The sequence below is a fragment of the Nelumbo nucifera genome, chromosome 4, assembly GCF_055504915.1.
Source record: "Nelumbo nucifera cultivar China Antique chromosome 4, China Antique-T2T, whole genome shotgun sequence".
NCBI lineage: Eukaryota > Viridiplantae > Streptophyta > Magnoliopsida > Proteales > Nelumbonaceae > Nelumbo > Nelumbo nucifera.
In genome coordinates, this window is record NC_142652.1 from 26360186 (window position 1) to 26504364 (window position 144179).

General features: G+C 40.0%; 7 protein-coding genes and 2 non-coding genes across 10 annotated transcripts; 2 read left to right on the forward strand and 7 right to left on the reverse strand.

The window, feature by feature from the left end:
• Positions 1-2507: 2507 nt before the first annotated feature.
• On the reverse strand, positions 2508-3617 carry LOC104602984 (Copper transport protein family). The gene is made up of 3 exons (XM_088902603.1): positions 3333-3617; positions 3087-3165; positions 2508-2964 (listed from the first exon to the last, which is right to left on the reverse strand). The coding sequence occupies exons 1-3, from the start codon at positions 3567-3569 to the stop codon at positions 2786-2788; spliced, it is 495 nt and encodes a 164-aa protein (XP_088758729.1). The 5' UTR covers positions 3570-3617; the 3' UTR covers positions 2508-2785.
• A 1371-nt stretch (positions 3618-4988) lies between these two features.
• On the reverse strand, positions 4989-7674 carry LOC104602983 (uncharacterized). The gene is made up of 4 exons (XR_736137.3): positions 7532-7674; positions 7054-7425; positions 6837-6918; positions 4989-5466 (listed from the first exon to the last, which is right to left on the reverse strand). It is a non-coding gene; the product is annotated as an uncharacterized LOC104602983 (transcript).
• A 7712-nt stretch (positions 7675-15386) lies between these two features.
• On the forward strand, positions 15387-19138 carry LOC104602982 (non-specific lipid transfer protein GPI-anchored 10). Of its 2 annotated transcripts, none has more exons than XM_088886390.1 (3): positions 15387-16169; positions 16320-16397; positions 16484-17008. In XM_088886390.1, the coding sequence occupies exons 1-3, from the start codon at positions 15839-15841 to the stop codon at positions 16600-16602; spliced, it is 528 nt and encodes a 175-aa protein (XP_088742516.1). In that variant the 5' UTR covers positions 15387-15838; the 3' UTR covers positions 16603-17008. The 2 variants fall into 2 exon arrangements, with proteins under 2 accessions (XP_088742516.1, XP_010265164.1); XM_010266862.3 differs by lacking the exon at positions 16484-17008 and adding an exon at positions 17050-19138 and having other exon boundaries at positions 15398-16169.
• LOC104602981 (AT-rich interactive domain protein) lies at positions 18894-23997 on the reverse strand. Its single transcript, XM_010266861.3, has 2 exons — positions 23527-23997; positions 18894-19449 (listed from the first exon to the last, which is right to left on the reverse strand). The coding sequence occupies exons 1-2, from the start codon at positions 23950-23952 to the stop codon at positions 19276-19278; spliced, it is 600 nt and encodes a 199-aa protein (XP_010265163.1). The 5' UTR covers positions 23953-23997; the 3' UTR covers positions 18894-19275.
• A 6696-nt stretch (positions 23998-30693) lies between these two features.
• On the reverse strand, positions 30694-57859 carry LOC104602980 (Glycolipid transfer protein (GLTP) family protein). The gene is made up of 4 exons (XM_010266860.3): positions 57083-57859; positions 51800-51972; positions 32491-32636; positions 30694-31799 (listed from the first exon to the last, which is right to left on the reverse strand). Exons 1-4 carry the CDS (start codon positions 57311-57313, stop codon positions 31693-31695), a joined length of 657 nt encoding a protein of 218 aa, XP_010265162.1. The 5' UTR covers positions 57314-57859; the 3' UTR covers positions 30694-31692.
• TRNAC-GCA (transfer RNA cysteine (anticodon GCA)) lies at positions 57668-57739 on the forward strand. Its single transcript has one exon. It is a non-coding gene; the product is annotated as a tRNA-Cys (tRNA).
• Positions 57860-58005: 146 nt separating the features above from the next.
• LOC104602978 (protein NRT1/ PTR FAMILY 3.1) lies at positions 58006-62767 on the reverse strand. Its single transcript, XM_010266859.3, has 4 exons — positions 62395-62767; positions 62042-62259; positions 60929-61488; positions 58006-59063 (listed from the first exon to the last, which is right to left on the reverse strand). The coding sequence occupies exons 1-4, from the start codon at positions 62459-62461 to the stop codon at positions 58175-58177; spliced, it is 1734 nt and encodes a 577-aa protein (XP_010265161.1). The 5' UTR covers positions 62462-62767; the 3' UTR covers positions 58006-58174.
• Positions 62768-91900: 29133 nt separating this feature from the next.
• Positions 91901-114347, reverse strand: LOC104602977 (ubiquitin receptor RAD23d-like). Its single transcript, XM_010266858.3, has 12 exons — positions 114106-114347; positions 103926-104087; positions 102274-102327; positions 98785-98849; positions 98627-98692; positions 98146-98326; positions 96735-96884; positions 96594-96659; positions 94844-94891; positions 94649-94755; positions 94457-94526; positions 91901-92239 (listed from the first exon to the last, which is right to left on the reverse strand). Exons 1-12 carry the CDS (start codon positions 114169-114171, stop codon positions 92123-92125), a joined length of 1152 nt encoding a protein of 383 aa, XP_010265160.1. The 5' UTR covers positions 114172-114347; the 3' UTR covers positions 91901-92122.
• Positions 114348-141856: 27509 nt separating this feature from the next.
• Positions 141857-142987, reverse strand: LOC104602976 (uncharacterized). Its single transcript, XM_088886449.1, has one exon. It carries the CDS (start codon positions 142667-142669, stop codon positions 142046-142048), a length of 624 nt encoding a protein of 207 aa, XP_088742575.1. The 5' UTR covers positions 142670-142987; the 3' UTR covers positions 141857-142045.
• Positions 142988-144179: the final 1192 nt, after the last annotated feature.

A 144179-nucleotide genomic window follows, 5' to 3' on the forward strand; every position in this document is an offset into this window, starting at 1 on the left:
TATGAGACTTGACGAAATCGCCGACCCAACCCATCATGACCTTAATGGGTACCCTAGACCCAACTTACCCTTACTCTTTTCCACTGACCCTAATGGGTTGCTCGACCCATATTGACCTGCCAATAGAATGGGTGGATCAAATGGGTTGGGTCAAGATTGCCATCCCTATCAAATATCACGTACCATAAAAACTTCTATTATTTCTTTGGTAGAAAAAAGCCTTTTATTAATCTTTTTTGGGTAGATAAAAACCTTCTATTAATTGGGCGATGTTCATCTAAATAATGATTGGATCTTACTTCGTTGGTCGAGTTGGACCAGCATTTTTGGACAATGCTGGGGCCATTTGATTCATTGCTGAATTGACTGAATATCGTTTGCTTTTTAGTGGATAAAATAGTCATATAGCGAAATATTTAGCACTAAAGTAGCTAGCAACCAACTTGCCATTTAGTAGTTAAAATTTAAAAGAGCTTACAACCTACTTATTTGCTTATTACTAAAAAGCATTTAAGCAACTCAATTCACCCAATCCAGCTCTAAAAAATCTCCTAATGCTGAAATGTGTCCTCAAGAATAAGACATCAGCAATCAGCTTCATATTTTCTTCTGCAAGTTGATTACAGATTTACAGGCAGAGACTTGCACTTCATATTGAGTTGGTTGGCTGTCAATCCAAATCCAGCTTGACCATCGTCCACGTCAATTATATTTATTCTTTATCCTCCTCATATTGCTTCCGAATCCTTTATATTTTGTTTTTGGATTTTAAAAGATAAAAAAGTGGCTATTTAAATCCACCCACAACCAAATCAATTTCTTTTTAATTGGGAAATTGAATGTAATCACTCTCCTATAGGACATATACATCTTTTCAGCACCAGCCTGTGCATTCAATGGATCTCTTGTAATATAAAATTAAAAAGAAAATGCATTTAGAAACCAAATTTAAGAACAAAAAAAGCACTTTGAGCTACAAATTTTTCTGAAACAACTTGACTAAAGCAAGTATGAGGAAATCCAAACTGGTAACCATCCAATTCCGTAAACCCGTTAAAAAATCCACCAAGTCCACTCATCAAGTTTTAAATTAGTTAGCCAAACAGGCTCAGACTTGGCCCAGAAAATGGCCAGGCCAGAAAAAGAAATCTAGTTAGCTGTGCACAAACCGATCTGATTGGCAGGTTGAACTGAACACTTCAGGTATATAAAGAGGAAAGATGATTCAATGTCAAAGAATATGTTCTCGTTGACAAAGCCACGAGTGCCTTGAATGTACATCACTTATTGGCTGGGAAATTCAGATAAAACGAGAAAGATTGTAAACTAATGCATCCCTTCCATGAAACCAAACTCCAAAACAGAACTTGGCTCGAGATAATTCAGAAGTAGAGGTCTGGGTTCTGGGCCAGGCTAGGCCTATATATTATCCAGGGTTCAGGATGGAGTCATGGACCCTAGTTATAATGCACCCATTCTGGTTAGGCCGCCGGTTAACGATACCCGTAAACCTGTGACCTGATTCGACATCCAATCCGATGATTTCGGATTCAGACGGGGTAAATGTTATATCAGATCGGATTTGGATGGCAGAAGTAGAATCCGATTAAAAACTGGATCGAATTCGGATTCACCCCATCCGATCCAATAAAAATCCGAGTCTGATATGTTTATTAATATAAATATATATTATATTTTGTATACTTTTTATAAATAAATGGAATAAATAAAATCTCTTAGGCGTAAATGAAGAAACCTGTTCCTCAATCCTCATTAGACATTTTCTTCTCACTTCTCAGCCCAGGTTTTCTTCTCTCTCATCATCGCCTGACTCGCCTTGTTGAGTTGTCCTTCTCTCCTCTCTCAACTCTCGCTCTCTGCAACAACCAACAAGAACAAGACTCTCGCTGTCGTCGTTCCGTTTTTTTTTTCGGCCAAGGTTTTCTTCATTCTCGTTGTTCCCCTCTCTTCTTTTTGTTAGTTTGGTCCTGTTTTATTGTAGGATGAACTTTTCTTGTTGGCTCTATGAGTTTCATTCATCATCCTAAAATCTAGAATACTTCTCTTAATTTTTACAGACCATATTTACAAGAAAATATAGAAATGTTAGTTGAAAGTCAAATGCATGGTTCTTATCCATCTTGACCTTCCTAATGATATCTCCCATCGGCGAATAATTTCCCGCGTCACTTGGTCCAAGCCTTCATTGACCAAAGGGGATATGGATTCATAAACAGTCTGAAACTCTGAATTCAGATTTCTAATTTGAAATGAGATGAAAATGAAAATGAAGTCAGATTAAAATCTGAAATCCGAAAAATCCGATCAAATTCGAACTCGGATTCCCTACATGCGATCGGATTTGAGATTGAAGTCAGATGCAACTAACAGCCTGTCGAATCGAACTCGGATTTAGATGAATCCAATCCGTTTACAGGCCTAATTCTGGTCCTGTCCATTGCCTTGTTCAACTATAAAATAGATGGTTCCAGGTGCTGAAATTGACAGAATCCTATTGAAACATATAAAATTCATTACCTGCATATATATATAAAATTTTGTCTAGTCCAATATTTTTGGACCTAATTATGCTCGGGTCCAAAATGTGTGGGCTCAGACCTTCTAAATGGGGCCAGGTACATCGGGGCCACCCGGGTAATTTGGTACATTTTGCCACCCATCAGAAATGAGAGAACTGGTGCAAACAATAGATTTCTTCCTTTTTAACTTTCAACTTTCAAGCTCGTGCTTCTAAATCTACAAGTAATATTTACAACCCTAATTGCTATGTAGTAATCAAGGGCTTAAGATTAATATCTTCATTGTTGCCAAATTCATGAATTTCCATGATTTCGACTCTGCGGTTCGTCTTTTTCCTCAACCTTATCGCCACATCTTGGGGAACGAATCTCCCACAGATGGTGACCCTGCACTGCTTCTTCTCTATTAGATGTGCATCCAGCTCTTCAATCAGAAACAAACAAAAGAAACATAAATCGCTTTTGTGAGACTCGAGACCTGACCTAGAATGTAACCCAGTGGTTTGTAGAATATTAATTCATTGATCCTTTTGAAAAGGGTCTCACCTTGCAAATTGAGAAGGGCTCTCCTTACTTTTCTGTAACAACCGTTGCAGTCAATGTTTATCCTCATCACCATGACAAACTGCAAAGTTGCAGGTAGAATGAAACACCCATCAGATATTCAGAATTCAGAGCCTTCATATCCAAATACTTACATTTTTCTCAGATGAAAGAAAAGAACAGAAGCTGTCTACTATTTCAGAGAAAGAAATTCGGAAAGGAAGAGACAAATGGGGAACTTCAACTTGCCCTTTCTGACATGAAGCTGGCAAGTTGGCGATGTGGGTTCCGGGGATGATGAGTGGTGGATTCAATTTTGGAAAAGTGGATCGAAAAGGGAAAAGTGGAATTTGAGAAGAAAAAGGTGCATGGGGTGGTAGTTAATGTTGTATCTGTTGAGTTGGTGTTTGGAGGATTCTTCTTTTTGTATTGAGGAGGAATCTGATTCTGTTGAAGAGTGGAGAGGAAGGCATTACTACTTTGCATTTTGCAATTGTTTTGCTCATTATCTTAGTTGAACTGCAGGGGCAAAGCATCTCCTCCTTGTTTCTACATGCTTATCTGCCTATTTCTGTTAGGCAAAGCATCTCTCTCTAGTCTCTACCCACCTACGTCCATGGATCTGATGAAGATGACGGGGGTTAAGATTGAATAATGTTAGCCCGACCCGATTGACCCGATTAATAAAAAAACCCGTCATTTGGTGGACTTAGAGTCCGTATCTACCGCTCGCCATGCGGTGTATAAACAGCTACATGACCAATCATGGATGAATATGTCAATGTTCCGTATACATGGGTCCTACACCTATGTGTACAGAACACTGACATGCTCACCCGTGATCCCTGATTGATTATGTACAACACTATGTATATGGAAAACTGCATGGCATATTCACCCATGATTACGGCAAATCCCAAGTGCCCTTGCTTATAACCCCCTCCCCTCCCCTGCCCTGGTGAATGTAATTTGATACCTACCAAACTCTCCTCTACAATCAGCCAGAGTAGGGTGTTTATGGGTCAGTTTGATACTTTGATTTGAACATTTGGTTTTAGTTTGTTTGACCAACCGAATCAATTTGGTCAGATTGGGAAATTGGTCATTCAAAATAGATAAACCATTATTAAAAATTGACTAATTTGGGTTGATCGGTTTAGGTTAATTTATTGTTTGATCGATTGGTTTAAAAGATTTTAATTAAAAAATTAAATTTAGAATTACAATAATATTATTAAAAAGTTATATCTAAAAAATTTAAATTTATAATATAAAATATTTTAAACTAAAAAACATATAAAAAATTCTACTTTTTCATATTAAAAAATTTAAATTTTAATATATATATATATATGGGTCGGGTGGATTTTGGTCAGTTCACACACAGCTAAACCAAAACGAATCTGACCTCTCGGATTAGCATAATAGCTGAACCTAAGCAGACTGAAAATACTAAAATATTGACTAACTACTAATTAGGGTTGAATTGGGTTGGGTTGATTGGTTTGGTTGGTTTCATCGGTTTGATAAACAGCCCTAAGCTATAGAATTTATTAACTGATCAACCATCAGTTTGTGGGGATATTGAAGGGTAGAGTTTTTGATATTCGAAACTGTTTGAGGTTCACAGATTTCTTTGTTTCAATTGATCCCATCCAATTGACAACTTAGCAAACGTATTTGTAGATTCAATCGCCTATAGTTAAAGGTTCATAAGGCTCGGTTTGAAAATAGTATAAATGCAAATATATACAACATAAATACATGCAAAATAATACAAAATATAAGGTTTTGCACTTTACATATTTGCATTTGTACTCCTTGTCTCCTTCCAAACTCAGCCTAAATGTCAAATGAAGTTAGGATAAAATATGGACGATAAAAATTCGTTAGAAATTGGAATTATGAAGCAAAATTTACTGTGTTCTTGTAAGGTAGTTTGACAGTTGAAGATACAAAATACAAAATTTCGTAATTCATTCTACCAACATTTATTTTATTTTATTTTTTCCGGCTTCATGGAGCTACAAAATGGAGATAGCCCATCAGCCCCATCTCGATACAAAATACAAAATTTCGTAATCATTCTACCGACATTTTTTTTTTCTGGCTTAATGGAGCTAGCCCATCAGCCCCTTCTCTATGGCCCATGAATCCCCCCCGCAACCCTGATGATCGCAAGTCACAACCAACTAGAGGGTAGAGACCTTATCAATACCAACTAGCTAATGGCCACAACTTGAGATGTGATGAGCAAGAGGAGAAGAGAACTATCTGCCTGTTTGACGTGGATCACCAAAGGCATCACCTGCTTGTCTTTCTGATCTGCAGGTGAATGTCACCTTCTTCTTTAAGACGTCCACCTCCACTGAGTCGGTCCCCCCTGAAAAGGACAAGAAAAAGGAAAGGAAAAACAAGTGAACCATATTCCTCCTAGTACAGGTCCGATGGTCCTCATCCATGGTTCCCCTAATTGTAACAGACTTATTTTGGGGAGGAAAACTAGTTATTGTTATGTTTGAATGTTAGGTGATATACCATTCTTAGACCCCTATCAAATGGTGTAATACACGTTTCAATCCTCAATTCAAGTAATTAAGATAGAACTGTCCATTTATTGAATAGTCAGAAAATGAATCTTGTTCTTAATTTTCCTGGAGTTTCATTTAACTTGAATAAAAACCCAAGAAATTAGGAAATATATGAGTGTTTTAAGACTTCTTATTTGGAAAGTGACTTGTATAGGGAAAATCACAAGGAATGCAGCCGTTTGCAGTGCAACCAAACAATGCCTTCATCTTACATGCAACCAAATGAATCTAACTATTATAGTGTACAAAACATATTGCAATTAGTTTGATATATATTATCATTTGGGGAATCTTGGAGTAAAGAGCTCAGTTACTGGATCCTGATCTTCTCTGGTTTTGTACAAGTGAGGATGAACGACAATAATGGCCAAATGTTACTACTTAAGGCTCAGTAACTCAGTTTTTTGCAGTCCAAAATTCATTTGCACTAGTGTAAATGTAGAGGAGTGCAAATGGCCTAAGGGAGGAAAGACATTTGTTGAGTAAGTTAGTAAACCTACATAAGAGACCTTTATGTGCAATATAATTGGACTGTTCAAAAGTGTTTTGCTATTCCAATAATCACATACCGACATTACTCATTTGCTTTAAAGTATGACGCTTAAAGTAGCCTTTATGTGCAGAACAATAATGTAATTTACTGTATTTGTTACATGAACTGTTCAAGTTTTGCTGAAGTATTGTCAGGGCACTACACTGCTAGGACCACTAGCTCTCTCGCTTTTGCTACAGTTACAATGAAAAGCAAATAGAGGTGAGGTAGAATTCCTTGTTCTCTTGGGGACGATATCGCAAATTCTATGGTACAGAAACCTAATTCATGATAAGGATACCATGGAAGCAATATAATCTGTAAATGTTGCAGGCCAAGATAGTAAAATTTTCATCCTTTGTGTGCAAGATTTGCAATCAAAGGTTGTACAGTGTTGTTGGGTAGAATTCTCTGATAATTTACAGTTTCTGATCACAGTTTCTCTTAATTAGTTCAGTATAAGCCACTCCCTGATGAAAGGCTGGAGTTATTAGATCGGGCTACTTGTTTGGTATAAGAGATCTGTTAGACAGACTCATTACACAAGGCAAGGCAGTCCTGTGACTAACCAATTCATGTTCTACCTGGACTATCTATGAATTCTTGAAAGTAAAGTCCATAGAAATTTACCCTCCATCTTCGAAATCATGTGGGCTATCCTCTTCTGGCAGTTGGTGCATCTTATGTCTGCTGAGATAACAACTTCTTGGACCTGCTCTCAACACCACCACCACCATTTTCGCTCAGAAAACTTCAAACAGCAGAGGAGGCATGAGCCACCAAAACCAGTTTCTCACACACACCACACACACTGAGAGAGAGAGAGAGAGAGAGAGAGAGTACTAACAAAAGGCGTGGTTAAGGATTCAGCAGACGCTAAACTAGTGCGGGGAGGCAGTAGGCTTTTAGGCTTGTAGATCCGACGCCTAGAGAGCTCCTTCTTAGCCCAAGCAACCAGTGACATCCTGCACTTTCTGATTCTTTGCTCCGCAAGACCAATTACTTGAACAATAAAAGCATAAATTCAAGGCTGCATTGCACTGTGCTGTGGCTTGAGGTTGCAGGTTGGATCTCAACCTACCTACCAGGAGAGAAGGGTGGGTAATAAAGTGATCCCTGAACAGATTGGGCTGTGTTGATTAATCCACTCCCATCTCTGGTGCAGCCTCAGTCACTGTCGTTGTTGTCGTTGGACATCAAAGGGATGGATGCTTGATAGCTATAGAAGACGCAATGACAACGTAACATAAAGCGAAAAAGTCTGTTAATTAATTGACAAAGATTCTTCACTAGCTAGTAGCCCCCACAATTAATCGTTTAAATACCTTGTTTGCTTGCTTTTCCCGATTCAACATTATTGCAGAGAGGTTCCTTAGAAGACCAACTTCCCCTTCAAGCTGTGCTGTGGCCATAAGTCATTAGTCCACAGTTCCACTCCCAGGGACCAGCTTGTCTGAAGAATAGCCGTACCGGAAATTTTGCTATAGGCCATGTGTTTATTGCAGTCCAACAGCTGTACACCTTGCTCTGTGTGGCCATTTTGCTTTTGGACGATGTCTTAAATCTTGTTTTCTTGCTTTCTTTTTTCCCGGCCTAAGGATGGGCGAGAACAAGGGTTCTCTTTCTGTCACATGGGTTAGAGCTTATAAGCTGGAAATGCCATGAATGTCAAGTCACATAGACAAAAGGAGGAATGAGAATGATCCATTTTCAGCTATCAAAGATAACCATCAAGTTTGGTTTTATAATGATCATTCTAGCAACAAATTTCAATCAATAAGGTGGAATTAATTTGGCAACGTTCCAATGGAATGTTTCTGGTCTTGGAGGGAGCAGAGAATACGTTGTTTTTCTGTTCCTGGAATGTTCTGGGAACGTTCCGTGAACCATCATGTGATTCAATTTTAGTTTCAAGTTTAGTTAAGGGCCAATTTAACCATTTGTATCTAAACTAAACTATTATGGCAGAGAGGAATTGAGGCTTGCTGATCTGTACCTTGGTCCTTAGACATGAAACAGTCCATAAATTTGTCCAGATTTTGCTTCTCTCTTTTTAATGAAACAAAGAAATTAAACATCTATTTTTTTATAAGAAATGTCCATTTTTAATGAAACAAAGAAATTTATTTATTGAAAAACTATCTCCGATGTATGAAATACAAGGTTGGAAGACTAAAGTGGGAGGACTACAGTCAATACACATTTACATTTAGGGTCTGTTTGGTATGCAGGAAGAGGAATCTGGAATCGGAATGATCCATTTTCATTCCTACTGTTTGGTTGGGCGGAATTAGAATCCAATTCTTATATATTTATGATGGAATGGCATTCCTCCATTTGAGTGAATAGTCATCCCTCCCTTTGGGAATGAGAACCATTCCAGCCAATTCTGATTTTGGTTCTAAATCCAATCAGAACCAAATAGACAGGGAATAGATCATTCAAGTTTCAATAGGGATTTCGATTCTGATTCCAACTGTGAACCAAACAGACCATATTTTGATTGGCCAAAAACAATGACTTAACCATCTGACACATTTAAGTTCATTGCAAATGCAGATTCTGTTCCACAGCTAGCAATTAGATGTCTTGAGGATCTGATGGGAACCATAAAAAAGTTGTTTCGAGCACCAAAATGCGTAAATTAATTTAATCTTCAAACTTTGGGGGGATCATAGACCTTACCCCTCCAGAAAACCAATACGAAAAGAGCACAAACTCCTGAAGGAAGCCAAAAGGAAACATAATTTCAAATTGAATACAAGGGGTGATAGCCTTTATTTGGCATTAAGACCGCATTTGGAAATAATACAAATGGAGTGTAAATCCCGGGGTAAATTTGCATTCTTGTTTATTTTTGTTTGTATTTGGAAACATTACATTTATGTATTGACAAATGACAGACCAAGCATATTTACATTGATAAAAAGATGTAAAAATATATCAATAAAAAAAGAAGTAAATTTACATTCAAGTGGGCTTTTGATAAAAAAAAAAAATACTTTATTGGAATTCATGTTTGCATCCATTACAGCTAAAAATCTATTTGGTAAGAAGTTAATTTTCAGTGCAAAACTAAACCAATTTTGCAATTTATATAAACCGTTTTACACTCTACATATTTACATTCACACTTATTTGCATTGTTTCCAAACACAGTCTAAAGATCTATGAACCGGTTGAATGGTTGACATTAGTTCTTCATTAGATTTACAAATTACAATTCTTCTTTTTCCTCACTGTTATGAATCCTTGGTCGTTAGGGCAGCCTCTGCTTCATTATTATCAGGGCTCTCATTATATTTTTTTTTGGCTCTATATCAACAGATTTAGCTTGCATTTCTTGAGTTTGATGATAGATCTTCCGTGCCTAAAGTAACAGATTGCACTTCTTAATTTGCTTTGATGTCTTGAAGCAATGCCCTGCATAATATCAAGATGTCTTTGAATGATGTCACTGAACCTTCTCAATTATTCCATAATATCAAGTGATTCCACCTTGTGTAATTCTTCATCCAAAAGCTCATGTTGTTAGATTCAACTGGGGTCACCTTCTCCCCTTAGATTTGTTTAGGGTTTGAATTGATCTCCTGAACCATCACATTGTCCTCAACTACACCACCTCATTGACTAGAGGTCGACTCCTTTTCACCATCAACCTGCTGAGTGGAGTGTGATCCATGCATGCACCTAACATGTAACATTCGCAGTGTCATCCCCATTGGTATGGCCATCAACAAATTCGTTAGCATGCACATCAATAGATACTTCGTAGGGCTATATGCCCTTTTGCTTTTTCTTTACTTGAAGGAGACTACTCCCTTTCATGGCCCAAACTTGAAGAAGAAAAAAAGAAGAAGAAGCTACCTTATTGAAGTATCAAATTTCGATCATCGAGATAGTTTTTTAATGATTTGATTTTAGAGTTCTCTTGCATTATGATTCCTATGCTTTTATGATTATTATTATTTTAGGGAATGGGGGAAATAATGAAGCTAGTCAGCTTGGTCTTGATAGCTTATCAAAATATTCTTATCCTCACATTATCATGTCACATGAGAAAATGAGATAAGGGATCCTATCTTACCCATTATAAAAAAGAGAAATGGACGAATTATCCATTGTCCAAATACCCTGATTTTATAGTTTCAATTCTATCCCTCTGATTTTTTATTTCCAATTCTATCCCCTCTCCCCTCTTAAAATGATTGAAGCGAATGGGACAAATAGATTTTGGGCATCCTACCCCTCCCTGATTTCTTATTTCCAATCTTTTCCCCTGTTAAAATGCCTGAAGCAAAGGGGACAAGTAGATGTTGGGCGAACACCCTCATTTCTTCAATATGCTGTTCCTTATTTTTATTTTAATTAAATAATTAGTTTAAATGGAAATTATATTATACTGTTTTTAAATGTAAACAAATTCTCTCAAAAAGAAAATTGAACAAAAAAAATCTCTGAAAGAGAAAGAATATGTAAATGCTTACTCATTATTGATGTATATCCCATATGCATTTTATATGTAAATTCATTTCAAATTTTTGTAACTATTAAGCCTTTTTTACATGAAATTAATAATAACAAATTTAAAAGCTAATTGTTTCAGTAATAAACTACCAAGACGAGCATCTCGGTTTATTTTCACAAACAAGCTGATTACCACTCTTTCTAGACCTAACAAAAACAAATAATCAAAGATTGCTTACACCATTATCAATTCACCTTGAAATAACCAAGAAATTAAATCCTATCCCAAGCTATTCAGTTCTGCATAGTTCCATCTGCACATCCTGAACCAGAAGTGACACCATTATAACTATCGGCTCAGCTCAAAGGGAGAGAGAGAGAGAGACCTGTATTTGGAGAAATGGATGAAGCTGTGGAGAGAAAGAAGGACAGACCCAATACCCAATACTCAAAATCCAGTCCCTATGACCCAATTCCATAAAAAGACGGAATTCAAAAATCACTCTTACCCCGGGTTTTGCAAATATACAAGCTTTTCCTAACATAAGGTTGATATACATTATATATACCCAACTTGCACCCAGAACAGATCTTGTTTATTTATCCCTTTGTTTAGCCAATGCATCTGTCATTGCATTGGCTATTCTTGCTACCCAATTAAAACTGCAATGCAGATCCCTTTACAGCCATTATCTCCCTCATGATGCTACAGTGTTGTGATTTCACTAAGCTATCACTTCCTAGCCAGCCCAGCAGCAAGACAACATTAGTTCAACTAATAGATGATAGATCTATGAACAAATTGAAACAAAAAATGACACAAAATAACTTATAACAACTGGAGTGTTTAATGATTTTATTACTTTTTACCGGTTAATGATTTTATCACCTCTAATATTCTTGCCTTGTTATGTTTCTGGTATGTTTTTACCCATAAAGATTTCTGATTTATCACCACAAAATGTGGAACCTGAACATCTAGCCCTCCCTCCCATCACTCAACAACTGAAATTGCACTCATCATATGACAATTTAAAACTATTGGATTAAAATATAATGAAAATTAGTATGAACTAAAATATCATGAAAACTGAATTTTGAATTAAAGTATGTTTGAACTTCAGTTCTTTGCACTCTAGATTGTTTAGTTAATGTATTGTTTTAATTTTTTTTGAATGGAATTTATTTATACGCTACTCTTTTGTGCTATTAGTCCAGATTGGCCAATTTTTCAGGCCAGAAGTAAAGCATAGAAAGTAGAGAACCGTGGAGCTGAAATAAAATATCATGATATTTAGAATTAAAGTTAGTATGAACTAAAATATCATGAAAATTAGTATGAACTAAAATTATCATGAAAGCTGAATTTTGAATTAAACTTAAGCTCATAACTGTGCCATATCTTGAGATTTTCTTAACTTAATTGAGTCCTGGTAATGTTATCTAATGTTGGTCATTCCTCAATTTCTTTTCTTTTCCCCTTTATATATATTATCTATTGGATTAAGCCCATACAAACATGGGTTAGAAATAAATCCTATGGACAAAGCAGATATGTTGGTCTATAGAGGGCACCATTCCCTTTTTGCAATGTTAATATTAAACTTTAATTATTGAAAAGTTTGGACTCATTTCTTTCATGTTTTTGGCCCCATGTGACAGTGGGTCATATGATTTCTGCATATTGAACACAATTTATATGATCTAGGCTCTTTAACCTTTTGCTCTAGAATGATGGCAATACAAATTTTTCAATAAAAATACATTGAAGTTTCTTTTTCTTTTGTTTATTATTTTTGCTTTCCTTAATTTAAAGGAAACATATCACACAGTTGTCTTATTTTTCATTTTCTTTCCCAAATACAAGTTATTCACATGGTTCATACAAGTTATTGTGGAGGGATTGCTCTTATTGGAATTACTTGCACGCGGTAGTTTCTTAACCTTTTGTTAATTTATTTGCCTCCTTATGCATATACAACTACAGTAACAAACTAAATACAAATGCATCAATTACAGTACCTATTTACACTTTTTGCATACTTTTATATATTTACATTTACATTATATATTAAGTGGAATCATTAATCATGTTTTAAGTTAATTCTGTTTTCTTAACGTTGTCAGTCCTGCTCAATTAGGATTAAAGAAATTAAAGTTTAGTTTCATTTTGGGTCAAAACTTCAATAATCAAACAAATTGATGCTAACACAACCAATCAAGAATCAACCTAAGTGATCACACCCAACTTAGTAAGTTCTATACCTGGTAATGGTTAATCATTCATTGGTTTAAATTCCCCGTGCATCGCACGGGCCATTCTACTAGTATTTATGAAATATGACGAGAGTAGTATGGAAAAGAAACTGACAATTAGTTGGATTTTTGTATCTTAAACAATGTTGGCAACTAACTAGGAATGGTTTACCTTGCTTTTTCAGTTTGCATGTGGCTTGTAGAGAGACCTGATGGAGGATTTTATATATCATTTACCAATTGATGGTGGCTCGGTTGGTAAGATCTATGACTTGTTGTAGCAAAATCTAGAATCAAATCTCACTATCACTAAGGTTGGAGGGTTAAGATGATGGGCATGGACTAACTGACTTAACCCCATCGCGTAGCCCCATTAAAAAATAAATCAAAACAAAACACTGAAAATAAAAAAGATTACCATTACATTTTAGGCAAGAAAATTTACCCTATTAAAAAGGATAGTGATATGCTATTATTAACACAAGTGTGTAAACTAAGATAGGTAATCAATCACAAGCAATGTTTTGAAAATCATAATCGTATGATAAATTGTAGAGAAAGTTGAATCGAATCAAATTGTGAATCATATTATAAATTGTAAGATTATTTTATTTTATTTTATAAATTGTCAAGAAATTAAATATAGATATATTAAAAGGCTAAATATATATAGGAAAGTGACTATACCCTATTTCTAATCTATATATACCATATATGTACCTAAAATAATAGAATTTACCACTTATACAATAGAAGCTTAAGAACATATAATCAAATTTGACTTGAAAGTCAAACAAATCCACATAATGACTCTTTAACCTACATATGATGGAAAATAAATTTAATTTATAGTCTTAAATACTGTAAATAAATCTTTTGTAGTAAGGGCTTTAAAAAAAATCTCCCTTGACAAAACTAAATATAAACAAAAATATAATAAAGTAATGAACTAATTCTTAATTGAATTTATTTGAATCATAAAAATTGTAAGATTCAAATAAAAATCGCAAGTTTTTTTTGCAGGAAAGGATTTGTACATAAGATTTGAATTGAAACCCATGAGATTCATGACCCAAATAGTGAATTGTATGGTAAATTGTAAGATTTTGACAACATTGACCAGAAGTGTTTGCAATAGATCTTGTGGCATTAAAAAAAACTATCAATTTCTGCAAATTAGAATGGAAAAACTTTTAATGAATCCTTCAGCTCCTACAAACTAAAGAATTGCTTTTATTCTAGCACATAGACTATGTTTTTCTAAAACAGATTAAAAAACAGAACCGCTTTTATATGAGTCAGTGTTCAACCGTCTGGGTTAAATAGGCCAATTCATTATATTATAATTAAATAATTAATAGAAAAAATACAAAAAAAATCATAAAAAGTACAAAACTTTTTCTATAAAAAATATATCATTGTTCACCGTATTAAACAAAAAAATGTAATATATTGTTATTAATGATGGAAATGACTAAAAATATAAGAAAAAGAAAACTGATATTTCACCTGTGACCCATTAACTGGGCCACATGTTTTAAAGCTTCAATGGTCTGGATCATTAAATTAATGACTGAGTCAACAATATAACCGTAAAACGGACCTGCCAGGTGACAGGTTGATCAGTTTGTTGTGGATCGAAAACACTAGCACAAACAATTCCCATGCAGGATTAGAGCGTGGTCAAATATTTCAATGGATCCAACCGTATCCAATATTTCAATGGATTCAACACAAATATTTTGAACACCGTAGATATGGTACATCGTAACTTATGACCAAACACCTGTCATCCTCAACATCCCAAAAATACTAGTTTTTTATTTTTGTCCTAAATTAAACCTTTAGGGCTTCCTTAAAATGGTAAAAGTGTAAATTCATTATAATGCATCCCTTACAAGTTATAATTCCATCTTACACCACATATCTAAAAATATTCTGTTTTACCTTCTCTAATATTACTGTCAGATTAGTAATCTTTGAAATTTGTGTACCAGCAATTAATCACAGCTTATTCTGGACATGTAACCTTGGGTTTTCCTGTTGATGCTAGATATGACTATAGACTTCTTTACATGAAATAGGAGCTCAGTGAAATAAATAAGAGTAAGGAGAGAATACTGTAAGATTTAGGACCCGTTTGGTTCATAGTGTGAGTAAAAAACAGAAACAGAATTCTTTTCTGGAATGGTCTATTTGTCTCACCTGTTTGGTTCAGACTGGAATTAGAATAGGAATCAGAATTGGCTGAATTCTGGAATGGTCTATTTATTTCCTGTTGATGCTAGATATGACTATAGACTTCTTTACATGAAATAGGAGCTCAGTGAAATAAATAAGAGTAAGGAGAGAATACTGTAAGATTTAGGACCCGTTTGGTTCATAGTGTGAGTAAAAAACAGAAACAGAATTCTTTTCTGGAATGGTCTATTTGTCTCACCTGTTTGGTTCAGACTGGAATTAGAATAGGAATCAGAATTGGCTGAATTCTCACTCTCAGGGGAGGGAGAGGGATTGCCATTCCACCAGAATGAGAATGGGATTTCAAATTTCCAATTCCGCCCAATCAAACAATCGGAATGGAGCCAAACAGATTGGATAAGGTCTCAACTTCAAGACAGACGGAGAAGGAACCGATACACTTGTATCTGCAGTGAAAGAAGATGATTGGTGGAATAAATCTGTTATGCATGCAAGGAAAAACTAGTAATTTCAGTAAGCAGGTTCGTTATACATGGAGAGAGAGGGAGAGGGAGAGGGAATGAGAAGCGCGTGCAGAATAACACGCAGCAAGTGTGCAGCAGCTCACACTCAAATAATGCATCTTCTGCATCTATTTAGTGAACCCAACTTCTCACTCCACACGCACAGCAAACAAACACCTTCAGTCTCGTTCAGCTGGAGACACCATGACTGCTCTTCCCATCCTGTTTCTCATTTTGTTTACCTTATCCTCTGTTTTAGCCCAAGACTCTGGTTCTTCCACATCAGGCCCCGACATGGCGGAATGTGGGTCTCATCTGCTACAGCTCGCCCCTTGTGCACCGTTCGTGCAGGGATCGGCCGCTTCACCAGTGCAGTCTTGTTGTGCCAACCTCATTGGCTTCTATAATCAACAACCCAGCTGCTTCTGCGTCTTGCTCAATGACACTACCATGAGCTCTTTCCCTGTTAACAAGACGCTTGTTCTGCAGCTGCCCGACCTTTGCAACTTCCAGGTCAACTTCTCTTCCTGCCCAGGTACCACTGCTCTAAAGTCTGAACATCAATATCCCAATCTCTATATCAGCAACGTCCCAAAACTCGTTTTCCCTTCTCAACTTTATGTTTTCCTATAAAAAAAGATTCTCTGATCTAATACATCGATTATCTTTTTTTGGTTTACTGAAGGGTTTACTGTGCCTTCCAGCCCGCCTCAGTCTCAAGTTTCTCGTGGAACAAACTCATCAAATTCTTCAACTGTTGCTGGTATATGATTATGGGTTCTGATTTTCAATGTTTATATGCCGATCTAAATTGCTTATTCATAAAGCTTGTATGTTGTATCCATCAAGTTGATTGGCCAGGTGAAACCTACCATTTTCCACAGGAGACCAGATCTGCTCTTCACACATGGCGCCTCACATCGACCTCACAGGCACATCCCACTGGTATGCCTGTGAAGTTGTTGTGAGGCGCTCTGTGTGTGGAACAGATTCCACCTCTTTTTCACAGGCATTTAATGCGAAGTAGAATCTGCTCTTCACAGCGCTCCTTACACCGACCTCTCACAGCCACATCCATGTATTGATAACATCTCTTATAAATAATAACATGCAAGTATGGAAAATGTTTTCAATACGCAGTGGAACGTGGCACTATGGAGCAGATACGGACTCGTTTAATGCAAACGAAATGCTGATTCGGTTGGATTATTGTAACCATCTTGTCTGTATTCTAACTTGGAAGAGGTCAGAAAATGAAAGACGGAACAAAAAAATGTTCACATAACAGATGGTTTATGGATCAAAGTTTATATTTCATTTTCACACTTTGACAGAGACCCCACGAGATAGTTACAAATTAGATAACGTACAAATAAATATTGCCTTGTTTTTATTCTTTCTTGATGCAATTTCAGATTCTCCGACGATTTCATTGCCACCAAGGTCGAACAACACCGTATCTGGGTTTGTACGGAATAGTGGAACAAAGTCGAAGGCTGGAGGAGATTCAGTTGTATTGGCTGCCACAGCTTTTCTGTTGATGGAAGTTCTGAGTTACTTCTCATTAGAGTGGTCTTTTGATTAGAATATAGAAATTTGGAATGATTCTTGGCACAGATATATACCAAGAACAGACAAGGTGCATGATTGGTTGAGGTGGTATTACTATGGATTTCCAATATTGAAATAATATACATTTCTTAGGATCGTTTGGATTGGTAGAGCTAATACCCAATTCATGGATGGCATTGTATTTCGATAAAGGGTATGTTTGATATAAAATATAGATGGTGGGTAACTGGGTATGATTTTGCGGAATAAGAAAACAGTAGTCAACAAGATTGTGATCAGAACAAAAGTTTCTCACATATAGACACTTTTACCGAGGATAATTTGCTTCCTATCAAGTGATGTACCTGATCAAATTTTGCACTTTTCTTGTATTTTTTTGTAGTGCAAATATCAATACATATATGCAATCTGGTTCCTCGTTCAGTTTTAGAAGCACTTGGTAAGAATATAGTTATGACTTATGACCGAAAATGATAGCTATCACAACTTTCAAAATATGTTTGCACTCAAAGTTGGTCAAATGTAGAAGTGGATTCAATTGGAATTTCTGCTTATAATCATCACAACCAAAAACAGTTTGGCAAAAATGCAAAATTTATCTATGCAAAACTGAACCAAGCTCACATTTCCATGGACATTTATATTTGCACTGCAAACAAATGCACTCCTTTAACAGACCAGTTTTTGTTAAAATTGCAATTGCCTGCATAATTCTACAACTTAGGTTGGACCCATAGAGTGCTTCCACTCCTTGCATGCACCAGTCACAACACAATGACATGCATAACATGCCACGAAGATTTACTATGGGACGAAACCTTCTCATTCACATGGAATCACAAAGCCACACAAACAAATAATATTTCTCATTCTTTATAACAGAGTATTATATGTGTATGGGTTCCTACTTTCGGAAGTAGAAATTATGTACGAAGAAAAAACAGAATATGGAATATCTATTGAGAGATTTGGTCATTCCTAACGTGTTTATGATGCATAATCAACTCCTAATGGGTGTAAAGCAACGAAATTGATATTACAGATTCATGTTCTGTGCAATCACTCTTTTTGCAGAAAGCCATATGCTACTTCTAAGTTCCAATCAACCATTTTCTTTTCCCTGTTTCTTCACACACACACACATCTATCCCTGCCTTACCATTGTGCACTTGTTGAACATTTGAGAACCATAACTTGATCGATGAACTAGCACATCACCTTACATTAGTAAAATGTTGATTCAGGCGAATGGTTTATCCACCAGCCTGACGTTTTTGGCAGCTAGAAATTACATTACAAAAAGGCAGCCCAGTGCATGAGGCTCCCGCCAATGCGTGGTCTGTGGAGGGACAGATGTATGCAGTCTTACCCCTGCACATACAGAGGCTGTCTCCAAGATTTGAACCCTGGTCACCTAGGTCACAATGGAGCAACCAAACCGTTGCGCCAAGGTCCACCCTCAGAAAGTCAGAAATTACATTACGAAAGATCTTTAAATGTAAATGGTTGATCACAGAAGCAGAATAACTTTTGCTTTAGGAGAATAGACAGAAAAGCAGGATCATCCAATCAAGAAAATTTTCCGAACAAGAAATTCACAATAAATGACCCATAGGTAGTGGTATGAGCACCTTTGCATGTAAACCAAATATAGGGCACGATAGGTCAGATATCAGAGCCCTAGATGTAGGGGTGCAAGTTAGGTACTCAATTTAAAGAATTTTTACATTGCATTGGTCTCAGGCTTTTAGACCGCACCCCCTCAAATTGTAACAACTTCCCAACCCAAGCCCATCCAAGTTGCACCCCAACTTGGATGTCCTGATACACCTAACCACCTATTCTGAGATCCATCGCTACATTCAAATGCTCATAAAGAAATATATTCTGTATCGAGAACTCATACAATAAAATACAAATAAGAAAAAAAAAGGAGAAAATTACAGTGTGAAACAGTGTAATTACCTTACTGAACGTGGGACACATTGCATGTCAATCTTCTGGTTTAAAAATATAGTCATGATCTGGTGGTAAATGCCCTGTTCTTGCCCAGACACAACTTAAAGTGGCTATTCCAAACTAGGAGCCTCTTCAGTTGGATTGGCCTCAAATACATCCGAATTGGATGCTTCAGGTTCTTCCAACAATTCTCGAGACTGGATTGATTCCTTGTACACGGGAGTCTGCTTAAAATCTGTTGCCCCTTCATTATATGTAGCCACGGCAATGCCACATGCAATTAGCTGAAAAGAAAAAAGGAAATTATTACCCACAAATCCATTCTGTAGGACATCATTTTTATATTGCCTGTTCAAATGTAAATTGATGGGATGAACCTAAAAAACATTCATGCAGCAATATACAGAATTGGAGCCTACCTTCAAGAATCTAAATTAAGAAAAATGTATAAACATATACCCATGAACATTATCCTTTTTAATACAAAAAGGCAAAAAGTTAAATTCATATAAGCCATGAGGGGCAATGATGGTAATCTAATAATACCTATTAAATTCATGGACGTTGGCCTGCAAAAAAAGTTTGATGTCATATTGACTTGGAAAAAAAATCAGCCTTGGTGAGTATCATGCCAGTGGGACTAAAAGATGTCATGTTTTCTATCAAACAGTTTTGAATGAAACACACTGCTTAAATATAAGGCACCAACATAGAGGCTCAAAGTGCAACATCAACTAGAAAATCTAGCACTAAATCAAGAAACTAGCAATAAAAGAGTCATCCATGAGAATATATTGAAGATATTGAATCCAAGGTGTTGAATAATCATTTTGTTCTTCGTGCTTCTTCCTTAGTCAGACAACCATCTTCTCATCCATTGTAGTTCCTCTCTCCCTCTTTATGGTGGCACTTCTTCAAGTTCATTAGATGCTAATAGTCATTCCTTATGATCTGGAGTCCTGTTCAAGCTTGGCCAGAAAAAGGTTACAACAGAGGAGGGAAAATTGCATGGAATTTGCTATTTTTTCTGTATGCTGGTGTATATGGAAAGAAAAACATTTTTTATGGAAAATAGCATGGGCCTCAGGTGATCACTGGGGTCAATGTGTCAATTTTTGGGGCTTTGAAAAGGCTCTGTTTTTCTCATTTTTGTGATAGGTGGAATGCCATCATCCTTGACATGTAGGGAGAAGTTGGTATTTGGAATGTGCTTCTTTTCTTTTACTCTTTGAATAAAATCTTTCTTTAATTATTAACAAATAAAATAAAATAAATTTTCAGAGTTACACTCTAGAACAAATGGAACCATGGAGGACCACCAATGCTTCGAAATAGGGAGTGCTACAATGTGAATATTTTTGTTTTCATTTGTTTTTGAAATTGCCACATCAGCAAAAAAATATGTTTTTGAACTTTTTCTTTTTTGTTTTGAAAAGCAAAAATAAGTTAGTTTTGTTTTTAGAAACAATTCATGTTTTTGTAACATCAAAGTAATGGCTCTTGTGCTTTTGACATTATATGATTAATGAAGCATGTTATTGAATAACCAGATGAAAACATGTTCTTTAAACCAGAAAATGAAGAACACATTAAACAAAAAATACATACAACCAGGAACATGTTTTCTGTGTTTTTTTTAAGAACCAATTTGTTTCAAAACAGATGGTTTCGATTTGTTTTTTTTTGGAACTCACAACAAGAAAAACAATACACATTGGAGAACACCCCTGAACCCTGTTGTATATGCTGACATAGCCACCTAACCCCAAACCCTACATCACTAGGTCATTACATGTCCCCAAAACAGTTGTTCTCTGTTTACTTCTTGTCTTGACAATGCATCAATTGTTGGCTGATCTGCATACCCATTTGCATTCTATGATTCTACGCCTCCCTAAATCCTGTATTTCTTTCATAGTGTTTCAGTGCTGCCAAAGGGATCTGATTTCCACAATTCAGCCATCCCACCACAACTCTTGAATCACCTTCCACTACCAAATTGTTGAAGTTTAATGGTTTTTCTAGCCTTGACTCTTTAAGTACATCTTCCAGCCATGCTTTGGTAGAGTCATGTCCCATTAGGCCCGAGTAGAGGCCAACTATTGTTCCATAACAGTCTCTAAATACCCTTTCAAAACCAAAAGGACCTGCATAATCTATGCTGCTTCCATCAAATTTCAGTTTGAAGTGATGTATTTCATGTGGCTTCCGTTGTGGAGCTGTGCTCTGTCTATGCATTGAGGATATGTGGGACTTCTGTTGTTAATGATATTCAGGCCACAGCTCTTATCAAAGTCTACCCAGATCTACTATTTATGCTGCCTAATGACTTTATTTAATATGAAATTTTGTTCTGTTTTTCCTATCTTCCTTGTTTGCTCTTGCTATAATTTTTTATTTATATGGAATTTCCTAAAAATTTCTCATTGTCATATGGTAGTAGGTAATAAGTAGGATATTGCTCAAGTGATTTCATGTCTGTAGGTGAGGACATGGTAGTGATGATCAAGGTTTATACAGAATCATGATAATGGGCATCTTGGTCATTAGGCATGTTTAGGAATTGGGATGGTTTCTGTCTTAAACCTTCTGCCTTAATCAATGCATGATCAGTTCCCTTACCTTGTGAGTCAGTAAATAGGAGAGACCATTGATGCTGCTGATGAGTGGTGATAACATCCAGCACTAAGATGTCTCAGTGCTACCTTCTAAGCGAGGTTTGAAAGTCCATTGTGCTGAGATGGGTGCAGAGAAATCAAATAAGCACTTAACAGAACTAGAACCGAGCTATGTAATATCCAGCCCTGAACCCACTAGGATTTACCACCTTACTTTGAGACATATCTCCATCTCTCCAATCAAGCCTGTCTTCTCTAAATCCCCTAGTGAGGCTTGTGCAACAATAGCACACATTTAATAGGGCACTACTTGCAGCTGTTGTTGGAATTTTTCTTGTTTTGTTTAACTTCCAAAAAGGAAAATTGCGGTGTTACGGGGTTTCCAAAGGCAGTTTCCTACAATATTTAGAACAGGAATATAGTATCATATATATAGAAGGCTAAAACTAATGTGGTGGAGCAGTGGAGGTGGACAGTCTTGTAGGATGGTCATTGTTCAATGAAAGATTGAATCATTGAATTGTGCAAGGATATTTCATATAAGGTGGTAGGGATTAGTTTGCCTAAGTGGTATTATACGGTTTTGGGTTTTTGGAGGCATGTTTTTTGATGCTTGAGAGAGATAAGGGTTAGGAGTTGGTTTATGGATTAAAACCACATGGAATCTTGCACTATTCTCTATTCTCTGTGTTCCTCTACTTCTTGGTATTTTTCTTTGTTGTGGTTCTCTCAAGTGATAGAATTGAAGCTGGTGGGTTCCCACAATTGGTGTCAGAGCTCATTTATGCACACAATATCCTTCATGGAACACCTTACGAACCACTTATATTATTGTTTTCTCTGTGCTTCTCTATTTTCTTGGTATTTTTCTTTGTTGTGGTTTTCTGCGGAGAAAATATACTCCCCACAGTTGGTATCAGAGGTCATTGATGCATACAACATCCTTCATGGAACTCCTTACGAACCACTGAATCACTGTTTTCTCTGTGCTTCTCTACTTTCTATTTGGTTCTCTGCAGTGATTTATTCGAAGCTGATAGACACCCAAGATTGGTATTAGAACTCATGGTTGCGCACAACAACCTTCATGGAACACCTTTTTAAGTATACGGAATATTTTCAGGATCACAATGTTCATACAATTCTCGGCACTGGCACGGGCTGGTGTATAGTTCAGCCACAGAGCTTTTGTTAACATGGGGCTCTGCGATGCTCACATGACTGCTTATGTTGTCACGGCCCAAGAATGTAATTCCCAAACTGAAGAATCTTTCAACACCATAGCCTGCAATATTGACACGAAAGAAATATAATGGCCAAAATGACTCTTGTCATGGCCAAACCCACTAGGATGGACCTTGTGTAATTGGCAATCATACCGAAATGAATATCTATGGTTTCATTAAGAGGAGAATTATATTTTTAATTTTTATATGCATTAAGAAAGCTAGTGCTGACATTGTTCATTTATGTTTCTAAGATCATTCATTCAGTCCACATAAAGATTAACATCAACATCAAAATCAACAAGGTAGCAGAAGTAGAAATAGGAGAGACAGATTCAACTCATAAATTCTCAGACAGAACCATGCCAATTCAGTAAAACTCTCTGGAATCACAGCACCTAATGAGCTACTTTACAGAAAAACCATAAATCTATCAAGTTAGCTCTACTACAAACAGAAAAATAAATCATTCATGAACTAATAAATAGAAAGGGGAAAACATATTGAAGAGAAATACCGCGAAAACGATACCGAAAGCCCACATATACTGAACGAAGAAGCCAAGAGCATCCCACTGAGGTCCCTCCCAGAAATCCGGCTTATCGCCCGGAAGCTCCGGCAAAAAGTACCCATCATCGACATCCACCGTACTGTTGCTGGTGGTATCGTCAACATCATCTTCAATCACCCCACCTTCTTTTTTCTGTCCAACGTCTTCTTCTCTAGTGGTGGTGAGTCCGCCGCTCTTCTTGTTTTTGCTATCGAACCTTCCCGTGCGGGAGGAGATCTTTCTGGCACAGACTATGTGAGCGTTTCTCTTCCTCCTAGAGGAGGAAGAGTATGAGATGTTAGACGGAAATGGGAGAAGCGTCTTACGCTGAAAAGGTAGGCCGGTAGTGGTGCCGCTGCGGCATACACCACCAGTGCCGATGCACAGAGCCATGGATGGATGGTACGCTTCGCTTGGCCTCAAAACACGCGCCGTCCCATCAAATCATTTAAAGATAAGGAGAGAGAGAGAGAGAGAGAGAGAGAGAGAGAGAGAGAGAATAGTACTGCCAATCGTTGTTGCCTTGTTGGTAAGCTGGTTGTGCGAAACGTGTAATAACGAGCAAACCGGAGATACACGTACTGTCCAATTATTTACGGGTTTCGATCCGTTTATAATTGGATCGAATAGAGATCCACCCCTATCCGATCCGATAATGGTTTCAAGTTTTTACTTTGTAAGTTAAAGTTTCATGGAATTTATTTTCAATTCATTTTCTTAATGAAATATAATATTATTAAAAAAAATAAATATGATATTAAAGTCAATTTATTTCATTTTATTGATAATATAGTATGTTGGTTATTTTTATTTTATTTTATTAATAATATTCAATTATAATCCGAATTGGATTTCGTTTTGATATAAATTCAATGGATTATATCTGATTCGAATTTAAATATAAACAATCGAATTTGGATTTTCCTATATTTGATTTGATTCGATCCGTTTAAACCCTGACTTTGGTTTTAGAGGATATTTGAGAGTTTAGAAGGAGTATAAATACAAATTTGTAGAGTGAAAAACTTTGCATTTTGTATTATTTCATATGTATTTGTATAATATATATTTGTATTTGCACTCCTTTCAAAATGAGCCCCTAGGTTTGGAAGGAGTATAATATGTAGAATACAAAATCTTATATTTTGTATATATTTGCACTCTATATTTTTGTATTTGTATTTTTTCAAAACTGAGTCAGGTTGAGTTTGGAAGGAGTACAAATATAAATACATAGAGTGCAAAACCTTGTAGTTTGTATTATTTTGTATGTATTTATATTGTACATATTTGCATTTGTACTCCTTCTAAATTCAGCTAAAGGTTCAATTTGGAAGGAGTACGAATATAAATATGTACAGTGCAAAACCTTATAATTTGAATTATTTTGTATGTATTTGCATTTTACATATTTGTATTTGTACTCTTTTCAAGCTCAGTTTGTAAGGAATACAAATACAAATTTGTAGAGTGCAAAACCTTGCATTTTGTATGTATTTGTACGGTACATATTTGTATTTTTACTCCTTCCAAACTGAGAGGCTAATATTAAAAAAATGTATGTCATTCCTTACGAAGGCTTTCATTTCACCAGTTCTTCAAGAAAGGTCAAAGTAGGTTTCATGACAATGAAATTGGGCATGAAGCTTGTGTTTGGTTTGGAGGAAAAAGTAGGGAAAGGAAGGAAAACCTATACAAGGAAAAAGTATAGGTTTCCCTACCTTTTCCTTCAAACCAAACATAGCCTGAATGTCTAAGGCTTTAAATACATGGGCTTCTAATAATCTCTTGTGTAACAATATCGATTAGTGCATAGCTAGTTATGATCACGGCATTTGGCTTATAATAATCTCTGTTATGATCTAACATGTTTTGTTTTGTTTTTGTTTTTTTTGTTTGTTTTTTTTTTCATAATTTGGACACAACATCAACCATGACTATTACTCAAGTAAGGCATCGACTTTACCGTATGTTCTAGCCTCACATTGGGAACATCTCCCATACTTATGTTAATTAGTAATTAAGCACGTGCGTTACATGTTTGATTTTTTTTCATATTAATTACTTGAATTTTAGATATATCATAGTTAAGATATAAATTGAAAATTAATAAAAGTAACAATATGACTAAAAATAAACTTAAATACTTATACTAAATGTGCACATGTAGAAATTTTAAATTACAATTACTACTACTACTACTACTACTACTAAATTTCGTGTTTCATTTTTGTCTTAAATAAAAATAATTTTTAATTTAACAATTATTTTTATTTAATATGATGATTATACAACATTAGAAATTCTCCGAAATGCCTTTAACAAAATTCTGTATTTTTTTTTTGTGTTCAATCTTTTTTTGAATATTTATTATTCAATTATGACATTATGAATTTATTTGAAAAGTTGGATCGTTGACCCATCATTTAGATAAGAAAGTAGTGCTTTCGGATCAGTTTTAAATTATATATTTCATCAACATTATATAAATAATTTTTACTTGTCACACTTAATTTTTGTTTGACATAATTAATATATAATTTTTTATATATTCTTTTGATTACTTGTACATTTTTATTACTTTTTAAATATTTATTATTTAACTATCATATCATCAATTAATCCATTTGACCTAAACCACTAACCCAAGACCCAAAAAAAGTTTGATTTCTAGGTTGACATTAAATTTTATATTACATTTCCATTATTGATAAAATTATACCTTATATATAATATTTATTTTTCTTCAATATAATAAATGTATAATATTATAGATGTACCCCATATTTTATTTTTATAAATATATAACATTATTCTTATGTACAAAATTTATTTTTGTGATTCTTTGTATTTTCTGTCTTTAAAAATTTAATTATTTGATTATGACATCATTTCATTTTTAGGTTGATTTTAATTTTGGCATTCTATTTTCATCATTTATAAAAGTACTTCTTACATTTCATACTTATTTTTGTTCAGCATAATGAATATACAATATTAGTGACGTGTCTAATTCTTTTTATTTTTTTGTATTATATATTTTATATATTTTATTTTTTTATTATGTAATTATGGCATTATTGATTAATGCATTTGGCCCCAAATGGTTGAATTGTTTACCCACCACTGAGAGGGAAGAAAATGGTTTTGTTATCAAATTATTTTTCAAAATATTTACTTTTACATTATTAAAATTAATGTTATGGATTTAATTAGTTGAATTTAATAATGAGAAAAATATATCTTAAATATAGGATTTAATAAGATAATATACCTTAGATATGCGATTTAATGAGAGATAATAGGAAAATAGTTTTACTTCCAATTGGTTTTAAATTTTACATTCCATTTCCATCATTAATAAAAAACATTTATTATTTATCACCAATGTTTTCAACCTATTGGTGACCTGGCTGATTGAACTGTTTGAATAGTCACTCGGCCTTGATCTTGGGTTTGGTTCCGTTGAAACTCCCCATTTCAGTTAAAAACCGTTTAACCCGAGCAATTCAACCATTGCCATGTTCAACCCAATATCTAGGTTGCAAGTTGCGCACTTAATTATGTGCAAAATTTTGAAAGCCATAACTTTGCACTCTGATGTCTGATTGAGGTTATCTTTTTTTTTTGAGTAATTTTTCAAGATCTATACGTCCCAAGGGCCTTAGGCGTCTTGCCTTGCTATTTTTGCAAAAAAACCCCTTTTTTGGCTCCAAATTGCAATTCTAATATTTTTTATAAATAAAAAAATTTAAATTTAAATTAAAAGACATAAATAAATGTTGCATAATACATATATTATATGTAAAACATAATTATAAAATATACATACAACATAATTGTAAAATATATGTAAAACATAACTATAATATATGTAAAACATATTATACTATTTATTGATAAAATATATATTTTTACACACACACACACACATAGTGTTGATGCAGACATCGTAGAGTGGTTTGACTCATTTGACCTTGATAGTCAAACTGGTTACCTGTGACTCGAAGGCAAAAGCGGGTATACTTATTATTGTTTTATATGTCAAGTATATGATGTTAAAGATGTTCCAATTTTTTTAATTTCTATACTTTTTGCATTTTATATATTTTTGAATTTTATTATTTAATTGTAGCAACATGGATTGGTCCATTTGACCCAAATGGTTTAATTTCTTACCACCACCTAGATGAAAACACTGTTTTTTTTCTAGGTAGATATTAAAATTATAAGTGTTTATGTTATTGAAATTATTAATTTATTATGTATGGATTTAATTATAGAATTTAATGATGAGAAAAACAAAAAAAATCCTTAAATATATGATTCAATGAAGGTGAATGCAAATTAATACCTTAAGGCTGCGTTTGGAAACAATGCAAATAAGTGTGAATGCAAATATGTGAAGTGTAAAACGGTTCATATAAATTGCAAAGTTGGGTTAGTTTTGCACTAACAAATTTACCTTCTTACCAAACAGACTTTTAGCTGTAATGGACGCAAACATGAATTTCAATAAAGTATATGCTTTTTTTTTTTTATCAAAAGCCCACTTTAATGCAAATTTACTTCTTTTTTATTGATGTACTTTTACATCTAATTATCAATGTAAATATGCATTGGTCTATCATTTGTCAATGCATAAATGTAATGTTGCCAAACACAAGCAAAAGTGAACAAGATTATAAATTTACCCTGAACCGGGATTTACACTCCATTTGCACCGTTTCCAAACACAGCCTAAATGTTGGATTTAATGAGAGAGAATTGAATGTATTGAAAATCTTAAAATTAACTCTTTTTAACTCATTTAAAGTAGTATAAATATGTTATTATTGAGGCTATTTGTATTTTTTAAAGTAATATAGATATGTTATTATTCATGGGACATGTTTTTAATACACAGTGGGATGTGATTGTGAGGAGCAGATCCTAATTCCTAAATGAAGACTCTAATCGGTAGCCTGCCAGTAGTCTTTGCGGCTTTAATGAGCAATCTCTCTCTCTCTCCTCTCTGTTCTGGTTCTTTTTGTTCTAGTTTTTGTAGATTGATGCAATATCAAGGACTCGACTAATATCTATTAATCTAATGAAAAGTAAGAAACGATTTAAATGTTCATAATTTAACAATTAATATGACACAAAATATGGTGAAACCGAATTTTTGTAACCAACCCCACATGGTTTTTAATGGATATAACACTAAACAGAACATAAGTGGGTCAGGCCTTAAATGATGATGATAATGTCCATGAATATTTGAATGTTAACTTTTATACAAGCCTTAATTTGATGCAGACCTTTTTTGCTTCATATGCAAGTCATTCCTTGAATAGAGAAAAGAGAGAAGGGTAAACTATATTCAATCAGAGAAAGTAAAGTCGAATTTTTGTAGGAAAACCGCTAGTTTTTGTTTATAGGTTTTCTTAGAGAAAAGGTAAGTAGGTAATATGACTAATGTGTGAGATTATATCGATGATACATGCCACTCCAAACCTTGCTAGCCATTCGTCCCAGCAGATCCGACCTCTTATTATCACGTTAATATTTATATTGTCAACTATTAATTCAAAATACTTGTGATATTAGTTCTCATGAGTCAGGACTATCGTTTTTCACTTTTGCTCAGTTTGAGAAGTGTGTACTCTTATTTTTTTGATAAAGAGAAGAGTGTACTCTTTCCAAAGTGAGCTTTTATAATTAGATATTAGTGGGGCCCGTGCAATGTATGGGGTGGGGCAGGTTTGGGGTGAGGCACTCATTTCTTGTTAGGAATGGGAAATTCTTAAATTTCCCCCACTCTAAGGCAATCACCTAAAAAAATCTAATTTATGGATATTTTACAAATAAGATTATAGGAATTTGGGGGTATTTTAGGAATTGGATTATGATAATTTGGGGGTATTTTATAAATGAAACTATGGGATCCTAGGATTATAAAAATATAAGGAAAATTTAAATATATTTTAAAAATCAATATTAAATCTACAGATATTTTACTAATTTACCATCGGGTTTGGAGAATTATATGCAAATCCCATCCCTAATTTGGGACAAAAATATTTTCCTTGTCCCCACCTTGTCTCTACCCCATCAAGATGGGGAAAGGAGACCTCAGTTTTATAGGGAAAATTGTCATCCTTACAATTCTAATAATTTTATATAACTAATTAATAACAATAAATTATACCATTTTATAATAATTTCTAAAAAATTATTGAAATTTCTATTGATTAGTAGTTATGTATAGTAAATTAATTATTTACAATAACAATAAATTAATGTAAATTATTTACTTTTTAAGCCTAATTTACTATTAATCAAAGTAAATGTAATTATAGTAAATCAATGCAATTATGGTAAATTACATTATTTTTAATTAAAAGTAAACCATTTGTTATTAATTAATGTAAAACCAGGTATGATCTCAACCAAGTGGTCTAAATCGGTGTGGGTAGACTTAATAATTTTCCTAAATCATTTAATAATTATCTATTGAAATAATAATAATAATGGATTGTTTTTCAACTAATTATGAAACAATTTTTGATAGATTAATTTCCTAATTTAATTTTCCTAAATTTTTAATAATTATTTAGTTGAATAATAATAATAGATTATTATTTATATAGTTTTGGAAAATATTTTTTCATAGATTAACTTCTTAATTATTTGATAATTGTTAACTATAATTATTGATTTTATAGAAATTAATAAATTACACTAATTAGTAATATCTTTTATCAATAAATTATTATTGTAAAAAATTAATAAAAATTTATTAAATTACAATGATTAATGTAAATTACGCTAAACGTTGAAATTTTGAACATTTATTAATAAAAAAATTATTAAATAATGGATTGCTTGTTAATTTTTGGTAGATTATTTAAATTATTTAATATTTGATTATTTCTGAAATAGTTATTTCACAATTTTTGGTAGAATATTTTCCATAAAAATTTAATGATTTTCATAACTAATGGATTATTTAACAATAAATTATTATTTTAGAATAGATTGTTTAACAATAATGGAAGTTGCCATGAATATATAGGAAACATCAAATTCCCCTTACTCCCCTCTGTTTGAAATCACTCTATAAATCGATACACTTGATACGTCGCTAGGGGCGTATCAAGCGAATTGGTACCTTTTTTTTTACTTTTTTTTTATTTTTTTTCAAAACTGGTTCAGGGGGATCAGTTTAAAGCTCCTCCACCCCCTAATCCAATCAAACACCCAATACACCCATTGTAGGGGCATATCGGATGGGTCCCGAAACGATACGTATCGACCGATACGAGCCGATACATGTCGATACTTTGAACCTTGGATATAAGCATTATTTGATTTGAAAAAGCGAATCTTAATAAATTATAGCCTATATTTTTATGAGAAAGTGGAAAGAATAAGAGGGAATTAGAGATAGAAGTGAAGGAGAGGATAAAACATATATTGAGCTAATTAAGGAGAAAAGTTAGGTTGTTAGAAAAAGTGAGAGACATGAGTTGGGGGGGGGGGGAACCCAATGGGAAAAGAGAGTTCTGGGAAGAAAAATTGAGAGTAATGGGAAGGAGAGAGGAGAGAGAGTCAAGGAGAATGCAGAACTGAGGTAATGGAGAAAGGAGATGCAAGGTAACGTAGACCATTTTGCTATATATACATAGATATTCCTTTTTCTTTTCCTCATAATCACATCTATTGCTTATTAACGATTCACAATAACGGTTATAAATTGGGGGAACAAGAACTCGATTGGTTAGGCCAACTTCAGTTAATGGTGGGTCCTGCATCCTTGTCAATAAATTATATCAACCGAAGTTGGTCATGACTCGACATGTAGTGATTTTCATTGTGGGCAATCAATAACGCAATTTAACATCTTTTGTACATATCTCTGGGGTGTTTCAGACGAACCAAAGAAAGTTGCTCAAGATTCACTAAAATAAGGGTTTCATATATACAACAAAAATAATTACAGAAAAGATGGAATAAGGCTTTTTAAGCTGATTTAGACTTGAATGCATCTCAAAGCCATTGCAAATAAATTGTCTTCCTCTTGTTGCTCTTGATTGATAGCAACAAAACCTGTGTATGTATAGTGCTAGCTGACCATCTTAACAGATCATGCTACCAGTCTAAAGTGATATTCTTAGAAATGTAAAGGTTATCAATGTATTGTATGACTGGAAGTGAGGCATTAATGTACCTTCTCATTTCCTTCTCTACGGAGTGGTCTGCAACAATAGTAATGGGTATTATAAGTAATCAATGAGACTGCAAAATCAAAATCTAACAAAAGATGTTTTCACCTTTCTCCCCTACTTATCATTTCCACTACCACACATTTATCTAGTTTTTTTTTTTTTTTTGAAGAAACACATTTATCTAGTTTTTTTTGAAGAAACACATTTATCTAGTTAAATGTCCTAAAGCATTATCATTATATAAACCTGTACAGATATGGTGGTGTTTCAGTACTTGGGGGTTGTGTTCAGTTCATTAAATATGATTTCAAATAAAACCACAACTTTAAATTAAAATATTCACACAAAAGTTTCTTATTAATATTTTAGAAACTTGACTAGATGGTGAACCCAATAGAAGCTTATGCAATTCAAATGCTGATTTAACCCAAGGTCAATCTGGTGATGTAGCAAAAAATAAAGGGAGAGAGAGAGAGGTATATATTTAGAATTGGACTTCTATTGAACCAGAAATCTGTATGGTTCTTGGCTAGGCTACTTATTTTGTCAATTCTTTCACATTTTCATAGTGTCCAACATGTAAACAGACCCATTAGGGGGAAATTCCTGGTCCAACAATCCTGTCTGGCCTTGTCCTTAAAAACATCAACACTCATTTAAAATAACCAACTAGATTGTGTTTTTCTAAAAGGGACCTGTATAAGCTAGATCACAAGCTTACCGGTTTCTTTTAGCTTGACTATAAGTTGTTCCCTTGTTGGGAGTGCATACATTCCAGCCCCAACTGCTGTCCTGACAGCCCATGTATGGTATGGTGCACATACCTGTGCATAAGCTGTTGAAGCTGCTTCCTTTAAGGAGTAGTCACTGAAAAGCAGAGATTTATATAATACATCATTATAAAAAATAAAAATACAGCAACAACAAAGGTTTTACTAAGTAGATAGTGAATATGCAAAAGTGTGCATTTTGGCATTGTTAGTGTGGTTGACATCCTAATAAAGTAACATACGTAGGAAAAGTAAGAGATCACCGTGAACTCTCCACATACAAGAGAACAAACATTGCTCTTAATTCTTACTTGTCTGTATCCATTTTAAGGGAAAGTCTAACACCTTTTGACCTTAATGCACCTTATTCAATGACCATTAAACGAGGAAAACAAAGAAATGATAATATAAGTAAATAACAAAACATGGTCTTAAAATACTTAAAACTTCACGAAACAGTGGAAAACAAGTTTGGTATAGCATATTGCTACTAGATTTTTATGTATCAGAAAAATTCATATTCATTGCATTAAACAGAATAGAACAAGGAAATAGGATTCAGTAGCTGATCCCTTATAGTTGGGACAAGGCTTGGATGATGATGATGAGAAAAACTCATATTCATTAGGAAAGGACTGTAGCACATCAAGTTGAAGTGTGATGCTAATGTAATCTCTTTCCAAGGTATATAACATTTGTTAAGTGGCCATCTAACTATGTTCTTTGTTCCACCTTATAACAGGAGGCTACTTCGAGGAGTTTTACAAGTGATACAATAGGAACCAACAACCACCCAATGATTTGTGCTTGGTTCAACCAAGTGATGCAATTAGCACAATAACAAAGATTTGTGCTTAAAACCATTGAACCTAATTGAAAGGAAAGGCCATCATATCTCTTTTCTTATTGGAAACGGTAACTTCACTAAAGATCATTTTAGAGTACAACTGATCAAGGCTACAATCATGGGGTGAAAGGCATTGATTTGTCCTTTTTCTTTGTAGCAAATCCAAAATATTGATTTTTTAAGTGTCACATCCTAGCAAAGAGCCCGAACTTTTGGCGGTACAAGGCTGGACAATACCTCCTTTGTTGGAAAGTTCCCTGCAGAGTTAGAGGACTGAAGGAGGACATTGTAAAAAGAAGAGCAAGTGAAATAACCACAAGGGGAAGGTTTCCAAATTCTACTGTCCAAGCAAGATTGATCTAAGTAGGTCACCCCTAAAAAACTAACAAGTTCATGAACCATACCAATTTCTGACTCTTGTAACACTCTTCTCAAGCCCAAATCCCAATAGTTATCAGTGAAAACCGAGGATATCACTTTTTGTTTGTTCTTTGAAAGGGAATAAATAGCAGGGAATCTATCTTTTAAGGACAACTCATAAATCCAAACATCTTCCCAAAACAACATTTTGTTTCCAACATTGGCATCAAATTTGAAAAAAAGGAAGGCAAAATACCATGTATGGCTTTACAGGGAGAACACTGAAAAGCCCTAGGGTCAAGACCTGCATCCTAGCCATTGTCTACCAATCCATGTATACTAACAATCACTTTATACCGGAGCCTATCCTATTCCAATGGTAATTCTCCATAGCCATTTCCCCAACAAAGCTATATTCCTTAACTTAATATTCCTTATTCCTAGGCCTCTATCATCCTTACTTCTACAAATCACCTCCCACTTCACTAGGTCATCCTTCTTGGTGTCCCCCGGTTCCCACAAAAAGTCCCCCATAAACTTCTCTATCTGGTTTGCCACCCTCACTGGTATTTTGAAGGTAGACAAGAAATAAACCGAAAAATTAGCCAGAGTGGACTTGATTAAAGTTATCCTACCCCCCAAGGAAATGTAGTTTCTCTTCTAATTTGCAAGCTTCTTCATAAATCTTTTGATCACTGGGTACCAAAAACTGCTCGCATTTGGACTCCCTCCCAGTGGTGATCCCAAAAATGGCCATGCCCCTACATCACATCCCAACACTCTAGCTAGAGTATCCACCTCTTCCCTTCCTAAACTCACTCCTGCCACACAAAAAAGTATCCACACTCTAGCAAAAGTATCCACCTCTTCCCCTTCACAAAAAAGTATGATATCATTTGCAAATTGTAAATGTGTGACCACCATTTCCTCCCAACCCTCCACCCTCCAATCAAATTGTTAGCATCAACCCATAAAATCATTTCACTCAACACATCAACTACTAAAGAAAAAAAGGAAGGGTGACAGAGGTCTCCTTGTTTAAGGCCCCTTTTAGTTGGTAAGAAATCCCTAGCTACTCCATTCACCAAGATAGAAAAATGACATGAAGAAATGAACCTCTTCACTCATCTCAGTGTTTTAAAAGCGCAAGGGCCAATTTGTGCCTGAGGTGCAAGGCACAAGGCGCAAGGTGAGGCACACAACTTTTTAAGAAAGACAAAACTACAAAAAAAAAAACTAAAAAAATAAAAAAAATTCAGAAAATTCAAAAAAATGCCAAAAAAAAAATAAAAAAAGCAAAAAATATTAAACATAATGTTAATAAAAATATAAACATAAATTTTAAAATAAATGTTTTAAAAAACCAATTATCTAAAATTAAAACACATAAACATAACATGTAAAGCGTATTCAAATGAAATTTTAAAAATAAAAGCAAACATATAAAGTATTTTCAAGCATGTAAAACCCACAATCTCTTTTTTTCCTTAATTGCATTGTTTCAAGTGGCTAATGTGATGTAAAACATATTGCATTTTTTATTCTATGAGTCGCCTTTCTACCATGCCCCTCGAGGCAAGCCTGAACAAGTCTATGTTAGGTTTGAAATTCTTATTTCTCACATGAAAAATAATGATTTTATAACTTTAATTGCCTTTTAAGAAGATATTTTATTGGAATGAATGAATGAACATTAGCAAATAGGGAGTTCTCGGGGCTGAGGCGCATGCCTAGGCGCACCAGGCATGCGCCTTTTGAAAGGGGTGTGCCTATGCACGCCTTTTAAATCATTGACCCATCTACACCATCTTTCTCCAATCCACTATATCATAAGCCTTTTTCCAAGTCCAACATACATACCAACCCTTTTTCCTTCTTAGTCCTTTTGATCTCTACACATTTATTGGAAATGAATATTTGATCCATTATTTGTCTTCCAAAAATAAAGGCCCCTTGATTTGGAAAAATAAGCGAGGGAAGGACCTTTTTTATTCTTAATGCTAGCACTTTAGAAATGATTTTATAAATGCTCCCCACTAGACTTATAGTTTTGAAATCTTTAGGTTGTATTGCATTCAACTTCTTTGAAATTAAGGCAATAAAAGTCGCATTTTCTCTTGAATTAAACTTGCCTCACTCAAAAAACTCTTTAAAAAACCTCCATTAAGTCCCTCCCAACTATATTCCAACAATTTTGATAGAAAGCCATAGTAAAAGCATCAAGCCCTAGAGCTTTAGAACAATCCAGTGTGAAAATTATACTTTTTACTTCTTGGACCTCAAACCTTCTTTCCGAAGAGTCCAACAAATCTCTATTTCCCACTCTCCACTCCAAATCTTCTAAACTTTCTCTTTTTCTCCCCTGAGAATCATAGATTGATTTGAAATAATCTACAAAAGCTTGTGTTATTTCCTCTTCTCTCATCAACAATTGTCCACCCCATTCCAACTTCAAAACAAAGTTCTTCATTTTTCTCCCATTTGCCATCAAATGAAAGAACCTAGTGTTACTATCTCCTTCCCTTAGCCACTTGCATCTAGATTTATGTCTCCAACTCATCTCCTCCTTCCTTAGTCTCTCTTGTAATTCCTACTTTAATCTCTATCTTTCCATCCTATCTTCTACCCTCATGCTTCTTTTAGCTTCGAAGCTATCTAACTCCCCCATCTTGCTAATAAACTCACTTTTCCTTTCCTCAACTTTTCCAGAGACTTCCTATTCCAAATCTTGATTCTAGTTCACGAGTCAATTCAATTCGGTTGCACTTGATTTTGTCAACCGAACCGAAAAAGTCGGGTTGAATTTGAGGCAAACCAAAACCGACCGATAAAGAGAGAACTGATTTTAAATTTAATTTTAATTAACATCGGTTTAATTGGTTTTAGTTAAACCGAACCGAAATTAATGCTTATAGCCTAAAACTGTACCTATATAATCCCTACATTTTTGATGAGTTGCAATTGGCTAGTTGAGTGTTAGTCAGTCCCTATATAGGTCCAACCTGTACCTACAACTGTCTCTTTGGTTTTCACTCCTATGAATAGACTCAACTTTTTACTTTTTTTTTTGTGTCAGTCCCTATATTTAGCTTTTGATAGTTAGATCATAGATGAAGATGATTAGAAAGTAGTGGTTGTCAATCAAAAGTAAAAGAGATGAAAAATATATAAGATATATGAATTACAAAAGGCAAATATGTGTACGTATGCTCGGGTGGGTTTCACATTGGGTTACAAAAAGCATAACCGCAACCAAACCAGGACATCGGGTTTTGCCATTTTTTAAATCGAGGCAGACTGAACCATTTTAGAAACCGACCATCTCGGGTCGAGTCAGTCCGATTTGGTCAGTTTACAACATCTTCTGAACAACCTACTTGATTCTAGCTCTCAACACCTATAGCTTCTTGTAGAACCTATAACCCTTCCACCTGTAATCCACTTGGTCTTCCTTCCACCACTCTTTCACCATTGAAACAAACTTAGGGTGAAGTAGCCACATGTTTGGCAATCTGAGCGGGCAAGGGCTCCTCCCCAACTTTCTCGGGACAAGCTAATAGGGCAATGGTTTGAAATAGGCCTTGGCAAGGCTTTTACTGCTAAAGCCCTCCATTTTGCCTCCCAATCAGCTATTTAAAAAAAATATCTAGTTTACAACAATTAAGGATCTCTTAAAAATTTGAGCAAGTATACTTTGCTTATAGAGAGAGGGAGGCCACAACTCAAAAGTTTCCACAAAATTGTTGAACTTCCTCATACTAGAGGTAATTCTATGACATGGGTTATTTGTTTCACTCAAGAACCTAATTACATTGAAGTCCCCACCCAAACACCAAGGGCCACCCCATAAACCTCTAATTGCTGATAGTTCTTCCCAGAGTCCTTCACTTTCCCTATAAGAGGTTGGACCAAACACATTGGTTAATACCCATTCCCAACCATTTGCCTCTCTTTAATTTAATGGACACTGAACAATTTCCAATTAACTCATCATTATCCCAATTTACATTTTTCCACAAAGTGATAATGCCCCGTGAAGCTCCCTAGGATTGTGCAAAGGCCCATCTCAGGTCTCTTGTTGATCAGATACTCCTCACCCATTTCTTGTCCACCTCAATCAGTTGGTTGTAAACATTTATGAAACAAGTTAAAAGGTGCTAGTATTAGTGAATTCAACTTCCATTTGGATCAAGTATACTAAGAATGCCTACAAAGTTTTATTTTATTTTTTATTTTTTGATTAGCAAAGAACATTATTCATAATTAAGATAACAAGTTATAGTATTACAGTAAAAGAAAAGACAAACACATTGCACCATATAGTATTACAATAAAGTCCAAAAAAAAAAAATTGTTGCCTGTAGACTCCCTGTTTGGCTAATGAATCGACCACATATTTGCAGTCCTCTTGATCCATGTAAAAGAAGCTTGAGTTCCCTTGTTAGGCTTCCAATCTCCCTTAGGAAATGTCTATAAATCCAAGGAGCATATCCCTGATATTAGTCCATGATATCACTAGTTTTGAGTCCCCTTCAACCTCTAAGTTTTTAAAATCTGCTTGCTTTGCAAGTTTTAGCCTCTATAGAACTGCAAATACCTCAACCCTTATTGAGTCACCTACTCCTAAAGGTCATGCATACATTGCCAACGCTTTGCTTGAGGAGTCTCTAAACATACCACCAATCTTGGGTTTCCTATACAACTCTCATCAAAATTCAGCTTGATTTTATTAAGAGTTGGGGGCTTCCATTCCATCACCTTTCTTTCTTTCTTCTTAGAAGAGTGTGCCACTTCATTCCATGCCCTTATTATATTAGTTGCCGGGAAGCTTTCGAAGAGCTCAAGTGTTTTGACTCAATGTGCAACTCTTATCTATATGGTTTCCACAAGTTCTTCCTTTGACATGTACTTCTCATTGAAAATTCTTGCATTACTTTCCTCCCATACACACCACTGCTGCCCTAACTGATTTCCACATAACTCCTCTTTTTGTTGGCTGCCTTAGAAAGTTTGGGTTGAAAAGGCTCACTACATCTTAAGGAGTACACCACTTGCAACCAAAGAGAGAACAAAAAGACTCCAAAATGTTAGAGTGTTAGAGTGATGTTCGGCTGATAAGAGTTCTTATTAGCCCATTCTTATGTTTAACTTATCTTGTAACTGGGCCTGTGTTAATGGGCCTAATCCTGTTTAATGATTTAAGTCATCTGGGTGTCCCATCACTAATCAGGGGCATCCCAGTAATTTATTGTACCTTGTACTATATCCATCTATAAATAAAAGACTGGTCGACTGGCTAGTACAGTTCGACATTCTCTTCAGTTCTGTGGTTCTCTTCTCTTCCTTGCTACTTCGAGTATAGCTCTTCAGATTACATGGTATCAGAGCATTAGCTCATTCCTGGTTTCAGCAGGCGCACCCTCTTCTCTTGCTGTCTTTTCATCTTCTCTCTTCCTTTTTCTGGGTTGCTGCAGTAAAGACCTAGGAGTGTAAGAGAGTAAAGCAAGTTCGAACCTAGGGTTTCTCTTGGTTGTAGGACTCAAGGGAAGTAAGACCCAGAAGTAGATGTCCTACTAGATTATTTCCAGCAAGTAGTAGCTATTGGGCTACTAAGAGAGGTCTGTATAGGACAGACCTGGTTGAGGACTGATTCAGCAGTCCTAGCACTAGCCGAAAGGGGGAGAGCTTCCTCTACAGTTGCAGCTTCGTGCTCCAGCAAGACTTGTGCAGAACAAGTGGTAAAGACTTAGCTTCTTCTACAGTTGCAGCTTCGGTGCATCAGCAAGACTCTTACAGAATTGTGGCAACTTCAGTTACAGATTTTCTTCAGGTCGGTTATCAGCCCTACTTCTGCACTACACAGTTGCAGCCTTAAACTTTTACCAGCACTGTGAACTGGTTCAGTTACAGACCTTTACTTGCTACTGTACCCGAACTGTGAACACTTCTACCAGCACTGTGAACACTGTGACCACTTCGGCCAGTCCTTAACAGAACCACCTACAGTACTGTGAACAACTCTTGGACTGAAGTCAGGATGCCCTCACTATCCGGTGAAGTTTCCTCTAGAGATAACAGACCTGTCACAAGGTCCTCAAACCTGGAAAACCCTATCTGCACAGCTTGCAGATTACAAGTGTGCTGCTGGATGCTGTTCATTACCTCTCGTGATCTCACAGGCTATTTGGATGGAGACAAGAAACAACCAGAAATTGGCAGTCCTGAATACACCGTGTGGCGCAAGGAAAATGCCACAGTCATGTCTTGGTTACTGACCTCTATGACTCCTAGGGTGGCTAGAACTGTTCATCACTTCCCTACAGGACAGAGTTACAGATAGTTATGCACAAGGAAGTTGATGGAGCGCAATCTGAGTGCTCCTAGCTGGAGGTGACTTGGCTCCCAGTAGACGACGGACGTGGAGAATCTGAAGGAATCAGAGAACCCGAGGGTGCTTACCCGGCGTTGCTGGAAGATGCCATGGAAGCTGGATATGAAATGCTTTGTGGAAAAAGGCTTTTTGAAGCGATTCCCACAGACGGCGCCAAATGATGTAACCGTTCCTGGTCACGTATCAATTTTTTGGCTAAGTACCTCGTCAGTGACGTTTGCTCCCAAGTGGCCTGTGACTCAGAGGCTGAAGTGGAGCTCCCTAGTGGCGAGCTATCTGGTGGCGAGCTACCTAGTGGCGAACTGCCTGGTGGTGAGCTGCCTGGTGGCAAGCTGCCTTGTGGTGAGCTACCTTGATGAGCTACTTGGTGGTGAGCTGCCTGGTGGCGAGCTGCCTAGGAGGTGCCGAACTGATCAGGTGCCAAATTGACCAGGTGCCAAGCTGGGTAGGTTAGGTGACGAGCCTCCTTGCTCTTTAGAGTCCTGCAAGGAACCAAATGTCAGAGGACCCGGGGTGGCTAACCCGGCGAGGTTGCTTTGATGCTTAAGTCAGTACTCTCATAGTAGACTGTGAGCTAAAAATCATAAAGTATGAGAGCTAGAATATGCTTACTTGCTCTCCCTCCTTGCCCTTGGGGTTGGTGCCTTTATATAGGCATTGTTTGGCGTGGGCTTCACGCACCACATCCGAGATTTCTGCGAGGTCGTCTAAGTGGTTCGAGATTCCTGGAGGTAACCGCCATGCATGTTGACCACCCTCCGGATCGTTCGACATGTGGGCCAACTTCTAAGGATCGTGGGAGTGTTAGGATATGCATGCCGAATTTGTTGGTGAGCACGTCTCGCAGGTCGCCAGGTCGTGCTTGGGCCAAGCTGCCAGCTCATGCCTGTGCCAATCTGCCAGCTCGTGCATGTGCCAGGCTGCCAGCTCGTGCTTGTGCCAGGCTGCCAGCTCGCGCTAGGGCCAGGCCGCCAGCTCGCGCCAGGGCCAGGCTGCCAAGTCGCGCCTGTGCTAGGCTACCAACTCGTGCCTGTGCCAGGCTGCCAACTCACGCCAGGGCCAAGCCGCTAGGCCACGCCTATGCCAGGCCACGCCTATACCAGGCCGCACCCGGGCTACTAGGTGGGACACCATCAACTTGGTTAAGGCAAGTTGTTTCCAAAGCGGTTCCGAGTGTCACCTAGTTGTTCTTAGGTGCCACGTGTCACAATATCATTGGAGGGCCAAATCCGCCCTCATCAGAAGTGTTGGCTGTGAAGGCACTGTAGACCTGCAAGGAGAAGGAATAGCAGTAGGAGAGAAAGCCTTTAACTTCAATAAAGGAAATCCAAACTTAAATCCACAACTCGAACAGGTGCTAAATGAAGGAATCGACAAGTGGATCTGTAAGTCTGCTAAGACTACCCTAGTTAAGGAAGGGCGAAAAGAAATTCCCAGCGGTCAAAGTAAACAAAATAGTGTTATAGCTCCCTTCAGCCACAATACGTCTGTGAGAGCAGGCTTAATCTTACACTCCGAGCAGGATTTTTTTGCTTCAGAAAAGCCTTTCACTACGTTGCAACCCTCCCACTCCCCCCCCAGGTATGGTAGTCAATTTGGTTTATGGTACTAATAAGGTGTCTGTGCCTTTAGCAGGTGTTCAAGCGTCCAACATTGAAATTGAGCCAAGAGCCTGTGTAAGCAAAGTTGGGACAGTAGTGGATGGTAAGGCAATTGGAAATGGTGAAGGAGAAGATGATGAAGAGCAAGAGAGGCTAAGAGGAGAGATAATTTGGAAGCAATTAAAGAGGAAGGAGGAACAATTGCTACTAGAGACGGGGGGGGGCAAGGGAAGTGGAGAGGTAGAAAAGGGGAAGGACTTACCAGAATCAGGAAGTTAGGAAGGAGACCCAAGATATAATAGGAGAAGAGATAGAAACTGTAGTAGGATTTGTGAATAAGTTAGGCTGCAAGCTGAAAAATCCGAATGCTCTAAAGGCCCTCATTAGAAATTCAGATGGTCCTAAAAAAATTAGAAAGAAAAAGTTAAATGAAGTTGAGAGACTGAGACTAGATGTGAAGGGGGATAAGGAATTAGTGAGAGGGGGGAGAGAAGAAAAGGAGCAAGTAAGGTCTTCCAGTCTGGGCTTAATTCAAGGTGATTTTAGATGAAAATACTAATCTGGAATGTTAGAGGCTTGGGGAGTGCGAGGAAAAGAGCAGTAATAAAGGAGGTTATAAGGAAAGAAAACCCTGACATAGTAATAATTCAGGAATCTAAGCTGGCAGAATTTGATAATAAATGGGCTAGAAGCCTTTGGAGATCTAGAGGTCTGAGCTGGGCTTGGTCACCCTCTTGGGGAGCTTTAGGAGGAATAATAATATTGTGGAGAAATGAGGTAGTTCTAGGTAAGGAGGAACTGATAGGCAGATTCACAATTTCAATTAAATTTCGGCAAGTGGAGGATGACTTTGAATGGGTCTTGACAAATGTTTATGAACCAAATGGTTACAGGGAAAGAAATGAGATGTGGGAAGAATTAGGTGACATAAGAGGTTTATGGGAAGGGCCTTGGTGTATTGGAGGAGATTTTAATGTAATAAGATTCACAGAAGAAACAAATAACCAGAGACAGAGAATTACTACTAGCATGAGGAAATTTAACCATTTTATCAATACCTTTGAGCTTTAGGAAATTCCTCTAGTACACCATAATTTCACCTGGTCCAATATGCAACTAAACCCAATTTGTTCCAAACTAGATAGGTTCCTGTTTACCTTGGATTGGGAAGAACATTGGGGAGGATTAGTGTCCCGAGCATTACCTAGAGTCATCTCTGACCATTAGCCGATTACCATTTGTAAGGAAGGAAGCTTCAACCTAGGACCTGCACCCTTTAGGTTTGAGAAAATGTGGTTGTCCCATCCAGGGTTCCTAAAAAAAGTGGAGTGGTGGAGAGAAGGCAGACCTAGAGCCAATTGGAAAGGAGTGAGAGTCCATAGGAAGTTACAAATGCTAAAAGGAAAAATTAAGGAGTGGAACTTGACAGAGTTTGGGAGAATAGAACAGAAGAAACAAGAAGTGATTGACAAAATTGAAGGGCTAGATGAGAAGGAAACTCAAGGCACTTTGGAGGAGAGAGATAGAGGATAGAGATGGGAACTAAAAAAGCAGCTAGAAGAAATTTTGTACAAGGAGGAAGTCAATTGGAGACAAAAATCCTGACACAAATGGATTAGAGAAGGGGATGGGAATACAAAATTTTTTCATGCCTTAGCTAATGGGAGAAGAAGCAAGAATTTTATTTCCAAATTGGAAATTGGAGGGGAAGCCATAGAGGACCAAAGAGAGATTGCAAGGATCTTTGCAGAGCACTTCAAAGCTGTGTTTCAAAGACCCCAAAGAGATAGAAGGTGGTTAGAAGGTTTGAGCTAGCCAACCATTTCAGATGATTGCAAGAGTTGGTTAGAAAGAAGGTTTGAGTTGGAAGAGATCAAGGGGGCAGTGTTCTCTATGGATAGATCAAAAGCACCAGGGCCAGATGGATTCACCATGGCATTCTATCAGAATTGTTGGGACATAGTAAAAGATGACCTAAAAGAAGTTTTTGACGAGTTTTTTGATAGAGTAATAAATCCTGGTATGAATGCCACATTCATTGCCTTGGTGCCAAAAAGAGGTGAAGCGGTCCATCCAAAGAACTTTAGACCCATAAGCCTAGTGAATAGTTTGTATAAAATCTTAGCTAAGGTGTTATCTTTGAGGATAAAAAAAGTGCTCCCTTCCATCATCTCTCCTAACCAAGGGGCTTTTGTTCAGAATAGACAAATAACAGATCAAGTTCTGATAGCAAATGAGTGCCTTGAAGAAATGAAAAGATCTGGAAGAAAAGGCATAGTTTGTAAATTGGATCTGGAAAAAGCCTATGATATGGTGGATTGGTCATTTCTGATGAAGGTTTTAAGTCACTTTGGCTTTGGGGAATGATGATGCAAATGGATTTGGGGTTGTATCCAATCATGTCATTATTCGGTGCTTGTAAATGGATTTGTGGTGGATTTTTTTGAAGTAGAGCATGGTATTAGACAAGGAGACCCCCTTTCTCCCTTTCTTTTCACCCACATTGCAGATGCCTTGAGTAGATTAATAACAAAAGCTGATACAAGACAATTGCTAAGAGGTTGGAGAGTGGGGAGGGATAGGGTGTCGGTTACCCATTTACAATTTGCTGATGATACCCTATTGTTTTGTGAAGGGGATGATGTGATGTGGATTAGGAACCTAAAGCAGACAGTGCAACTCTTTGCAAGTTTATCCAAATTAGAAGTCAATTTCGAGAAGAGTTGCATTGCAGGTGTAAACATGGAGGATAGAGAGTTAGAAGTTTGTGCTGAAATCTTGGGTTGCAATGTCTCTCAATGGCCTTTAAGCTACCTAGGTTTACCCTTAGGAGCCAACCTGAAGGACTCAAGCTTTTGGAATCCAATTATAGAAAAGGTGACAAAGAAACTAGTGTGTTAGAAAAAAGGCTACATTTCCCTAGGAGGTAGGATAACACTAATAAAGTTGACCCTAGCAAACTTCCCTGTGTACTATATGTCAATCTTCAAAATGCCGGCAGGAGTAAGCAAGAGCATTCAGAAATTAATAAGGGACTTCTTATGGGAGCCAGGAGAAGAGAAAAGAGATCACAAGGTGTGCTGGGAGATAGTCAGTAGAGATACAAAGTTTGGGGGTATTGGAATAGGAAATATTCAAAAAAGAAATTTATCTCTACTAGGGAAGTGGCTATGGAGAATGCCAAAAGAAAGAGAGAAACTATGGGCAAGGGTGGTGGTGAGCATACACGGGCTGTTGGACAATGGATGGGATGCTGGACCACTGCAACGGGCTACCAGAGCTTCACCTTGGAAGGCCATACAAGCAATTCTACCTTGTTTCTTGCCTCTTGTAAGGTATGAACTCAATTCTGGCAACTTAATCAAATTTTGGAATCAAATCTGGTATGGGAACTCCCCCTTGAAAGACTTATACCCCTCTTTGTATTCTTTATCATGTTTCAAGAGTGAGCCCATTTCAACTTTCTTAGTCCCTTCAAACCCAATCAATAGTTTTGATTGGAACTTTGGCTTTAGAAGGGGATTAAGGGATTCAGAAATTGATAGTGTACTCTCTTTAATCCAAAACCTTGAAGGAACTTTCTTTGATCCTGATAAGTCTGATGAAAGAATTTGGACACCTTTCTCTTTGGGCCTGTTTTCCTGTAACTCCTTCAAAGTGTTAACCCAACCTTCCCTTAGTCCCCCTCAATCTTTTCCTGTTAAGGAGGTATGGTGCAAGCCTATCCCACCTAGGATTGCGGCTTTTTGTTGGGAGGTTGTACACTAAAGAATAAATACTTTTGACTGGCTACAAAGGAAGAGGAAAAAGTGGTGCCTTTCCCCACACTGGTGTGTTCTTTGTAAGGCTAATAGTGAGACTTGCTTTCATTTGTTTATTACTTGTCCGTTTGTTGCTAGTATTTGGGAATGACTTTTTTCCTTATTTGAATGTAGGTGGACACCTCCGACTGACATCAAAAGTCTCTTTGATCCAACTTCCTGTCCTTTGCCGAAGAAGATAGGTAACATCATGTGGAAGAGTGCTAGGGTGGCAATAATATGAGTAGTGTGGGAAGAAAGAAATGCCAGAATTTTTAGAGAAAAGGAGAGAACAAAAGAGGCCATGATTGAACCAATTCTGATTAGAGCGGCTCAATGGCTGAAATCGTTAGGAAACTTCTCACATATATCCATTGATGATATCATCAGAAACTGGAAGATAGTGGCAGATTCAAATGTCAATAAGCAGCCAGTTATTCCTATCTGGACCCCTCCTGGAAGAGGATTTATAAAGCTTAATTTTGACGGTAGTAGCATGGGAAACCTAGGAAGGTTAGGAAATGGAGATGTATTCAAGGATGAGGAGGGTAAAGTGTGTGCATTATTCTTAGGCCCAACAGGTGAAGGAGACTCACTAAGAGCGGAAGTAATGGCAGCTATGGAAGGAGTGCAAAGGACTACAACCATGAATGCTAGAAAGCTAATCATTGAAGGGGATTCAAAATTGGTAATGGTTTGGCTACTGGGTGAGGAAAGTAGGATGTGGAAGTATAATAATGAGAAGAAAAAATTCAGATGGATCACAAAGGACATGGAACTGGGAATTCAATGGGTGAAAAGAACAGCTAATTCAATGGTCGATGCACTGGCCAAGCAAGGGGTTGGGAGAATTCAAACATTTTGGGCACAACTGTAATTGTAATTATAACTAATGTTAAAGGGGAGAGATAAGAGGGCTTGTCTCTCTCTCACTTTCTCTTGTACATGTTCCTTAAAATTCAATAAAGTAATCAGTTATTCATCAAAAAATAAAACAAAATGATGTTATCTACAAACTGTAGATGTATAATTTTTTTTTATCAATAACTCTGAAAATTTTCATTAATTAAGAAGCTTTTGTTAGACAGTGTATGCCCTTAACTCCAATCAGATTGATGTACATTATGTCATTTATTGTAAATGAATAGAGTACATAATTGATTCATGTGATTTGGTGTGTTTCTGTGTAATACCCTTAAACTGGACACTTATGAGACTCGTGTTAGTTTAGAAGCTTCACAGTCGTTGGATAGATTTGGGGAGATTTATCCTGCCAATGCTGACACTGATATACCGCCAAGTTGGTTGGGGTAGCTTGTCTTAGCTGCTAGGGTGAGACCTGAGGTACATGCAGTGTGGGTTTTCTTGAAACCCTGAATTGGACCAAATTCCAGTATTGCCCTGGACCTTGGAGATAGATGGGCAAAACTGGAATGTTGCACCTGACCCCTAGACTCGATTATGATACTACACTAAGTGTCGGATTGGGTTGTCCTTGATACGCCAATCAGTGAGATCCTTAGAGGGAGTCAAAACCTGGGTATGTTGGGACAGTCTAAGAATTCACCTGAGTGGGTGATCATAGTGACAGGATCAACCCCTTTGTTGGACAAGAGAGTGGGTGATCATTGAAATTTGTTTTTGCAAAATATATTTATATAGAGATATACATATATATACATATATATATATATATTATGGTTTCAAAATGTTTGCAAAAGGTTTTAGTTTCCGGGATCCATGTGAGTAGAGAGTGCAACACTATACCTTGCAGCCGAGGGAGAGGTCCTCTCTTGTCAGGCAGTGTTTGATCATTATGGGCTAAGAGGTTAAGTGTAAGACCATTGAGAGTAATACCTGATGGACTAATCTTGCATCTGCCCACAGTTCTTGGGTTTTCATAAGGTGGCTGGATCCAAGAACCATTTGGTGTAAATGTTGGGCCCATTAAGAGCCCATGGTGATGGACTCAGGGGTTCATTGTCTCCTACAGTGAATTCGGCCAGGCCTTGTAACAAAGGCTGGGCTGAACCCATGTGGCTGATGTGTAGATCAATGTAAGGGTCCCACGCCATACAAAGAGAGCCAACTGGGCAACAGGTTAAGAAGTAAGTGAGCACATAAGCTTAATGGGCCTAAAGCCCAATTCGAACTGGGCTTAAGTTAGTTAATTAAAAGGGGCAAGATCTGATTTATAATCTGATTAGGATTAGCTGAAGAATAAGATAAGTCTTATCCATTTAAGAGTCCAGATCCAAATATCAAATTTGGATCAAGAAACTCTCTTGTAATTAGATTAGGAGGCTGATCCAAAGAAGACTATAAATAGGGGGCGAATTCCTCAGTTTTATACACAACAATCTGTAGAGTTCTCTCCTGTTCTTGCCATCCCTACCTTGTTCGATCTCCACTTGTGGATCTGATCAAGAAAGGTTCTTGATATTGTTTCTTGGCTGAAGAAACAATCTGAAGTCGTGCTCACCAGCCCTTGTTTCATTCTTGCTGAAGAGTTGTCCTGCTTCACCACACATTGTGTCATCTTCAGTGGAGGCGGGTTTTGGTCTTCTCCTTGGGCGTGAACACCTTCATTGGGAGTTACTGTTACTTCATATCAGGTATATCCCTCTCCTCCCTTTTGGTTTCAAATCTGGTTCGGTTTTGGATTCAAGAACGAACCTTGAAAATGCAGTTTTCTAAATCAGAGAATGCGATTCCCGAATGGGAGAAAAGAAATTTTTGAAATTTCACCCAACCTTCCTGTAGGGTTCGGCCATCCATATGATAGATCTCTCATCCCTTTAACTTTAATATACAACAAGAAGTTACAAAGAAATCAACATAGAAGCTGACCCAAGACAGAATTACAAAAGTGCCCAAAACATATATGTTCTTTGAATTCCTTTCTCTATGTTTCCGACACTGGAATACCCACATCCACCCTCACAGCATATTTGTGTCCCTCTCCACTAACATCCTACAATTCATTAGACTCAGGGTTAGCTCCCTTGGCAGAGGGGAGAGGAGCTTGCACAACTTTAGGACCAATTTCTTCACCATTTCTAGTCTTCCCGCAACCTTCATCTTCGAACTCTTCCTCTATAAACAACAGCTCTGTGTGCAAACTTTCTGTTTCAAGTAGATTATTGTTGCTTTTCAGAGTCACACTTCCCAAACAAACAATTTCATCACTATTAGAGTTGTCACTACTATCTTGTTGACTCGACCAGTCTTCGATCTCTATTCTGTTAATATCACTATGTTTCAAACATCTTGGATTGTGCCTATCAGATGAGAGATGGTTCACTGTGTTGGAAGAGACCCACTATAAAGAGCTTCGGGACTGAGAATCTTGAGACCTTGCACCTGATATGTTTGATCGATAGGAGGGATTCGAAGTAGAAGAAGATAGACAATTGTTATCGTCCATCAATTCATCCCCCCTCCCAGTCACGTGAGTACTTAAAAGGGTCCCTTGGCTCATCTATCCTGGATTGGGCCTTGGGCTCGAGCCTTTCAAATGGAGCACCCGAGTTGGTGGACTTTACTTGGGCTGCCATTATCGGCCCAACAGGAATGGAATCCACTCGAATGGGCCCACTTCCTAATTCTTTTCCTCCCATGTGACTTTTTAAGAGGTCATGTCCCACATGTTTTAAAAGTCAAACCAGCAACCTTCCCTTTTGAACCAGTCTGAGGTTGTTGGTTCAAGCCCCCAACTTTTACCAACTTGAAAATTTTTGTCTTTTTCCCCTAAAGCCACCTGCGAATATGATTTGCCAATTGTCAAAGGGTTTCCTTGCTCTCTACGGGTTTGACCTCCCATCTGCTCCAATTCTTTTTGGCTTCCCAGAAGTAGTTGGCCCTTTTTAGTGAAACATTCCTTCCCATTTGAACTAGCCAATCTCGTAAATCCATGTAGAGATTCTTCTTCCTCCTTTTCACCGCCTTCCATGTGAGCCTCCTTCCACAACCTTGCTTCAATGGAGGATGCTAGCCACACAGAGACGAAACTCCCCTCTATTCGTACCTCTACCTTTCGTGGAATATCTTCTGGCTTCACACCACTTAGCAGAATTGCTGCTGAATGAAGATCACCGCAGAATGATCCTTCTAAGCGTCCTCCACACATCAATGCTATAGAATTTGCTACTTCTTGTTTCCACAGATGAAATGGCAGGCCTATTACACGCACCACCACACCATCTTCAACAAAGAAGTCCTTGGAGTTAGATGTTGGACTCCATTTGAAAACTGTGAATGATCCGAACTCAGCCTAAATATTGAGAGCTGATATTTCCACTTCATTCTCTACTGGATCTAAGAGGGCTTTACAGTTATCGAAGGGGGTTACTATGAAGACTCTTTTCAGCTTTAGACTAGTTGTCAGTAAATCAGCTACCCTCCTCCTTCGTTGTGACCACATATATCCTCTCTCATTCTTCCTTGATTCCTTCCAGGCCTCCAGAGACAGTTTAGGCTCTGCAGACGAGAACCACACTGAGTCAATCAGGTCTGTTCCACTCAACTTCTTCCGTATCCCTGCAATGGCGTCTGAGTTGCAAACTTCTGCCTTCTCTTCCAATTTCTTTTCTAAGACTTCTACATTTCCCCCAGGCCCCTCATTTATCTTACTCAGTTCACCTGTTAAAGGCAGGAAGTGCTGAAAGGCTTCCACTACCTGTTTCCAGTCCACACTTTGTTTACCTTCAAAGATAAAGACCAGCCTTTTCTTTCCAGGATTGAAGAACTCAGTCAGTGTTACGTAGGCTTCACATCTATTCTCCATAACCTCCACCCAGTAAGTGGTATTGCCCTCTTTGTAAGAGACTATACAGTTTACATGCCTTTGTGAGTGGATGGCTCCCTCTAGAAAACCTTTGAACCACAACATTTCTTTCCCCTTCAGCAATACTATTGCCTTCAAGTGTTCAATGAATTTCAAGATAACCCCTCTTTGAGAACGATGGTATTGGCCTCAAACCCTGAATTTCTTTCTCCAAACGTTAGCATGAATGAAGCTCCTCTCTGTCTCCATTATCACAGGTCCAGTTTAAGAACGCCTACAAAGTTAACCACAGATTCTAGTGCAGAATTCTAGGGCTCTCAACTGCAGAAAAATTAAAAGACCAAAAAGGCACAAACGAATCAAATACATAGAAATTCCAAGAATTAATTTTATTTCCACATCTCATTTGGTGGACGATATAACAAGCTTGACAAAAATCAGAATCATCATTGGGTGAAGACCAGGATGAAGCTTCCTAATTCCTATATTCTCTACAGATGACACCCTCAGGGACTGGTTTATATGGCCTTAATGTCCACGAGAAGGGATATAAACACACTGGATAGGTCACTCCCACCATATAACATGTGAAAGCTAACTTTTGATGAAAAGCAGCATTGAAATCCTGGACAATCAGCACTAGGAAGTGCTGTCAAAAATCATAAAAGATATCTTGTTGGATCATTCGGGTCTAACTGGAGAAGGAAACTCAATTAAAGTGGAATTTCTAGTGGTAACTCAAGGATTAAGACTGGCTAATTCAATGGCATGTAGAAATCTGATTGCGGAAGGCAATTGAAAATCAGTAATCAGTTGGCTGAAGGAAGAATCTGCAGGTCGAAGGCATCTACAATATCAGATCAGAGAAGCAAATAATCTTATGGGTGCCAAGGTCAGCAAATAATCTTGCTGATATACTGGCCAGGAAGGGAATTAATGGACAAGAATCAATTTGGGGGCATATCCTTTGAATGAAATTAAGTACTGCTTGTACCTCTGATTCTGTTTGGAGTTGTTGATTAGCTCTATACTGTTAATAACTCATTGTAATTATTTGTATATTATTACTTCTCTATTAATAAAGTTTTCAGTTACTGATGCAAGGTGCCAACCAGCTGGTTGGTAAGACCTGCTTGTCGTAGCGGAGACTTGGAATCGAATCCCGCCTGCACCTGGGTTGGGGGATGGGCTACCCCCCGTTGTGTAGCCCTTCAAAAGAAATAAAAAAAAAAAATCAGTTACTGATCAAAAGTATTGCTTCTGCAACATTTTATTTGATGACTGAATGGGGTTTTCTCAATTGTATGGATCAAGAACATAAGATGTATCACCATATGCAAATATACACACTAAATTCAATCAGTAGTTTATCCAAATTTCAGTTATACCAGTAATGATGGAAGGTGCAGAAACTACAATGATACTTTTAAAAATGAAAAGAAAGAAAACAACTTATAATAGAGAGTAAGACATACTTGGTTGACAAGAAGTTTTGAAATAGAACTCTGATGAGATCAAGACCCTGTCTAACTCTGCGTAAATTACGTGAAAGGCTCCCTGGCTTTTTCACAGTATCATTTTTAACATCGTGATCAAGTACATTCTTTAATGTATCATAAGTTTTTGATGCTTCTGTTAAATCATTTACCTGAATAATCAAAGCATTAGATCCTGCCAGGATGTTTGATTTAGAAATAGGAGAGATTATAAAGCAATGATCAAAACGTGTAGAGAAAAAAAAAAAAAAAAAAGAAAGAAAACTTCCATATCATGAATTGCATTGAACTTATTAGTTTAGAAGACAAGCTCAACGAAGAATTCAATCAGAAAGTTTAAATTCCATTCATGTTAGAAACTGTATAAAGATAATTGAAATTTCCTATCTGCAAATAAGAATAAAAAATGGTCACATTACATGTCAAATATTGTATTTAAACTGGATGGCACTTAATAAAGAGGGATAATGCAAGGTCAAGTCATAAGATTCTCCACCCATAATCTAATCAGAATCTGATGGCAAAGAAAACTGACACATAAAGAGTGAACATAACTGTTCTGCACGGCTGCACCAAAGAATCAATGCTTAAGTGTCATAACAGAAAACAGAATTACAAAAGTGCCCTTAGCATAATATAATAAAAACATAACTCAACACTCACCCTGGATATATATATATATATAATAAGTGTGAATGTAATGTGGAACTTTTTTTGGACTAAAATTACCCTCTATTTCTTTGTTTGAGAAAGGGTATAAAAGTTATTTTATAACTTTAATGTCAGCTTTAATAGCTACTAAGATGCCTATATTTGTGTATTTAATCCATTTCTAATTGTAAGAGTTGAAAATGCCACTTCAATTATTACTTGCCACCTCATTTAATCCCCTCTCATTAAGTCTTATACTTAAGGTATTAAATCCCATTTCTCTCATTAAATCCTATATTTTTAAGTTATTTTTCACTAACAAATGCTACTAATTATATCTATATCAACATTTTTAACAATATAAACCCATATATTTTAAAACTGATTTAAAAACAAAACCATTTTTTATTCAAGTTGTGGCACAATTAAACCATCCAAATTAAATTAATCAAACTACGAAGTCATAGCAAGGTAATGAAAATTTTAAAATAAAAATAAATATAGAAAAGTTCAAAAAAAATATAGAAAAATAGATACATATAAGATATTTTTATTAACCAAATGAAAAAATAAGTGTAATAAACAAGAATTATTTTTATTGAAAATAAAAATCAAATACATAATTTAGAACTAAACAGAAATGAAAAATAAAAATTAATAATAAATAGTTTAACTTTTGGGTTAAATGTGTTAACCTTTAATGTCATAAATAAATAATAAAAATTAATAAAATATCAAAACACAAAAATAAAAAATACATAAATTTTGCAAAAATGAATGCAAGCACATGTATAATATCAAAAATAAGTGTGATATATTAAGTTATTTTTAGACACAAAAATACAAAAAAAAATTGTAGAAAAAATGAACACATCTATAATTCTATATTTACACTACTATTAAAAATATGAACAAGATTGTGAAACTTTCTTTTAACTAAAATACTAATTTTTGAATTTAATCTGTATTTAATTATAAGGCATAAATTGTAAATTGAACTACTACTTTTCACCTCATTCAATTCCCTCTATTTAAATCTTACATTTTTTTTGATAAATGAACAAAAGAAAAAATGACACACCAAAAAGATAAAATACTACAAAAAGAATAGTCTAACCAAGTAGGTAGGCCTATCAATGATACATGAAACTTCATAACTCAATCCGATTATCACATATTTGGATGAAGTATTTATGCAATCAGATTTGGCTTTCGCAATTCGCATCCGATTAATAATAAAAAAACATAAAATATAAAAATGAAAAATAAAAAATACATAGAATTTATAGAAAATTTTGGATATATTATTACTATCATTATCATCACCTAGAATTGCCACGTGCAAAGCACGTGCACACTTACTAGAATGCCTATATTTGTGTATTTAATCCATCTCTAATTGTAAGGGTTGAAAATTTAACTTCAATTATTACTTGCCACCTCATTTAATCCCCTCTCATTAAATCTTATACTTAAGGTATTAAATCATATTTTCTCTTATTAATCCTATTTTTTTAAGTTATTTTTCACTAATAAATTCAACTAATTAGATCTACGTCAATATTTTTAACAATATAAACCCATATATTTTAAAATTGACTCGAAAATAAAACCATTTTTTATCCAAGTGGTGTGTTAAGCAATTCAACCATCTGAATCAAATTAATCAACCTATAAAGTCATAGTTAGGTAATAAATTTTTTAAATATTGTCTCTATGTCAATATTTTGGGTTAAATGTGTTAACCTTTAATGTCATAAATAAATAGTAAGGACTAATAAAATATAAAAATACATAAATTTAAAAAAAAACATTCAAGCACATGTATAATATCATATATTTATCATATTAAATAAAAGGTAAGTGTGATATATTAGAATTATTTTTACACATGAAAATACAAAAAAGAATTGTAGAAAAATTGAACGCATCAATAATTCTATATTTACACTACTATTAAAAATATAAATAAGATTGTGGAACTTTCTTTTGATTAAAATACTCATTTTTAAATTTAGTCCTTATTTAATTGTAAGGCTTAAATTGTAAAGTAAACTACTACTTCTCACCTCATTCAATTCCCTCTATTTAAATCTTACTTTTTTTGATAAATGAACAAAAGAAAAAAGATATACAAAAAAAAGACAAAACACTACCAAAAGAAGAGCCTAGCCAAGCAGGTAAGCCTCTCAATATTACTTGAAACTTCACAACTCAATCTGATTATCACATATTTGGATAAGGTGTTTGTGTAATCAGATTTAGATTTTGCAATCTACATCTGATTAATAAAAAAACAAAAAATAAAAAAAATACATAAAAGTTATAGACAATTTTGGATATATTATTACTATCATTGTCGTCATCTAGAATTTCCATGTGCACGCTTACTATATATATATATATATATATATCAAGTCCATCTTGTCACAAAGTTCATTGTGCTGCAAGTAGGGATGCCCCTTTTTGAGAACATCAGCAAGTTGTTTCTTTGAACTAACACAAGGAGCACAAACTTCACTCTTCTCAAGTTTCTCCCTTATAAAGTGCTTGTTAACTTCAATATGTTTCCCTATCATGGAGGACAGGATTGGTAGCAATATTTATGGCCGCGTTGGCACAATATAGAGACATAGGGTTGTCAACCTTAAACCCAAGTTCCCCCAACAAATTCAAATTCTTTATCCAAAGCACATCAGCCACTTCATGGGCCATAGCCCTATATTCGGCCTCAACACTTGATCTCATAACAACATTCTGCTTCTTACTCCTCCATGTCATTAGGTTTCCCTGCCTAGTTAGCATCAGTGTAGACCTCCACCTTCAAATGATTGTGTTTCCTAAACAACAAGCCAGTTTGCTTTAAGTACTTGAGAACCTTCTCTACAACTTCTAGGTGAAGAACCTTGGGTGAAACCCCTCTACAGCTTAGTTAAGGGGCAGAGGAGCTTTGTCCTAAACAACATCTCAATAATGGATGATCCTTTTAAGGGGCATCTCATATTTGCATGCACAGATACAGATGTGGACCAATGACATGGATAGAGAAACAGGGATATGATTCTCCATTTCCTAAAATCCTGGACTCGGATATGGGTATGAGTATCCTATGTAATATGCTTATATCATGCGTTTATATCTAGTTTCTGAAGCTAGATGTCATTTTTAAAGACTTTGCCAAATTTGATCAAGTTTCTAACATGTGCAGATTGTTTTATAGTATAATTTGTAAAAACATACCATTTTACATATTTTATAAGTGTTAATGCTATAAAGTACATCTAGAAGTATCCGTTGTATCTGAAATGGGTACACTAGCCATGTACATCCAGGTATTATGGCATCTCATTTTTGGTATGCTAAAAAAAGTTTCACTGGTGAAAAATAAAGCTGGACCTGTACATGAGGGAATATAATTTCTATCCAAAGCATATCCTGAGTGAGACCTGAAATTAAATCTGCCATATTAGAAAAAACAAAGGTAGCCCAAGAAGGTAAAATATAAGATCATATCCAATCTTCATCTTCCAATGCATCTAATCCATGGAATCTGCTATGCGAAAAAGGAGAACACTAGACGCTTGGCCTCCCAATAGAGATCATATCTGAAAATTGCTTTGCTATTTAATTCAGACTGGCAGATAATCACTTTTTCACAAACGCTATAAGTAACAATCTCGAAACCAAAACCTGAGGTCTTTAATAATGTCAAAATCAATTTTTTTGAATGTTGATGCGAGAAAACTGGAGGTTTTTTATGGGAATAAATATTACATACTTATGACCTATTGCATTTAACATCCGAATCGAAATCTCAATATTCTCAAAATATCACTTGGTCAATGAATCATATTGCAATTGATGAAATGATGGTATTGAATCCTGTACAAGCATCTAAGTCAAATAATCAATGTGCATTGGACATTTTGGGATTGACACCAAAATAATAATAAAAGTTGAAGTTGGATTAGGTCTAAATATATTGATAGCAGCAACAAATGTGCAATGCAACATTCCTCATTGGCATCTATTGCTTCTTTTAGATGAGATAGCTTATTGTATGTACCTTCAACTGTGTACTCTTCTGTTTAAATATTGCAAACTCTTTTGCAATAGCAACTTCATCTGTGGATAGTCCTACCTGACTGTGCCAAGCTCTGAAGAAGGATTTTAGTTGAAAAGAGATCTTATTTTGAAAATTATATAAAACTTATGGCTTATTATAACTTAAAAGGGGAGCTAGCTATTTTAATTTCAAATCGATGTTTGCATAAATGAGAACGAACGCTTCTTTTATTGCATGGTACAAACTGCATCTCAGAGCTAGAGGGTAGTCAAGTTTTCCATCATGTTCAGTGTATTCAAGAATTCCTGATATAGGATAAAAAAAAAAAAACGCAAAATAGGGATGCCTTTTACAAGAAAAATCAAATCAACAGAATACAGAACTGGAAAAGTGGTATATAAATGAAAAGATATAAACGTAGTTAAAATAAAGAAGGGGAAAAGAAGAGCTCTTATCTTTTATCTTTCGATTTCTTTTGGAAAGCAATCTAAATAAACAGTAGGAGGTTAAAGAACCAAAATGAGACGGAGAGAAGGAAAGAGAACCTTAGAAACGTACTCCGACTCGGCAAATTTGAAAGCGAAACCAAGGCAGCCAAAGAGAACGGAAACGAGGGAGCAGGCGCTGCAGAAGGGTTCCAATCGAAGGTCATCGGAGCTGGTGGCGATGGACTTGGCGAGCTGTTCGAACGCCTCTGCTATCACGGATAGGGGCGTTTCTGCGGCATCTTCAAATGATTCTTCTTCTTCATCCATCATTTTGGTATTCTTGCTCATCCATCACCTTACTACTTGCTTTCTTTTGGGTTTTGATGGATCAGAAAGATAATGCTTGCAAGTATGGGAAAGGCCGAGAGAGAGAGAGAGGTGAAATTGTACAGAGATTCCGAACAAAGACATTACAGAAGGGAACACAGAAGCGAATGGTAACCATCTTCTTTCCTCTATCTCTCGTCGAAAGGGGAAGAAGAAGAAAGGGCGGGAACGAAGGGCCATAGATGGCTGAGTCTGCTACAGTTGCGGGGGGCTCTCTCAACCAAACAAGTGCCTGTGCCGCGAACCAGAATGGCAGCGTGTTTGAAATGCGATGTGAATTATTTTATTTAATTATTTCGCCCAAATAACGCCATTGGGTCCATAGCTCAGTGGTAGAGCATTTGACTGCAGATCAAGAGGTCACTGGTTCGAACCCGGTTGGGCCCTAATTTTCTTTTTACTTCCCCGCAACGAGACTTTTACTCATATTTTTGAACTTTGATTGCAAGACAATTTCATTTGCATTAATACAAATGCATGGGAATGCCTGGTTTATTTTTGTTTTGGATTTTACTTTATTCTGCTTCATGTCTGAATTTGCACCCAAATCCTTTGCACATTGCACCACCATAGTTTTGCATCGGTGCAAATTCATTGCACTGCAACCAAACGCAGCAAAAATTTCCTCACAAAGACATGCTTTGATTTGCGAATTGCGATATAAAAGGGCTGTCTCGTTAGTCACTTGGTAAATTCTCTCAAACTTTAATTGCTCACATATTGCATTTACACCTATAAACCACGCTGACATTCTTGACTGCATAGATTCATTTACAGCCCAAGATCTCAACCTAATTCCATCTTTATAAGACAATCAATCAACTACACCCCACCGGCGAGTTCGACTCCCCCTTGAGACTCATCCTCTTTTCGACGGAGCTGGATTGGCTTGAATGTATATAACTTTGCACATAACAAGTAGTACACCAGATTCAAAGCCTGCAAGACTGTGATCAACCAGTAGAAATACTCCAGTTTTCCTCTGTTGATGTTTTTGTCTGGAAGCCAGTTTGATCCCCCTGGGCCTGCACTGAACTTGTGCACGACTGTGACCAGCAGCGTACTGATGTAATTCCCTGCCGATATGGACGTCCAAAAGAGAGCCGTGGCTGTGCTCCTCATGCTCTCTGGTGCCTGATCATAGAAGAACTCGAGGTGCCCGATAGACATGAAGGCTTCAGCTATCCCATGGAGGCTATACTGTGGGATGAGCCAACAGACTGTAATGGGAATGGTGGAATGCGGGTTGTCCATGAGGCCATGCACTGAAGCAACGTGTTTGCGTTTGATCTCAACGAACCCAGCAACAAGGGTGGCTAACAGTGAGATGATGAAACCGATGCCCATGCGCTGTAGGAAGGAGATGCCCCTGTCAAGGCCGGTGAATCGACGAGCAATAGGGACGAGTACGCGATCGTAGATGCTGATTGTTGTGAGCATGGAGACAATGGTAAAGACGGACATGGAGCCTGGGGGAATTTGGAAGGAACGGACGATGTGCCGATCCATGGTTCGAGCTTGCTGTAGGGAGAACGTGTTTTGCTGTGCGTAAGCTGTGATGAGCAGGATCCCAGCCGCCCATATTGGTCCCATTCGAATCAGTGATTTCAACTCTTCAACCCGGTGGACTGTACTTAGCCTCCACAGGTTGGGTGTTGATGAAGCTTTGACATTATCTTCTTCCGTCACGATTGCGGCCTTGTCTAGGAACCTGCGTTGAGTCTGCTTGCTCATCAGGAAGCTAGCTAACAAATGAAATCGATCGATTCAATTCTTTCTGCCTAGCTAAAACTAAAAGCACTGTTTCTCAACTTATCTTTGTGAGTCTACTACTTGATTAATCCAATGAAGATCAAAAGAGAGTAAGTGGGTTCTGCCTAAAAAAAAACATTCATGTCAAGTCTTTAATACCATCGACTGATCAAATCACTAGATGGGTCAAAACTCAAGAGTTAAAAACCAAGCCAAGGTGGGTATGATATGAATTTCCATGCCTATCCAGTACTATATCAAATTAATTTACAAAAGGACTTTTTCTTTTCTTTTCATTTTTTAATTTCATTTGGATGGGACCCATTCAATGATATGTCCCAATCCTCTGAAAGCAAGACACATGGCAAAAGTACAACTCCCTACACGCTTCGACAGGTCTCCATAAGTGTGCTCTGCTACGCAAGGACTGAACCAAGAGGACTATAAGTGTAAAGTGTGCTCTGCAACTGGCTCCAACTCTTGTCCAACAGGGAGCTAGAGTTCGACTGCTGGAGCACGACCTGGTCTATGTAAGTGGACATAGACTTCACTTTGATCAGACCCATTAACGACCAAGATGGGGCCAACCCACCACTTGGATAACCAAATGGCAAGCATATAGGCCAATGCAGAGTTAACAAGTGACAAGTTTTCTTTTCGGTGAGGATAGGGCCCTTTCCTTGACAAAGGGCAAACCGACACACACAAGCCTTTGTTGTTTTCCATGATGGTACTTTGGCACATCTCTTGATACATGGCTGATGATCCGTGGCCTGAAAATCATACCAACTGGACTCAAAACATCTTATTGTCTTTTAGCCCCAACACCTCCTTGATCCGAAGGCTGAGATCTTGGTGTCAATAAAATTAAATTTGTCTTATGTTTGATATAAAAGAATCTACCACCGACTGAATTTTCATTGGAATTTGGAAGACGTGAGTTATCATCTAAAGGTGTGGGTTTATGGAATATGCCTAGTTCAGGAAGATGCCAAACATCTTTATTATCTGAAGAAAAAATAAATTGATCACCCCAATTTTAAACTCAAATTTTACTAAAATGTTGAACTAAAAGTTCATGATCCCAAATTATTTCTAGTACTGGCTTAGTGGCTTTAATTTGTTAATCTATTGCAAGTTATGGTATAATAAAGATTTAATAAAACGCAAATCATTTATGACTATGCAATTTGGCATTGCATTTGTTAAAAATTTTCAGAACATTTTAAATGAATTATGAAAGTGTTGGCAGTGGAAAGAAATTTCAAGGAATTAAAGGAATCTTTCTCTTATAAGAAAGATTGGTAGGGCAAGCGAAAGTTCAAAGAAAACTAAAACAAAATAATAAGACTTTAGGCTCAATTTGAAAAGAATATAAATACCAGTGCAAAGAAAAATAGTGGAGAGAGTAAGATGAATATAAAAACTGTCTTAATTCTATCTCTTTTGGTAAAAGAAAAAAAAAATTACCTTTCTTATTTTTTTCTTTCTTTTGTCACCTGAGGCTCAGTTTGGAAGGAAAACAAATATAAATATGTAAAGTGCAAATCATTTGTACTCTTCCCAAACTGAGCCATAGCTTGCAACGGGATTAACATAATATCATTATCTAGAATTATATATAGATGGAGTTCACATATTGTACTGTTTTGTTCAACGATGGGTCAAATGGGTATCTCTCTCAGTGTCTCCCTCAAATAATAATTGAACCTTCCCCTAAAAATGAGGTCTCTCTCTCTCTCTCTCTAAATTATTGCCGAAACCTCGACAAATAAATATATTAGAAAGAATAAAAAAATATGTATAAGAAAATGATTAACTCACGTGAATTGTTTACTGTGGAGAAGCTTCCCAGTAGCAGAAATGGAGGCATCTAGCTCCTCGTTCTGGTAGAGCAATGCGGGATCAGAAACCTTTTGCAGCTTTCTTTTCCTAAAGGCTGCTACAACTACCTGCACCAAGCGGGTGAAGGGACTCCCGGCGGGATCCAAGTTCCGATAGAGAGGATAGCCAACGATGAACGTGATAATGGACAGAAACATGGCGATAGTCGGGATTCCAAACCCCCATCCCCACCCGATATTATCTTGAATGTACACAATCACTGTCACCGCCACAAGGATGGAGACGCCCATGCAGAAGTAGTACCAGTTGAAGAACTTCCATGTGCTAGTCTTTTGCTTGGGATCCGTCTCATCGAATTGGTCTGCACCAAATGCCACCACGCAGGGACGAATTCCGCCGGAGCCGATTGCCGTCAGTAAGAGAGACACATAGAGGATGGCTAGCTGGCCGGCGTCAGCCTCCTCGCACACCTCGTTCCCTTTGCATGGCGGTGGCCTTAGCTGTGGAAGGATTGCTGATACAGTCAAGCTTGTCATTCCCTAGACACACATATTAAGACAAAGTTACTACCATATATAAACAGATGTTTTTAGTTCTGATACATGGATGAGTTCTTCTCTTATCCATCGGCGAAACGTTAAGGTCAGAGTCAGACAGTGAGATGTGTTCTCTTATCTGCTACTTGTCTGTCTGAAACTTAATTACTTGATGGTGGATCTTCTCAATCTCACACGAATGCAAATTTATGTCTGACCCGTTTTGTTTCTTTGCCATTAAATGCTATAAAGATTAATTGATTTTGCTACAAGACGAAACTTTGGACCTCTAACCCAGATGACACCAGGATCAAAAGCCAGTGCTTTTTAGCTCTCCTTGGCCGACAAAGGAAAAAAGAGACCCACGAAACATCTATCGATCAGAGGAAGGCAGTAAAAGAACTAAAAAAGTTGAATCATGTAAAGATGATTACTTGGGTTTCCTAAGTGATCATTTGGCTCTACTTTGTAATGGGTCTAAATCATTTTCTTCTCTTCTCCACACACACATAAACACACACGAGAAAGAGATGAGGATTAATTGCTAGCTCTTAACTATTTGGTATATAATAGACGCCACCGTTATCGTCCAAAAGCGGCCGGCGAATGAATCTGCGATGAAGGCTCCGAGCAAGGGTGTCAAGCTTGCAGTTCCCCCAAAGTTGGTGAGAGTGTTGGCTGCCTTGGTCAGAGGCATGTGTAGCTGTTGTGTCAAGTAGCTAATCATATTGGCAGCAAAGCCGACCACAGCCAACTTCTCACAAATTTCATTAGCTGCACCCATCAAAAACAAAACTTGCATCAGAATATTTGATGACCATCAAACCCCCCACAATAAGCAAAACAACATCAAAACGATGGTGAAGATGATGAATTTTCATGAAAAAGCACTGTAAAAAGAAGGCTTACAGAAGATGAAGGGCATTGTTCTGATCCCTCCCTTTCTCCATTTGGCGAGACTGCTTGTCTCCTCCATTTCTCTTTTTTCTTTGCTTAACTCATCTCTCCATTCCCACCCTCACCCCTTATTTATAGAACGTGTGAAGGTTATAAACAGTAAATGGCGGTGCTTGTATTTTTCTGTGTAACGTACAGTACTGCCATTTCCACACTTCCATGTCCACTCCACAACTAATTCTTGGATTACATGATTCTTTTGTAACAAATGTAATTAAGTAAGATTTATTAACTACAATACAGGTAATGTTAGAGAATTAGAGTGATAAAATCCAATTAAATCAGGGGATTTGTGTTGGTTCAATCCTTTCTTTGCTTCTCTCTTTCAGTGAAAGTTTAGGGAGGTGGATTGAATTATTTTTATTTTTTCATAAATGCATTGTATTGTATATGTGTGGACCTTATTGGTTGATCCATGGGAGAAGAATCTTTGGGACAATATGAAAAGTGATAACAGACGAGTAGACGTGCCATGAAGAAGGACAGCACCAGGACCGTCCTATGGCTGGCATCAAAAGGGACAAGCCGGCACGATGAGCACACATTCACACAGGCTGCGCCATCCCACTTCGGGATACTTTTGCTTGGTAAATGGACTGGGCTTGAGCCCATCTTGTAGGGCCTAGTCTCTATTAGTTCCATGAAAAACAAAAAAAGAAATACAAGAGTCAGTTCACTATTTGATGGTTGGTATATTTAATAAAACATAAAACATAATGGAGACTATGTACAGAGATGTGGAGGGTGGGGCTTTATCCCCATGGCCTATGAGCTATGGCCCATAACTGGTCTAGAATGGACTTGTAGATGTTATGGGCTGTTCTTTTATGGACCTTCAGTGAAGATTTTTGCTCTTCTTCTAATTTCTTACTTTCCAGTTTCCAAGGACAGAGTAAATTCTTTCATAGCTGGATAGGCAATGAAAGCGGAGCCTGAATAAAATTATCACCCCAGTCCCAGTACATACCCATGCTTCATCCTTCTGAAATGCCGTAGAGAGAGAGTTTTGTATTTAAATAAAGAATCTTTTTTCACGCTATGCTCCCAACGCCTATTTCAGCACAGCAGTAACTGAGAAGCTGCATGTACCGTAATATTCACATTCACATGCAGTGGCAGGCAAGATTGGCGTAAAACTGTGCAATTTTGTATCAACTGCTGCACGTAAATGCAGGATTAGCGTAAATCAGAGGAAAAAGACAACGAAAACGAGAGACAAAAAGGACACATCCTTTAAGGGCTCTACAGTTTGCATATAAATTAATGCAATTCATAGTGAGTAATTTTGTTCTTCTGCTATTCCTCTATTATACAAGCAAGCAAACCTAGAAAAGATGGTATTTTTCACAATTTTCTCCGCTTGGACTAAGGAGAAAATCCATTACAAGAGTTCTGTACTAGTTCGTGGAAATCTTGAGGGGGTGGTGGTGAATTATCCCCAGAAAAGCTGAGTTTACGTAACGCCTGTGAACTGTAGTCGGATGACGCCAGAGGTTACGCATGAGCTGCCACATGTTGGACGGAGGGACCCGGACAACTAATTGCCATGTTTGTCTGATTCTAGGGTTCTACTTTCCTATCTCTCGAGCTGTCCATAGACGGAGAACCAGGACACATGTCGGGTTATCTTATTATTTAATTCACTATTGGATGTCATTTTGAATGTTTTGCTCAGGATGAGATGATAACAAATTTGGAGGAAAAAAAGTCTCGGGAAAAAGGGGGGAAAGAGTTTTTCCTCTCATTCAAATTAACTCTGTCACTGTGAATTTGAATTATACTGCCCATTCCAAGCGGGACTCAGTGAGAAGGTTGCATAGATTTGGCAGTGACATTAAAATTTTTGTCAAATTCTTGTGGCGATCATGGATTCTGAATGTCTTCATCTGAATAAAACGAAATGAATGGACAGGATTCACTTAGCCAAATCCCTATACTTGGGAACTTGGGAACTTGGAAATTTGGCCCGACCTCGCGATCGCCCAACGCGTGGCAAAGGCAAGCAGCTCGGGACAGTAGAGCACCCAAAGCGAACATCGGAAGCAAGTCCAAACTCACTACCGAGCCCCAACTCCAGATCGTTGTGTTTAGTCCGAGCTCCTTGTTAAGAGCGAACTCCCTGTTAAGTGTCCAAACTCCCTAAAGAACCCGAGCTCCCTAAAGAACCTGAGCTTCCTAAGTCCAAGCTCCCTACTAGGAGCCCGAGCTCCCTGATAAGAGCGAGCTCCCTCCTGAGAACCCGAGCTCCCTGCGAGGAGCACGAACTGTACTGGGCCTCAAGCCTCACGAAGCTGACCCGAGCTGACCCGTGGCAGCTCGAAACACTCCAAACCGAACTCAAGGCACCTCACTCGCCACTCCAACACTTCACTTCCAAAAACACCAGGCCCGCCAGACGTACCCAATGCCAAGGACGTCCCTATCCAAGGGCGGCGTACCTGACTGATTTGGGATCTGACGCCTGACAGCCGCATTTCAAACGGCTTCCTGCCACCGCCACTTGCAACCGTCGTCACTAGCCGCAGAGACGGCTCCGACAGAAGGAACAGGGGCGGTTCTGTCCGACCAGAGGAAGTGACGCCCGGACTGGCAGGAGTTCATAAGTAATCATGTCCGACCTGACGGAGGCCTGGAAGTGAGTGCGCGAAGTGGTTATAAAAGGCTTCTACCCCCCCAGGGATGAGGTATGCTAACTTCCGCGCTATCTGGTTATTCTTGCCTTTGAAGGATTCTAACTTGAGCTTCGGAGCCCTTACGCCGGGTCCTCCCCGGAGCTTCTCTTCTCCTCCCGTTTCAAGTCCCCGTTACCCATTTCAGAGGCAAGATCATCAACAGCTAAGACCGGCCAGATCGTGCATCATCAATATATATTTCCCGTTTAAGTAAATGATCATTCCCTCTTTCTCCCTTGGAATGAAATCCCATTCCAGCTCATTCCAGTTTCGATTTGGATTATTTAAATAGATCAGTCTGATTCTGATTTCAAGAGATTTTAATTCTAATTTGATATCGATTCAAACCGCAAATCAAACCAAACAGACCCTTAAATGATGATAAACGATTAATGAATCTAGTAAAAAATGTATGCAAAGTTGTAAACGGAAGGACATTGGCAGAAGTGGGGTGGGGTGGGGTTGGGTGGTAGATCATTAGATCACGGATGGAACACCATGGACCAGGGCGCCATGCCGGAATGGACCCAGATAATTTTCATGCTTTTAACAGCCCAATTAGAATAGAAATGTCGTCTTACACGATCTCTTTTCCTAGTTGGATACGCTACTCATTTAGGTACATACCCGTTTGGAGATCACATCTTCGCCCCACAACTCCCACAGCACATCCTTTTGGGGTTACGGCTGAAATGGCCCATAGAGACACGTGGCCGCTCAGTTATCGTCTGACAACGTCGACATAGCTCGACTATGTCAATTCAGCACGGTTACGTCGGCTCAGCTCGGCCATGTTGAAATAGCCCGACCGAGCTATGTTATTATCATAGTCTCCCGCCTTATCCCTCCAGCCACATCAGCTACATGCCACGCAGATAAGCCCGACGACGGATAAGGGTGGGAAGACAACTCCGTCAAGGAATAAGACTCTACCCCGGTAACCTCGACAGAGAGCTCTAATCCGATTATTCCGGAACCCTAATTCGACCAGGAGACGGACCCCCAACTATAAAAAGGTACTCCATGCTCAAGGTAAGGGATCCCAACTACCAGCACCCATATTGTGACTTTCCTCGGACCAGCACCCTCATTTCTCGGCCCGACCATTCACCGCCCTCTCACTGACTTGAGCGTCGAAGTGTCTACCCAGGGACAACTCCTCGAGCCTCTTGACTTCTTCTCTTGATTGCAGATTACATAGCGCGACACCGTCCTTGTAAGCTCGGTGCCACCTAGTCAGCAAGGACTATCTGGTTGCCCTCCTCAGCTCGTGCATTACCTCAGATTGAGCAGCATCAGATTGGTGTCGTTAGTGGGAACGCACAAAAAGCCTTCACGAAAACAAAAGAAATCCTTTGCCGTGCAGCCTCAAAACTGACCAAGATGCCTAAAAACCAGTCCAAACGATCAACAGGTAGTTCCTCATCTCGGGGGAAATGGCGTCACAGCTCATCGCATCAGGAAGCCCTGCAACCCTCGGTCGCAGTGGATCCAACGCAGTTCTGAGCTATGCAAGAGAAGGTCGACAAGATCTTCGAGTTCATGCAGGCGCTGGGGTTTGCAGCGCCACCCAACTGGGCCGTCCCTCCCACGCCCCGACGTGCACGAAGGACGATCCTCGGACCGAGGACCCCAAAGTACGTCAGTTGGATATAAGGGGAGCGCGGTCCGAGCGAGAGAGGTAGGACACAACCAGAAGGCCCGCTTCTACTGCCCACTCCCGCAAACAGGATCACCACAGCCAGACTCGCCAGTCAGCTCGGATTCCCGCCAAAGAGAGGCTCGACAAGAGGACGCCGCCCTTCGTGGTCTCTGTTGCCCAGTTGAGCTTAGTAAAGGACCGTCCTACACAGCCTAAGAAGGAGATGGCCACCCACACTGCGGCCCCGGGCGATAGAGACACCGAGATCAAAGAGCTCCGGTAACGATTAGAAGAACAGGAATGCACTCAGACCCATAAAAGCGTGACGCCCGCCATGGACCAGCCAGCACGGGCTTCCGCGCATACCTTCAAGGAGCCGCCCTTCGTCTAGGACATCATGAACGAGATGGCCCTATTGGATGGCGAGCCCCCCCCCCCTAGTTCAACAAATACGACGGGAACACTGACCCATTCGACCATGTCGTGGCACTCAAAGCTCAGATGAGGTTGCACGGTGCGTCGGAAAGACTGATGTGCAAAACCCTTGTAGCCACCCTACAAGGTCCATCTTTGGCGTGGTACTCCTCTTTGCCGCTGCACTCCATAACGTCAAGGGACCACCTGGAGACACAGTTTCTGGTGCAGTTCATCGCTATCTAGAAGCAGTGGAAAACTTCAGCCAGCCTCATGCAAATCCGACAGAGGAAGGCGAAGACCCATAGAGATTACCTGGCAAGGTTCAACCAGGAGGCACTCCAGGTCAGGGACTTGAACCAATCAGAATTACGGCCATACAGCACGGGCTCCGCCCTTCCCCGTGCAACTTCTCCATCTCTAAAAATCCTCCTTAGACGCTAGCTGTGCTAATGAGCCACGCACAAAAGTATATCAATGCTGAAGAGGACCAGGCGCAACTCAGAGGCGAAGATGAGAAGCCCGACAAGAAGAGGAGGGACACCAACGAGCGAAAGTTCGAGAGGTCGGATAGACGCAAATCCGTTCAATATTTTGCGGTTTGAAATTCTGATGCAAATCCGTGACTGCAACTACGTTAGGTAGCCCAAGAAGATGAAGACGCAAAGTAACAAGAAGAACTGAGACAAATACGTTAGGTAGCCCACGACCATGACACGGAGAACTATTTCGACCTGCGTAACCATATTAAAGATTTGATCAGGCGTGGTTACCTCAGCAGCTTCATCGACAGAAGTGAGAAGCTAGCCCAAGAAGAATGGAGAATGGATGAAGATCGACAACTGCCGCCCCAAGGCCCCCCAGTCGGTGTTATCCACATCATATCAGGGGGAACTGTTACCGGAGGGGAGAGCAACTCGGGTCGGAAGAGATATGCTCGGTTGTGCGAGATCGACGACTGGGGTCATAGGAAGAAGCGCAACACATCTATCACCTTCACCGATGACGACTTCTGAGGGGTCCAGACGCCGCACAACAACGCCTTGGTCATCACGGCCGAGGTGGCTAACTTCGAGTTGCAGTGGATCCTAGTCGACATAGGGAGCTCCGCCGACATATTGTTCAAAGATGCATTCGAAAAGCTCGACATCGACATAGAGCGGCTCACACCAGTCAACACTCCCTTGATGGGATTTGATGAGGGCAGATTTGGCCCTCCAATGAAATTGCGACACGTGGCACCTCGTGACAACTAGGCAAACACCCAGGCAACAACTTACCAAGTTGGTGTCCCCCCGGGCATCGGTCTGGCTGGCCTGGCGTGACCTGCACGCGGCCTACGGGCAGCCTGCATGCGGCCTGCGCGCGACCTGGCGCGGCTTGAGCGCGGCCTGCGCGACCTGGCCAGATCAGCCTGCCACAGGCGCCGACCTGGCAACCTGGCCCGGACATAGACGCCGACCTGGCAACCTGGCCCGGACACAGGCGCCGACCTGACAACCTGGCTCGGACATAGGCGCCGACCTAGCAACCTGGCCCGGACACCGACCCGCCGACAGACATAGGCGCTGGCCTGAAAACCTGGCCCGGACACCGACCCGCCAACTGACACAGGCGCTGACCTGACGATCTGGCCCGGACACAGGCGCCGACTTGGCAACCTGGCCCGGACACCGACTCGCCGACACAGGCGCCGGCCTGGCAACCTGGCTCGGACACCGACCCGCCGACTGACACAGGCGCCGACCTGACAACCTGGCCCAAGCGCCGACCTGGCCGCCTGACACAAGCGCCAGCCTGGCAACCTTGAGGAGTTCATCACCATATCCCAGTTCTGACGGGATATGACGTCTTACCGTTTGAAGGCTTTTCACCCACCTAACCCGTGAGGGCACCACTATATAAGGACTCCGACCCCCAAAGCCAAAGGAGAGAAAAAATGATGGTAACCCCCGGTCTCTAGCTCTCTCATTTCTCTCCAAGCCCTCTGTAATCATAATGCTAACTTAGGCATCGGAGAGTCCCCACCGGGAAAAATACGCCCGGGTCCTCTGATTCAGTTCTCACAGGTCCCTCAGCTCCTGCCGCCTACAAAGGAGAGAAAATCACCTCACACGGAGGGTAGTCGGATTGCGCTACACCAGGGAGATCCACCATCCTCTGAGTTGCAGACCGCCTAGGGGCAAATCAAGTGACGAGTCCACCAGGCAGCTCGCCACCAAGCAGTTCGTCACCAAGCAGTTCTCCCCCAGGGAGTTCGCCACTAGGGAGTTCGCCACCAGGCAGTTTGCCACTAGGCAGCTCGCCACCAGGCAGTTCGCCACTAGGCAGTTCGCCACCAGGCAGTTCGCCACCAGGCAGTTCGCTACCAGGCAGTTTGTCACCAGGCAGCTCGCCACCAGGCAGTTTGCCACTAGGCAGTTCGCCACCAGGCAGTTCACCATCAGGCAGTTCGCCATCAGGCAGTTCGCCATCAGGCAGTTCGCCACCAGGGAGTTCACCACCAGGCAGTTCGCCACCAGGCAGTTTGCCACCAGGCAGTTCGCCACCAGGTAGTTCGCCACCAGGGAGTTCACCACCAGGGAGTTCGCCACCAAGCAGTTCACCCCCAGGCAGTTCGCCACCAGGGAGTTCGCCACCAGGCAGTTCGCCCCCAGGCAGTTCACCACCAGGGGGCACCACCAGGCAGTTCGCCACCAAGCAGTTTGCCACCCGACAATTCGTCACCAAGTAGCTCTCCACCAGGGAGCTCGCCACCGGGCAGTTCGCCACCAAGCAGTTCGTCACCAAGTAGTTCTCCCCCAGGGAATTCGCCACCAAGTAGCTCGACACCAAGGCACGTCACCACCGGGTCAAACAACGAGGTACTTAGCCAAAAAATTTATACATCACAAAAAATGGTACGTGACCAAAAACGGTTACATCAATTGGCGCCGTCTGTGGGAAAACGCTACGAAAAGCTAAGTTCTCATCCTACAAAAGCTAAGTTCTCATCTTACCAAAGCTAATTCCTCACTTTTTTGAAGCTATCACTTTATAGTTTACATTTTTTATGAACTCAAAAACTATGCAGGGAGCTAACAGACTAAGTAGTTCTACCAACCTTACTTTCAATTCAGATAATGCCTCATCAGTCCTCTCCGCAAGGTCCCCCCTACAGAGATGAGCTCTTTGTGGCTTCCGCGGGAGTTGACGGACAACAGACTACATAGGCGCCCTTACCGGTCGAGCCTTCCAAGGCTCCTGTATGAGCTGGCGACCTGAAGTTAGTAGTGCTGCCCCCGAAGGTCGAGCTCCTAGTAGCTTCTTGTAGGAGTGGGTGACCGGCATTACGAAGCTGATGCAGCACAATCATAGCTCGACACCTCACAGGTAAAGCCTACGGGCCACATTACTGCTTAAGACCCGGTCGCCTCTCCGGCACGGGCAAAGTCAAAAAAGAGTAGACTACAAGTCACTCCCCAAAAGCCTACGGGCCACATTACTGCTTAAGACCCGGTTGCCTCTCCAGCACGGGCAAAAGTCAAAAAAGAGTAGACTACGAGTCACTCCCAAAAGCCTACGGGCCACATTACTGCTTAAGACCCGGTCGCCTCTCCGGCACGGGCAAAAGTCAAAAAAGAGTAGACTACGAGTCACTTTCAAAAGCCTACGGGCCACATTACTGCTTAAGACCCGGTCGCCTCTCCGGCACGGGCAAAAGTCAAAAAAGAGTAGACTACGAGTCACTCCCAAAAGCCTACGGGCCACATTACTGCTTATGACCCGGTCGCCTTTCCGGCACGGGCAAAAGTCAAAAAAGAGTAGACTACGAGTCACTCCCAAAAGCCTACGGGCCACATTACTGCTTAAGACCCGGTCACCTCTCCGGCACGGGAAAGTCAAAAAAGAGTAGACTACGAGTCACTCCCAAAGCCTACGGGCCACATTACTGCTTAAGGCCCGGTCGCCTCTCCGGCACGAGCAAAAGTCAAAGAAGAGTAGACTACGAGTCACTCCCAAAGCCTGCGGGCCACACTATTTCTAAATATCTAGTCGCTTCCTCAGCAGGAACAAAATCAGCAAAAGTGAACTATAACTTGCCCCAGAGCCTAAGGGTTAAACTACTGAACTGGCGGAGACCCCCTCGTCTTACTGGCAGCTCGCCACATACAGGCAGTTCCCAAAGCCTAAGGAATTGGAACAAAACTTACTAGCTCGTCGACTTACGGGCCAAAAGAAATCTACTCCCTTTGCTGAGTTACTCTCAGCTCGGGAGTGGGGGGCAATTGATGAGGGCAGATTTGGCCCTCTAGTGAAATTGCGACACATGGCACCTCGTGACAACTAGGCAAACACCCAGGCAACAACTTACCAAGTTGGTGTCCCCCCCGGGCACCGGTCAAGCTGGCCTGGCGCGACCTGCACACGGCCTACGGGCGGCCTGCACGCGGCCTGGCGTGACCTACGCGCGACCTAGCGGCCTGCGCAACCTGGCCGGATCAGCCTGCCACAGGCGCCGACCTGGCAACCTGGCCCGGACACCGACCCGCCAACAGACACAGGCGCTGGCCTGGCAACCTGGCCCAGACACCGACCCGCCGACTGACACAGGCGCTGACCTGACGACCTGGCCCGGACACAGGCGCCGACCTGGCAACTTGGCCCGGACACCAACCCGCCGACACAGGCGCCGGCCTGGCAACCTGGCCCAGACACCGACCTGCCGACTGACACAGGCGTCGACCTGACAACCTGGCCCAGGCGCCGACCTGGCCGCTTAACACAAGCGCCAGCCTGACAACCTCGAGGAATTCATCACCGTACCCCGGTTCTGACGGGATATGACGTCTTACCGTTTGAAGTCTTTTCACCCACCTAACCCGCGAGGGCACCACTATATAAGGACTCCGACCCCCAAAGCCAAAGGAGAGAAAAAAGGATGGTAACCCCCGCTCTCTAGCTCTCTCATTTCTCTCCAAGCCCTCTGTAATCAGAATGCTAACTTAGGCATCGGAGAGTCCCCGCCAGGAAAATACCCCCGGGTCCTCTGATTCAGTTCTCGCAGGTCCCTCAACTCCCACCGCCTACAAAGGAGAGAAAATCACCTCACGCGGAAGGTAGTCGGATTGCGCTGCACCAGGGAGCTCCACCATCCTCTGAGTTGCAGACCGCCTAGGAGCAAGTCAAGTGACGAGTCCACCAGGCAGTTCGCCACCAGGCAGCTCGCCACCAGGCAGTTCGCCACCAAGCAGTTCATCACCAAGCAGTTCTCCCCTAGGGAGTTCGCCACCAGGGAGTTCACCACCAGGCAGTTCGCCACCAGGCAGTTTGCCACCAGGCAGTTCGCCACCAGGCAGTTCGCCACCAGGCAGCTCACCACCAGGCAGTTTGCCACCAGGCAGTTCGCCACCAGGCAGCTTGCTACCAGGCAGTTTGCCATCAGGCAGTTCGCCATTAGGGAGTTCACCACCAGGCAGTTCGCCACCAGGCAGTTTGCCACCAGGCAGTTCGCCACCAGGCAGTTCGCCACCAGGGAGTTCGCCACCAGGCAGTTCGCCCCCAGGCAGTTCACCACCAGGGAGTTCGCCACCAGGCAGTTCGCCACCAGGGAGCACCACCAGGCAGTTCACCACCAGGCAGTTCGTCACCAAGTAGCTCTCCACCAGGGAGCTCGCCACCGGGCAGTTCGCCACCAAGCAGTTCGTCACCAAGCAGTTCTCCCCCAGGGAGTTCGCCACCAAGTAGCTCATCACCAAGGCACGTCACCACCGGGTCAAACAATGAGGTACTTAGCCAAAAAATTTATACATCACAAAAAAAGGTACGTGACCAAAAACGGTTACATCAGGATTCTAGGGAGAGCCCCTCCTGCCCACTGGGAGAATAACCCTTCCCATCTTGATCAGAGATGGCGACGTCACCATGATGGCCATGGTAGACTTCATCGTGGTGCATTGCCCTTCCTCTTACAACGTGATCCTCGGCATGTCGACCCTCAACGCCCTACAGGCTGTAGTCTCAACATACCAGCTCGCCATGAAATTTCCAACCAAGTACGGCATAGGGGTCGCACACAGAGACCAGAGAACATCGCGACACTACTATCAGCTCTCTTGCTGAGAACCACGTCCAACAGTCGAGACACTGATGGCGGAGGCCTATGACTTATGCGATGAGGTAAAGGCACAGTGCAGCTAACCTGTGGAAGACCTCATCCAGGTCCCCCTTTCTGAAGAAGATCCTGAGAGGACAATCCAAATCGGCTCCCTACTAGACGACCACCTTTGAGAAGAACTTGTGCAACTATTGAGGAACAACGCCGACGTATTTTCTTGGTCGACAGCGAACATGCTTGGGATCAACCCTGAAGTTATCACACATTGGCTGAACGTCGACCCACACTACCAACCTGTGAAGCAGAAAAAGAGGAGCTTCGCCATAGAGTGGTGGCAAGTGATCACCGACGAAGTACAGAAACTGCTCGACGCTGGATTTATTTGAGAAGTCAAGTACCCCGACTGGCTGGCCAACGTAATAATGGTGAAGAAGGCCAACGAGAAGTGGAGGATCTGCATTGACTTCACCGACCTAAATAAGGACTGCCCCAAAGACAGTTTCTCCTCTGCCGAGGATCGACCAACTCGTCGACACAACGGCGGGGCACGATCTACTGAGCTTCATGGATGCCTTCTCAGGTTACAACCAAATCCGGATGCACCCGGACGACCAGGAGCAGACAACTTTTATTACCGACCGAGGCCTATATTGATACAGGGTAATGCCCTTCGGCCTCAAGAACGCTAGTGCCACTTATCAGCGGCTGGTGAATGAGGTATTCAAAGAACAACTCAGCCAGAATGTAGAGGTGTATGTTGACGATATGCTCGTGAAGAGCAAGAAAGCCGAGCATCACTTGGCTGACCTTCACGAAGTCTTCAACACCCTCAGAAAATACAAGATAAAGCTAAACCCAACCAAGTGCGCTTTCGGAGTCGGCTCCGGCAAGTTCTTGGGGTTCATGGTGACAGAGAGAGGGATCAAAGCGAATCCGGAGAAGATAAAGGCCATCCTTGACATGCCATCTCCCCAGACCCATAAAGAGGTGTAGTGACTCACCGGGAGAATAGCCGCCCTTAGCAAATTTATGTCCAAATCCACGGATTGCTATCTCCCTATCTTCAAAGCCCTTAAGTGGCCAAAGGATTTTTGTTGGACTAAAGAATGTGAGTAGTCTTTCCAGGAGCTGAAGCAGTACCTATGCTCTCCACTCCTCCTAACCAAGCTGAACCCAAGGAACGAGCTATTGCTCTACCTCTCGGCTGGAGACGAGGTCGTCAACTCGGTACTTATTAAGGAAGAAGACCGAGTACAGAGGCCAATCTGCAACACCAGCAAAGTCCTCAGTGGTGTAGAGACCCGATACTCCAACCTCGAGAAGTTAGCCTTAGCTCTCGTTACAGCCGCCAGAAAGCTTATACCCTACTTTCAGGCCCACAGCATCCGAGTACTTACCAACCAGCCCCTTAAGTAGACACTACAGAGGTTGGAAGTATCTAGCTACTTGGTCAAATGGAGCATGGAACTAAGTGAGTTCGACATCGAGTATGTACCCCGATCGAGGATCAAAGCCCAGTCCTTGGCAGACTTCATCGCAGAATGTACATTCACCACCAAGGAACCGGCCCTGCCACCCCAAGTATGGACTCTGCACGTAGATGGCATGTCAAACCAGTAGAGTAGCGATGCCGGCCTCATCCTCCTCGGCCCAGACGACGTAGTGATGGAACACGCCCTTAGGTTCAAGTTCAAGGCGTCCAACAACGAGGCCAAGTATGAGGCCCTGATTGTTGGGCTCCGCCTTGCCTTGGACCTTGGGACCCGAAGAATCGAAGCCTTCAATGACTCACAGCTAGTGGTCAACCAAATCCACGGCTAGTTCGAGGCTCGGACCCCCTCCATGGTGAGTTATATACAAAAGGTGCAAGAACTCATTCAGCAGCTCGAGCATTTTAATATTTAGCAGATCCCTCGATCCGAGAACACCCGAGCCGACGCCTATTCAAAGCTAGCCAGCTCGCCACAGTCCGACCTTGGCTCGACTGTACGACTGGATACATTAGCCCAGCCGAGCATCGCACCAACAAGCCTTCTCATCCTCCTAGTACAGCACGACCCATCTTGGATGGACCCCATAGCCGAGTATCTTCAAAAAGGCACTCTCCCAGAAGACCAAGTAGAAGCGAAGAAGCTCCAACATAGAGTAGCCCGGTACTGCCTTATCCAAGGCCAACTCTACAGCTGCTCCCACACTCTCCCATACCTGAAGTGTCTCCCCTCAGCCGAAGCAAACTACGTCCTTAGGGAGATACATGAGGGCATTTGCGGAGATCACCCTGGCACGCGCAAATTGGCCCTTAAGGCACTCCGACAGGGCTACTTCTCATCGACGATGAAGCAAGATGCTGCCCAATTAGTTCGAAAGTGCGACAGCTGCCAACGGCACTCCAATCTCCATCACCAGCCTGCAGCCCCCCTAAAGTCGATCACCATCCCGTGGTCGTTCATCCAATGGGGAATGGACATCCTCGGCCCCTTCCCACCGTGGTTGCGCAGAAGAAATTCCTTCTTGTAGCAATAGACTACTTCACCAAGTGGGTGGAAGCCAAAGCTTTGGCATGCATCACCGCCCATAATGCTCGGAACTTCTTTTGGCAGGGTATTATTTGCCGCTTCGACATCCCTCGCATACTCATCATGGACAGTGTGACACAGTTTACCGACAAGAAGTTCGAAGCCCTCTGTGCCGACCAAAACATCATTGGATTACCGCAATGCACTGACCCTAGAGTAACGGACAGACTGAGATAACCAACCGAACCCTGCTATACGGCCTGAAAACATGCCTGGACCAAGCCAAGAGAAGGTGTGTTGAGGAGTTGCCGAGCATACTCTAGGCATACAGGATGACCCCGCGGATCGCCACCAGAGAGACCCCTTTTAGTATGACCTACGGGGCCGAGGCCACAGTCCCCGTGGAGATAGGTTCCCTAACTATCCAGATCGAGCTATTCAACGAGGGGCAGAATGATGTAGATTTGCACACGGAATTGGACCTAGTAGAACAGGCTCGGGACTGAGCACATGTAAGAATGGTCGCACAACAATAGAGGATGGCAAAGCACTACGACTCCAAGGCCAGAAGACGCGAGTTCAAGACAGGCGATTTCGTCCTACACAGAGTCATAGTCCCCACACCCAGAGAAGGCAAACTCGTACCAAACTGGGAAGGATCATATAGAATTACCAGGGTCCTCGGACCGAGCACTTATAGACTCGAATATCTCAAAGATCGACCAATACCAAGGAGCAGAAACTCGGGAAATCTCAGAATGTATTACCAGTAGATCTACAAGCAATAAAAGTCTCCTTTTTTTCAAGCTACATCTCTGACCCCCAGGCACATACATGCTCACCGGACACACTACACATGCACAGGCCAAACCGCACTACCGACCAAGGTGACTCCATCAACCCTAGAATGGATAAGCCCATAATGCCTAGCTCGGCAGTGTATCGCCGACTAAGCTACCCGACTCAACTGACCATGGCTGAGCCTAAAATGTGGAGAAAGAACGCCCCTACCCACCGAGGCCTAAGGGTGGTCGTGGAACTCTGCATAACCACCGACTAACAACTGAGCTAGCGAGGAAACGGCTAACCCTAGAAGGGCCCCAAAGGTTCCCGAGACCAGAAACTGAGCATCCCTTGGCTGAGAGCTCGGGAACCGAAAGATCTCGGTCAACCACATCTCGATCGGAAGAAGGCCAAGGACACTGAGGCATAGCCTAGCTCGGCAGGCGATAGCCTGGCCGGTCATGCCTCGGACAGAAAAAGAAAAATGCACAAGTAAAAATAGCAACAACAACAACAAGATGTGTGTATATAGTCAACACAAAGAAGAGCTGATATTCAACTTAAGATTGTCCATTACATCATTTGAGGCTCGACATACCGAGCCAATACAAAAAAATAAGAATAAAAAAGAGCACGACAAAGACAAAAAAAGCATAACTTTGAAGAAACCGCTCAATCCTCGGCGGTAGAGTCAGTAGCCCCATCAATAGCTTTGGCCTCGTCCCCAGTCTCTTCATCAGCTTCCTCGATGGAGCCCTACAGAGTATCCGGATCGTAAACTCCCCAACCATGTGACTCCTCGGCCAGCTCCAGATGGCGGCGAAAGATCCTTCATTGGAAGATGTTGAATCCAGCTGCGAAGGAAGCCTCAACGTACTCATCCATGTGCAGCTTCATCTCCTTCGACGCCTTGTACCAGTCAACTGCCTCCTGCCTTAACCTCTCCCGCTCTGCCTTAAGCTTAGCAATCTCTTGCTTCAACCCCCGGATAATGCTGGCCTATTTGGCCATCTACACCTTCAACTCGGCCACCTCCCTCTCTAGCACAGCCGACCGCTCCCCGGCAGCCTGAAGCTCGGTCAACTAGGCCTTCTGCCATAAATACTCGGAGTGTTCTCGCTCGTACGTCGATCGGAGGTCTCGAAGACTATTGACCAATGCGACTTCCGCACAAGCATTTTTCAGAAGAGAATGATGAGTGTATGCGCAAAAAAAAAAAAAAAAACAAACAAACAAACAAAAACACAAGGGATAAGAAAGAAAGGAATTCACCTGGGCAACAGACCGCATAAGCGCACACTCTAAGGCTCCACTGCCGACCCGACCAATTCCCGAGCCATCGACATGGTCATGATCCTTCACAGCAACTGCTTGGGAACCCCAAGCATCTCCAAGTTATCATCTACAGAAATTGACCACCGCGACATGTGCAGACCCGAGCTGCTGCCGCCCGCTTCTGTCCCCGACACACCCATAGGACGACGAACCCCTTTAGGGTCAACTATGACAACATCGTCCTCCTCAGACTCCCGTTGCCGAACTCTCCTTTGTTGATGAGCAGCCCTATCCGTGGATCGTGGCTGGTCCACTATCTTGGGCCGAGCCTTTGGCTACGTACTAGCTCGCCCCCACCTCTGCCGAAGTGCCCTCATCTGACAAACAATCTCTTCTTTGCTGGCCATCCTTATACCTGCAACACAGAATGCCCGAGATAAGTAGAAAGCAAACAAGGGAACAGTGACTCAGCAGACGAACAGTAAAAGAAACAGACCTGCCACCCTCTCCATCAACCCGACGAACATTAGCATCTCCGAGCATGTATACACCATCACATCTATTTCGTGGATCATGCTCAGGGCTGACCTTTCCTCCCAAGTGAGCGTTGTCCACTAGGGCTATGGCATATTTGTTCTCGGTTCCCGTAGCTCGGCCCGAAGGGGGAGACCCCTAGGAATGTGCACAAAGAAGAATGACTCCTTCTAGTGCTTCACAGAAGAAGGAGCCCCGACCAGTGACTGGACATTCTGCCTACTAGAGAAATAGTAGTACCCTTGTTGGTGGTGCTTCAATTGGAGCATAAAGCTCAGCATCCCCAGGGTTAATTCGATATCACAGACCGCGTAGTAGGACATGAGGCCAAGCAAGAACCTGAAGGAGTTTGACATCAGATGCACCGACATCACCCTGTACCAGCCCAGTACCTCAACAACCCCCTCGCTCAATGGGAACCTCATCCCAGCCTCTAAGCTATGCTCATAAACGCATAGCTCACTGGGCTGAGCATCAATGGCCATCTTGCCGGGTAAAAGACACCTCACTTGGTATTCCGCGGGGATGACGTACGTAGTTTGGATCCGAGCCATATCCCCGAGCGTCAAGATGCAAGGCGTGGTGCCAAACCGGTGACCTGCCCGTAGAGGAAGCTCCACCTCTGTCTCGAAGGGACCAGTCTCAGCCTCCTCGAATTCGGCAGCCACAAAATCTCTCAACTCAGGCTCATAGTTCGGGCCATGAGAAGATCTAGAATCGGAACTACTAGAGGACCCAGAAGAGGAAGAGGACCAACGAGATGAAAGAGACATATCAGGCAATCTACAGAGCTGAGGAACGAAAACCACCGAGCAACCTGCCAAGCTATCTGCCGAGCAACCCACCGAGCAACCTGTCGAGCAATTACTGCCGAACAATACCAACCACCTTCTTGCAAATGACATAGAGGAGAGGGTTCCCCCCTTTTCTTTTACAGCCACCATGAGCACAGACCGAGGAGAGATCAACGGTACAAATGAAGCACCTCTAACAACACCTCGGAAGACCAATCGATGTGACCAATAACGCACGTGCAAAGCATCGAAAACCAAAGTGGTGCCCCTGACAAGCAGTTGTTACGACCATTAATTGTGTCGGTTTGACCCTCAGTGCCAGTCCTACCACCGACGTGGATCCTCGACTGGGCCGCTCAAGGACGCCGGCCCAACCAGAATGCCCAATACCGACCTCAATCGAACCCCGACCCAGACAAGGCTACACGACCACGCAATAGTCCGGCCGAGCATTCCCCCTCATCGACAGTAGAATTGGGGGAGTGGTTCGGGAACCAAAACTTCGGTTCTTATTTAAGTTCTACAACCGACGATCGGAGGACTCCTCGGCAATGACCAACACGGTGCGAACAAGGCAATAGCTCGGAAGTCCCTCGGCAACAACCAACGCTGCGCGGACAATACGCATGCCCAGAAGTTCCTCAGCCGAACAACGAACCAAGAGAACCTCGTCCCTTGACTTCGGAACTGGGGGAGTGGTGTTGGGGTCATGGCTGAGTTGGCCTAGAGAGATACATGGACGCCCAGTCATCACCCGACCACGTCGGCATAGCTCGGCCATGTCAGCTCAACACGACCACGTCATCTCAGCTCGGCCATGTCGGCAAGCCCAACCGAGCTATGTTACTACCGTTGTCCCCTTCCTTATCCCTCCAACCACGTCAGCTACACGCCACGCGGATAAGCCCGACTATGGATAAGGGTGGGAAGACAACTCCACCGAGGAGTAGGACTCTACCCTGGTAACCTCGATGGAGAGCTCTATTCCGATTATCCCGGAACCCTAATCTGACCAGGAGATAGACCCCCGGCTATAAAAAGGTACTCCATGCTCAAGGTAAGGGATCCCAACTGCTAGCACCCATACTTTGACTTTGCTCGGACTAGCACCCTCATTGCTCGGCCTGACCATTCACCGCCCTCTCATTGACTTGAGCATCGGAATATCTACCCGGGGACAACTCCTCGGGCTTCTGACTTCTTCTCTTGATCGCAGAATACATAGCACGATACTATCCTTGTAAGCTTGGAACCGCCCAGTCAACAATGACTATTTAGTTACTCTCCTCAACTCATACATTACCTCGGACTAAACAGTATCACATCTCCACCATATATTAAAAACATCTAATAATGACATCATCAAGACTGATACTATCATCGGGTGTTTCTAATACACAATAGGATATGCTATGGGGCGTTGTGGGGCTGATCCTTGTGGGGCGGAGATGTGAACTCACCCGGTTTGTCCATTCAAAGTTTACAATGATAATAAATAAAAGCTTTAGTTTTAATGTTTCTTATATTCTTAAATCAATGAATATTGGGTACCCGATATATTATTTGCAGCTATAACCATATATTAATCATCTACAATTGTTTTTTATGCTACTCCCTTGTACAGTACCATATGCAACAAATAGTTGTTGGCTTGTTCCCCACAAGATCAATTCTAACTTTCGACCATTTCATTTGTAAACTCTTTGTGGAATTTTAATACTAACTAACTCATCATGGATTTTTCTTTTTCAATGAGGCCCTATAATGGATGAGAGCTTCTTTACTTGTACAAGTGGCAGCTCGATCGAAAGGACATCTCATTTCTGTCAATCTGTCATGATGCTACTCCATGCCTGCTCTGACATTGCCAGTTGAAACTTCTATTAAAATGATGACTAACAACTAACAACTTACAAATGTAAGAAACACCAATATTGGTATCATCATCAGTCTTGGTTTGCCACATGTCTCCCAGCAAGGAGATTATAAGATGGTCTAACACCTTTCTATATAAGATAGAGAAATATTTGCTACATTTGCAGGTCTACCGAAATTTGAACAAGGTCCAGTACATGGTGAAATCTAGCATTTATTGCGAAAGTGAAAGCACAAATGGTAAATCAATAGTTTTGCTCCTTCAGCAGTTGCGATTGATGCTCAATATTAGGGACGTATCCTATCCATTTCCACTGACTTTGGATTGCAGTGCAAATCTGAATCAGATATAAATTTTGCTTCCGGCCGGTTCAGTTTGTGTCTGTTTGTTTGTAATCAGGATTTTTATATGATACAAAATTATACTTTTTGTCCCATTTCTATTCAGTAGTAGCTAGTGTAGATTTTGCATCTAAAAAATGGGACTGTATCTAGTAGGCACAATATAATAAATACGTTCAATGAGCATTTGACAACTGTCAAAAGTAGTTTATAATCCTTTTCAAGGGTGTAGGCTCCAGGAGGCATTTTAAGGGACAGGTGTTAATTTTTTTTTAAGTGCTCATTGAACATGCTTACAACATTGTGCCTACCTGATTCGAACTGTTTTTACCTTCCTACTTCAATTCTCTCATATAAAATGGGGATCAATCAACTAGATCATCTTGATTCCTAACTCACTCTCAAACAAATAACCATCCTACTTCCATTCTTTTGCATAAAAAGGTAAGACCATACTATTTTATTTTTCACAAACAAACAAGACAAAGTCTATCTTTGAATAATTGAAAAGAATTGGGAAAATTCAACTCTAGTACCCTGAACTTTGGGGGTAGTGTCAAGTTAGTACCAGAACTTTCAAACATGTCATTGTAGTACCCAAACTTTCAAAAAGTGTCAAGTTGGTTCAAAATTGTTAATGGACGTTAAGTATCATGTAAAAAGGACAAAAGTGCCCTTCACCTATCATCTAATTTCTCCCAGAATCTGTTCCTCTAGTCAATCAAACAATTCTTGCTCTTAGATCACCGGTAAAGAGGGGTTCCAAAAGCTCTAAAATCAAAGAACATGATGAAACCCTAGCCAACGGCAAGATAGCAGAGGCAGTTTCATTTTCCGGCGGCTCTCCGGCATTGTAATGGCTAGTGAATGTTGTTGTAGAGGCATCGGCGGCTACCGAATGTTGCCTTGGATCTAGAAAACCTGAGACCACACTCCGGCTCTCCATCAAGCTGAAACATGTCCTGCAGTCTACTCCATAGTTGGCTTGCTAATGTTTACTCCTACATTGTTTAATTACCTGGGGCAGAGCAACCTGGCATTAAAAGGCATTCTTGTATGGAAGAAAATCTGTTGTTGTAAATGAATCTAAAGTCTGAAATTGATGAAGCAAGAAAAATATAAACTTGAAAGAAAAGGAAATGGAGAAGAAGATGTTGCCAAGGATAAGACAACAAAAAACAATGGGTTAAAATAGATTGAGATGAGATAGAAACCATACATCATTGAAAATCTAGTGGAATTATACAAGAAGACGACTATCTTCCCTTTGAATAGAAAGGAAACTTCCTCCATGAGCTTTTCCCGCTGAAGTTGGACTGATACATCGCAGACTGAGAGTTTGAACAACTGAATAACTAAAATTAAGAAGCAGGGCTGAATATGAATCGACTGATGATTGATCAACCATGAGTTCCTTTGTATTTATAGAAGTGTATAAGTTTGAGGCATACAATGATTCAAATACAGAGCTAAAGATAAACAAGAACACCGCCATGATAATCTACAAGGATAAGCCTATCATGGTAAGCTTATCGAGTGGAACTCGGAACTCTTATCACGATCCAGATCTGATAGAGTCAGATCTGGATACGTATGTTCTATCAGCCCCCTTGCAAGCTGAGTGTGGTAACTCGAAGCTTGGACCTAAGAGTGGTAAATCGAGTAGAGGAGAGGGGCTTAGTAAAAATATCATCAATTTGATCTGTCGAAGGGATATATTTGATGAATAATCTCTTGCTGAGAGAGAGATCTTGAAGAAAATGAAAATCAACTTCGATGTGCTTCATTCGAGTGTGAAAGACAAGAGTAGAGGCTAAGTAAGTCGCACCAATATTGTCTCACTAGAGAACCGAAGGTGGAGATGCATAGCCGAGATCTTGGAGGAGAGATTGTACCGAGAGTAGTTCGGTGACAATATTGGAAAGAGATCGAAACTCTGACTCAGTACTTGAATGGGCAACTATTGGTTGTTTATTGGAGCTCCAAGAGATGAGGTTGGAGCCTAGATAAATGGCATAACCGCTAGTGGAGCGCCGATCATCTAGGCAGCTGGCCCAATTAGCGTCGGTGTAACCCGTGAGCTGAAGTGATGATGATGAGGAGAAACAAAGACCATGGGTAATAGTGGACTTCAAGTACTGTAGGATACGCTTAACAATGGACCAGTGTTCATCAGTTGGTGAATGTAAGAACTGGCAGGCCTTATTCACTGCAAAGGAAATGTCGGGTCTCGTGATGGTGGCATACTATAGGGCGCCAACAATGCTCTGTTATTCTAAGGGGTCAGACAAAGGAGTACCAGAGGTACAAGAGAGCTTCGAGAAGGGAGCCATTGGAGAGGATACCAGTTTAGCACCATCAAGCTTAGTACGAGTGAGTAGATCCAAAATGTATCGTTCCTGAGAAAGGACTAAGCAGCCGGTAGTAAAACGAGCTTCGATTCTGAAAAAATAATGAAGAAACCCCAATTCTTTGAGTGGAAAGATTGAAGACAAAGATGAAAGAAGTTGGTCAATAGCCGCCGAAGAGTTTCCTGTTAACAGGATATCATCCACGTAGACGAACTTGTAGAGAGTCACTTTGTCATGTGCGAAGATGAAAAGAGATGGATCGACAGTCGAATTCCAAAAGCCAAGACCAAGAAGACCAGTAGTAAGCTGTGAATACCAGGCCCGAGGAGCTTGGCGTAAGCCATATAGAGCCTTCCAGAGGTGACAAACATGATGAGGATGAGATGGGTCTTCAAAACCCTTGGGTTGTTTAACATATATATCTTCATCAATAGAACCATGAAGAAAGACGTTGCTGATGTTGAGTTGCCAAATGGACCAAGAGGAGAGACTGCCAAGGCAAGAATAGTGCGAATGGTTACAAGTTTGGTAACGGGACTGTAAGTGTCAAAGAAGTCCAACCCAAGTATTTGATGAAAACCTTGTGCAACCAATCGCGCCTTGTAATAGTCTAGAGTACCATCGGCCTTGGTTTTGACTTTGTATACCCATTTCGTCCCAATGACATTCATGGCGGGGTCATAGGGTACCAACTCCCAGGTGTCGTTAGTAATAAAAGCATTAAACTCTCATTGCATGGCTTCTCTCCGATGAACAAACTTCAGAGCTTCAGTGAACGTACGAGGTTTTGTCTTGTTATTAGAGAGCAAGGAGATAAGAGCAAATGGGTGAGGATACCGAGTTGCAGTAAGTGACCTTGGAGGAAGAGTACTGTCCATGGATCTGGTTTGTATGGAATGTGTATGGATAGTCAGAGGTGGAAATAGTCGGTGTATGAGCAAGAATATCTTGAATACTGTAGTATCATGTCGGTGATGGGAACGAGTCAACAGAGGAAGTGGACGTTGTATCTGATGCATGAATCGATGGTTCACAGGTGGAGGGAACCAAAGGAAGAGGTGAGGATGGTGTGGATACCTATGGTTGTGACGTCTCAAAGATGGAGACCCCCGACTGGGTTGGTATGGACACATAAATCCCAGTGGATGGCGGTGATTCAGCTAATGAGGGCGTGGGAATCCCAAGAAATAGTCCTTCATCAAACACATGTCGAGCAATGAAGATTCTGACGGTGGGAACATGAAGACATTTGTATCATTTGTGCTTGTTGTACCTAATGAATATGCACCGAGACAAACGAAAGATGAGATTATTCTTGTATAGCCAAAGCAGTGGATAACATGCACAGCCGAAATAGCGGAGCATGGAGTAGTCAGGAACTCTGTGAAATAGCTTCTCATAAGGTGAAATAGCGGAGCATGGAAGCCAATTAACTAAATATACCGCAGCTTTTGCTGCCTCCATCTAGAAGGATAGGGGGAAATTCGAGCTAGGTAGTAGAGATAAAACTGATTGGATAACGTGCCTGTACTTCTGTTCAATGGAACCATTCTGTTCATGTGTGTGAGGGCATGCAAGACGATGAGTAATGCCTTGAGAGTCCAAGTAGCTTGAGAGTTTTCGATATTCGCCTCCCCAATCAAATTGGAAACAATGGATTTTGGCATTAAATAGAAATTCAACATGTCTCTTAAATTTTAGAAAAATATCAAAGACTTCTGATTTTTGTGTCATAGGATACAACTAAGAAAATTTTGAGAAATCATCCATAAATAAAACGTAATAATAATGACCACCACTAGACTTAACTCGGGCTGGACCCCAAACATTAGAATAAATTAACTCTAGAGGACTCTTTAACTAAAAAGAAGAAGATAATGACAATCTATGACTTTTCCCCATTTGACACAACTCACAAACTAATTGACTAGACTTATCGGAAGTATAGGGGAGACCATAAGACCATATTGAGAGAGAGCTTGCTGCACAATGCGAAATGCCGCATGACCAAGACACCAATGCCAACCATTAATGGATGTTCGTTCACCAACAAGAGCTTTCGGAATTGAAGATACTTAAGATGAAGACGGGAAGCAATTCGGGCCATCTCTATTAACCCCTCGTAGAACTATTCTCCCCGAGTAATCCTTCACAAAGCAACAATCCCGATGGAATTCAAAAAACACATCACTATCATGTGTAAAACAACTGACGGGTAATAAATTCTTGCAAATAGATGGAACATGGCAGATATCCTTTAATGTAAAAGCACGATGATCAAATAAAAGAGAAGATGAACCAATATGATGTATGTGCAAACCTTGCCCGTTACCGATTTTAACTTGATCTGATCCTCCATACTCATATCGATTTTGTAAATTGTCCAATTCTGGAGTCATGTGATGAGTGGCACCCGAGTCCGGATACCATGTTGGACCAAATGAGGGAGTATTGCCAAAATTTGAATTCGCAAATTGCATTGAAGGAGAACTAACTCCTCCATGAAAAGCTGCTGGTACGCTATAAGAATCATTCTGAGAATTGAAAACATAACGTGCATAGTGACATTGAAGTGCACTATGTCCTACCTTGTTGCAGATTTGACAAATAATTACAGAATTTTTACCTCTACGACCTCCTCCATTAAACTACTATTGTTGATTAGGAAAGTTATTCTGAAAGAATTGAGGACTGTACTAAGTGTTGCCGCATCCATGACCACGTCCACAACCCCCATTATTAGACATTGGATAAAACTATTGTTGTTGTTGTTTATTGTGCTGAAAATTGTTGTTTCCTTTGCCTTTGACCCTAGCAAAGTTAGCATTAGGAGGTTCAGAAAATCGGGCCTGATCTTCAAGCCACGATTCATGATTGAGTAAGGATCCGAGTACCTCTGAGATGGTGAGATCTACTGCATCTGGACGGTTGGTGAGAGCGGTCACTACTGATTCATACTCGTTTCCCAAGCCAGCAAGGATGTAGAGAAGTATGTACAAATGCTCTAAAGATAGTAAGGTCTTCCATGATTGAACGCTTGAAAAGACGATGAAAAACACATGCCACTGTTACATAAATTCACAGAGTGAGTCGTGAAAAATCTACTAGAGAGAGAGAGAGAGACCCAATTCCTTGGGTTCCTCCAATGATGAGTGTTGTCATTCCTTGGAGAGACCATCTCATCCTCCCAGTTACGATTCTCCCAATCTCAAGTTTGAAGACAATAAACAATTTCTTCTTTTGAATGGTAGTTTTGATATTTTAAAAAATTTTAAGCTGCACATGCCAACACGTTATCAGATAACTGACGGTCAAATCGGTTAACGATAGGAACTAACTTGACACTTTTTAAAAGTTTGGATAATGCAGTGACACATTTGAAAGTTTGGGTACTAACTTGACACTACCTCTAAAGTTTAGGGTACTAAAGTGGAATTTTCCCAAAAAAAAATTAAAATCAAACTATTTGCATTCCCATATATATACATCACCAATGTAAAAATGTAAATGAAATTTGTATTGCAACCAACACACAGCCTCAATAAATTTGCAATGGTGGTCCGAAAGGAATACAACCAGAATATACAACCAAAATGCTTGCTTTCTTGCAATGCTGAAATTAAATTCTCCAACAGTGAGATTTGTAGGCTGGACATAGCAGCATTTCAACCCAAGAATTTCTTTAGAAATATGGGTTGAAATGTTGGTAGGGGTGGAATGAATCCTGCTCCACCCTTAGAAATCTTAACTCCACCCTAGGGGTGGAATGAATCCTAACCGTGCATTGATGTTAAATCCACGGGCAGAATCCTAGCCGTGCATTGAACTCGTGTCCGACCATAACGGCTTAAACAGGGATGAACATGAACGTACATACACCACTTTCCACATAACTAAGAAATGGCCCATATATGTTTTCCAATGCTAGGCTTCATTTAAAAAATATAAAGAAAATGTGCTAGGTTTGACTGTTTGGGCATATGATCGATGCAAATGCACTGTAGCCCATGAAAGCTAAAAAAGTACTGTAACCCACACATCTAGAATATTATGTGGGAAATCCATTTCAAATTGGGTTTAATTTGGGCGAACTCAGATTGTGGTTGTTGTTAAGGGTGTCAATGGATCGGTTTTGAATTGGATTTTGTCTAAATCCCCCTAGGCCCGAGTAAAAACGCTAACTCCGGCGGGGTCAAACCAAGTTGCACCTTTCTAAATTTGTGGTAGATGCAAATTTAGATCGGGTTTAAAAAATTTTCAAGATCTTAAGCAATATTTTATTTTGTTAGTATTTTTATATTTATAATAACTTATAATTTATATTGTCTATTTTTATAATTATTTTAATATAAGGTGTACAAGAGATGAAGAACAAAAAATCTCTCTTGTCTAATTCTCAAAATGCATGTCTTTCACAAGCTAAATGGGTGGACAGAATCTGCCCACATGCACTCAAAGATTCTGTATAAAGTTGATTGACATTTTCCCCCTATCTCAAAAGCATTGGAATGTATTAACCTTGTTTTGTAAGAAACAAAAACATGTTTTTGTTTGTTGCTGAAGCGGTATCTCTTAAAATCAAGAAAAAAAAATGTCTTGGACCTCCCTCTAAATTTTTACAATTTGTTATATATTTTCCTATTTATGTATTCAAAGAGTTCGGATCAGCCACCAACGCACAAGGTCCTAACAACATCCCAACCAACCATTGCAGCCTTACCTCAAGAACATCTCTCCATAATGACAAAGGAAATGAGTTCAAATCAGCCTCCCACAACGTTCCACAGGACATCCCCGTCGTGTATTGGGAACATTTTCCGATGATGACATCATTATTTTTGATATTATAGCATGAGATTATGACCTACAATGCACGAGATGTGCAATGTCAAATCATATTGGGAGAGAGTTGGAATGTATTTTATTGGAAGGTGATGGGATGGGAAAATTTGAGAGTGGTCCACAATCTTGTCTTGGATTACACACACATAATAAGTGGGTTGGCCCTCTAAGACTAGTTCACATCAGCGTCCCACAGCACATCCCAACCATATATTAGAAACATCTCCTGATGACAAGGGAAATGTTCCCAATGCACACTGGGATGTACATGTGAGGCACCTACTGTGGGGTGCTGATGTGATCTCCTCTAAGACCCAACTACTCCGGATCAAATTATCAATTTGGAGGCAGGTTACCATTATTCTACGGTCCCCTCTCACAGACATATACACACAAGACACAAATTACAAAGGCATCTTTTTATTCCTAACACAGTTGGTTCAGTTTAAAAATAGTATAAGTACAAATATGTTTAGTACAAATACATACAAAATAATATAAAATACCTATTTGTATTTATACTCCTTCCAAACTAAGCCAAAGTGTCAATGCTTCCGATATCTAAATTTTCGGTAGATTTAAACCGTATTTTTTTTATTTGAGCTCTTACAGGTCTTTTATTACAAGAAATAGTAGCGTTTAGAACAACTCAAATCAAATGTCCAAACTCCTATTAATGGACAACCCTGAAAACCAATACGATACACGTATCAACGCTTTTAATGTAGATAGAAATGCATTATTATGTTGAAGATTCATTCAAATTGCGTGGATTTGTAATGATTAGTATAAAAATGATCAGTACAAAATGCAAATATGCCTGGTTAATGAAAATGCAAAGCTGGTTTAGTTTTGTAATAATAATTTTATACTCTTGCCAAATGATTTTACTTGTGAGAGGTATAAACAAAAATGTCAAAATGAAATATATCTTTTTAATATTGATCAATTTTGAGTATAAAGTTTGCATTCATTTTACTATCATTTTGAATACAAATATGTTTTGAAATCTGTATTTTCTATCATTTTCAAGGCACAAATGCATTCTTTTTTTCAAAAGCAGGAAATATATTAGATAAGAGTTAAAAGACAAAGCAATGCCAAAGAGATTGCCAAACAGAGTTTTCCCTTCCAAGATTGACAATCGAGGTTTTAAAAACCGACCTAGAGCTGCAACCATTCTAGCCATCGGTTTTTGGGTCGACGGTTTGACTGTCTAATTCGAATTGATGGCCCATTCCAATGCAAAAATAAAAAAGTAAAATTAAAAAATGGTCAAAATCATTGAACAGGTTGACGGATCGACCGCTGACCAATTCAATGTTTTTTAGCCAAAGACCAAGTTTAGGATAAAATGGAACCTGTTGCTTAGACAACTCCCAGGCCAAACAATCCAACCATCCAGGTCAACAACTGTTCAAAAACATTGTTAACAACCCAATATGGGAAATGTTGATTGTTCGAAGACATTGTTGACAATCCAATCTGGAAAATCGAAAAGATAAAGACCCCGTTGGGCTAGTTTGTGAATAACAAGGTTTCAGCTTATGTTAATAAAATTAGAGTAGTTTAGGTTTGCTACAACACAAGAAATGTCTTTCACCAAAGGCCCCATTCTTTTGCAGGTAAATATGCATGGGAAAGTTGGTCAATGGACAATTCTTTCCTATGTTCTTTTTTGCATTAAGTAAGGGGCCCCACGATAAAGTTACCTTTACTTTTCTGGGTTGAATTTACCCATTTCCCAAGATGGACAAGTAACTTTCCCACCTAAGAGAAACTTTTACAAAACATGACAGGACCATTTTACCCATTTTAATACTTATTTTTTTGTGGGTAGAAATGTTATGTTATTATTTATTTAAGAATCCTGAAAATCAAAAGAACATGGGTAAGTACACTTACCCAAGTAAACTGCACTGTTACAAATGAATAAGGCCAAAAGATAAATGTCAACTGCAAAGCGAACAAGAGCTAATGATTGGCAGTCAATATCGATCACATATCTCACAATTCCAGCAAACCAAGCTAGACCCACACCTTGTCTAATTGCTAAGGCCTCTGCTTGAAGGGCCGAGGAAACAAAAATGAACCAAAGTACGCTGCGATGCTAAAACCAGTGCTGACTCTGATTATCACACCAAAACTACCTTTGTCATCTTTAAAGCCTCCATCTATACTGGCATTATATACTCCAGCATCTGGAGGTTGCCGAAAAGAGAATGGACCCTGACGAGAGTCAGATGCATTTGTATCTCTTGAGCAGGGTCAGATTCATTCTTATCAAATGCTAGAAAAACTGAATCAGAGTGCTAATATGCACTGAAGGGGCATTTGCACATTGCACTCTTTCCAAATGGAGCCTAAAGGAAATCTAAAATGCTAACGCATTTGGTGTGGAAAGTGGAAACTAAAGTCTCAGTTTGTGTGCAATGATTTGGTATACACGCATGGAAGTACAAATAGTGTGAAAATTTGGCCTACTTTTGCCTCAGATCCGACTTTGTTTTATTTGCTTGTAAGAGAAAATAAAGTGGAAGTTAAATGATGTAGCTCCCTCAAATTAAGAGGAAGGTGATACAAATGGACTGTCAGTGAACAAAAATGAGACAAAAATTACAAATTTTGTATCAACCAAAAGCCTCGTAAAATGTTTTAGATATATCAAATTATCAAGCAATAGACTTCAGACCAAAAACACATTATTGCTTATTCAGTTAAATACCAATTTCAATGAAATTTAAAAAATTTTCCCATACCATTCAGCCTGAAATCAAGTAATTTCGATTTTATTTATTTCATTAAATGAATTCAAATTTCTGCAAACTTTGGAAAAACGACCTAAAAACCCTTCTTAATATGCTTATTGATAAACGTCCATTCTTAACAAATAACCCCAGATGCCATTGTTATCTCTTCCTCTACTAAAACCAAACATTTGATAGATATGAAAATTAAACATTATTAACATTATTTCTTCCCAAAAGCTTGATATGAACTGTTAGGGCACTTTGAGAATAAAAAAAACCATTTTCGCTTTCCAGACAGGTCTAGTAAATACGTGAAGCTATAGCCTATAGGGGATGTTTTACTAAATGACCCAAAATAAAAAGCAGTATGGTAAGGCCAGGCGCGCCAAAGTCATTACAAATTCACAAGTCCTACAGTGAATGTCAAATCACGAATTCTTGAAGAGTTTAAATTTTCCTGTTCCTCTTTTAGCAAAAAAAAAATTCCTGTTCCTCCTTTCCAATGATTCTTAAATTCAATCATATGCAAACAAGTGCCAAAATGATCCAAATGCAACATTACCCGACGAACTTTTGTGAAAACATTATACACAGTTACTCATTCCCATCCATGTATATAAATATTGTAATAACTCTTCAAATGGAGAAAAAAAAAGAAATACCAAAGAAAAGAAAAACTACCACATTCTCCACATTACAGACTTGTACCACCAGGGACACAGGAAGAAAAGGGGAAAAAAAAGTTTAAAAGAAAAAAAAATGAAGGAAAAACCCATTTTTATTTACCCTTGCCTCATTCCTCAAACTCATGGATATGATCTAAAAGATAGTTGGCAGCCAGCTCCTCGTTCTTGTTGCAAGCAAAGAATACCTCCAGTACAAGTGCTCGATCAAAGCCCATTGCCTCAAGCTGACAAAGATACAGCATCAACACTAACATACTAATATAAACAAGTGTTCTCACAACCATTTGAAAAATCATTTTATCTTTTAGAGCTTAAAACTGATAAGCAAGGAAGGACATGTTACCAAGTTGAATTTACCAATCTAAAAAATCTACAAAGTTGAAAATGTAAAGCAAACTACTGAAAATGGAACCAAGAAACAACTTGACACATAAGGGATTTATCAGGAAAGATAAAAAAAAGAACCATCTTTCAGGATTGGCGGATGACAGATCTTTCAATGGTTATTTCTAATCAGCATTTCCTTGATGACAACCCACCTGTAACTACAATGGGTACTGAATTTTTTGCTTAACACGGTAATTCAAAGGTGCTCCCTCAAAGGGCAAAAGGATGGAATGAAATCATCACTGCTGAAAATGGCACCGGGACCTCAGTACATTCAAGGTTCAGTTTAGGAATAGCACAAACCCTTAAATAGTGATTTATCAAAAAAAAAAATACTTAAATAGTGGGTCTAATGGGTCAAATATGAACTTTGCCAACAAGCCGCCATAACCTTATAGTAAACCTCAAACTTCACTTAAAAACCGTGTAATACATCATCTATAGATTCAAAGAGGAATTCAACCCAACTACTGATAACCACAGGGCTAGTTGAGAATTCTCTGACCTAACACAACTCACCTGACCTGACACATCCATCAACTGCAACCATCCCAATGATATTCAATTTCTAGATGAGGTATTTAGATTTCCCAATTTAGAAAAAAAGAGATTAAGATTCATACAAAGCATACCAATTGAAATTCATACAAAGCATGCCAATTACCAAAAATATTACTATTAAGCTGAGTTGATTATTGGGACTTTGGGTCACTTAGGGTTAGGGGTGGCAATTGGACGGGTCGGGTTGGGTTTGGTTTGGGTTGAGTTTCAACCCAACCCATCTAACCCGCCAACCCATTAATGACCCAGTTATATAAAATTAAATGGGTTGGGTTCAACCCAAACTCGCTTTAACCCAATCCAACCCGCCCAAACCCATTAATCTTATATTTATGGACTTAAAAAACACTCTCTTAACAAACAAGTTGGTTGTAGCTTGGTGGTTATTGTAGTTATTATTTACATAAGTGAAGGTTCAAATCACATTACATGCATGTTAATTTTTACACAAGCGGCGAAGCCATTTGACTATGTTCGGGTTCTAGGTTTGACCGAACCACTTAGGTTCAAACCGGTAAAACCAACTTAAACCACTTAGGTTCAAGGGTGGTTGAACCGTTTAGATCTGGATCAATCTGGTCGGACCAGACCAGATCGGTTCAGTCAATGGTCGATTGACTTGGACCGGACCATATCAGGTTTGTGCACGGGTTCAGGACCGGACCAGCTGACCCGAAGCGGATCAATGTAGCTATATCGGGTTGGTCGGGTGGATATTGGTTGGATGGACGGTCCAGATCGGGCAAAGCACGCAAAGGCCAAATCATCCCGCCCAAAACCGTTTCAGATTCGGGTCAACCCGGATCGACTTGTAACGGGTCAGGTCAGAGTGTGTGAATATTGGTTGGACCAGACGGCCCAAATCGAACAGAGCAAGCGGCACCGAACCATCCTGCCCGGGGTCTATTTCGGATTTGGGTCAACCCAGATCAGTATATGCTGGATCAGGTCAGACCGCGTTGAATTGGTCCGAACTCGGGTCAAATTGATTTGGATTTATGTCGGGTGAAGTGTATTGATTCAAGACAAAACTAAATTTAGTCAATTATTAATAGAAAATTAATGCATTAATTATAAATTATTTAATTTAAATGAAGAAAATTAAAAAAAAAATACTAAGGAATTAATACTTATGTCTATAATGGTTAACCCAATGGTTATCCACAACCCAACCCAACCCATTTAAATGGGTGGGTTGGGTGATGGGTTGATCACACAACCCGCCAAGTAAATGGGCGGGTTGGGTGGGTTCAGCGGGTTGGGTTAAAAATTGCCACCCCTACTTAGGGTCAACATAAATGTAGAAAGATGATGGGATAATCCAGATTCATTAGCTAGTATACTTTGTTTCAGTTGATATGAGCTAGTGTATAATACATAAACAAGTGTTCATCCAACTAACAGTCGCCCCATGTTGTTAAGGATTCCCTGAAATCAGCACAAATTAACTGGCACCATAAAATCACATTCTGACAAGGTAGATGTAAACTTACACGTTCAATGGCTTCACGCTCCTCAGGAGTGACTTGCACAGTTGCTGGGGCCATCTGTCCAAATAGATTCCTGGTAGACATTGACCAGCATATTAATAGGCATAAAAAATATGGTTTTTGATAAATAGTAGGCATAAAAAATATTCAACCATCAACTCATGAAATGAAAGCAATATTATAGACATGTCTCACCCCTCTCCTTCAACAGGTTCATTGATCAAGCGGAGGAAATCAGCCTGATGCTCTTGAATAAGCCTCATTAGGTGTGGATTCTGCTTCCCTAGCTCTTGAAGCATAGGCTACACCACAAAACAAAAAAACGTCAAGGATATTCAAAGGAAATAAAAAAAAGGGAAGTACATGAAAACCCAGAAGAAAATAAAGGACCTGCAGGATTTGGGGATTCGCCTGCACCATACCTCGCAAAGCTTGGAACTGCAACAGAGAAAATATATTATCACATACAAACTGTTAGATACAACCAAATCTTTAGATATTCTCATCTGTTTCAACTGGAGACAGGTTTGAGTGCAAATGTTAGGAGGTACCATTACCAAAAGCACACGTTTGCAGGAACATTTCTTTTGAAAGGGAACATAAGATATTCCATCACTTAATTAGTTAATTTATTATCTTTTCCTCTTTTAGTTCCATTTGTGCCTAAAATGTGTTTTGTACTGTCATACTTTTGAAACGTTTCCTGTAGTTTTGGGAATCAATTCACACACTTGAAAGATAATCCAAAAAATTGAAGGAATGATTAGGCATGTTGCCTAGATTGCTCATGCCATTCCTTCAAGTGAATGAAAGAGAGCCATCCAATAAATAAAATGGACAAATCATCTATAATCCCATCCTATCATCAATTTTTGATTGATCAATAACACAAATACACAATCAGGGGGTACTTTTATGAAGAAAAGGGGCCCCGGCTATTAAAATGATGGTAGCAAGAACCAATACAATGCAAAAGAAAACATTGAATTTGTTGAGAATTCCCTATGCTACTATTACTGTGATTGATGCAGTTTGGCAACATAAACCCAGGCCATGGAGGGAGTCCCATATAAGGTCAAGACTACCAATCCATTCTTGTGAGTGACGATACAGAATTCACCTTTCAGGGTACCCATTTGCATGAGCTACAGTACAAAAGAAAACAGTGAATTTGTTGATAGCTTCCTGTCCACTAGTAGTATGCTGTCAGTTTGACAACATAAACCCATGCCTTGGTATAATAAGGTCAAACCTACCAATCCCCTCTAGGTGTCCACAATCCATCACTTTCAGCATGGACGTTTCGTGATAGGCGTTTATCAAAACGCCACCATGTCATCACCAAATCAGCATTTTTCTCCTCATGTTCATCCATACACGTAACGTATTGATATTCACAAAAGTGGGTTTTGACGTGTAAGTTTATTCACTGTTCCGCTGATGTGGCGCCTAATGATGCCTAGTGGCACCTAGTTGTCAATAAACGGTTTATCAAGTACTTTTCTCGATTTTGAAGATAAATCAAGTACAAACGTTTATTTAATAAACGGAAACTATACCAAACACATAATAAATCTATTCCATTAGGATCAAGGAGTCTCCCTCTGTCACAATGTTGCTCTAACCAGAAGCAGAATCATTCATAAGTGCAAAGTGAAGTATTTTCATTTTGCTTGTGGCAGAGTAACGGGGTACCAGAACTTTCCTGTGGAAATGGATAATATTATTTATCCAGTGTAGGTTTCTATGTCAGCTATGACATGCCAAGGGGGTGCATAAACATGATATTAATCTTGTTATGTATAGTGTCTAAAACAGAATAGTTAACCATTTTATAAAACAAATTTATGCATATGCCTCTTTCTAAAGCAGCCTTATGCTTACTAAGGCACTATTCATAATCATCATCATCATCCCAGCCTTGTCCCAGATACCAGGTTGGCTACATAAATCCTGCTTCACCATTCCATTCTATTCAGTAACATATCCATTGTTAAACAATGAGTACTTAAGTCACTATTCAATATAGAATATCTATGAGTCATATCTCATGTGGATCTCATACCCTTTATCTTGATGTAGGTACCTTGAGTGGTTGTTAAGGATTGGGGAAAAAATTAGCAGCTAGATAAAGAGGTACCTGTGGACTGTTGCGTAGAAAATCCAATGTCCCTGTACCAGCAGTAGCACCCACATTGGGAAGGCCCTGTTTAACAGAAGGAAGCTCATCAAGACACCACGAATCTTCATAAAGCAGAACTTAATATATTACTTTACCTACCTGTGGAAATAGATCCAAAGGATTTGCATTGGGTCCAGAGGAAGGAACAGCTGGCTGTGCTGGTTGTGGAGCCTGTGCTGGAGGGTTTACAGCTTGACCACTGGCAGGAGGCCGAGCCACAAGAGGAACATCTGCCTGCTCAGGGATGCCCTGAAACATGCAACAGATAAAAAATAAAAGCAATAACAAATAATCAGAAAAACAATATCAGTAAAATCACAAAATAATCTGCACTTCATTTGTGATGGGAAAACAGGGGAAGGCTCCACTACAAATGCAGTAAAAATCAATTATATAAATAGCATGTATCAAGAGAAACCGTTGTTCTACCTCCCTAGAAAGAATGTTAGAATAGAAAATTACATCATTGGTACAGTTAATGGAAAAAAGCAAATATCTTCCATCCAATCCCCTCACAAGTATATGTGTAAATACACCCCCTCCCCCCAAAAAAAATAAAAAAATAAAATAGATAGATAAATAAAAGAAGAATATATAGAAGTCATAATGAATGATCTTACAAAGGAACCCATATATAGCTGTATAGCTTTAACAGTAGAGAAAGTTTTGGGCAGGTCATTTTGAAAATATTAAAAGGAGGTGTATAAGTCATTTTCAAACTTTGGAGTAGGGTCACAGGTTTAACATGCAAACCAAAACAAAGGTGATCTTGTTAGCTTAAACTTCAAAAGAAAGGTGTTCTTACAGAAATGGAAATAAGTAGAAGAAAGAAACCCTAAACCAAGGTGCATTAACACCATAAGAGAAATCCCAGCCACATGAGTGCATGACTGACAGTCACAGAAACAAAAGAAAAAGATATTTATTCATCGATTTCAAAGAAAAAGTTTCCTTAATGACCCTATCTTGCTGGGTGAGTTATCACTAAGGAATATCTATACCTAGAAAAGGAAAAAAAAAAAAAGAAATAAGTAACCAGTGGAGTACGCTCTAACTGGCCTCTTATTGTCTTGGCAATATGGCAGCCTTTTTTGCAATGACAAAGTAAGGTCCAATGGCCTTTATCTTGTGGGATCAACCCCAACTAATCCATAGACATGCCATATACAGTATGCACAATGAACAGAGTTCAGATCTTCCGCACTTGTCATGTCCATTCAGTCTGTGACAGGTTCCCCATTATATGTGGTCTCATATGCATGGGTATTTACACATGTAACTATGTAATGGGACCATCTGTCATAGACTGAATGGAAGTGCATGATAATTGGTAAGGATGGCAAGACAAGTGCAGAAAATCCGAGCTTGAATGAACAATTACCTTGACCAGAAAATAAACTTGGGTGTACAAATATTAAATAAAAATAAACACCATCCAATTGATCTGAAGCTAAATTTTATCCAAGTAAACAAATGAAGCACTGAAATAAACAGAGATGAGAAGACTGACAGAATACAAATATTCAACAGCCCTCTCTGGGTTGTTGTAAGCAGCACGTAGAGCACGGACAACAGTATCTCTGTCCCAACTCCCACCACCCATATCAAGTATTTGCTTAATAGCTTCCTCAAAGTTACTTCCTGCAACAAGATTTGATGCAGCTTGGCCATAGACATCTGTTGTGCCAGCACTGCCTCAACAAAATATGAACATGCAATCAAGAAGAACAATTCATTTATGCAGAATAGAAGTTATAACTAAACATAATATGGTACAGAAAAAGGGCAAATGCTTTGGAACCCGCCCAGTTCCCATGCACGGGAAACCTGACTTTCCTCAATGTCCCCAGCAACCCTAACAATGCCTTAAGTAATATAGACAGTCATCTTGAGAATAAACCACAGAAATCCATAGTTTGGTTGCCTTTGTGCATATGCTCATGCTCATGCATATATGTTTATATGTATGTAAGACATAGAAGAGAGCTCACGGGACAGTAGTAGAAGCAGGGGTAGCTGTGACAGGGGTAGGTGCAGGTGGAGGAACTGATGGTGACCTGCCAAATGAAGAAAAGTTAACCAATAACATATAAAGTATAATGGTACAAAGGCCACTCAAATGCAATAGAAAGTAAATGAAGAAACTCACGGAGCTGAGGTTGCTGGCGTAACTTGGGAAGTTGCTGTAGGAGGGGAAGAGGTTGTTTGTGGGGCCTGCATATAGAAGGCATTATATTAAATCAGTTCAGAAAACGACAAACTTTAAACAAGATAATTCTTCACTAATGAAGTGGCAATGCTTTTTTTTTCTTTTCTTCCTGCTGTGACATTAAATGTTAAAAACTGCATCTCTATCAGTTACACGACTCAATTGAAACCTCAAGAACTTGAATAAGCAATAACCTGGAAGATGTTACAGTATTCCAAAACCCTGAGTGAACCAGACAGCTAGATCAGCTGACTTAGGAACTAGGCCTCTGAGGCTCTGACTGTGCTTCAATCAGAAACTCACCCTACCCACAATCCTACTGGGCTTTCTTCCAAATCAGAAACATCCCAAAATCTATTGACTTGGCCACTTAGACATTGAATTTGGTGGATCCAATTCAAACTACCCAGGACTGTAACAAATGATGACGATTGAAAAACCACTATCCATATGAAATGATATACAGAAAGGAATCAAATATCCAATCATGTAGAAGACAGGAAAGTATCAGGAGGTCACAAACAGAAGCAATATTGTAGAGCTTAAAGTTGCACTTTTATTCCATTTAGTTTATCAAAGTTACAAACTTAGACAAGGACACAAATCTCAACTTTAATATGCTCCAAAGTACAAAGGAACATTTTTTATAAGAAAATTTATAAATTGTATTATTATGTGAAACAGAAATTACAGCAGAGTAGTTATCCAAAGCACAAAGGAACATGCCTCACAGCTTGAGATGTCTCATGTTACAGACATGTTTCATGTATTAATATGAAATAGAGTTCCCATCACAAGAATAGTTGAAGATCAAAGTTCTAATCTTCAAAACAATTTTTTAATCAGTTTTGGACTCTGTAAACATTTATTTATTGCATTTAACATAGTTTTCTTTACCAAGTAACAATGATCAAGGAGAATGATACTAATATGTCAGAAGGTTGGAAACCCCTCCACTCAAGTTGCTCAAATGGAAGAAGGGGGAATAAACAGAAGCTAAAATCCGACAGACCAGAAAACATAGGACTGTTATGAAGTCTTACTTTAAGGTTTAAAGTAAAATCATGTTTTGCTTAATAAGAGATGAAGGGGCTTGTAGGTATGTATTATCAACAACTTCTTTACGACTGTTTTGAAGTTTAAGGGCAAGACTTCTATGACATGGTAATATGAACTTTTGAATAAACATTATAGAGAGTGATGTCAATGGGTTGGGTCTAGTATGGGTTTCGCTCAACTCAAACCTGACCCAAAGCAACATCAACCCGAACCCAACCTACCCTGACAAAATGAAAAGGGCCTATTGAATCCAACCCAACCTGGCCCATATATACTACACTTAATCAAACTTATATATACAAGTATATCAATGCTGCAACACTGAGTTGGGTTTAGCATGGGGTCACCTTAACCCAAAACCCAATTAACACTGAACCGACCCTAACCTGACAGTGTCAGATCAGTGTCAGTTTACCACTTAACCTGACCCACTCACATCGCTAATTATGGCCTTCCAATATGTAATTAATAAGCATAAAACATCGTTATGGAACTTCTGGAATATAACTTATCTGCTTATGCTATGATCTAAATCATTTATATACAATCAATTTAGCTTTTTTGTGTACACAAGGATATAATCATTCTATTAACATTTCTGTGCCGCTTCAATTAAAACCTTCCTGACAGACATAAAGGAGGTTTATCTAATGGAAGATTAGCAGAGGGGTTAGACTTGAAGGTGTAGAAGGTCCACAGCTGAAATATAAGTCCATTACCCAACATTGGTCCCAGCTATGTGGGGTCTTGGGAGCCATACACTGGAAACTTTTTTATCTTAAACAAATATTAGATTTGTAATGCTTGATTAAGAAAGAGAATTAAATAGGAAGAAGAATACGATCTGATATAATGGGAAGTTACAGCAGGGAATATGCAGTTCAGAATAGATAGAAGAGAGAATTTCTGATTGGTGGTTGGAGGGAGTGGGGAGAGAGAAATAAGAAAAAGGGAGAACTGTACCAATATTGGCACCTCAAAAACACACATTAAATTCAAATTATCTGTAATACCATCCAATTAAAGGGAACCATAATTTATAGACTTGAAAGAAGTCATCCACCCTCTCTAAAACACATGAAACTTACTTAATTGAACAGTTTTGAGATTTGCTTCAAAAGTTACTTAATTCATCCAAGCTCAAAATTATAAAAGAAAACAACACAACTAAGTTATTTTTCCAGATAATCATAAATAACTATTGAAAGCAAAGGTATTTGACAATTCAAGTCTGCCTCAAGGCCCCCAACAAATGTGGCATGTGTTTTGTAAATTTCAGAATATGGAGTTATCAAGCTGACAGGGCTTCTATTCATTAAGTATGAATGATGACAGGATAAGAAACAGGCAATGCTAATATTTTTGTTTTCTTTTGACCATTAATGACAATAGTAAGGGATTTATTAACAATGATAAATTTAGAAACCCAAACATTCAAGGATGGTCCAAATACAAGGAACAATACACAACATGAAACTGAACCAACAAAGTTCAAATGACAAAAAACTAAAGATTCAGCAAAAGACAAAAAGAAAAGAAACATAGATAACCCTTTTTCCCAATTAACCATTGAATAAGCAATCAATTTATACAGAAAGAAAAAACAGCTCCAATCCTGCTCTGAAAAAGTTGCTTTAGAATAAATTGTTAAACCACTAAATTCTTTGATGGATGCCCAAATTGTTCCAATTAATGTGAATTTGTCGTAAAGAGAGCATTGATTCAAAAAGGCAAATACTTGAGATAATGTTTTTTTACCCATTAGGTACTTATGGCTTATGCTGGTAGAGCGAGGTGTTCAACATGCTAATATAATATTGATTTTTTGATAGATATGCTAATATAATATTGTTGATCCTATAGGCTTTGTAAGATAAAAAAAGATGAGACGTGTGTCTGAGCGTTCGTGTGCATGTACTCCAGACTGAAGTTAACCACCAAAATGTCTTTGAAGTTGTACCCTTAACCCACCACATAACCAAGAATCATGAATTTGATACTATTATTTTTCTTTATCAGAATCATGTTTTGTTATTGTTTTTGCTTTTTTTTTTTTTGAAATGGCATTAAACATAATCGTTGCAAATGACACTAAAGCAACTAAAGACCAACCAAAAGTCGGTTTGTAGAGAAGTATTATTTAATTTGATAAAGTAATCTTTGTTACCAATAATTGTTTTAAGTTTTTACTCTTTCCTTGATCAGTAACTAAAAAACAAACTAAACTATAATGATAATGATAAAGATAACCTATAAAAATGATAATCATGAAGAAGGAGAAAGATGCAAAAGAAAGTGGTGTATGGAAAAAAGATAAAAGAGAAGAAAACAGTAGCAATATAATTTTGGATGCCATGTGTTTGAGCTTACCTGGCTTACGGGTGCAGCTGATACTGTTGAAGCTCCAGCAGATGAGCCCTTGTTCTAACATGATTTCAGCACCAAAATCAATAAGTTTAGCTTGACATTAATAAGAACATAGTTACCAAACTAGATCTGAAGAGGATTAAATGTGGACAATTTTTTGCAGAATGTAAATAATAGAATAAAAACAATAAAATTCTCCTGATAGCAAATAGAAACAATAAAATAAAAACCAAATCAACAATAGCCATGTGACCAGATAAGGAAATCAGAATGACTACTTGCTCAAGTTCTTCATAATGTTTGCTATCAACTCAAAAACCAAACAGAACATGGATCTCCCATAAGAAAATCAAAAGGGGCTTGCTTACCTAAATTGGTTCAATGTTCCATCTAAAACCTTGCTTGCATCCAATGGATGCCTATAACCCAGATGAGGATACTGGCACAACATGACTACGAGAAATGGGATATAAATCCCCATCTTCCAAGATCTCAGATATGGGTACAGGTATAAGTGTCCATTTTAATATTCTTGTACAATGATTTCATATCTACAAGTCATTTCTCAATTTCTACATCTAGCCAAATTTAAATAAACTTCTAATGTTCACAACTTTTTAATGGAATGATTTAGGCACATACTTTTTTCGACAAATCAGGCAAATCCCAGTGAAAAAAAACAAAGAAACCACTATTGGTTTGACAAATGTCAAATTATGAGGGTGTTTTTGACTTCTAACACATGCTTTTTGACTAATCAGTATGGATATACTGCCTTGTCAAAAAGGAGATGTACCTATTTCAGTTTGTTAGTTAAAAGTGTTAATGCTATTAAATATACACTAGAAATGTTCATCAGGTGTGCATATTGTCCAGCACTAGTACACTAGGCAGGTACCATAGATGAGACTTGGCATCGGTCAAATGCATCATCTTTATATATGCTCCCAATTGATGAATAATAGTCATCAGGCAATGCAATAGATCTCTTCAATAATTGGCACCTCCTGTCCAATCTCCTATGTGCTCTCTCACCATTATTTCAACAGAAAAGCAATAGTACTTGAGATATTGTAGTTGAAATTGAACTAGACTCTTCAGTGGAAATGAACCAACATGGTAGGACAATTCTTTGATCGAACATAAAATTCTATGAAAAGACAAACTAGAACTTATCAGCAGGGTTATTACCAGACTCAACTAGAAATTTGTAAGCTAGCAAGCAGACCTTTCTCACAAAAGTCATCAACCAAAGAGAACAATAGCTGATATCAGCCAATTGTTTTCAGCTTGAAATACTTATGTGTGAAATAATAGTATTTCATGAGATCATGTTGATCTTTTTTCATATGTTATGTGAATGAATTACAAATTACTATAGGAGGGACTTGTTTTCTTCCTGTTTCTAATGCCACCATGAATCATCACTCTTTGTAGTTTGCTCTCTTTGATTTTAGCTTAATCATGCCCACCCCACAGTGAAAGTTCTGGAGGTGTTCCTGGGCAATACATTTTACAATTCATAAGCAACAAAATCTGCAAAGGCAACTTTTTTTTTTTTTTGATAAATATCTGCAAAGGCAACTTTTACATGTATACATTGTGAAAAGAAGAATTAAATTAGATGGTTGTACATAGAAAGAAAAAACTCTTACCTTGGTCAACATAATGACAAGAAAACTATTTTCAGACACTTTATTTTCATCCAATGTTGTTGCATCTTTCAGAACTTTCCCCTGGTGGATAAGCATTTGTTGTCCAGCAGGATAAACATCTGGGCCATGAACTGATTCTATGTTCTTCTTCACATCATCCACCTACATGGGATATTTAAAAAATTAAGCTGACAGAGACCAAATAAAATTGAAGAAGACCATATACAGCTAGTACGTATGTCTTTTTTCTAAGAAAGAAAGCCATTTAACTGAACTTTAAATTACAATCAACAAATGGTCTCTGTTAGTGGTGTTAGTGAAGGGGTATTTCAGTCTTTGTACTTGTTGAGAATGCTGATGTGTACTGTTATGTTAGTTCGAGTGCCTCTTACTTAAAGAAGGGCACTCAAGTCTTTTCCAATAAGTCAATAATATAATAATAGGTCTGGCCGAATCAAGGGATTAACTTTTTTCCCTAATTCGAACCAGCCTTTCTCTCTTTTCTCTCTTCTCTCTTTTCTTCTTTCCTCTCCTACTTCTTGCTGTCTACTTTACTCTACAGTCAACGAACAAGACAGAATTCTATGGCAGGTCAAACTTCAACATGGTATCAGAGCTAGGTTCACCAAATCAGACTTGCTAGAATTCTGCCTTCTGCGCATTCGAATTAGGGTTTCACTTGGGGTTCTCAGTTGTGAGTTGGAGACTGGGAAAAGGGCTGAAAAGGAGTGATCGCCCTCTTCCCTAGGAGGTCTCTATGCCTCCGATTGTGTCGTTGGTGATTGGTTGCTGTGGTTTCTAAGCCCTAGTTAGGGCTGGTACGTGTGGTGCAGTGGTGTCTCAGCCCTTCGTATGGTTGGCCTTCAGGCGATGAGGTAAAGTTTTTTTTATATATTTTTTTTGTTATGGAATACATGAGAGGTGTAGTACAGTTCGCATGATGGGTTTTCAGATTGCAGTATGCTAGGGTTTATGCTAGGGTTTATTCTGGTTTGTGTGTGATTCGAATGGCAATAGTGTCTACTTAATGGTGAAGCTTCCTATAGTTGTGGATTAATGTTGGTGGTGTTACAAGTGTGGTTTTCAGCTTTTGATATCGCTGAAATCAGTGTGTAGACCTCGGTGAGTAGGGGTTGTGGTGTTGTAGTTTTCAACATTTAATACTGCTGAAATCAGTGTACAGATTTCGGTGAGTAGGGTTTGTGGTGTTGCAGTTCTCAGCTGTTGAAATCAGTGTGCAGATTTCGGTGAAGTGTCTGTGTGTAGTGTGCAGTGTGTAGTGCTCCTAATTCAGTGCTCAGAATTAAGGGAGTTCGGCAATGGCAGATAACAGTGATAGTAAACCTAGTGTCATGATATCTACTGACTACCTGAATGTCCAAATGACCTCCATTAAACTGAATGGAGAGAATTATGTCCCTTGGGCCAAGTCTGTAGAGGTTTTTCTGAAGGCGAAGAAGAAAGTGAAGCATATAAGAGAGGAGAAACCCCCCGCTAATTCTCAGGAGTATGAAGACTGGGAACAGGAAGATGCACAGATCATTACATGGTTGTGGAACAGTATGGAACCCAAAATCAGTGTGAACTTCATGTTTCTTGACACAGCCAAAGAGGTGTGGGATCATGCTAAGAAACTGTATTCAGGTCAGGATAATACCACTAGGGTATATCAACTGTATCAGGAATACTTCAATCTGCAACAGGGAAATCAGAGCCTTGAGGAGTACTATGCCAATGTGAGGAATATCCGTAATGAGTTAAATGTCTATCATCCTCTCACTTCAGATGTCAAAGTTCAACAGCAACAGCGAGAGCAGCTTGATGTAACACGGTTTCTGGTGGAGCTGAAGTCTGAGTATGAACCACAGTACGAGCCCAGATACTAGGGGGATCTGCTCTTCCATCTTTAGAGGAGGTGTTTGCTCGTCTTCGGAGGGCTTCCATTGGATCTATGGACTCTAATGTCTCCGATAAATCAGCATTTGCAGTGTCAAGAGGCCGAGGTGGCAGAAGTGGGACTCGAGGAACCCAGCCTGGCAGGAGTGGTAGTGGTGGATCTACACATATCCGTGGTGGTGGTCGTACTGGAGGCAGAGATTCAGGGGGAGCTCGTGGTAGAGGACGTGGCTCGGGTCCACGGAAGTGTACTCACTGTGGTTTGGATGGACATACCATTAACTACTGCTATGACTTACATGGTCCTCCCTCGACGTGGGCCAACCATGCCATGACTAGTGACACCAGTTTCAGCCCTACACAGGAGAAACGGTCAGCTGACCCGATGCCTTCTACTCCCTCAAATGGTCCAGGCAAGGAGATGGTGAGTGTTCCTCGTGATGAGTATGAGAGGTTTGTTCAATCCAAGTCGCAGCAGAACACAGCTTCCTTTGCACACTCAGGTATGGCTTGTTTGGCATCCACACCCAACCCCTGGATTATTGACTCTGGAGCCTCCGATCACATGACGGGAACTCCAGGTGTGTTTTCATCTCTCACTCATTGCTCAACATCACAATCTGTTACCCTTGCTAATGGCTCCACGTCATCTATCTGTGGTGTTGGTAATGTTGACCTAGACCCTGTATCCCTATCCTCTGTTTTATATGTACCTAAGCTTCCATTTAATCTTATGTCTGTTAGTAAGCTGACCAAGTCACTTAAGTGCTCCATCACTTTTTACCCTTCTATGTGTGTTTTTCAGGATCTCAAGACGGGGATGAAGATTGGTGGAGGGCATGAAGCCGGTGGACTGTATTATCTTGATGGTGGTGGACGAACGTCAACGGCTCTTCAGTCATCCATTTCTCCTCTCCAGTGGCACTGTAGATTTGGTCATCCTTCGCTGAAAGTGTTGCAGTCCTTAGTCCCTTCATTGAGTCAACTTTCTGTTTTAGATTGTGAGTCTTGTCAATTTGGGAAACACCATCGTGTTCCCTTTCGTTCTAGGGTCGATAACCGTGTGTCGAGTCTTTTTTCTTTAATTCATTCAGATGTTTGGGGTCCTTATAAAGTGATGTCATATAATGGATACCGATATTTTGTTATTTTTGTTGATGACTGTTCAAGAATGACATGGCTCTATTTAATGAAAGAAAGAAGTGAATTATTTTCCATCTTCCAGAAATTTTATGCTGAGATCCGCAATCAATTTGGTGTTCACATCAAAATTTTCCGTTCTGATAATGGTCGTGAATACTTGTCTTCATCTTTTCGAGAATACTTGGACCAACATGGCATTATACACCAAACTTCATGTACCTATACTCCGCAACAAAATGGGGTTGCTGAGAGAAAGAACCGCCATCTTGTAGAAACGGCACGCTCCCTCATGCACCACATGAATGTTCCCAAAACTTTTTGGAGCGATGCAATGCTCACCTCTTGTTTCTTAATTAATCGGATGCCCACGTCTATCCTTGATGGTCGTTCTCCTTTTAGTGTCTTATTCCCCAACATGTCTCCGTTTCCGCTTTCTCCTTGGGTATTTGGGTGTGTCTGCTTCGTTCATAATCTGAGTCCCGGGACTGACAAGTTAGATGCACGTTCCATGAAGTGTATCTTCCTTAGTTATTCCCGAACTCAGAAAGGGTACAAGTGTTATCATCCTAGTTCTCGTCGTTCCTTGGTATGTGCTGATGTTACATTCTTTGAGTCTACTCCGTTCTTCGTGGGGTCCGGTGCTGCTGCTTCCCCCACATCACCACCTCCTCTTCCTCTTCCTGTGGCTGATCCACCTCCTCTGGTTCCAGTCATGCCTACGTCCTTGCCTCCGGTGCCACCATTGGTTGACCGTCCACCCATCCGTCACGTGTATACACATCGCCCACGTGTACCGGCTGCAGCTCCTCCAGCTTCATCACCGTCGACAGATCCAGCTCCAGCTTCGACACCAGCCTCCGACCTAGATCTTCCTATTGCCTTACGGAAAGGTAAGCGTACTTGCACCCTTCACCCTATTTCCAATTTTGTTTCACTTACCCACCTCTCCGCTTCCCATCGCCAGTTCATATCTTTGTTATCCTCCGTGGTTGTTCCTAAGGATGTCCAGGAAGCCCTTACCTCTCCAGAGTGGTGTCGTGCTATGGAAGAAGAGCTCTCTGCTTTGCATCATAATCACACTTGGGATCTCACCGCTCTTCCTCCTGGGAAGCAGGCTGTCAATTGTAAGTGGGTGTATGTGTTAAGTACTTGCCAGATGGTCGTGTTGAGCGCCTGAAGGCGCGGCTGGTTGCCAAAGGGTACTCCCAAACCTATGGCATTGACTACACGGAGACGCTCTCCCCGGTTGCTAAGATAGGGTCAGTTCGTGTCGTCATCTCTCTTGCAGCTATGTCTGATTGGCCTCTCCATCAGCTCGATATCAAAAATGCCTTTTTGCATGGTGATTTGCTCGAGGAGGTCTACATGGAGCAACCACCCGGGTTTGTTGCTCAGGGGGAGGATGGTAAGGTATGCAGACTTAAGAAGGCTATTTATGGACTTAAACAGTCCCCTCGAGCATGGTTTGGTAGGTTCAGTGAGGTGGTCAAGAAGTTTGGTATGAAACAGTGCCAAGTTGATCACTCTGTCTTCAGTCTTGACTCTTCGGCAGGTAAAATAATATTGGTGGTGTATGTGGATGATATCGTTGTGACTGGGAATGATAAAATGGGCATTGACAGATTGAAGGCATTCCTACAGGAACACTTTCAGACAAAGGACCTTGGCAAGTTGAAATACTTTTTGGGCATAGAGGTAGCAAGATCTAAGCATGGCATTAATTTGTGCCAGAGGAAATATGTGCTTGATTTACTGGAAGAAACAGGATTGTTGGGTACTAAACCGGCTGAGACACCTATGGAAACAAATACGAGGCTGAGCAATGATATAGGTGAAGTGTTTGAAGAGCCTGGCAGATACCGACGACTTGTAGGCAAACTAAACTATCTAACCATTACTCGGCCAGATATTTCATTTGCGGTTAGTGTGGTGAGTCAGTTCATGCAGAAACCTTTGGTCCCACATTGGAATGCAGTGCTAAGGATTGTGAGGTATCTGAAAGGAGCTCCTGGTCGTGGTTTGCTATACAGAAGTGGTGGAAAACTAGTAGTAGAAGGATACACCGATGCTGATTGGGCAGGTTCTATGTTTGATAGACGATCTACCACAGGCTATTGCACCTTTCTGGGGGGTAACCTGGTAACATGGAAAAGTAAGAAGCAAACAGTTGTGGCAAGAAGCAGTGCAGAAGCGGAATATAGGGCCATGGCACATACTGCTTGTGAACTAGTGTGGCTGAGGAACCTTCTACAGGAGATAGGATATGACATCAGTACTCCAATGAAGCTCTACTGTGACAATCAGGCAGCGGTTCATATCTCTTCCAATCCAGTGTTTCATGAAAGAACCAAGCACATCGAAGTTGACTGTCATTTTGTGAGAGAGAAGGTGCTGAATGGGGTGATAGAAACTGCATATGTTAGTACGGGAAACCAGTGGGCAGACTTGTTTACAAAAGGCTTGAGTCGGGGGAGAGTGGACTACATATGTAACAAGCTGGGATTATATGATATATACTCACCAGCTTGAGGGGGAGTGTTAGTGGTGTTAGTGAAGGGGTATTTCAGTCTTTGTACTTGTTGAGAATGCTGATGTGTACTGTTATGTTAGTTCGAGTGCCTCTTACTTAAAGAAGGGCACTCAAGTCTTTTCCAATAAGTCAATAATATAATAATAGGTCTGGCCGAATCAAGGGATTAACTTTTTTCCCTAATTCGAACCAGCCTTTCTCTCTTTTCTCTCTTCTCTCTTTTCTTCTTTCCTCTCCTACTTCTTGCTGTCTACTTTACTCTACAGTCAACGAACAAGACAGAATTCTATGGCAGGTCAAACTTCAACAGTCTCACAAAATACAGTGAGAAACTGTAATATCTACAGCTACTACCAAAACAAACTATTATCCCAAGAAAAGATAGAAGCAGGAGGCACCTCCCTAAGTATGTCTATTCAAGAAGAAGATAACTACTAATGCATCTTAAAACTACAGGAAATTGTTTGAGAAAGAGGGATATAGTATGAAGCAACCATTGAATAGCTAAATAAAGAAAATGAACCAACAAAACATTGATTATAAATCCTCATTTGACTAAAATACATAATAATAATAATAATAATTTTCAATTGGCAATACAATTTGTCGAAGCAAGGAAGAAGGGGGCCCGGGGATAGGGAACTTAGTTCATAGGAATGAAGTTCTAGTAGGAAAGTGGTTGTGGAGATGGCCCTTGGAGAGGGAGAGGTTATAACATGAGGTGGTGGCTAGCATTCATGGTTGCTCAGAGGATGGTTGGGATGCTGGGGTATCTCGTCAAGCAACTCTCTCAACACCTTGGAAGGCTATACACAACATTCTCCCCCTGTTTCCTTAGTCTAATCAGGTATGAAGCTTGCTCTACTTCTTCAGTTCTTTTCTGGGAAGATACTTGGGTGGGTAACCAATCCCTCAAAGATCTCTTCCCCTCTCTCTACTCTCATTCACTTTACAAAAAAGACCCAGTATCTGAGTTTCTTCCTAACCCAGTTTTTCCTTTATCTTTGTCTTGGGATTTTGGCTTTCGTAAGGGGTTAAGGGGTGAAGAATCCTCTTGTGTTTCTGAGTTACTACTATTACTTGAGTCTATTTGCTTGGATCCTACTAAACCTGACAAAAGAATTTGGATCCCCACCCCAAAAGGCTCCTTCACTTGTGCATCTTTCTTCAAATCCCTTTGCTTCAATTCTACCCCTGGGGAATTTCTTGTTAAAGAAATTTGGACTAGGCCGATCTCCTTTAAAATTGTTGGCTTCTGTTGGGAAGTGTACCATGGTAAGATCAATACTTTGGAAAATCTGCAAAAGAAGAAACCATACTTATGTCTTTCCCCTAACTGGTGTTTTCTTTGTAAAGCTCAGAATGAGGATTGTTACCACTTACTGATATCTTGTCCTTTTGTTGTAGCTTCATGGAATTGGATTTTTTGTTTGTTTGGATGTAGGTGGTTAATCTTTCTTATTTCAGGTGGCGCACACGAAGAGGGAGAATTATGTGGAAATGTATCAGAGCAGCTCTTGTGTGGACTATTTCAGAAGAAAGGAATGGCAGAATATTCCTAGAAAAGGAAAGGAATCTCCCTGAAGTGCAGGACTGCTTATTGATAAGGGCAATCCATTGGCTGAAAATTTTAGACTTCTTTGTTGATTTTTCTTTTGACAATATTCGGAGGTATTGGCTAGCAGTGGCTATTACTTCTTCTAGGAGGTTTAATAGAGTGGTAGAATGGACAACTCCTTCAAAGGGTGTCATTAAGATGAACTTTGATGGGAGTAGTCTGGGTAATCCAGGACCTTCGAGTATAGGACGGATCCTAAGAAATAAGGAATTAAGGATAGCAACATTGTTTCCTTATATTCAGGACCAATGGGAGTGGGTGACTCCACAAGAGCAGAGATACTAGTTGTTGTACATGGATTCAGATTGCAAACCAGATTGGGGTGGAGCATCTTTTAGTTGAAGGTGACTCACAGGTGGTGGTGGGATGGCTCTTGAACCCAGATTCTGCCATTTGGAGTTATAGAGACCAACTTAAAAAAGTGAATTGGCTGACTAGCAACATGACCGTTAGTGTTCAATGGGTGAGCAGATCGGCAAATGCTATAGCTGATTCATTAGCCAAACAAAGGGTTTCTCGGGACAGTCTTTTTTGGACTACCTTGTAACTTATTCAAGATATTTTTAAGAATCTTCTTTTGGCTTTTCTGAAGAGGTTGCACCTTGTGCCTCTTCCTGGGTCACTTGTATCTCCTATGTTCTGTGATTAATACATTTCTTCATTTATCAAAAAGAATACAAAAGAAATAATATCCCTGATTTAAAATAGTCCATTTATTGCTTTAAATGGAAACAAAAGCAATGTATGAAACAAAAGTTCAGCACATCTTAATCCTATTCTAAGGGATCTCTATGCCATATACCATTGACTGAATCATCATGACAGTATGACCAGTTGGGCTGTAGTATGATATCAAAGTGACTTGAAGAAAGTTCAAGTAATAAGGCACAAAGTTAACAATTTTAGTGTTGGTAACAGAACATGCTGATATAAATCTACAATAGGCTAAAGCCCATACTTCAATTGGTTGATGTATTGCATGCCAGAATATAATGACATATTGCCATGTATTTAGCCCAACTTCCATACCAAGGAAAAGGGTTTCTTATTTTTGAAATGCCATTCCTAGAAAATCTGCAGACCATTATTGCATGCAAATTATCATAAATGAGGACCTCCTAGAATATCAGATATTCCAAAGGCACGGTACTTGACAGAACAACTGAACCATGAAAAAGTTGCCATTTGATAAACTAATTTCACAAGAGAGTGAAGAGACTAGCTGATAAGAGAGAGAGAGAGAGACTGGAAAGAAGATTTTATTTGGGAGCACTGGAGCAGACATGGGACATTATCACCATAAACTGGTATGATTGACACCTATAATATGAAGAAGTGAATTTTGAACACTCTTTCCAAAATGAATGCTTGCTTATGTAGGTCTAGCTAGAAACCTTATTCAAACCTGAGTACCTGATAGTGCAACTAGAACATGATCCAAACAAGTTGGATCCAAATTATGGGTAGGGTATAAGTCAAGCATGGACATGGGCAATGAAAAGTAGTCTTATGATAATAACTTGTGTTGCTGAACCCTTCTGCTAGTTGTTTAATGAATCCAAATTATGGGTAGGGTATAAGTCAAGCATGGACATGGGCAATGAAAAGTAGTCTTATGATAATAACTTGTGTTGCTGAACCCTTCTGCTAGTTGTTTAAATTCTAAATCTCCTTCAATTGGACTTAGAAAAGGTTTCACTTCTCAGACTTACTCCCGTTGTTAACCAGAAATGTTTGACTTGCCATACTTGTTATCTTTATTATCAGCAAAAACTTGTTAGGAAATTTTTAAAATGTTTACATAAGGGAGTTTACAATAGGAATAGGTAAACTTTCCATTTGTATACAGAAGAGTACATAGGCCAGAACACTTCATTCCGTGTATTCCATATAAAAAAGGGCATTACCCAATGTTGGTCCCAACTGCATTAACAATTCCATATAGGCCCCTATAATTGAATATGATGTTTCAATAATAGAAGCACCTGAGTTGGAGTAGAACGTGTGTGCTAGTGGATCAAATTAGGTCAGTTCACTAAACATGGATTTGGTACTTATCAAAAAAAAATGCATCTATTGTTTGACAAAATTGTCACTGGAAAATCAATTGTGCATTAGAATATCACTAATCAATATGTTGAATTTGGATATTGATCAAATTTAGAATAGTACACGCAATACTGGAGCTACTCCTATTCAAAACCAACACTAATTACCTTAATCCCAGTCCCTACATTATAAGCCTAGTGATAAATCTTCAACTCTCAGAAACCTAGTGATAAATCCAACCAGGCAAACAATGCTGCTGACAACATTATAAGCCTGGTTAAACTTCATCAAAAACCTTGGGATTTATCCTAATTGCTGACCTGAAACCTGCTCCACTCTTTAGCCTAAGGCCAATTGTTAACCCACATGTAACAATTAACAAATCGTAACATCCAAATGCATGAAACTATCAAGTATACCAAGCAAACTACTTAACTTTATTTTTACTTTAGTTCATTTTCTTCTGGCCTAGATGGTAAAATTGAGACAACGGTTTAATGGTTGAGATACAGAATGTTGACCAACTAAGTGACAAGTTCGGGCCAACTCGCCTACCATCTATACGTCCAAATATGCAACCCAATACATGTACAAGAAAATCTCCAATACCAGAACATCAAAACAAATCATGCAAGAAAATTGGGGGAAAAAAAGCAACTTTAAAGTAAGTGGATCATAATTTCGCAAGCCTTTTCCGTAATTCTGTAACCATGCGATCAATTAGTCCATGACATGCAAAAAAAACACGAAATTCACAATAAAACAAGACAAAGGAAAATTGAAAAACCCTAAATCCCCCTGACTTGTAACACAAGATTATCAGACTAAGTTAAGAAGTGCTAATCTACTGGTGGCATATCTTCAGGGCGACAGAGGAAAGATAGCTTTGCATTAATAAAGATATATAAAAGAAAAGAAAAGAAAGAAAGGGTAGAGAAGAGTACAGTGTCTTCAGGCTTCACTTCGATCTCGAAGTGAGTTCCCTTCAAAGTCTTGACGAAAATCTTCATCTTCTGTGCGACTTCGTCCGTACAATTATGCTCCGCCCTCCCTTTCTCTCTGCCGATCCACTCGCCGAACGCTTGACAGAAGAAGAGAAAAAGGAAACACCTTAAATACTCACTGCTGCCAGAAAAGAAAAGGAGAAGAAGAAGACCCGAAGCTCAAGCAAACTTCTTTCTCCCTCATTTATATTTACTAATAATTTATTAATTGTTTTCAGGATAATTATTAAACAATTTATTTTACCAAAAGAATAAATAATTCAGAAAAAGATATTGATTCAATGTTGGGAGTTGGGACAAATACAACTGAGTTGAATTCTACCGTTGGAATAGAATCGATCGTCGACATTGATGCCTCTGAAACCAATCTGACGGTAAATTAAAAAACAAGATCGTGAAAACATCCTAATGGAATCCGGAAAATATAAAAATCTACATGTTCGCTGTCCGCAGGACTTTTATGGACCAATCTGCAGTAGTTCAGTTTTCTCGTCTAATTGATGAACGGACTGGATTGATCATTTGGTCGATAAGTTTTATGAATTTCTGTCTACGTTCTAAAGCATGGAAGATTTTCCCATGTTGTCAGGTAGCCAAGGTGAGTTTTCGGGCTCAGGAGTCAGGAAGATTGCCTCTTTTCCCCCTAATAATTCTCTGATGATTAAAATCATGAACTTAAATCAGTAAACAACATCATCTTAGATATATTGTATTGGAATCTTTTCGTCTCTAATATGAAAATATTCTGATCAGACGCTTGAATGATATTGGTCCGAGTTTTTGAGTCATCTTTATATAGTCAACTCCCTATGAAAGATTCCAATCGGATCATTTGGAATAAGGCTGAAGTAGTTGGAGTGAATGACTTATTGATTTGTGTTTTGGTGAATGTGAGGACTGAGGAGGTCGTGAGCTCCTCAGCTGTTGTAGATGAAGTTGAGTCCAATTAGTCATTCGATTTAGCTACTTAAGCTGCTATCAAACGGCCCCTAATGCTTTGATCTTGTAAATTACGGAAACCGCTTGATTGGAATATCAAATTCTTCTCTTTTCTTGTTTTGATGCGAACGAGATAAGGTGTCCCCAAAAGTGGTTGTCTTCGCTCTTCACCAAATAAAGATCTCCAACTCCAAGCATCGCAGAAGGCCTGGGTGCGCCCACGCAACAACCAATTCAGCAATTCTAGATTTACTTTTCGAAAAATCTGGAAAAGATCAAAAGAAAAAGAAAAAAATGGTCGGACCGTCAGAAGGCCAGAGTTTGCTCGGTCTTTACCGGCATTTTTGTCGGTCCGGCCTGACGTTAAAGCAACTTTTGCCACTGCGTCATGTATCATATGGTCCGACCATTGTTAAAGGGGAACATTTATTATTAGTATCCTGTAATTTGAGTCGAGTGACAAATTGGTCACTGAACTTTATAATGTGATAATCCAGTATTGCGAAAATCTAGTACATATGTAAAAAATTGTTAATCAATGTTAAATCATATGTAAAAAAATATAAATGTCCTTCAAATGTCATTTAATTTTTTTTATCAATCATTCGCTAAAATCAAAACTATAAGCAAACGTTAGCTTGCTATTTGGAAATCGGAAAATTGGCAACGGAGGCATGTTACGATGTCGTCCATGATACCTCTGTAGCTCAAAGGTGGACATGGGTCCCATCAAATTGCCGCTCTGCAGTGCACTGCACCACCTCCTTCCTTCCAAAAAGTATATTGTGAGTATAGGGCGTGAGAGATTTAGTGAGGGATGGACGGTGTAGTTGTCTCGATGTCAACGATAATTGTTGGTATGATGATGGTATTCATCATTCATGGTATTCATCATTCATGAATGATGAATGACGGTTAACAATTGACTGAATATGGCTCGGTAAAGGTATCGCAATCGATCATTCTATGCAAGAAGGGTTTTGGTGTTTGTAACGGAGAGCTTGGGATCTGTTTCATCTTTTTTAGGAAAAGATGATGAACAGTGTGTTTTATTTTTAATGAAGGTAGATTTGGCCCTCCACTGACATCATGACACATGGCATCTCGGAACAATTGGGTGACACCCTAGAACCACCTAGGTGACAACTTGGCTTAGCCAAAATGATGGAGTCCCAGCTAGCGACCTGGCGACCTACCTTTGTCACCGACTTGGCGACCTACCTCTGTCACCGATCTGGTGACCTGCCTCTGTCGCTGACCTGGCGACTTGCCTTTGCCGCTAACCTAGTGACATGCCTCCGTCGCCAACCTGGTGACTTGCCTCCTCCACCAACCTGGTGGAAACCTAGCTAACGACCTTGTCCACAACTCAAGGCAACTAGCAACACCTTGTCCAAGGCCGACTTGTGGTACCTCATCAATACCGGTCGAAGCGACCTCGACGTGAGGAGCGACCTCCCTCGAGGGCTTGCTGACCTGATTAAGGTAGTGGCGACCTGCAATACGTGCTCGCCGACGAATTCTACATGCATCTCATCACTCCTGGGTCTCTCAGAAGTCAGCTCTCACATCGAATGTTTTAGAGGAAACCGAGTAAGGCACAAAGATTGGCCTACGTGCACGACTACCTCCGAGAACTTTGAAGCAGTTAGGCACGTCTTCCCGGAGATCCCAGACGCATTGCGTGATGCCCGTGCCAAACAATGCCTATATAAAGGCCTTACCTCCAACTTCAGAAGGTACATGCGCAATTTAGTTCTCGCAACTTTCTAGCTCTCTCACAAAATCTTTGCATTCGCTGACTTTGGCATCGAAGTGCCCACCCCAAGCACTCTGACACTGTTTCCTTGCATGTTGCATCAGAGCCACCTCTCCAGCTCGTCACCATACAGCCATGCATCAAAGTCACTTCTCCAGCTCGTTACCATTCAGTTAGGCATCAGAACCACCTCTCCAACTCGTCACCATATAGCCAGGCATCAGAGTCACCTTTCTAGCTCGTCACCATTTAATTAGGCATCAAAGCCACCTATCCAGTTCATCACCATACAGCCAGGCATTAGAGTCACCTCTCCAGCTTGTTACCACTCAATTAGGCATCAAAGCCACCTCTCCAACTCGTCACCATTCAGCTAGGCATAAGATCCACCTCTCCAACTCGTCACCATTCAGCTAGGTGTCCAAGCCACCTTTCAGGTAGGAACCATTCAGCTAGGCATCCAAGCCACATTCCAAGTAGGGATTATTCAGCTAGGCATCTGAGTCACTAGCCAGCTGGGAACTTCTAAAACGCCCATCATCCATTTCCAATGGTAATTTTGATATTTTTAAATTTCTTAAATCGCACATGAAATTGTATGATATACATAATTGACGGTCCATTAATGGCAGGTACTAGATTGTCGTGTTTCGAAAATTCGAGTACTGAATTGTCGCATTTTAAAGTTCGGGGACCAAATTGCCACTCAAGCCAAAGTACAAGGTACTGATTGGAAATTTTCCCTTATTAAAATCCATTCATTTAAAACAAAATTAGAAACAATAAGAAGGCATAATCACGTGATGGTAAAAGCTAGAGGCTAGTCGATTGTAGAGATAGGAATTTTCGAGGGCCATGTTATATAATTTTTTTGGCTTATGTAATGAAAAAATTATAATGAGAACAAATTTCCGAATTAAAATAATGAGAGTAAATTCCCAAAAATCTATATAATCAAGGTTCTTATTTCATATGATTTCCAATTAAAAAAAAAAGACTGTTCCAATTGCCTTGACAAAGTAACACAAGCCTCAGTCAATTGTTTGATGCGTTCGGGTGGATGCATTCAAATGGCATGCCAATAAAGAGAGGCAATTTTATAATAGAAAACATTCATTCTACATGTATCTCATAAGATGAATACACCTTGTAAGTTTATGATAATATAAGTAAAAAAAAAGGTATTTCTAACTTTTTTATGCTAGAACCCCCAAAAAATATAAAGGGGAAAGAAAAATCAGATTAACTTTTAGTCGGGTTTGGGGTGGGTTTCAACGAGACTTGAAACTTTGGTGATTAAGGACGAGGTAGTGGCAATATCAAATGATGATGATGATAATAATAAGCAATCAAATGACCTTACAGGTTGAACCATTAACCTATTTAACCAGGACAATGGACTATGATTAAGACATTAATTCATTTTTTATTTGTATTTGAGCCATTTCTATCTTTACTAACAATAATTCTTATTTTTCAAACACATTTTTGTTTGATATGAAGAATATATAATATTAATGCATGTTCAAATCTTTTTATAAAATTTATAAAAAATTCTATATTTTTATTTTTATTATTTAATTTATGAGATAATAAAATTACTTATTTACCAAGAGAAAATACAATTCCAATATATTGTTTGAATATTGGTTTTTTTAATATTGTGGTCAAATCAATTATTTATATATAGTATATATATTATCTATATATAATATATATGTTATTTTATTATTTATTTATAAATATGTTATTTATATTGCACTTTTGTAAACTTTTTATATGATAGAAATAGTTGAAAAAATACTTATATTTTTTGTTTTTTATTTCAATTGTTATATTTTCTTTTTCTTTTAATAATTTATTACTTTAAAAAAAATTAAATTGGATCGTATCAGATTCGAATATCCAACATCTTGATTAGATTCGGATTTGAATCAATATTTATGAGATTCGATCGAATATTTGGATCAGATCATATTTGAATATACCCCAATTCATATTTGATCTAATCTGTTTGTATCCCTACCAAACCACTTGCCTACGATGACCTAGCTAATTAAATTATTGAACCATTTGACATGGTTAGTCGGGTCATGTGTTAGACATTAATGCTCTTTGTTTTTTTATCACATTTCTATCATTAATGAAAATAATTCTCATTAATCATACTTTTTTATATGATGAATATATAATATTATAGAATGTACCCAAAATTATTGACAAATTTTTAACCAGTAACCCACCACTTGGATGGAAAAACCATTTTGCTTTTTTGGTTAATTTTAAATCATGTATTCCATTTTCATCATCGATAAAGGTAATTCTTATTTTCACAATTATATTTGTTTAATATGGTGAATATATAACAATAGAATTGTATCAAAATGATTTATACAAAGCTTATATTTTTCTTTGAGTTTATATATGTATATATGTATGTAATATTCGTTACTTAGTTATGACATCATAGATTGACCCATTTGACCTGGAATGTTAGATCATTGACCCACTTACGATCTAGATATGGAAATGGTTTCATTTTCAAACTGGTTTTAAATTTTGCATTTCATTTATATCATTGATAAAATAATTATTAGTTATCATACTTATTTTTGTTTATATTATTTGTATATAATATTATACATGTACCCAAAATTGTTTCTGATTTTTTTGTACTATTCTATTTAAAAAAAATTACTTTTAATTATACATCATGGGTTAACATATTTGACTTGAAAGGTTGAACCACAAACCCGCCCCCTAGATAGGAAGATAGTTTAATTTTTCATCAGTTTTAAGTTGTATATTTGATGTCCATCATTAATAAAATTATGCCTATTTTATCATAGTTAGTTTTAATATGACAAATATATAATAATAGAAACATATCCAATTTTTTTCAAAATTTATTTTTTCTATATTTTTTGTATTTTTTATATTTCTAAATTTGTGTTATTTTTTTTATGAGATCATGAAATTATCCATTTGATCCAAATGCTTGAAGTAGTTACCCATGACCTAGATGGAAAATATGATTTCATTTCTAGGTTTATTTCAAAAATATAAAATTTCATTCTATTAATAATTATTGTGTATGGATTTATTAGTGGAATTTAATGATGATAAACAAAAGTATTTTTATATTTCTAAATTTGTATTATTTATTTATGACATCATGAAATTATCCATTTGGCCCAAATGGTTGAACTACTTACCCACCACCTAGATGAAAAATATGATTTCATTTCTATGTTTATTTTAAAAATATAAAATTTCATTCTATTAATAATTATTGTGTATGAATTTATTAGTGGAATTTAATGATGATAAACAAAAATATAAATGTTGGATTCAATGAGAGAGAATGTGATTTATTTAATAACATAAATGTGAGAATTAATGAGAGGTAATTGAATGTACTTAATGGTATTATTTTAATTACATTTTCTACCCTTTCAATGGAGATGAACTAAATTCAAGAGGAGGGGTATTTCAGTAAAGAAAAATTCTAGAAGCCAATACCTCCTCATTCACACTTATATATATATATATATGTATATGTATGTATGTATGTATGTATGTATGTATGTATTGAGCAATTGAGAGATACACCAAAAGCCAATACCCTATTATGCAATTGAGTAATACACCAAAAGCCTTAAGACTAATGGAACTCGAGTAAAGCCAAGCTTAACGTTTTAGGACTCTAACATACCATCAAGCTTCCACAACCAACGTCTTGGTGGCTTTACTCTAGACAAACTATCACTCTAATAGTAGGTAGCCCTCTGCTTGACGACTCTAAACCTGGCAATAAGTAGCCATTTCCGTGATGACTCATATTTTGGCAACAGGTAGCCTTTTCTCTATAGTAGCTTTCACTCTACTTTAGGTAACCCTTTTCATGATGGCTTTCACTCTAGGGGTGAGCATTCGGTTTATTTGGTTAAAAACTGAACCAAATAAACTGAATTTATAAAATATAAAACCGAACTGAAACTGAATTATTAAAAAACTGTAACCAAATTTTTTGGTTCGATTTTTGGTTTTTTCGATTAAAAATGAATTCTATTAATATTATACTAATACATATTATATATTATATGTATTTATGTATTTATAATATATGTATATGTTAATGTATTTTATATAATATATATTCTATATATATTATAATATATTATGTTTTACATATTAATAATATATTATATTATGCATATAATAAATTTCAGTTAATTCAGTTAATTCAGTTAACCAAATTTCCAAACCTGAAAATCAAACCAAACAAACCAGAACCGAAAATTTTTGTTTGATTTTTCGGTTTTAACCGAACAATGCTCACCCCTATTTCACTCTATTCCATGTAGCCCATTTTGTGACAACTTTTCCTTTGCTATAGGTAGCCCTATTTTGTAATTAGAACTTGAGACATGATGGTTCTCATATCAAATGTTGCGTGCTTGACCAATATGCCAAAAGTTTGTAGACTAATGGAATACATCAAGCCAAGAATTTTTAGGACGTAATAGACCCCCATCGTATGATATGGTTCTGCCACAACTTAAGAGTTGCCAATTAGTTAGGCAAACCCTAATAGAATGAGAGTTCGAATATGCTACTAGAGCACTGCCCACAAGGCGAATAACTAGGAATACAAAGCTAGTGTATCAAGGGGAGATTTTATGTGTGGATGCCCATAGCTTGGAACAAGTTGGCCAACAAGTCATCTATAAATACCCAAGTGATGGAGTTGAAGTAGCGGAGTACGTTCATATCATGCAAAGTGGTTGAGATTTTTATTTGTGTAACAAGTGAAGTTTGAGAACAAGTAAACTCATGGAATGATAAGTTAGTTTAGAGTCACGGCTAATAGGAATTTGTTGTATTTGGGAGCCTTTGTATTATCATTATGGCCTCGTTCATTTTTTAAGAAGTTACTTAATCATGTTCTTTTATTCTCTAAGTAAATAAGACAATGGTCGTTTTAGCCATAAAAATCAATTATTAAAAAGGAAGATTTTGTCCTATTCATGTTTTGCCAACTTTCCCCCTATGTGGGAAAGTCATCCACTGGGTAAGTGATACCCATGGAAAATGAATTTTCCATGAACCCTATATATATGAAAAAAGAAATATGGGCATTTCAGTCAATGGGTACAAAAATCCCATTAACTTACTTTCCCCCCTCTCAAAATCTGAAAAAATGAACATGACCTATAAGTCACTTTTGAGGTTATTATGGAAGATTATACTTTTCAATTGTAATCTTGAAATCAAAGGTATATCGTCTCGGTTACGAACGTCTGACTTCATAGCTAGATGGAAAGGTTACATTGTCTGTCGCGAATCAAAAGATGCTAAAGGAAAAGAATGATGCAAATATTCAATTCTTTCTCTATTCAACTTGATTAATTGAAAGCATCCTAAAAACCTTGTGGGTCTAATTGCTCTCCACTTCTCACACTTTCATTCACAACTTAGATGGTGATTGATAAAAACAACAAAGTTAAAACCAGAACCAGCCAACATAGTAAAAGAGTAAAAACAAGAAAAACTGTTGGAAGAGCAAATCCTTGTAGAGTTGACGATGAAGAGGACAAAGTAATCAATGTCATTCTCTAGCTAGTTTGTTTAGTCTACATGTTGACAAGGTTGAGTGCTAGTGGAGAGATTATGGTGTGGAATTCCACTTTCCCGAAGTCACCCACCTCTATTGCAAGTTATTGAAGTCAATTTTTGTTATCCAAGTAGACAAGATTTTTCAAAAATCGATCGAAGTCGATTGTCGAAGGAGATGATCATTTATACCAGGTGTACGGTTGTGGGGATTGGCACTTAGGAGGGAGGGTCTTTGCCAAAGGGACAATGTAATGGCTCCCAAATGGGTGGGCAAAGGTAGTAGAGAAAGAGGATTCAAGAAGGGAAGAGAGAGGCGGGAACGGTCACAACCTCTCAGGATTCATGAGAGAAGTGTGTGCTCAACTAGTCGTCTCTTTTTCCCCAAAAGATCTCCTACTTATGGTTTTTCACTGAATAAGAAAGTTTCTTTTGGCTCTCCTAGAAGGTTACTACTCCTAAAGGGTTAGGATTAGTCTAATTTGTGTCATATAGGTTAGTTGAAAAGCCGCCACGTGTCCTCATAGGGCTTTGGTATTGGTACTTGGGCACTTACCCTTCCCTGATGTACGTGCATGGAGACATTGGCAAGGACATCCTTTCCTTAGACTTTAGCGCTTCATATGTTTTTAATCATTTGCGATCTTGCCAATTGTTGTTCTTGAGATTGTCGATTTGATGTTTGGTAAGACATGTTGACATACAACTAAGTATAGTGTTGTAATCAACAAAATTGGCTCATATCATACGTACTCTAGATTGCAGGTTGTGATTGCTTAAATTCTACTTGAAATTCCGCATTGTTGACCCATATTATGTGCAATCACTTATTCCAAGCTCTTTCACGAGAAATAACATCTAACTTTGATGATGAAAAGAATGATAAATGTTGGAACGACTATGGAGGTTCAAATGTAATAATGTTTTTTTCCAATCTCATTTTTTCCCTCAAGTTGATTCAAGGTAAACACCAAAAGTTTCACCACCCACCATGGTGGTCTTCTCCTCAAGGGCAATCTGAACCTTAACATCTTATGCTATGGCAATGTGGTTTGAGTCTAGAAATTAGTCATCCGTAAATTCATCTACCCACTTAATAGCGGTAAATCTGATCTTGAGCTACAAGTCATGGCATGGTGGAAGATGGTCAAGAGTTTTCAAGGTGCAGTCCCTGGAGCCAATCTTAAAAGACATTCTCCAATTCAAGTGCATGTTGTAAAGTAGAAAACTTAAGCATCATATTCTCTTGGAAACTTTCTTATTGCATTTGATATAAGCTCATGATGGGTTCTTTGTTCTTAAGAGACATGCTAACAAATGCCTTCCACCTATGAATATTATCAAGAAACCCCCATCCTAAGAGCTTGAAGACAAGGTAATAAGGTCAATGCATTTTACTATTGTAAAATTAAATAGTAAGGTTCCTTTCACCATGGCCAATAAGGAGAGCTTACGCTAAGGATTAGGCATTGGTTGGGGTGGACATGAACTGAGCTTGTTATGAGTTATCGAGCTCAACTTATGTAACACTTGATTTGGCTCTATTTAAATCGAGCTTTGAGCCAATGGTTCCCATGCCTTACCCTTAGGCATTGGTGGTTTCTATCCACCGCTACCTGGTATTTCTATACACCCTACAATGGTCCCCATGCCTTACCCTTTGGTTCCTTGTACATCTTATGCAATGTGGTCCCAAGGATCTCTATGGTTTTGATTCCTAAACTAAAACTGCAGCAACTCGTATCTCCCCAAAGGCTAAACAAAATCAATTGGGATTACGATCTTTGTTTGGTTTGGGTAGCTTCGTGCATTTGAGGAATGCTAGTTAGCCTCTTATTGCATCACTTTAAGTAGCAAGAAACAACAAGCTTGTGAAGATTAATGGTAGGGGTGTAAACGAATCAAATTCGAATTGAATTAGGCAATATCCAAATTCAAATCTAACCAAAAAATTCGATATCCGACAAATACTAAAAATCAATGTTTGAATTCGATTAAATATTCAAATATTTGATTTAACTCGAATTCAACTGATTGATCATTTTAGGTAATTAATAATTATATAAAATAAATATTTTATTTATATAAAGTATATAATATATAAATTATTTATATATATATATATATATTATATCGGTCGAATTAGGATATTTATCGAATCGAATCAGGTCATATCCAAATTTGATTCAATTACTTAGATGGTATGAATAGGATATCTTAATTTAACTGATTATTATATTCGAATTATCAAAATTTAATTCGATTATGTTAAATATCGAATTCAAAATCAAAATTTCAAATATCGTTGACACCCCTAATTAATGGCAAAACTTGATAATTCACTCTCTCCTAGCTAGTGAGAGAGCAAGGGCATCTTCATATACATCAAAGTAAAGACGGAAGTGGTGCAACTCCATTTTTCTCATAGTTTTTAGGAGGGTGTATTGCAATTGAAGTCTTTCCTCTTAAAACAAAGTAGATCCTACTAGAGTGAATGATTCAGGTTCACTCCTTAGCATTATATGCTTGCAATACAAGCGTGCAAAAAGTTAATGCGACTATTATTTTGGAAGGTGTTATTGGAGATCAATAAATTAGCTTTGCAAACCACTACAATGGCCTGTAGCTGTTGGCAAGAAGGATGAAGTTAAGATTTTGTTTGATCACCATGCCAATCCGAGTGTTGCTTGTTACATTTTTACACCATTGGTGTCAGCTATTCTTGCCCGGTCATTTGAATGCCTAAAGCTGCTATTCCAAGCAAATTATCAAATATTCAAATGTTGTATTAAAAAGGAGGAGCTGCTGATATAGATGTTCCCAATTTTTATGGTCCGAAACAAATAGAATTTGCTGCACTACATGGAAAACATGAAGATGTTATGGTTCTTCTCCATATTGTGGGTAGGCGTGGGCAGAGTTTTTGTGGGCAGGAGGTCCGGAGTCGGTAGAGTTAGTTCAAGGAATGAGGTTTGCTCTTATGATAAAAAAGTTGTTGAGATTTTTATTCATGTAACAAGTGAAATTTGAGTCCAAGTCGGACATAGTCATGAGATGGTTAATTAGTTGAAAGAGTCATGGGTTGTGGGAGTTTGATGTATTCAGGAGTTTTTATATTATACTTGTATGTTAGGCTGCGTTTGGAAATGATGCAAATAAGTGTGAATATAAATATGTAGAGTATAAAATGATCCATATATAAATTATAAAGTTGAATTAGTTTTGCTAGAGGTGGCAATTTTTCACCCAACCCACCTAGTATCTAATTCACCCAACCCGCCCATTTACTTGGCGGGTTAGAAATGGGTTGATCACCCATTGGGTCAATTTAAATGAGTTGGGTTGGGTTGGGTTGTAGATAACCATTGGGTTAACCACTAAAGATATAAGTATTAATTCCTTAGCCTTTTTTTTATTTTCTTCAATTGAATGGAATGATTTATAATTAATGCATTAATGTTCTATTAATTATTGACTAAAATTAGTTTTGTCTCGAATCAACAAACTTCACCCAAATCAACATAAATCCAAATCAACTTGGCCTAAGTCCGGGCTAGCACAATTTGGTCTAAATATGAACAAACTCGATCACCTTGGTTCGGTTCGTTTGGGTCTGTCAACCGTGTAGGCCGATCCAGGTCGACTCGAATCCGAAACGGTTTCGCTGAGATGGTTTGGTCCGGACCCGGTTAGACCGCCTCAATATCTGCCTCGCTTACGTTGCCCGAGTTGGATCGTCTAGTTTGACCTGTATTCGTGTGTTCGGCCCGAATCCGAACAAACCCACTTTATTTCTCTTGCCCCGCTTCGGCCAAGTCAATTCGGTCCCAAACCTATGCACATTCTTAATATGGGCTGGTCCAAGTCAATCTGCCATTGGCTGAACCGGTCCGGTTTGGTCCGACTAGATTGATCCAGATCTAAACGATTTAACCACTCTTTATGTGATTAGCTCGAAGACAATCCAATTAGATAGTTCAAGTTGGTCTGACTGGTTTGAACCTAAGTGATTCGATCAAACCCGAAACCCAAACATAGTCAAATGGCTTCGCCGCTTGTGTAAAAACAACATACATGTAATGTGATTTGAACCTTCACCACTTGTGTAAATAGTAATTACTATTACCACCAAGCTATAACCAACTTATTTGTTAAGAGGGAATTAGTTTTTTGTTTTAAGTATATAAATATAAGATTAATGGGTTTGGGCAGGTTGGATTGGGCAAAAGTGGGTTTGGGTTAAATCCAAACCATTTAATTTTATATAACTGGATCATTAATGGGTTAGCGGGTTATATGGGTTGGGTTTGAGCTCAACCCAACCCAACCCGTCCAATTGCCACCACTAGTTTTGCACTGACAAATTTACCTTCCTACCAAACAGACTTTTAGCTGTAATGGATGCAAACACGAATTCCAATAAAGCATATGCCTTTTTTTTTATCGAAAGCCCACTTGAACGCAAATTTACTTATTTTTTATTAATGTACTTTTACATCTTATTATCATTGTAAATATGCATTGGAAAATGTGTTTTCTGTCATTTGTCAATGCATAAATGTAATGTTGCCAAACATAAGCAAAAGTGAACCAGAATGCAATTTTACCCTGAACCGGGATTTACACGTCATTTGCATTATTTCCAAACGCAACCTTACTTTTGAGGTTATTATGGAAGAAGAGATGTATAAGTACTTGTTCCTCACTTCCTCTATTGTTCAGTCTTCAGTGGCCAAGGTTGCTTGATATGGGTTATGCATGGGCTTGAGAACTCACTCCCATCCTCACTAATCCCTACTTGATTGTCTTTCTCTTCAGCAACTTCCTCTTAATGTGATAGTGTTGCATGATTTTTTGTGATCATCCTCATTTTCTTTCTCCCTTTTATTTTTTGTCACAAATTTACCAAAAGAAAATAATAACAGATTAAGGGCCTATTTGGTTCATGGGAATAGGGGTTTGAAATCGAAATCGGAATGGGCTATTCTGATTCCAACGGTTTGGTTGGGCAGAATCGGAATTCCATTCCCATTCCTGCTGGAATGGCATTCCCTCCTTTATGTCTGAACCAAACAAATAATGAGAATGAACCATTCTGATTCCAATTCCAATTTCAGAAGATTTTGATTCCGATTCTAACTACAAACCAAACGAGACCCTAAATGTACCACAAAATGGCCTCACCTTTTATAGTGGCTAATTGTGATTTAAAAAAAAAAAAGATCTGATTGCGTTAAAAAAAAGGATTGGATTGAAGCCCAGCCTATACACTTAGAGTGGACCTCTTATATCTTTTGTTTATTCAACCGGGGACCCCAATTTCTTTTCCTGGCCCACTCATGATGGGGTGAGTAAACAAGCGTTCACCTTTTTTTTTTTTGAACTTTGGGAGCCAAAATTCATTGAATTAAAACTAATATAAGGGCATGCGCGGTATGCATATAAAGATGAAAGGGTAAAGATGTCTTTATAAATTTTATATGATATAATACTTTGATTGAGTCCGCCCCACAACCCCTACAGTACACCCCTGCTGTGTATTGGGAATATTTCTCAATGATAATATTAGAACCGAGGATATCATTATCGGGAGATGTTCTCAATAAACAGCAGGAATGTGCTGTGGGGCGGAGATGTGATCTCATTTTGATTTAACTTTTATGACCATAATTATTGATATTATATAGTGTAGAAAGATGAAAAAGTAAGAGAATGAAAAATCAATAGTACTTTTCATGTTAAACAAGTTATAACGGTGTAACAAGCTACGAAGCCTACGCCTGAATCAGGCCCATCAAATAAATGTCTTAAAATGAAGCCCAGGAACCAGCTAAAAGAAAACAGCCAAATCTGGGCACCTGATAACCTGTCTTAGGTGAACAAGTAGCAAACCAGGACAACATGCTTTAAAATATATCCTTAAAAGAAAGACAGCTTATTCTGGACAAGTAAAAAGGGCTATCGGTTTGATATTTGCTCCCTGAATACGGGATGATGAGAGCAACACCAGGACCCTTCTGGGCCTGGCCCACAACACATCTTTCCACATTGAAGGTTGCTGGTCCCAGCTACCTAAGTTTGTATTTGGTACCATTGCCGTTTGGGGTTGGGAAATTGATGTGCAATAAGAATTGTCATGTCACATAAATATAAATATTTGGGTTGGCCAATAGAAATTGCTCTTGTTGGCTGCAATATCAAATGTTTCAACTCTAAACGGCAAGGATTAGTCCCCTACAAGTATTTTTTTATTTTTTCAGTTGAAGTGAACCTCCTTATGTTTCATGACAACTTATATTTCTCACCAATCAATTGATCGACCCCAAATGAAGAAATCACAATGGTACCAAATATAAGCTATGTTGTGTTGTTTATCCTTTTTATTAGTGGAGTAAGGCTGTCGATGGATTGGTTCTGCCCCATTGTCCGAACTGATTATATCAGTTATGGTTTCATAATTTTGTTTCAATAAATAATTGGGTCGGTTTCTATTTTTATTGTTCTGAACCAGTTATTTTACTAACTATATATAATAAGTTTCCATGTTTGAAATGGTAAATTGGATGGATAAAATAGTTGATAACATTAGTTAAAAATGTAAAGTTTATTAACATATAAACCATCTAGTATTTTACTATTATTTTTTTAAAATACCATTGTCAAATTTTATGTTTTAAGTGTCGACCTTAAGTGTCGGTTCAGGACTAATTCTATATAGACCCGACCCATTGGCAGCCCTAGAGTTGAGTGTCGAGCTTGACTAGTCAAATGCAGATCATTCAGTGTATAGCGTGTGTGTAGAGAAAAAAGAAGTTCGAGAATAGAGCTTGGAAACTCTTAGTCTTACTAGTGAGTATGAGCAACACAAACAGATATCTCGTCCCTAGTATGGGCTATGGGCCTATGGCCTTTGAATTCTAGTTCATATTTTGTATATTTCATTTATTAAAGGCCACAAAAAGGCATAGGGAATTAGTGGAATTGGGATTTATTCATCACTTCTCAGTCACATCTCACCCTGTATTGAGAACATCTCCCTATAAATAATAAATATAAATACAAGAGATGTTTCTGATGTATGACCAAGACATGCTGTGAGGTCGGTGTGAAGTACATTCTGTGAGGAACAGATAATCCGAACTCGAATTAGTGGGCCTCAAAATGGGCAGTGACAAAAATTCTCATCCACAGAAACCTCATATGTCCATTTAACGGGGACCCTCTTTAAACCTTCGTTTTGTTGAAAATGAAGCTTTTTTCAGTAATGAAAGTGCAAGGAGGTGGCTCGCTACTTCTCAGATCTCAATGGACCAGAAGTTTCCAGGTTTTTTCAATCAATGAATGGCTTGTCCTATGTATTCTTACTCCTTTTTGCATCAAGCCAGCCTTAAAGACTACGCCCATATCCAGTTGTTATAGACTAAGACCAATCGCATAGAGACACAGGCCAAATGGGTCAAATGAGCTTCTCCTTAATAAGTTAGACTAGGTAGTGTGATCGATGAACTTCCATTTAAAAGTGTCAATTGGACTGGATTTGGTCCAATCCAATCTGGTTCAATATGAATCTATTACAGATGAATCAGGTCTAATCTAAGCTGATGAATACTTTTGACTATTTTGGACCAGTCCAATTCAACATCTGAACCATTCAATCCATTCAAATTGGTTCCAACCCAAACCTGGTCCATTCACATCTGTATTCTTATCTTCTATCAATGAATCAGATATTCGTTCTATCCAACCTAATCCAATATGAATCCATTACGGATAGACCAGGTCCAATCCAATCCAATAATTACTTTGGACCATTGAGTCTGAATTGGTCCAATTCAATATGTCTTATTGTTCCATCCAATTCCTCCAAATTGATTTGATTTGGATGGGATCAACCCAAAACCGATCCATTCACACCCCTATTTCATATGCACAGATGGCAGGGTTTGAGCTCTTCCAATTAAACTTCATATGCATACGGATACGTGTGTGTATGTGTTGGATGTCTGGACTGGGCCTGAAAGGATTTACTTTAGTTATGTTGAAGAAGCAAACTAGTACACCAGGTCCTTGTTAGTTGTTGATGGCGCTTTAGCAACGAAGTGGGAAGTTAAAAAGAAAAGCTATATGCTCAATCCTCTCTAGTTCTTTATGGGCTTGGCTAGAATTCAACCCGGCTGTTGAGTTTAGTGGAATGGAATAGTTTGTCTGGGCCGAACTTGAAGATGTCTGGCCTTTTCGATTTTTGAGTCTGGGTTGGGCCAGTTGGCATATAAGAATGACGTGAGGATAGTCGATAGGTTCGGTGTTCAGGTAAAAGGATTACATATGGTCCATCACACTAACCTCTAATCACATGGGTACACTTCACTCAATCACCCCCCTGGAGCAAGAAACGTTAACTGATGTTTCGTTTTAACTATAAAGGTCAATGAATAATCTCATACATACATTTCTAAAGCATGACTGTTTCAGTTGTAAACAGCAATGATACCAAACACAACCTTAGTCTAAATGTGTACAGCTGCGTGACAGGATTCCATGCAAACAAAAACTCGAAAAACATGAGAATCCAGTCACATATTAGGAACATCTGCCTGAACTTAACATACTCGAAAAACATGAGATATTCCCAATGTGTGACTGAATGCTAGAGTTAGGCGAATAGAATCATCATCAGTCTTCATTCTTGAGTTTTAAAATTAAAAATATGAAATTTTCAGCAAGTAGCGTGGAAGAGTTAAGTCCAATTCACGGAAACGGAAAGGTTGACTTGGATTGGGGGGAAATCAAATAATCAACACATGTGATATGAGTCATTGCTTGTTGTGTTTATTTTGAATTCCTGTTTGTCCTTTTATTTTAGAGGACAATTTCTCAAATGAATCCTTTTTTTACTGGAAGTTTTTCAACTCTCAAATGAATCCTTATTTTAGAGGACATCGTTTCAAGTTTTTCAAAGAGATGGAAGAAAACACAATTAAGAAAAAAGTTCAAAAAGCAAACAAGAAAAAGAGTTACCAACTCTCAAGGAGTAAGGAATTAAACAAAAGCAGTGAGGTTAGAACTTAGAATTGCCGTTCAAGTAAAGGCTTTATATTGTAACTTTCAAGATGTCTATGCGTTTTAGTGACTTGTAAATTCTAAATTGAAAGAAAAGCAAACCTAATTCGAGAATCCTAGAAATATAATCAATTACTATTTTCTTTTTTAATTTTTTTTTCTTGAGACTAAACTAGGGAGTAGTTAGGTCAATCCTGCTTACTAGTCAAAGGCAGAAACAATTGAGGAGGATAACTTCAGTTGGATGACAGCGACCATGTAATTAGTGCGTGGTTTCTACTTTCTAGGGCCATGCTAAGCCGTTTCTGACAATCACGGCCAGCCCCTTTGTGCCGGCCGTGGGTTATCTTTATCTATTTTGATTTTTGAATTTTGAGAGATAGACTCACTGTGGGCCTCTGGCCCATGGTCTGCATGACCAGTTACTTAGTTAAGGTAAGGCCATAAATGAATGACGATGCCATGACTGATGTGGCAAATTCCAGTCCAATGGCTCCGCCATCCCTGCGAGGCCTGTGAAATGGACAAGGCTGGGCAAAGCTAGGTCCACACAGTCTGGTCCAGCACTGTCCAACCTACGTACTGCAAAAGGCAACTTGGATTTGGTCGCACCTTAACAGACACACCCACGGAGCTGGTGGTTGAAAACACGGAATTTCTTTGTCATGGTTGTAGGCTTAACCACGAAACACTTCCTTGATAGAATCCTTGATCCTAGTTCTCAGGAGTAGCCGAGTAAGGGTGTCGTTTGCATCAATATGAATTCATTACAGATGGATCAGGTCTAATATAACCCGATGAATACTCTGAGCTATTTCGGACTAGTCCAATCTCGGTTCGAATTAGTTTTGATTTAGATTGGTTCCAACCCAAAGATGGGATATTAGTCAATTCAAAATGTCTTACTGGTCCGTCCAATAATTCCATTACACCCCTACTTTGAAGTCAGAACCTAAAATCGTCGTTGTAGAGTGTAGGGGCTTATCCATTATTATATCCTCTCAATAGTCAATACCAATTCCCAGGAGCTTAACCAAACTGAAGGTAATTTTGGCTTTTGGAACAACTTGGCCAGCATGAGCCCACTTCCCAGGTAGAGATATCGGGCATTGTGCGTCACTGCATTGTGGTTTACAACTGAATGCCTCAACCAAGTCCAAACCAGCCCAGATATGCCGACAATCTCTGGCCAGGGTTAATCTAATTCTAAGTAGGGATGTCAATTGGACTGGATTTCGTCCAATCTGATCGAGTCCAATGTGAGTCCATACTAAATGGACCAAGTCCAATTCAGTCCAATGAATATTTTGGACTGATCCAATTCAATGTCTGGACCATCCAATCTGTTCAAATTCCCTTTGATTTAGATTGGTTTCAACCCAAACTTGATCCATTGATATCTATATTCTTATCTTATATCAATGAACCAAATACAAATATTGGCTTAATCCAATCTGATGGAGGAAGATTTGACCCGACCCCTCGGCCATGTGACACATGGAAGCAACCGAGAGTGACCTGGCAGAAACGCCAATTCGGCACGGCAGCAAGCCCACAATCCGAGCTCCGAACTAAAGAGCCGAGCTCCATCAAAGGAACCTGCAACCCGAGCTCTGAACTAAAGAGCCAAGTTCCCTCAAAGGAACCTACAACCCGAGCTCCCTCGAAGGAACTTGCAACCCGAGCTCCGAACTGTGCCTTACAAAGAGCACCAAAGGCAGAAAACCCAAACTACCCACCTAGGGGCAGTTCGGGCCATACTCCTATCCGAACTCGAGACTTCACATTAAAAGACCACTTCGGCTCCAAATCGCCTGATTGAGCAACCGCACCTGACCGATCAGAGGACTGACACATGACAACCGCCATCCAACGGCCACCTGCCACCGCTATCCCAGACGGACAGAGGCGGCCCTGGCAACTGGCAGTGGAAGTTATGACACCCGAACTGGCAGTTGACAGAAGGAAGTGACTCGATCTGACAGAGGTAATGATGCCCGAGCTGGCAGAGGCATGGAAGTGAGCACACAGGGTGATTATAAAGGCCCCCATCTCACAAAGAAGAGGGTATGTGATTCTTGCGTTTTCTGGTCTTAGAATTCCTCATTTCCCTTGCCTTCTGAAGAACACTAACTTGAGCTTCGGAGTGTTCCAACCGGGTTTCTCCCCGGAAGCCTCCATTTTCTTCATTGTTTTAGGCACCTCCGATCTCGTCAGAAGCGAGGTAACCGGCAGCTAGGACAGACCGGATCGTGCATCATCATTTGGCGCCGTCTGTGGGAAGACTTCAAAAAGCCTCCCCTAACCTCTAACTCTCTCTCTCTCTCTCAAAGAAACCTTAGCTTCCATTGCTTCTCCCAGCAACAGTAGGCACAACGCCGACTTGAACGCTATAGGGGAACACCCCCAGCCCGCCACTGTGTGCATAGGACAGTTCACCGTTCCCCTATGGACGGACGGAATCCCTAGCTTCAACGCACCAAACATGGTGGCACCTGTGAACGTTCCCCTTCCTCTCCCTGTCGAGACAACCTTTGCCGAACCAACTGTTGTCCCCTTGGCAACTAGCCAAAACCAGTTTGACGACTTGATGCAGTGCGTGCGGGCAATGCAAGCCCAAATGCAGCAGTTCCAGCAACATCAGCTCCATTAGCATCAAGTACTACACCACATCTCTCAGTATCACTATCAACAGCAGTTCCCCCAACTGCCTCTGAACCAACCACAGTTTCCACCTCGGCACCACGCTCTGAAGCCGGTCAAGCCCTCCCCTCAAGGTGGACGCCTCCACTGAAAAAAAGCCCCCCAACTTCAGAACCCCTCCAAGAGCCAGGCCTCATCCCCGAGCAGGAGGGAAAGACCAATCGCCCCCGCCTCGCAGCTCGCCGGCGGATCGGGAACCTCCTTGTCAGCCAAGTCAACACCTCGGCACTCCAAGTTTGAGCTACCGCTCAAGTCAGCAGACCGTTGCTTGCCCTTCTTCAAGGCACTAAAAGGCAAAGGGTTCGAGTGGAACCCGAACTGCCAGCTCACATTTGACGAGCTCAAGAAATACCTCGCCAGCATCCCGGTGTTGATCCGGCCCGAAGAGGGCGATGTTTTAGAACTGTACCTTTCGGCAAACGACGAAGTGGTCAGTTCGGTACTAATAAAGGAAGCAGATCAGGTCCAACGACCCATCTAATATGTTAGTAAGATATTGCAGGGAGCATAAATGAGATATCCAGAGATAGAAAAGCTGGCCTATGCGCTGGTCATTGCGGCCCGTAAACTCCGCTTGTATTTCCAAGCTCATACCATCACCGTCCTCACTGACAAACCCCTAAGACAAGTATTACTCAAGCCTGAGGTCTCTTGACGATTGACAAAGTGGGCCATCGAACTCAGTGAGTACGACCTCCAATACAAGCCCCGGACCGCCATCAAAGCCCAAGCCTTGGCGGATTTCGTTGCAGAATGCACGTTCTGCTCCGAGGACCTTGGCCCGATTGAGCACAGGGCTCCTAGTTCGGGTGAGCTCGGTGCTCCTAGGCCGGCTGAGTCCGAGCCCCGTGAGGTCGCACCAAGTTCGGTATCTCTCCTGGTTAGGCCAAGCGCGAACTGGGATGGAGAGCCTTGGATCCTTCACGTAGATGGCTCCTCAAACTAGCAAGGCAGCGGAGCCGGTGTAGTTCTCCGCGGTCTGAGTGACACGAAACTAGAGTACGCACTACGCTTTGAGTTCACGGCATCCAACAATGAGGCAGAATACGAGGCATTGATAGCAGGGCTAGCTCTAGCGCAAGAGGTAAAGGCAAAACACATAGTTATCTGCAGCGATTCCCAGCTCGTGGTCAACCAAGTTACAGGGGAATACGAAGCTCGCTTGCCGGCTATGATCGCCTACTTGGCAAAGGTAAGAGAGGCATTGCTTAGCTTCCAGTCACACTTCATCAAGCAAATCCCGAGGTCAGAGAACACTGAGGCTGACGCCCTATCCCGGCTAGCTAGCACCAGTGACAACACCATGAGAACTATGTACATAGAGGAGTTACCTCGGCCTAGCATTCTCCGGAGGGCAGAAGAGGTCACTCCTGTCGCCCAAGCAGAACCGAGCTGGATTGATCCACTCGCGAGCTTCTTGCTACATGGAACCCTCCCCGCGGAACGCAACGCCGCCAGGAGGGTAGAGCGTCAGGCAGCCAAGTACGTCATGATAGACGGATGGCTGTACCGAAGATCCTACATGCTCCCCTACCTGTGCTGCTTGCGAGCTCCCGAAGCCGAGCTCGTACTCCGCGACATTCATGAAGGCCTATGTGGCGGACACTTGGAGGGCAAGGCCGTCGCTCAGAAGGCACTACGACAGGGGTACTATTGGCCACCAATGAAAGCAGACGCCGTCAGGCTAATCAGGAAGTGCGAGAAGTGCCAAAAGCACGCCAATATTCACCATCAGCCTGCTGCCGACCTCAAGTACCTCACCAACCCATGGCCCTTCGCACAATGGGGTATCGACCTACTCGGGCCATTCCCGCCAGCAACAGAAGGAAGGAAGTTCCTAGTAGTGGCAGTAGACTACTTCACCAAGTGGGTTGAAGCTGAGACTCTCGTAACCATCACAGCTCGAAACGTCCAGAACTTCTTCTGGAAGAACATAGTGTGCCGCTTTGGGCTACCTCTAGTGCTGATCTCCGATAACAGAAAGCAGTTCGAAGACATCAGATTCCAAGAGTGGTGCCAAGGCATGGGGATCCGGCAAAACTTCACGTCGGTTGCGCACCCACAAGCAAATAGTCTGGCAGAAGTCACGAATAGAGCTATCCTCCGCGGACTAAAAGCCAGGCTAGACCGAGCTAAAGGGTTATGGGCAGACGAGCTGCCCAGCGTCCTATGGGCATATTGAACTACAGAGAAGACCGCCACTGGAGAAACTCCCTTCAACCTCACCAATGGCACGGAGGCAGTCATCCCAACCGAAATCGAAATCCCCTCACTTCGGTTGGAAGCATACAACGACAATACTAATAACGATGAGCTACGTACCAACCTCGACCTACTTGACGAGGTAAGGAACCTCACATACATCAGAACCACAGCATACCAGCAAAGGGTAGCTCGGTACTACAACGCTTGAGTTAAGAAACGAAACTTTCGCGTCGACGACCTGGTCCTCCACAAAATCATGGTACCTAAGCCCAGCGTTGGCAAACTCGGGCCGAATTGGGAAGGACCCTACCGAGTGAAGAGAGTACTCGGGGGAGCGTACGAGCTCGAGACCCTGGAAGGTAAGCGGATACCCCGGGCATGGAACATCGTCAACTTAAGATGGTTTTACTTATAAGTTAACAAACTAAGCAGGCCATGAGCCACTGCCGAGCTAGCAAAAACCTTGGCACCCTAAGGCCCAAAATGCCGAGCTAACAAAAACCTCAGCACCAAAAGGGGCAGAATACCGAGCCAAAGATGACCTCGGCACATCATCGACGAAAGCAATCTGAGGCGGAGAACAGATCGGGCACATAGCCTTACTATGTTAACTCACCTCGGGGCACGTCTAGCAGCTCAGGTATAGTCACTTCGGCAAATGGAGAATACTTGCACAACATATTTGAACAGAAAACATACTTCATTGCTAAATGTTTGTTTTACAGTGTTTAAAAAAAATAAAACAAAAAACACAAATGAGCTCCCAAGCCCAGAGGTCAATCTTCCTCGCCTTCAGAAGGAACTTCGACAACACCCGAAGGACCCGCTTCGTCTTCGGAATCCGCATAGTCATCAGCTGCGGCAGCCATCTCCTCAGTGATGCACAAGGTGGTTATGGCGCTGGTATCGAGGTCGGGGTATGTGTTTCTTATCATCCATCGGCTCAACTTGAAACCCCGTCTGTATGAGCCCACCATCATGTCGTCAAAGCGTGGCGAGGCGAGGCGATATAATCCTCAACGACTTTTGCCTTCGCCTCCTCAACAGCCTGAGAAAAGATCAGCGTCTTTTCCCTAATGTCTTCTTGAAGGTACTCGACCTGGTGCTCCAGGTCCAACTTCAGATCGGCCATATGCCTCACCACCATTCCTAAGGCCTCTTTGTCTCTCTGAGACCTCGATAGCTTAGCCTCGGCAGCTTCTGCCCGTCTCAAGCTTCTTTCCGCCTGGATCGCCAAGACGTGGATAGAGGAGTTCACCTGCCAGAACGAGGACAAATCAGCTTGGCAAAAAAAAAAAAAAACCCACTCCGATTTACCACCATGGCGTGAGTTGCAGCCCGAGCACCTATGAGATTGGTAGGGAGATCGGCCCACTGCGCGACCTCCTCAGGACAAGTGGCGGCCTTGCTTTTTCGGAGAGCGTAGCCCGGCGTCAGCACGCTCCCAATCCCACTGTGGCTCCTCGAGCCCGAAGGCGCAGCCCGGGCATAGGGAGCCCCTACCGCCTCCTGAACTGAAGGGGGCACCTCGGGCTCCTCAGGAGGCTCCGTCCTTAGTACCTCGGGCTCCGCCACCTGGGAAGGATCGGCGCGAACTCGCTTAAAAGCTCGCTTCTTCCGCTTCATGCCAGCAAACAAGTTCGCACATCGAGTCTTGTCTGCGTCCATAACACCTGCAAAAAGGAGCTCGGCATCAGAAGACGGGAATAAAAGCAGAAACAAAAGTATCTTTATCTGAGCAAGAAACCTACCCGAACTCAGACCGGCCTGAATGAGTTTATCCTCCGTCAGATAGGCTTAGCATTTTAGTCGAAGCCGGGCCCAGTTCCGGAGGCCCTTCACTGTATCTTCATCTAAAACAACACTGGGGTCAGGAGCGGCCAAACCCCACTCAGTAGGAAACGGCCACCCCGTAGCACTCTGAACCACGAAGTAGTCCCGCTTCCACGCCGGGACCTTGTTTGGGAGATCGTGTAAGAGCTTGAAGCTCGGGCAAGGTGACAAGTAGTACGCCCTCCTACGCCCGGGCAGGGGACCCGCTTGTTTCTTAAGCATGAGAATAGCGGAAAAAATTTCTAAGTCCAAAGGAAGGAAGTGCTCACAGCCAAGGGAGATGGTCCCGACAAGGTTGCAGATAGAGTTCGGGTGAAGTTGACCTATAGTGACGCCGAAGTGGTTCATAACCTCGACGATTAGGGGATGGAAGGGAAGGCGCAACCCGACAACAAGCTGCTCCCGGAATATCATGATCTCATCTGGACCGTGCTCCCAAGGAAAGTCGCCCGAGGGTAGTAAGTATACTCCCCGGGCAGGTTGTACTAGATGATAAGGGACCAAAGATTTTCGGGCGTCATAGTAGAGGGTCCGAACTTGTCTGGCACCCGACCTTGACGAGAGGTGGATGCCAAACTACCCGAGATGACTCGGCTTGCGGGCTCAAACTCGAGCTCTTCCTCGAGCTCTACCTCGGGCCCTGCCTCGGATTCACTAAGGCCATCGGGGGCAGTAGCTCGATTCGTAGAACTAGCGTCTGACCCCCCTAGAGGGCTATCCGTGCTACTAAAACTAGACATCGAAAACAAAGAAGGCTGAGGACTCACCAGGAAAAGCTACCGAAACTACAGACGAGTGACGCGAGCTGGCCGGCTTGGACGCGAGCTCAAGGAACAAACGCTGAAGGATAACAGAGGAAAGTGACTAGAGGTCCCCTCACTATTTAAAGCCACTGTACCCGTGCATCAACGGCCAAGATTGAAACCATCCAACGGCTCCCCGCAAAGTCAGCTGCGCACTCCCTGACGAAAAGACACTTTGAAGCGCACGTTCAAAAATTCGGAATTGTTTGGCGTGCCCGTTCAAAATTTTAAAAATTTGAAAATCGTTGGTGCGCGTGAGCCACACGCAGCCCAGGACTGACCCCTGGTCGAGCCAAGCCAACCCTAGTTGAGCCGAGAAAACAAGCAGACCGGACTAGAAAAGTTCCTGATCAAGGCCAAAGTGTCCCAAGGCAAATCCACCTGTCATCCCGTGAACTCCCCATGTCGGGTCAAGACCTCGAGCACGGGGAGTGGGGGGCAATTGATGGAGGAAGATTTGACCCGACCCCTCGGCCATGCGACACGTGGAAGCAACCGAGAGTGACCTGGCAGAAACGCCAGCTCGGCACGGCAACAGGCCCACAACCCGAGCTCCGAACTAAAGAGTCGAGCTTCATCAAAGGAACCTGCAACCCGAGCTCCGAACTAAAAAGCCAAGCTCCCTCGAAGGAACCTGCAACCCGAGCTCCGAACTAAAGAGAGCCGAGCTCCCTCGAAGGAACCTACAAACCGAGCTCCGAACTAAAGAGTCCCAAGCTCTCCCTTCGAGGTCTTGTGCCTTGCAAGGAGCACCAAAGGCAGAAAACCTGAACTACCCACCTAGGGGCAGTTCAGGCCATACTCCTATCCGAACTCGAGACTTCACATTAAAAGACCACTTCGGCTCCAAATCGCCTGGCTGAGCAACCGTACCTGACGCCTAGGAGACCGTACACGGAGGCGGTGCACCTGACCGATCAGAGGACTGACACATGACAACCGCCATCCAACGGCCACTTGCCACCGCCATCCCAGACGGACAGAGGCGGCCCTGGCAACTGGCAGTGGAGGTTATGACACCCGAACTGGCAGTTGACAGAAGGAAGTGACCCGATCTGGTAGAGGTAATGATGCCTGAACTAGCAGAGGCATGGAAGTGAGCACACAGGGTGATTATAAAAGGCCCCCATCTCACAAAGAAGAGGGTATGTGATTCTTGCGTTTTCTGGTCTTAGAATTCCTCATTTCCCTTGCCTTATGAAGAATACTAGTTTGAGGTTCGGAGTGTTCCAACCGGGTTCCTCCCCGGAAACCTCCATTTTCTTCCTTGTTTCAGACACCTTCGATCTCGTCAGAAGCGAGATAACCGGCAGCTAGGACAGACTGAATCACACATCATCACAATCCAACTCCTATATTACGGACGGACCAGGTCCAATCCAATCTAATAAATATTTTGAACTCGAATGGTCCATCCAATAAGTCCAAATTGATTTGGAATTGAACGGGGTCCAATCCAAAACCGATCCATTGACACCCTTAACTCCAAGTTTAGACTGAGCAAGTTGAAACCGCAACCAGCTTGGAATGCTGCCTATTAGCAGTACCAGACCGAAGGCTGACCGTGCGGACAATTCAATGGGACATCTGCATGTACAAGTTATTCCCCCCATACATATCCGACCCAGCGGTCTCAACCCGTACAGGATTCGGTGGACTGTGGTTAAGTTGGGACTTGGGAGCTTAGTTGTGTTCTAGTTATTGTTTTCATAATTCCTCTTCCTTGGTACCCAACCCACAGAGTGCTTATTTTTAATATTATAATATAAAAAGTTCTGATTAAGAAAATCAATCAGAAAAACAGCCACGGCCCACAGAAGAATTCAGCGTTGACATATACGCTTAAAAAGTACAGATTACCACCCTGTTGCGTAATACAGAATCCCTAAAATTCCAGATTTCAACACTCTACCCCCAAAATTTTCGGATAAAAAATAGATAACAAATGAAAACAATGTCTATGGCAAGTAGATTGGTAGATACGGCATATGCGTTGCACTAATAATGGGGAGAGCTGCACGATGAGTCATGAGTGATGTGGAACTGGACTGGTTCGTTGCAAACCAACCACCAGAACATCTAATCTTTGACCCAGAATCATCCATGATCCAACCGGTTACAAAATCGGGCCCAGCCCCGACCACATCATTTGACTTAATATGCTTGCGAGAACAGTAGTGATCCAATGGATTTCGGATTCAGTATCCACAAAACCGTCCTCTCACATCCATGATCCATCCTCTTGTAGCCGGTGCTAAAAGGCTGTGGCTGGAGTACGGTTTTATGAAGAGTAAATCCGGTTTCGATTCAAATAAGCGTGAGCGTGTCCATTGATCGATTCATGTCTCATGAGAGGGAAGAATTCATTTATTTGTTTTCGAATGCAATCTGAGCCGAGAGAGCGCTCGTCGGACTCCGGAGAAAGGCCGGAAACACCGACAGTCGCACCGCTCATTTGATTTCAGAGAACATTTCCGTTCTTGTGTACGGCTCTTGTTGTAAAGTTGGAAGTGGGACGCATCGGCAAAACACATCTCTGTAGCTGATTCTGGCTTCCGCCTTGAAAGTTGAACCGAGATCCACGGGGACAGATAGAGATAGAAAGTTATAAATTTTTAAATTTAATTGACCAAACTACCCCTCAATGTGCCCCTATTTGAATGCGCGGGTCCCACAGTCAAAAGCGGTAAAATTGCACAAATTTAGCAGCGGTACTGATACCTTCGGATTTCTGTCTGTTCTGATAGTTTAGGACTTTAAGGGAGAGAGAGGATGCAATAATAGGATATGATCTGATACAAAGAACCAACGAATGTCTCACCATTTAAAGCTTCAAGGACTTCTGATTTTGACTGAAGTTTTTCCAAATTTTTTCTTAAATTTACACGTAACTGTTATAAACAGTAGGCCCTACAACCGGCGCCGGTTTAAAAGCCCGGCATGTCGACGGCATCTGTACGGTTTACAGCGCCGGCAAGGACTCGGGGCGCCACGAAAAATCCGAATAATCGGATGACCCAGAAAACACATCTGGGTAGTCAAACAACCCCCCCAAGGCTACAAACTCGCCGGTGCTGTTGTTGTTGTTGTTACTGTCGTTGTTGCTATTCTCGTCGTTGATCCCAAAACACAACGAGTCATAGACCGGGATCTCATCCTCGAACCCCCAAAACTTATCATATCCAACGGCATCAGACGAAACACGTAATATATCCTCTTCACTTTTTTCCTCACCAGAGGACGGTGAGAAAGTTGGCGGCAGACCAAGCTCATCATCCGAGGCTCCCAGAAGATAACCAAGATCGGGCTGTGACTCGCCGGAGTCCGACTGAGGAGTTATATCCGTCTCCGTCTCCGAAGGCAGGGAGGTGGGGAGAGATATTTCTTCTTCGAAACTCTTCATGACGGATGCCAGGTCTTGGTTTGCGGGGTTCCGGTCAACAACGGTATCAGTGTCGTTGAGGATATCAAGGAGGTTATCTCGGATTCTCTTCGCCTCGGGCGAGTCCGATTCCAAGTTATCCGAGTCATCTCGGACCCTCTTGTTGGTGACAGTTGGGGCAGTGGTGGTCTTGCTGTGTTCCATGGCAGTAGAGAATAACGGGAACTTTAGCTTCAGAAGAGAGTTGAAAACTCTGGGAGGATAGGAGATATGTCGTAAGGCGTGGGAGAGAGATAGAGAGCGCGAACCGCGAAGGGAGAGAGAGATAGAGAGCGCGAACCGCGAAGGGAGAGAGATATATCGTTGAGGAGGGAGGGAGCGGGGTAGAGAGAGAAAAGCAAAGTAGAGAAATAAAAGTAGCTAAGAGAGAGGACGCAAAGGGGGTTGGGGTACTTGGGTTGGTTTGAGATTGTAGAGTGTAGAGAGAGAAAATGAAAAAGTGATGCGTGTGGGGAGCAGAGGAGGTGGAGGGTTTTATAGGGTTGAAAGCATTGATGGATTATAATAATGGTATACAGGCGCCTGTTGTTCGGATGATTCGGCCATCACGGACGCCTCGCCTTTTAGATTTTTTCCTCCACTATTATCTTTTTTCGTGTCCCTTCCCTTCCCGTCACTCTCTTTCTCTCTCTCCATTGATTAATTAACTCTATTGAATTCAAGCTTGAAGTCCGATCCCGGATCCGGTCCCACCGACCTAGTCAATCACGGCTTTGCTTTTCTTTTGTCATTTCCTCTTTTCTCCAGCTCAGCCAAGCTTTAGCTACGCTCGACTCGACTAAGGCTCCTTTTTAAAGGAAAAGTGATTCGAGCCGGGAGCGGGGAGCCCCTTCAAATTGCCTCCTGGGAAGATGGGAGAGGGAGACGTTACGGTTGTGCCGTTGTGGGGAGAAAATGGTAATTTGAGCAAGGATTTTTATATTGATTTTTGAAAACAGGGATTTGTTGTTATATGGTGGTAAGTAAATCTTTCAAAGTTAAGAAGAGTCTTAAAAAAGGAAGGCAGCTCCGGATTAAGGATTGTAGAATTGTAGAATGTAAAGTCAAAATTGGAAAAAAAAAGGGGAGAATGACTAATCAGTTCAGATCAGAATTTTATAGTTAAATATAAGAGGAATGCATCTTGACCGTGAATTGATGCTAAATCACCGGTAGTATTTGGTTTATAGGAGGGAAAAGGGTTAGTAGTAAAGGAGGCTGGAATTCAGAATTTTGCATCGTATGTATCCGTACTTTTCCGAAAAAGCAAACATGATTGAGGAAGGAGGCATGATTACACGTGGAGAAAGGCTGTAGCGGTTAGTTTTGGGTATTAGGAACACGTGGAGATCGAGGGCCAACTGCCCATCACCTTGCCTCTATTGCTAGGGGCAACATAATATAAAAAATATGGGAAATCAAATCCGCCACTGTTTTACACGGTTTTTGTTCTTACTTTTTTATAATTAATTAATAATATCTTCTAGATGAGAAAAATGTCAAAAAAAAGAAAAAAAAAAAGAAAAGGTAGGAAAGATAGATAAGTGAGAAGCACGTGTTATCCGCAAAACTTTTGGTGAGGTTGGATCAGGCACGGATCGCTTGTCACGGCGAGTTAGACGAGGATAAGTGATTAACCTAACCATCCAGTGGGCTAACACCACCGGATCGGAAT

What these genes read in the sequence shown, in the direction of transcription:
- LOC104602976 (XM_088886449.1), bottom strand. Translation starts at nt 142,669, where the DNA reads ATGGAACACAGCAAGACCACCACTGCCCCAACTGTCACCAACAAGAGG.
- LOC104602978 (XM_010266859.3), bottom strand. Translation starts at nt 62,461, where the DNA reads ATGGAGGAGACAAGCAGTCTCGCCAAATGGAGAAAGGGAGGGATCAGA. An exon ending in CGTCTATTATATACCAAATA is followed by an intron (nt 61,489 to 62,041) that starts GTTAAGAGCTAG and finishes ATGTGTGTCTAG; the next exon opens with GGAATGACAAGCTTGACTGT. An exon ending in CTCCACAGTAAACAATTCAC is followed by an intron (nt 59,064 to 60,928) that starts GTGAGTTAATCA and finishes GACTCAACGCAG; the next exon opens with GTTCCTAGACAAGGCCGCAA.
- LOC104602982 (XM_010266862.3), top strand. Translation starts at nt 15,839, where the DNA reads ATGACTGCTCTTCCCATCCTGTTTCTCATTTTGTTTACCTTATCCTCT. An exon ending in CAACTTCTCTTCCTGCCCAG is followed by an intron (nt 16,170 to 16,319) that starts GTACCACTGCTC and finishes GGTTTACTGAAG; the next exon opens with GGTTTACTGTGCCTTCCAGC. An exon ending in AAATTCTTCAACTGTTGCTG is followed by an intron (nt 16,398 to 17,049) that starts GTATATGATTAT and finishes ATGCAATTTCAG; the next exon opens with ATTCTCCGACGATTTCATTG.
- LOC104602981 (XM_010266861.3), bottom strand. Translation starts at nt 23,952, where the DNA reads ATGGCTCTGTGCATCGGCACTGGTGGTGTATGCCGCAGCGGCACCACT. An exon ending in CTTTCGGTATCGTTTTCGCG is followed by an intron (nt 19,450 to 23,526) that starts GTATTTCTCTTC and finishes TTTTCTTTTCAG; the next exon opens with CTAATTGCATGTGGCATTGC.
- LOC104602980 (XM_010266860.3), bottom strand. Translation starts at nt 57,313, where the DNA reads ATGAGCAAGAATACCAAAATGATGGATGAAGAAGAAGAATCATTTGAA. An exon ending in CAAAACTTCTTGTCAACCAA is followed by an intron (nt 32,637 to 51,799) that starts GTATGTCTTACT and finishes TCTGCTTTTCAG; the next exon opens with TGACTACTCCTTAAAGGAAG. An exon ending in AGTCAAGCTAAAAGAAACCG is followed by an intron (nt 31,800 to 32,490) that starts GTAAGCTTGTGA and finishes CTATTGTTGCAG; the next exon opens with ACCACTCCGTAGAGAAGGAA.
- LOC104602977 (XM_010266858.3), bottom strand. Translation starts at nt 114,171, where the DNA reads ATGAAGATTTTCGTCAAGACTTTGAAGGGAACTCACTTCGAGATCGAA. An exon ending in CCTGCTTCTACTACTGTCCC is followed by an intron (nt 98,327 to 98,626) that starts GTGAGCTCTCTT and finishes TTGTTGAGGCAG; the next exon opens with TGCTGGCACAACAGATGTCT. An exon ending in TTCTACGCAACAGTCCACAG is followed by an intron (nt 94,892 to 96,593) that starts GTACCTCTTTAT and finishes TCTCTGTTGCAG; the next exon opens with TTCCAAGCTTTGCGAGGTAT.
- LOC104602984 (XM_088902603.1), bottom strand. Translation starts at nt 3,569, where the DNA reads ATGCAAAGTAGTAATGCCTTCCTCTCCACTCTTCAACAGAATCAGATT. An exon ending in CCAGCTTCATGTCAGAAAGG is followed by an intron (nt 3,166 to 3,332) that starts GCAAGTTGAAGT and finishes GCAACTTTGCAG; the next exon opens with TTTGTCATGGTGATGAGGAT. An exon ending in AGCCCTTCTCAATTTGCAAG is followed by an intron (nt 2,965 to 3,086) that starts GTGAGACCCTTT and finishes TTCTGATTGAAG; the next exon opens with AGCTGGATGCACATCTAATA.